At 40.3% G+C, this 144,179-nt stretch overlaps 3 protein-coding genes across 12 annotated transcripts; all 3 read left to right on the plus strand.

Annotated features, from left to right (window-relative positions):
- The first annotated feature begins 3,222 nt into the window (after window positions 1–3,222).
- On the plus strand, window positions 3,223–27,948 carry LOC141576851 (ryanodine receptor 2-like). 4 transcript variants are annotated; one of them, XM_074360203.1, is made up of 8 exons: window positions 3,243–3,371; window positions 14,513–14,577; window positions 18,677–18,882; window positions 19,555–19,855; window positions 24,173–24,272; window positions 24,941–25,037; window positions 26,721–26,795; window positions 27,544–27,948. In XM_074360203.1, the coding sequence occupies exons 4-8, from the start codon at window positions 19,730–19,732 to the stop codon at window positions 27,584–27,586; spliced, it is 441 nt and encodes a 146-aa protein (XP_074216304.1). In that variant the 5' UTR covers window positions 3,243–3,371; window positions 14,513–14,577; window positions 18,677–18,882; window positions 19,555–19,729; the 3' UTR covers window positions 27,587–27,948. The 4 variants fall into 4 exon arrangements, with proteins under 4 accessions (XP_074216305.1, XP_074216304.1, XP_074216306.1 ...); XM_074360205.1 differs by lacking the exon at window positions 18,677–18,882; XM_074360206.1 differs by lacking the exon at window positions 14,513–14,577 and having other exon boundaries at window positions 3,244–3,371.
- Window positions 27,949–41,162: 13,214 nt separating this feature from the next.
- Window positions 41,163–62,891, plus strand: LOC141576850 (uncharacterized). Of its 2 annotated transcripts, none has more exons than XM_074360201.1 (9): window positions 41,163–41,309; window positions 44,858–44,945; window positions 47,961–48,047; window positions 49,033–49,083; window positions 53,489–55,686; window positions 56,365–56,479; window positions 56,642–56,815; window positions 60,250–60,356; window positions 61,661–62,891. In XM_074360201.1, the coding sequence occupies exons 5-9, from the start codon at window positions 55,472–55,474 to the stop codon at window positions 61,800–61,802; spliced, it is 753 nt and encodes a 250-aa protein (XP_074216302.1). In that variant the 5' UTR covers window positions 41,163–41,309; window positions 44,858–44,945; window positions 47,961–48,047; window positions 49,033–49,083; window positions 53,489–55,471; the 3' UTR covers window positions 61,803–62,891. The 2 variants fall into 2 exon arrangements, with proteins under 2 accessions (XP_074216302.1, XP_074216303.1); XM_074360202.1 differs by having other exon boundaries at window positions 55,400–55,686.
- A 194-nt stretch (window positions 62,892–63,085) lies between these two features.
- Window positions 63,086–111,835, plus strand: LOC105081197 (ankyrin repeat domain-containing protein 26). Of its 6 annotated transcripts, none has more exons than XM_074360197.1 (19): window positions 63,086–63,329; window positions 65,393–65,545; window positions 66,156–66,207; window positions 66,586–66,655; window positions 69,328–69,388; window positions 69,476–69,663; window positions 70,942–71,071; window positions 71,474–71,535; window positions 74,021–74,114; window positions 76,541–76,569; window positions 76,753–76,825; window positions 78,611–78,865; window positions 80,461–80,534; window positions 81,691–82,431; window positions 84,517–84,671; window positions 85,174–85,338; window positions 87,702–87,735; window positions 88,011–88,152; window positions 90,303–90,491. In XM_074360197.1, exons 2-19 carry the CDS (start codon window positions 65,515–65,517, stop codon window positions 90,341–90,343), a joined length of 2,397 nt encoding a protein of 798 aa, XP_074216298.1. In that variant the 5' UTR covers window positions 63,086–63,329; window positions 65,393–65,514; the 3' UTR covers window positions 90,344–90,491. The 6 variants fall into 6 exon arrangements, with proteins under 6 accessions (XP_074216298.1, XP_074216297.1, XP_074216296.1 ...); XM_074360196.1 differs by having other exon boundaries at window positions 63,088–63,329; window positions 80,464–80,534; window positions 85,171–85,338; XM_074360195.1 differs by having other exon boundaries at window positions 63,089–63,329; window positions 85,171–85,338.
- The last annotated feature ends 32,344 nt before the right edge of the window (window positions 111,836–144,179 follow it).

Below are 144,179 nucleotides of genomic sequence, written 5' to 3' on the forward strand. Positions count from 1 at the left end.
AAAGTGTGTTCTTTTGAGGGGCACAGGGAATGATCAATTTAATAAAAAGTGAATGCTTTTAATTATGAGCATCAGAGTGTATTTTACATTGATTCATGATACCATGAAGATTAGTAAAAAAGGAAACATGTAATTAGCATATTGCTACAGGTATATGTAGATGGGGTTTAGAAGAGAATCACAGAAGAATTAAATTAATAATATAAAACAGGTCAAAAAAGGTAAATTGCCTTTGAAAATGCTCAAATTTTTAACATACCTTATTAAAAATCTAGTTAAGAATTTGACAGCCATCCAATTAATGTAAAAAATAAAAAGGAATGAGATAGGTACTTAAATATAAGATTCAAAGCAAAGAAAACAACTAAAATACACATTTTAACTGCTGGAGGGACAACATGGTATCTTAAAAACACAATTCAAATCTTTGCCCAAGATACTCATTTTTTGCAACTTTGTGATTAATTTATATATCTGAGTTGTATAGTAGAGATTTGAAGCAGAAGATTGAACTGGGGAAAAATACTTCTTGAAACAGCTATAGATTTTGAGTAAACACATAAATAATTCAATATGTTGGTTATATTAATCAATTAGTCTATATCCATAATTATATTTTGTTACGGATATGTATGAGTACAAATTTAATGCATTGATATTTCTTTATAATTTCATTTTTTATCTGTTCTTTCATGTTCATTGCTTCTGCATTATTTATCTGCTATATTGTTTGTTCATACAAGTTTATTTCTTATAAAGGTGTGCCTTTCATCGTCACGCACGTTTCCCTTTATTTTGGTAAATATCTCCTTTGTCTTGATATTACTTCTGCATTTTCAATATTATTTTTCTTTATATTTGACAGATACAATTTTGTCAACCACTTATTAGTACTTTATTATATTTTCTATCTTAAGATTTAATTTATATTTTAATTTAAATATAAAATTCATTGATATGAATGTATTTCAATATAGTTTTAATGATCATTTTGTTACTTCACAACCGATTGCATATTTTAGTTTTATCTTGAATTTTTAATGTCAAGAAATTTGACACTGTCATTCCTGTTTTATAAACAGATGTTTGTTTTTATCCTCGATTCCTTGCTTCCCTCAAATCTTCAGCTAAGATCAGTTTATTTTTGTGAAGTATAACCTTTAGAATTATAGGGCATTTGGGCAGTAAATATTATCAAGTTTTACTTGTTCAAATATATCTATTTTTTATGGACTTTTAAAAAAGATTTTTGTTTGTTTTGTTAATGGAGGTACTGGGGATTGAACCCAGTTTTATATTCCCTTCCACTAAATTCAAAATTATACACTCTGTTTGTTTAATGGTTAAGCTATAATTTATATTAAGCATTGTTAACATTTCAACATATAAATTTAATTCAATCTTTTGCTTTCCTTTTAGCTAACAAAGACCTTCGATCAATGTCAATGCATTTACCACTCCAATCTTTTTGCTGTTTTCATGTTTTAAAATTATGTTTTATTTAATCACAAGACATTTTATTACTATGAAGTGTGACTTGAATATAGTGTTTACTTGCTTTGTTCATGGATGTCTTTCTTTAATTTCCTTTTCTTTGTTCTATTTCAGACTCCTTAGCTAGAATAACATTCCTTCAGCCTAAAGTTAATTCCTTTACAATTCTTTTTAAACTTCCAAAAATTGAGAAGAAAATGGCCAACAAATTAATAGAAACATTAATGATATTTATGTAGTATTTTCACATAAAAATAAATAAATGTGACCCTTAAATATATGAAAAAAGCTTAAACCTATTTTGAAATCCTTTATTATATATAAATCCTTATAATAAAGGATTTCAAAATAATATACTGCAAAAACATTATTCAGCTACCAAATTATCAACAAATGAAATGTCTGACAACATATTCTGTTGGCCAGCCTCTAAATAATGATGCATTCTCAAGCATTGCTGATGGGAATGAAAAATGGTACAACACTATGGAGGGGATTTTGCAATACCTAATGAAAGTATACACACGGTCATCTTATAAATTCAGGAATCCTATTTCTAATAATCTGTCCAAAGATACAATGGCATAAACATAAAATGTTATATTTCATCTTTATTATACGAAAAAATTAAAAACAAGCATGTGTATGCAAGTAAAAATTCTGCTTTATAATTTTGAACTTGGAATCATGTATATATTTTACATAATTCAAAGTGAAATAAATAAAATAACCTAATATAACAATTATTAAAATTGAAAATAATGAAATGAAACCTATCTACGTATAAACTTGGTGGCATAATCCCACTACGAGGAATCATATTTGTGCAGTAAACCTACAATATTTTGGCTCTGTTGCTAGTAATGTATAGCCTGCAGTTAAAAAACAAACCTTTAGATAAATCTTAAGTTTCACATATTAAACTCATTATTTAAGTATTATGAATATGGCTATGTTGAAGTATTAGTATTCATGTGTGGGTACGTAGATATCAGTAAATTGAAATAAAATCAATTAGTTACTGTGTTCCTTTTAATGTCTTAGGAATTAAGTTTTCAAGTGGAAAAGAGGTACAATTATAAAATCTAAGTAGTCAAATAAATTTTACAATGTTGAATTTCAAGGTTCTCTAAAAAATGCATATCTCCAACTTTGTTCATTGAAGTGTCCTACAAGCAATGGCAACCCAGAAAGACAAGCACCCCAAATACCCAGATGATAGTCTCTAAATAGAATTCTGTACAATTCTTAACTGTTATCGCCACTAATATTTGAAATATTATAACCTCAAACAATGGCCTCCATTCTCTCTCTCCCCTTCTCCTTCTGGAACTCTGACTAGATGGTTGAAACCTCACACTCTGTACCTCTTCATTTATCAGTAGGCTGAGTTAAATGCATCGCTTGAGTTTCCCTGATCTTGATGATTTGAACTTATTGTCTGTAAAGTGGCCAACTTGTAGATATAAAGTTTCGAACAATTATTTGGTTTTTTTTCACTGTGCACTGACTAGCACCAAGATAACTTTTTAAGAAATCCTGAAATAAGAGATTTATTTTTAACTCTTCCATCCCTCTTCTCTCTGTCCCAGGGCTAATGCCCCACAGCCACGGCCCCCGCCAGACCCTGATCGGTACCGCTCGGCCCGACTCGCCACAACCCGAGCAGCAGGAGCACGAGCACGAGGGTCCACGCTTCCGGCGGGAGGATGAGGGGCGCGCGCGCACGCGCCGATGCGCCTGCGCAGACGCGGAACAGCCCGAACTTGAAGAAGACGGGCGGGAGCCAACTGCTCCCGGAACAGCTCCTGGAGGAGGAACGCGGCCTGGGGTCTGGGCCGCCGCTTGCTGCCGCCGCCGCTGCCTTCGCCGAGCCGGTAAGGGGGAGCTTGGAGGGGGCGCGCAGGTCGGGAGCCGGCGGGTGAAGCCTGGGCTGCGCTCGCGGGTAGCGGTGCGTAGGTGAGGCCCGGGCCTCGCGACCCGTTAGGACACTGAGGTGGGTCGGGGGCCACCGGGTGGTTCGTGGTGCCCACTTCTTCCCGCTCATTAGTAGTACGGGCGCCTGTTCGTTGCCGCTTATACCCGGGGGGGGTAGCGGATGCCGCCACCCCAGGAGGTGGGAGGGCACCGGGCAGCCAGGGAGCACGTCCAACTGGCCCTCAGGCCATGGCCTGTTCCCAGGAGGCGGGTGCGGTGCTGTCAGGGTGCGGGGGCGGCGGCGGCGGCGGCAGCGGGGAGAGGGGTCTACCCTTGGGAGCCTGTCAATTTCCTCCCATCTCTCCTGCGTCCTGTCCTAGGGGCAACTTTTGCTGTCCAGATTTGCAGGGCCTATGTTGCAGGTCATTTCTGCCCCTGGGAGATGAGGAGGTGCTGTCAGGGTGCGGGGGCGGTGGCAGCGACAGCAGGAAATGGGAGCAAATTTCCGCTCAAGCATAGGCAGCCCCAATCCTGCCATTGCTGCTGCTGCTGCTGCTGCTGCTGAGCCCCCCCCCGCCCCGACCACACCCTGCCTACCTCCCAGGAGCAGGCTGACAGGGGGAGATTCTTTCCAGGAAGCCAGGGCAGCAGAGGCTGCCCCCCCCGGGCCAGGCAGCGGGGGAGTTGGGAGGAAGTTGACTGGCTCTCCCAGGGCAGCCCCCCTCCCCGTCTCTGCCTCTGCCTCTGCCTCTGCCTGCTGTCCATTCTGGGCGGGGCTGCCCCTCCCTGCCGGCAGCACCATCAACCACCCAAGGCCCACTGGCGAGTGGTGTGCACCCTGGTACCACCCTGCCCCATCAGCTGAGACGAGGCACTGGGTGGTGGGGGGAGAAGTGGGGGGGAGTAGGGGTGGGGGCAGGGCGCCCGGGCGAGAATTGGAACTGCGTCCAACCCCCACCCGGGCCCAGGAGCCTGGGACACAGGGCTGTGTGCCAGCACTCTGCCCGGGATCCCTGGCTGGCTGGCTGTCGCCATGGTGATGGGAGCCCAGACCATCCTGCCCCCCGCTGGTTGAGGGGTGAGGGGGTCAGCTGGGGGTAAGGTTGCACTCCGGGTGAGGGAGGATCCCGCGGTGAGTGGGCACAGGCTGAGGGGTGAGGAATCGCTGGGAGTGGAATTGACCCGGCTGAGGGGTGAGGGGGACCATCTTGGGATGTTGGGGGTCCTGCAGTGAGGCATGAGGGGTGAGCTTGCGGCGTGGGGGCCAAAGGTTACTAGCGTGGTGGAGTGTCGGGGCGGGTACCTCGGTGTGAGAGGAAGTCCCATTTCGGGGGTCCTGTGGGAGACTTGGGGGCTTGGCTGTAGGTGGGGGGGGCATTCACAGGGTTTGGGAGGGAAGGCGAGCAGGGGGAGTGGGGCTAGGGGGTGTGGCCTGGCCCTGAGCTGTTCGAGGTTTTGGTTGTGTCAGGACCAGTAGGTGATGGGATGGGGGTGTTAAGGATGGAGACCCGGTGGGGCGGGTAAAGGGATGGGCCCTCCGCCCCACTGTCAGGCCCTTGCCCCCAGCCCCCAGCCCGGCACCAGTGCCCACCTCCCGAAAAACAGGAGTTGCACCCCGAGCGTCCGCGCTGCGGGCGGGAGGAGGAGGGGCGCGCATGCGCGTGGACGCACAGACACGCCGACCGGACCCGCCCGGAGCGTGTGAAAGCTGGGCGGGAGCCTAGTGCTCGAGGACCAGCTCCTGGAGGAGGAACGCGGCCTGGGGTCTGGGCCGCCGCTTGCTGCCGCCGCCGCTTGCTGCCGCCGCCGAGCGTGTGAGGGGGCGCTTGGTGGGGGCGCGCAGGTCGGGAGCCGGCGGGTGAAGCCTGGGCTGCGCTCGCGGGTAGCGGTGCGTAGGTGAGGCCCGGGCCTCGCGACCCGTTAGGACCCTGAGGTGGGTCGGGGGCCACCGCGTGGTTCGTGGTGCCCACTTCTCCTTCCCGCTCATTAGTAATAGGGGCGCCTCTTCATTGCCGCTTATACCGGGGGGGGGGGCGGTAGCGGATACCTCCGCCCCAGGAGGTGGGAGGGCACCGGACGGCTAGGGAGCACGTTCGACTGGCCCTCAGGCCATGGCCTGTTCCCAGGAGGCGGGTGCGGTGCTGTCAGGGTGCGGGGGCGGCGGCGGCGGCACCGGGGAGAGGGGTCTACCCTTGGGAGCCTGTCAATTTGCTCCCACCTCTCTTGCGTCCTGTCCTGGGGGCAGCTTTTGCTGTCCAGATTTGCAGGGCCTATGTTGCAGGTCATTTCTGCCCCTGGGAGATGAGGAGGTGCTGTCAGGGTGCGGGGGCGGTGGCAGCGACAGCGGGAAATGGGAGCAAATTCCCGCTCTAGCATAGGCAGCCCCAATCCTGCCATTGCTGCTGCTGCTGCTGCTGCTGCTGAGCCCCCCGCCCGCCCCGACAACACCCTGCCTACCTCCCAGGTGCAGGCTGACAGGGAGAGATTCTTTCCAGGAAGCCAGGGCAGCAGAGGCTGCCCCCCCACCCCCCGGGCCAGGCAGCGGGGGAGTTGGGAGGAAGTTGACTGGCTCTCCCAGGGCAGCCCCCCTCCCCGTCTCTGCCTCTGCCTCTGCCGCTGCCTGCTGTCCATTCTGGGCGGGGCTGCCCCCTCCCTGCCGGCAGCACCATCAACCACCCAAGGCCCACTGGCGAGTGGTGTGCACCCTGGTACCACCCAGCCCCATCAGCTGAGACGAGGCACTGGGTGGTGGGGGGAGAAGTGGGGGGGAGTAGGGGTGGGGGCAGGGCGCCCGGGCGAGAATTGGAACTGCGTCCAACCCCCGCCCGGGCCCAGGAGCCTGGGACACAGGGCTGTGTGCCAGCACTCTGCCCGGGATCCCTGGCTGGCTGGCTGTCGCCATGGTGATGGGAGCCCAGACCATCCTGCCCCCCGCTGGTTGAGGGGTGAGGGGGTCAGCTGGGGGTAAGGTTGCACTCCGGGTGAGGGAGGATCCCGCGGTGAGTGGGCACAGGCTGAGGGGTGAGGAATCGCTGGGAGTGGAATTGACCCGGCTGAGGGGTGAGGGGGACCATCTTGGGATGTTGGGGGTCCTGCAGTGAGGCATGAGGGGTGAGCTTGTGGCGTGGGGGGCCATAGGTTACTAGCGTGGTGGAGTGTCGGGGCGGGTACCTCGGTGTGAGAGGAAGTCCCATTTCGGGGGTCCTGTGGGAGACTTGGGGGCTTGGCTGTAGGTGGGGGGGGCATTCACAGGGTTTGGGAGGGAAGGCGAGCAGGGGGAGTGGGGCTAGGGGGTGTGGCCTGGCCCTGAGCTGTTCGAGGTTTTGGTTGTGTCAGGACCAGTAGGTGATGGGATGGGGGTGTTAAGGATGGAGACCCGGTGGGGCGGGTAAAGGGATGGGCCCTCCGCCCCACTGCCAGGCCCTTGTCCCCAGCCCCCAGCCCCCAGCCCCCAGCCCCCAGCCCGGCACCAGTCCCCACCTCCCGAAGAACAGGAGTTGCAGCCCGAGCGTCCACGCTGCGGGCGGGGGAGGAGGGGCGCGCATGCGCGTGGACGCACAGACGCACCGACCTGACCCGCCCGGAGCGTGTGAAAGCTGGGCGGGAGCCTAGTGCTCGAGGACCAGCTCCTGGAGGAGGAACGCGACCTGGGGTCTGGGCCGCCGCTTGCTGCCGCCGCCGTTTGCTGCCGCCGCCGTTTGCTGCCGCCTCACCTGCCGCCGCCGAGCGGGTGAGGGGGCGCTTGGTGGGGGCGCGCAGGTCGGGAGCCGGCGGGTGAAGCCTGGGCTGCGCTCGCGGGTAGCGGTGCGTAGGTGAGGCCCGGGCCTCGCGACCCGTTAGGACCCTGAGGTGTGACAGAGCTGAATTAAGTGAATACCTGTAAAAAATTGAAAAGTGAACACCACTTTCCTTTGTAGATCTGAGAATGTGATTTATGTTTTTGAAGATAGTCTGTTACAGTGTGTCAGTCTGTGGTCTACAGCTTAATGTCCCAGTCATGCGTGTATGTACATATATTGATTTTCATATTCTTCTTCATTAAATGTTATTACAGAACATTGAATATAGTTCCATGTGGTATCCAGAAGCAATTTGGGGTTGTTTTTTAATATCTTTTCCTAAATTAATTGAGAATTTTTTTAGAGGAGTTTCAGGTTCACAGCAGAGTTGAGCAGAAAATACAGAGTTCACACATAACCCTCTCCACCCACATATATATACTCCCCTACCCTCAACATCCCTCATCAGTGTGGCATATTTGGTACAAACGATGAACCAACATGGACACACTATTATCAACCAAAGTCCGTAGTTTACATTAAGGTTCAATCTTGATGTTGTACATTTGACAAATGCATAATGACATGTAGCCACTATAGTATCACGTAGAAGTGTTTAATCACCATAAAAATCCCTTGTGCTCCATCTGTTCATTCCTCCCTCCCTCTCACTAAACTCCTGGAAACCACGATCTTTTTATTGTTTCTGTAGCTGTGCCTTTTCTAGAATGTCATTTGGTTGAACTCGTACAGTTTGTAGCCTTTTCAGACTCACTTTTTTCATTTAGTAATAGGGTTTTTTAGTTTCTTCCATGTCTTTCATGGCTTGATAGCTCATTTCTTTTTTTTTTTTTACTGCACATATATGTTTTAAATTTACATATATATGCTGTTCATTATTTATAAGGATGTTTAGAGCTTTAGCTTTTTAAATTTATATAGTTATCAAAGGAATAAAGCCAACCACAAAATAAGAATTAATTAAAAAAGATACACACACCTTGCTATTAGCAGCAACATTATTTATGATTGCCAAGATATGGAAGCATCGTAAGTGCACATGAGTAGTTGAACTGATAATGAAGATACAGCATGTATATATATCTATATCTATATGATGAATGTAATGTAAGAAATATGTATATATATGTATGTATGTATGTAATGGAATACAACTCACCCATAGAAAAGAAGGATATTTTGTCATTTGCAGCCCTTCATTCACGTTTTTTTTTTTTTCACTTCAAAAGCGAGAATTTTATAACCGGCATGAACATTTCCATTACATCAAAAACATCAAAATACCTAAAAATAAACTTAAGGAAGGAGGTTCCCTATACTCCAAACACCAAAATGACACAAAGAAATGAAAAGATTTCTTGTGCTCCTGGATTGGAAGAATCAACACTATCAAAATGGCCACACTACCAAAAGCAATCCATAGATCCAATGCAACCCCCATCAAAATACTCACAACATTCCTCACAGAACTAGAACAAAGAATTCCAGAATTTATAAGGAGCCACAAAAGACCCCGAACAACCAAGGCAGTTTTTTGTAGGTCTTTTTTTTTTTTTTCCCCTCTTTCTTCTTTTTGTTCTCTTTTCTTATGGTTTGATGACGAGAGAAGTTGTAACATCTGTTGTAAAGCTGGTTTTGTGGTGCTGAATTCTTGTAGCTTTTGTTTATCTGTGAACCTTTTGACTTCTCCATCAAGTCTGAACCAGAGCCTTGCTGGATAGAGTGTTCTTGGTTGTAAGTTTACCCCTTTCATCACATTAAATATATTATACCACTTCTTTCTGTTCTGTAGAGTTTCTGCTGAAAAATCAGCTGATAAACTTGTGGGAATTCCCTTGTATGTTATTTGTTGCTTTTCTCTTGCTGATTTTAATATTTTCTTCTTATCCTTAATTGTTGTCAATTTGATGACTATGTGCCTTGGTGTGTTCCTCTTTGTGTTGACCCTATGTGGTCCTCTCTGTGCTTCCTGGACTTGGGTGACTGTTTCCTTTCCCAAGTTGGGAAAGTTTTCAGTGATTATCTCTCCAAAAATTTTCTCAGGTCCTTTCTCTCTGTTCTCTTCCTAGGACCCCTATAATGCAAATATTAGAGCACTTCATGTTGTCCCAGAGTTCTCTTAAACTATCTTCATTTCTTTTCATTCTTTTTTCTTTTTTCTGTTCTGAAGTAGCGATTTCCACTAATCTGTCTTCCAATTCACTGATCCGTTCATCTGCTTCATTTAGTCTATTCTTGGTTCCTTCTAGTATATTGTTCATTTCAGTGATTTTATTCTTCAACTCTGTTTGGGTATTCTTTGTCTTTTCCAACTCTACTAAAAACTTTGCTCTGTGCATCTGTACTCCTCTTGAGTTCTCTGAACATCTTGGCCATCATTACTTTAAACTGTTTCTCAGATAAATTGCCTATCTCCTCATCACTTATTTCTCCTACTGGGATTTTATCTTGTGCCTTGGCCTGGGAGATGTTCCTCTGCCACCCCATCATCTATTTTTCTGTGTGTTTGTGGGCTCCTTCCACAGGCTTTGGGATTGTTGTTTTCTTATTTTTAGTATCAGCCCCTGGTGGGTGATGCTGGACTAGAGGCTTATGCAGGTTTCCTGGTAGGAGGAGCTGGTGCCTGCCCACTGCTGAGTGAAGCCTGGTCCTGGGCCTCTGGTGGGTAGGACTATGTCTAGAGGCCTTTGCAGCTCAGGAAGTCTGCTGATGGGTGGGCCTGTGTTCCCACCCTATATGTTGCTTGGCCTGAGGCTTCCCTCCAGGCTGTTGGGTGGGGCCAGGTCTTGGTGCTAATGGTCCGATCAAGATGTCAGCCTCCAGGAAAGCTCATGTAGATGAACACTCCCATAATGTCCATCACCAGCTTTTATGTCGTCTGGGTGAGCCACAGCCATTCCCCACATCCCCAGGAGACCCTCCAAATCCAGCAGGCAGGCCTGGCCCAGGTTCTTACGAAATCACTGCCACTGCCCTTGGACCTGGCGCACGTGAGTTTTCGTGTACACTTCCTAAGTGAATGGAGTTTCCATTTTCCTGAGTCTCGTGGGGCTTCTGGAGCCAAGCTCCACTGGCCTTTGAAACCAGATGTCCTGGGGTCTCCTCGTCTTCCCAATACAAGACCTAGACTGGGGAGCTTGACGTGGGGCTTAGAGCTCTCACTCCTGTGGGAGGGCCTCTGGGACTTCACAAATCTTCAGCTTGTGGGTCACCCCCCCCAGGATGCATGGAGACTGATTATATGGTGAGCACACCCCTCCTACCTTCCTGCTGTGGTTCCCTCTTTATGTTTCCAGTTGCAGAAGATCTTTTTTGCTAGGTTCCAGTCTTTTTTTTTGATGGTTGTTTAGCATTCCATCGTGGATTCGTTGTAGTCGCGAGGAGAGGCGAGCTCGTGGTCCTACCACTCTACCATCTTGACTGGAAATCTTTTTTTATCTCTTTTTATATATAGTGGTTAACATTTACAAATCTCAAACTCTCAAATTATCCTTTCTGCCCCCTTTCCCCCGGTAACCATAAGATTTGTTTACCTGTGTGCGAGTCTAGTTCTGTTTTATAGATGAGTTCAATAGTGTCTTCTTTTTCCTTTCTTTCTTTCTTTTTTTTTTCAGATTACACATATGAGTGATATCATATGATACTTTTCTAATTTAACCATCACTGGAATGAACACACTGCAGCAAATAGTTATCTAATACAGGGGTTGTCATGCTTTGTCTGTAAAGAGCCAAATAGCAAATACTTTCAGCTTTGTGGGTAATACATTTTTTTGTTAGAGCTAGTTACTCTTGAAACATTGTAGCATGAAAACAGCTATAGCTAGTATGTAAACGAATGAGCATGGCTGTGTTCCAAAAAAAGTGTTATTTATGGACACTGAAATTTGAATTTCTTGATTTTTATGTTTATAAAATATTCTTATGATTTTTTCAACCATTAAAATATGTAGAAGACACTCTTAGTTCATGCTGTACAGAAACAGGCAGTGGGCCAGATTTGGCCTGTGGACTATCATGTGGTCTATCCATAATATATGGAAAATATGTTCCTGATGAAATTGCTAGAATGCATACTATAGGAGCAATAGTCAAAGATATAATAGGAGAAAAAAAATCTGCCTGTAGGTTAAATGTACTTACCCTATCCTCAGTTGGGAAAGAAGATACTCTGACTGGAGCTATTAGTGAAGATTTATGAAAGTAGAGGCATGGACTTTGGGAAGTCTTGACAGATGGTAGTTAATCAGTTAATTAATGTGTTTGACATATGAATGAAGGGGAGAATAAATGAGTTCAGTATAAAAATAGGTGAATAGAGTGTGATGTGGAAGGACTCATGTCATAAGGAAGATGAGGACAAAGGACAGAGAAGAAGCAGTGTCCGGGAATTCCCAATTGTTCTGCTGAGCTCAGACAGGGCTTCAAATGCCAAGCAATCAGCAGGACTGTATTTGAAAGGCAAAGAGCGCTACTGAAGGCTTTAGGACTATGGATTGCATTATTTCCTGTTCTGTTACTATCAAAGGTAAGCAAAGCCAGACACCAGTTAAAATGGTCAGGACAGATTTTAATCAGTACTATACTATTGCAGTGGGGAAGAGAGCCCAGCATAAACTGAACTCAGAAACAATTGTCAGCATCCAAGAAGTGGAACATTACAAAGGGGTCCTCAGTGTAAATGCTGATGAGGCCAGCTGGGTCTGCTGGCTGGCAAGTATTGAAGGGAGTTGGAGACAGGGGCTCCATCCTTCCTGGTGATCACATTTCAAAGGCATGGCTTTCAGGTACTTAGGAAAGACACTCGAGTTGTAGGAGATACTAGTCTATCTGAAAGGGACAGAGGAAGGAGTCACAGTTGTCAGGCCTTTTTAGTAAATGCTAAGGCAAATGAAATTCTCTTGGCAGCCTTCAGCTTTCTCATACAGGCCCTTTCTGGTTGGGGATTGGTTAGAGTCATTCTAAGGATGTGGCCTTCAGCTATTAGAAAACATGTTAGTGTTTAAGTCTTTTAATGTGAATTGGGTAGGGGTCAGGGATGGGCAAAATCATTTTTGTTGAGAGTCTGTGGGTTTTTTTAGGCCAAGGTTGAGGCCTCATGGAGAAGAGGATTTGGAGGAGCCTGGTGAGAATTTGATCAGGGAGTGAATCTTTGTCCTCCCATGCTGGTTTGTGTATTTGGACATGCATAAACTTCCCTGGGGGTACAGTCAGTCCAGCCTGATTGAGTTTACTGAGAGATAGCCTGCTTTTGGGTGTGCACTGTTCTCTCCCTTCCTGAAACGCCCTTGTATAGTTTTTGCTCCTGAGGGAAGCCTGCTCACCCTCTAGGCAGCTGTCAAATATCTCTTCCTTTGCGAGGCCCTCCTGCATTTATTTGCATCCCCCTCCTCCCTTCCCCCATTCAAGCATAATGAATTGCTTTTTCTACTGCATCTCTTGTTGCTAAATCGCATGACCCTTTAAATTTACTTTCTGAAACTATTATGAAATAATAAGCAGGAAAGCACCTGCAGGCAGAGGCGGCATCTCATCTGTCTTGTATCTCAAGTGCATAATAACACTTTTGAGGGAAGTAGATGACTAATAAATGTTGGTTGACTTTTGACTGATTTTCCTCCTTTGGAATGATGACCTAATTAATATTGATGTGTCAGTTTTGATAGTGCGCTAATTAATTTGGCTTTAAAAAAATTCCTACTGTATCTTCCAATGAATGCACAGGCATTGTCTTCCTGCTTCAAGAAATTAATTTAATGTCTTTAATGTTCCAGAGTAAGTATTCATATTTGTGACTGTAATAATGCTTAATCCTATACAGATTGAAGGTGGAATTGGTCCCATGCATTTTCAGTGATAGTTAATTTACTACTTTATGTTAAGAATAAAGGCAATATGAAAAGGCTACCTACTATAGAATTCCAACTCTGACATTCTGGAAAAGGCAAAACTATGGAGACAGTAAAAAGATCAGTGGTTACCAGGTGTTACAGGGAAGGTGGGATGAAGAGGTGGAGCACAGAGATTTTTAGGGCAGTGAAACTATTCTGTGTAATATTATAATGGTGGATACACATCATTGTACATTTGGTGAAACCCGTAGAATGGACAGCACCAAGAGTGAACTCTAACGTAAGCTATGGGCTTTGGGTGGTAATAATAATGTTTCAGTGTAGGTTCACTGATTGTAACAAATGTACCACTCTGGTGTGGAAGGCTCTGTATGGGTGTCAGTGTGTGTGTATGTGTGTGTGGTAGGGGGTATATGGGAACTCTCTGTACTTTCCACTCCATTTTGCTTTGAACCTAAAACCGTTCTAAAAAGTAAACTCTATTTAAAACACATACAAACAAAAAAGGATCTGAAAATTTTGTCAGTAGGGAAATTAATAATCAAATTGTACTATATTCAAACAAGGTTATACTGCACACAGTGAAAATATAAACATACATATCAACAAGAATAAATTCCAAGAACATAGTTTTGGGCAAAAGTTAAAAATTACAAACATATGTATTATGATACCATTTATATCATTTTACAATATGAAAAGCAATTCTGTAATTAGTATTAGAATATAGACGTGTAATATTGTTGTGAAAAAGTGCCCTTGAATGAGAAATTGTAAATTCAGCAGAATGGTTACTACTGTTTTGGGGAAGCAAACAGAATAAAATCAGGGCTGGGCACCCACCTGGTTGAATTCACTTATGTATGTAATAATTTGTTTTTTAGTTGAGTGTTGAAACATGGGTGTTTATTATAATACTTTCATATTATTTTGTACTTCTGAAGTTCTCCATTAGAAAAGAGTTAATGGAAAATGATACTTTATTTGTAGCCAGAACATTTAAAAAACTAATCAGTAAACACTCAAGTAATTAATCTGGGAAATTCTGATGTTATGAATAATAATTTTTTGTCTTGTTAGATTTACATTTTCAAGGTCATGCCTTAAAAGCCTGCAGCAGAAATTGCTTTACTGGGAGTTACTGTCATTCAGGGTTTAGTGTGGGGATAAGACAGTCACCTTGGCATTCAGGAAGATGGGAACAGAGAGGAGCTAAGGTTAGTAGCACTAGAGAACTACACTGCAACTCTGAGGGCTCACTGGGGGCAGTTTGGACTTGGTGACTGAAGTTTGCCACCAGTCTTTCAGTTCATAGGCCTCGATTTGCATAAAACATACGCCCTACATTGAGTGTCAGGATTTATCCCATCTCTCATTCTCATGGAGATGCTGACATTCCGTGCGTAGCTTTCCTCTCTGATTTTTCCATTGTCTCTCGGTATTTTTTCAGTACCTTGTTCCAAGGAGCTGCTGCCAATCAAGTGCACCTGAAATGAAGCTGACTTGCTTTCCTGGGTGAGTCAGGATAAGCTAAGTCATGCTTTTGTAAGAAAAAAAAAATGAGTCCCCCTCCCTCAAATCCCAGTGGTTTAATTTGTGTGCATGCCGCCTGCCCAATACCGATTACTTGTTTGTCAAAGAGAATCAGTTTAACAGCGTCAGAAACACCAGAATGGTATTTATACCTATTGGGGCTTACAGGGCATGTGGCCAGGGTCCATTATTGGCATAATACCTGTTTCTCAGTATCTTCAGCTGCAGAATGTCTGAGGTAATTGTACTTACCTTACGCTATCATTATAATGACTATAGGAAATAAATAAAAAGTTCTTTGAACAGCATCCTCTGTAAGTGTACAGTAAATGTAACCAGTGGTTTTTACTGTTTATTATTATTAATTAGGATGCCGTTCAGTTGTTTTCCATCACTGAAGAAAATTACATGTGAATAGATTCTAAAAATGAGTTTGGATAGATTTCTAGGAGAGTTTCTTTCTCTTAAAGTTAATTACAAGTCAACATAACCTATAAACAGTGTTGTGGATTTTATATTTTCAGAAGGGACAGAGTTTGAGTCAGTTTGGAGATTTACTGGTTTTCAGTTAGAAAGGATTCTCTCTCTTTCAAATTTCATGTGTTCTGTGAATTTTTGAATGGTTGTTAATTATTCATGTAACAAGTATTAATTGAGCACCTAGTAAATTTTAGGCTCTAGGGACTAAATGGTGAATAACACACACTCCCTACTGTTGTTGAACTTTCATGCCTGGAGTGGAGACAGAAAATCTATCTTCATTTACATGTCATAAATGGTATCTGGGTACAAGATGCTAATGGAACCCACAGGAAGGTCACCTTACTCAGTCTCAGGGTTTTGGGTTCAGTGGTGCCTACGTCAAGCCCTGAGGAATAAGTGCAGTTATCTACAGGGAGGACACAGGGATCGGCAGAGCATGGCTATACAGAAAGCATGTTTACTGGATAGGTCGCCCCGCTCTTACAAGCTCCGTGTGTTTGAGTTGTCTTCGGGTGTGCTCTTTGTACAAACACATTTAGTAACAGACTCACTTCTCATAAATACAGAGCTTATCTACTATGTGAGACGTATTTTTAGGGTTTAGGTCAGTTTTCTAAGGGTAATTGAACACATTTGGAATGATTTTTGAATGGAATCAACTTTTGACATACGGTTTTTAAAATATTGACATCTTATATCCATCGAATACATTACTTTTCATTATTATTTACTCAAGGAGTTGACTGCTTGCATTGAATGTCCCCCATTTTTACTTTTGATGAATAAAGTGAAATAGGTAGTATTAATAAGCAATAAATTAAATAGACTAAAATCAATAAGGGAGTAAATTTACTAGTACAGTGTGAAATAATGACTCTCCTTACATATCTAAACATAAGAAATGGTGAGCCCTGTGTTCTAAACATTTGTTGCAATTCATGTTTAAATTTTTTTGTTGTTCATTTTTGGTTTAGAGATGCTCTCAAGTAATTTTCCACCAGTGCTAATGAGTGTACTGTTAGCAACTTCCAGATCTATCAGAGTTAAGTAACAGGCTTTTAGGAATAACTTTAATACTTTTTTCTTACTTGCTTAATATTTGATGAATAAAAAGTGAGTTGAATTAAAATATAAATATTACTGACCTTAGGTGGATGAAACTGATGACCCATTAATGTTTAAAGTATGGGTTGATGGTCAGGAAATCTTACTTTATTAACACAGTATATATTGATATTGCTTTGGTGTGGGAGGTACCTGGATTGGCAGCATAGTATTTGTATTGTGAGGTCAATTGATGAAATAGAATGTAATACAACTTAAAATATTGAGCCACCTCTAAATTTCAAAAAACTTTTACGACTTTAACATCATAGTAGCTGTATATTTATTTGCTGTCTACTGAGAAAATGAAACATGACTAAAAATACTATTATGAATTCAGAAACACTATTATATATTTAAATAAAATGTTTTATTCGATGAGTCAAATTTAAACAAAATATATGCAATTGCTTATGCATACACAGACATATATATGGATAGACAGACATTTTCAGTGTGTAAATCATTCAGTATCAGACAGTGCTTCTGGAATATATGGTGGTTTCACTTATTCTTTCTTGTAATCTATAATCCCAGGCTCACAGGTTGGCAACTTCTGAATTATAAGTTGAAGATTTCAAGAAGAGTTGATTAACCTGGGGCACAAAGTCTTTGTGAGAAGAGTTAGTGAAATAGAATTAGAGTATAGGTTTTTTTTTTTTTTTTTTGGACAAAGAAATGACTTAAGTAAAATTTTCTTTTAGAAATTATATTTACAATGTTTGAAACAAAAATGGAGGGGGAAAGCCAGAAGAACGGAGGGAGGATTACTTCCTATAAGTACTACTTCGTATAAGTATAATGTGATGAAAAATGTGATCTGTCTTAGTGCGAGAGGGATGGGGTCCAGAAAATTTGGAGACCAAATCATAGGAGCAGACCTTGGTGATACATTTCACATTGCCAGCAAAATTCACATGAAGTTTAGATTAAATTCCTTAAATCAGAGAAACATAAGATATGTTTTAGATAAGGTAAAGAGACATTGAGGTATGGGTTATCTGCATTTTAATTATTGACGGTGCAATAATCTATAATATATAATTAATATCATGTAGGGTTTGATGGTACTATAACTTCTGGAATAGTTCATGCATTGTAATGTAACATTTTAATATTCTTTACTGCCTCAGATTTCCATGAAAGTTGCCTAAGATAAATGTTTACTTGAGATCTTTTAGTAAATGATAACTTTCCTTGAAAAGGAAAAAAAATCAATGCCATGAAATTCATAGTTTTGTTACGTTTAAAGTCACTTCTTTAAATTCATTCATTTAATAAAAGCTTTATTGAGTGCCTACTATGTGCTAAGCAATGTCCCAAATTCTGGTGATAGAGCAGTGGTTGAGACAGAGTTCATCTGGTGGAGAATGACAGAAAAGAATTTAGTTAACAGTTAGTGATCATACTGTGGAGGATAAGGTGGTGGTACATGGCAGGATGACTCCATTAGATTGGTTTGGTCATAGAAGGCCTCTCTGACTATTGAATAGACAGAAGGAAGCAGCCATTGGATGTATGGAGGAAGGAACATTGTAGATAGAAGAGATGGTGCAACGACTCTAAACTGAGAATGAGAATGGATTGTTCCCAGATAAGAAAGAGTCTGGTTGGAATCTAGCAGGTGAAGTGGGCAAGTGACATGAGATGAGGACAGAGAGATCGACAAGGGCCAAATCATTAAGGGCTTTGCAGGCCAGTATAAAAGATTTGGGTCTTATTTTAAGTTCAATAGAGAGCTATTGGGCAGTTGTAAGCAAGTGTGTTACACAGTTTATGTTTCTAGTTTTTGTACTGGGAGAGAGGGTTGGAGAAGATGAGAAATGACAGAGCTTGAACTGGGTGGTAGTCAAGGCAGTAGAAGGAATCGGGTTCAGAATCGTTACTGCATTGGATATGAGAGGTAAGGGAAAAAGGAATCAAAGATTTTTGGATTTGAGTGTATTGTTGAGATGAGGAAGATGGTTGAAAGGCATAGAGAAAGGAAAACATTAATATTAAGTGTACTCTTTTGATTGTGCTGGGTTTATGATGTCAAGTGGAGATGTCAAATAAGCAGCTTAGTCTCAAGCACTAAGGAGAGGTCAAGTCTGATGATGGAGATTTGAGAATCACTGGGTTATATTATGGCATTAAAAACCAAAGGCTTGGGTGAGAACTCCCTGGAGGAATTTGTGGTTATAGAAGAGAGAGAGGCTTAGGTCAAGCACTTACAACATTTAAAGGTAGGTCAGAAAAGAATGGCTCAGCAAGGGAGACAGTTGTTTTTTTTTTTTTTTTTTTGTCTTCTAAGAATATAAAAATCTTTCTTAGAATCTTTATTCTCTGAATAAACTAGAAGACTATTCTGTGAGTTTAATAATGCACAAAGCCATTGGGTACTAAAATGTAAATACCATGTACGGTTGAATTTTAATGGTAACTATTTTGTTACTGCAAAAGTTGAAAAGTGCATGATGAACACAAAATCACACTTTTGGAAATTATTTAACAGGTGAACATATTTGGGAAAAGTAAAGAATGTAAAAGGAGCAAAACAGTTGTGAAAAAACACAAACGGTAAAAGTCAAGATATTATAGTACTATTCCTTATGTGGGAGAAGAAGGAAAAATGAAACTAATAGAAAACTCCATCCCAGAAATACCTGAGAGGAGGAAGGAGGCTGACGTGCAAAGAAAAGGAGGGAAACATAAGAGAAGGTAAAGCTATGAAGCTGGTCCATAGATTTAAATAATTAGAGGGAGGGCTGGCGGTAATCTTTGTGCGTTACCCCAACAAACTGCAGGAACAGGTAAGGCATTAAACATGGTGTGTTTTAACACCAGGTGATGACTTCTGTGAAAGTTAAAATCACCACCTGCCATTTCTATAACAGTCTACCTACAGAAAAGTAAGGTAAAGGTGGGTATTAGGTTTCGAGACTTCTAAAACCCAGTAAGACTAGGTATTTCAAACAATTTAAAAGCGTTTTTAGTAGAATCCCATCAATTGGGAGCATAAAGTACTGGTTTCATTCAGTTAAATTTGAAGACGTGTAGCCTCCACCTGAAATATCAACAATAAGTTCAGTTTTGAAGTTTCTTTTTTTTTAATATGTAATGACTTTAAATTTAAAATTAAAATTATTTTAATTAAAGTATAGTCAGATTACAATGCTGTGTTAGTTTCTGCTGTACAGCACAGTGATTCGGTTTTATGTATATTCCTTTTCACTTTCCAATTTTTAAGTTTCTTAGTGTAAAAGTATTCTGGAACTTCTATTGAGAATTTCACTGTGAGAGAGTATTCATAATACCTTGGAAGCCCTCAAGTATTAACTTTGTAGTTGGCTTCCTTTAAAAGGCCAGAAAAGAAACCATTTTTCTTTACAGGTTTTAACACAAGTAACAGCGCTACTTCTGACGCATTTGAGTCCTCTGCTCCTTCAGAAGAAAGGCGGCCCTTAACCAATCAGACGAGTCCTTGCGGTCACCTGACAGCGGACACGCGTTCTCATGGGGGGGGGACTCTGCCGCCTTCTGGCCGCCGGCGCGGTGCTCGCCTCAGATGTGGAAAGACCGAGAAGGCGCGTCCCGACCTGGGGAGCGTGCGGATTCTGACAGGACTGTCGCCGGCGCTGGAGGTGTTGCCGCAGTCGTGGATATGTGGATACGCATTTCCCTCATGTTAAAGGTAAGGGCGGTGCCGGAGGCGAGGAGCGGTGTTCTGGTCTCTACAGATGTGGTGAGCGGAAGCGCCGTGGGGCTGCTGTGGCTCCGGCTTCCATCCTCCTCCCCCGTCTTCGGGTCCCCTCCCCAGTCTTTGGTCCTCCCGCATCTTCAGGTCCCCCCCCACCCCGTCTTGGGACCTCCTCTCCAGTCTTCGGGTCCCAGAGGGCGCGGCCTTCCTGACCCGGGCCTGGCCGGCTTCGTTCCGCTGGCCCCCCGGGCCTGCGTTAGCCTCGGAGGAGGTGCCGCCGGCGCGCTCGGGGTGAGCGGGGCCAGCTTTCTGTTCGGAGGACGGAGGACGGTTTAGTAAGAGCACTGCGAGCTCGTTTTGTGTCATGTGTGCGACTCTGATGGACTGGTCAGTACGGGTATGAGGGCCTCGGAGACACTTCTCGTGGGCAAAATGGGCAACATTTAAACTAGTGTTCCCTTAGAGTTCTGATTTTGGTTGCCTGGATCTACATAGGTTTTGCTCTCAGCTCGGAGTTCGTCGTAAATTTTGACTTTTTATTTTTTATTTTTTTCCTTTTCTATTTCCTCCTCTTTGTTCTGCTGGTGGAATTGAGTTATCGTTGACTAGATAGTTTTTGCCCGCTTGTGGCTTTCAGCAAGTGACTTGCTTGTGTGTCACTAATAAGAATCAAGGTTGTGGAGGGAGCAGTTAAGCACCCAGAGCCCCTGCGCCGCTCCTGAAGGGTCCTTGCTGCCCTGTTAGTGTGTAAATTCTAGAGCTGCATATTTCAGCCTAAGGCCAACTTTGCTTTCAGCCTCTGGCAACATCTGTTTCTGCTTTCAGGACAGCACATCTTTGTCTCAGTAATGGAAACCGTTACTGCAGTCCAAATATTCAGTACCACAGGCTGATGATTTTTTCTTCAGATTTCCTTTGTTGTTTAAGTGGCAAAATTCGGTAGAAGCATCCAAAATAGTTATGCCCAGAGGATGTTTTCTTGAGAAGAGTGGACATGGTGTAGATAACTTTAAATGGTGTAATACGATCTTAAGGACTTTTTTTTTTTTTTTTACTATCTCCAACAGACTGAAATTTTTCTACTTTTACAGTTCCGTATTTATTACTTATCTTTAAGCTTAGATATGATTTGAAAATTGCATTTTAACCCTCCTTCTCCTCCTATTATGTTCTCACTGCAGTAGCTCCTTATTGCCTGAAGTATACAGTCCTTGGTCTGACACCTGTCTTGTCTGAGGGCCTGTCTCTCACTCTCTTTCTGAGTTTATGCTATAAGCCTCAAAGAGGAAGCTCTCTGCTGTACTTGATGTTCCCATATCTCTGCCCCTTTGGGTACCATTCCCTTAATTAGGGGGACCATTCCCTCTTAGAGGGCCAGGGAGGCCCAGGCCACTTCCAGTTATGAGGTTTCTGGTATATTAAAAATGAAAATCTCCAAAATAGTTTCTAAAAGTTTTGATATGTCTTATATACTTACACTTAGCCCCTTAACATCATTAGCATTGTTAACCTCAAACCCAATGTACATACGGATTTACTTGGAGACAGCATCTCTGAGTATGTAACTGTGAGGCCCAGGCCAAAGGGTCCTACTGGCTTCTCGCATGCCTCACCCCACAGGAATCCCACATCTGCTGGGGAACTACCACCTGTCCTCACGGCCCAAAACAGGGAACTCTGTTCCAGTTAGGCTGGCTGAAGTGATCTGTTCTCCCAGTTCTTACAGCACTTTGATTACAGTTCAGCTGGCATTTCCAAAATACTGACTCACAGCATTTTGTGGATGTATTTTACCTTTCTTGATAACAAGCCCCCTTGGGATGGGGATTGTGCTCTATTAATATTCAGCACATGCTTTACACATAGTATATTCAGGGAACCAGGATGAATTAACAGATCTGTTTATCATAACATGGCGTGAGCTTTCACCTGAATTCAGTAGTAAAAATATAAGCGCTGGTATTTTGAGTCATCTTCTGATGGTTTAGTGAAATCCATATGGTTTTACAGGTTTGTATGTGTGTGCGCTTGTGTTAGGTCATTAAAATAGGAATATTTATGGAATAACTTAAAATACATTTTAAAGCTTATGCTCCTTTGATTTTAAAGGTTGTGTTAACTCCTCCACATCCTTGTTTATTGAGTACCCTGCTTGGTGCTGGGAGTTCAGTTGTGAGCCTGTGTCAGATAACTTACAAGAGGCAGCAAGAAAAAGACACTCAACAATCACGTTGTGTAATGAGGGCCATGAAGGAGAATGTGTTTTCTTATTTGTGGAAGCAGATGGCATATGATTAACTTGTAAGTAGTTAAAGAGTTTTAGCATATTGGAAAGAAATTAATTCAATAAAGGCATCTCAGCCGGGATTTGCACAGGATTGACAGGCCGAGGTGAAGGGGATGTTGTGAAGAGGCAGAGAGCTGTTTGAGAGGAGGAGGTGGAAGAGCCGGTTGTTGCTAAATCTCATGCATCCACTGGCAAACTTTCAATCTTACTGATTGGAAAAATTATTGATAAGATAATGGTATGTATGTCAACTGTCAGAAACTTCTTTGGTCTTGTTTTTAAGAGAAAGAAAATGAAACCCCCATATTTGCTGGTGCCTTGAGGTTAGCATATTTAGGCAGAAGAGACCGTTGGAGTTGAAAGGCCTGTAGCGGGAACCAGGATGACTCTTCATGCTGTGACTGCCCTTCATCTAACTAGGAAGTCGGATTTCTGGGAAAGTTCTGGCGCAGTTAATCTTTAAGAGCTTAGGCAACCATCGGCATTGGAAAGTGTTGTAGGAACACTGTAGGAGTAGTGGTGATGTTTACTGAGATGACTCCAAGGAAACAGGTGGTTGTGCTCAGAGTGTCTGAAACTCTTGCAGTGGTCAGGTAATAGTGAAATAAGCACAGCGTTTGGTGTTACTCATTGTTTTGTTTTTCTTATCATTTCAGAACTCATGTATTATGGCTCTCAAAGATACAAAATATGATATTCTTTTAATACATTTGTTTTTAAGAAGGAACATCTGAAATCGGCAATATCTGAATTTTGAAGGAAATTTATTGGCCTCAGTTTTGATACCTCTTGGGCAATATTGCCATCTAATGACTGTTACATCAAATTGTAGATAAAAGTTCCCAAAGAACCCTATAAAATTAAGACATCAGTCCAGTAATTTTACCTATTTCATTGTCAAAACAGTGTCACACCATGATATGTAGAAAACTTAAGCCTCTAAAACAAAATAGTCTGTTTTAACAAATAAATGTATGATAGTACATTCATTTATGTGTTTTCTTTTTTACTTGAAGTATTGTTGATTTGCAGTGTCATATGGCATAGTGATTCAATTATAAATATGCATTCTTTTTCATTATAGGGAATTATAAGATATTGAATGTAGTTCCCTGGGCTGTATAGTAGGACCTTGCTGTTTATCTATTTTATGTATAGTAGTGTGTATCTACAAATCCTGAACTCCTAATTTATCCCTCCCCACCTTTCCCCTTGGGGAACCTTAAGTTCATTCTCTTTGTCTGTGAGTCTATTTCTGTTTTGTAAATAAGTTCATTTGTATCACTTTTTCTGGATTCCACATATAAGTGATATCATATAGTAGTATTTTGCTTACTTTGTCTGGCTTACTTCACTTAGTATGACAATTTCCAGGTTCATCTGTGTTCCTGCAAATGGTATTTTTTTTATTTTATTGCTGAGTAGGATTCCATTGTATAAATACACCACAGTTTCCTTATCCAGTCATCTGTCAGTGGACATTTAGGTTGTTTCCATGTCTTGGCTATCGTAAATAGTGCTGCTGTGAACATTGGGGTACATGTATCTTTTCAGATTAGAGTTTTTTCCAGACATATGCTCAGGACTGGGATTGCTAGATCGTATGGTAGCTCTATTTTTATTTTTTTAAGTAATCTCCACACTGTTTTCCATAGTGGCTACACCAAACTGTATTCCCACCAACAGCATAAGGGGGTTCCCTTTCCTCCACACTCTCTTCAGCATTTCTCCTTTGTGAACTTTTTAATCATGGTCATTCTGAATGGTGTGAGGTGATTCATTTGTGTGTTTTCTGTTAGTGGCTTAAGTAGTAACTCTTAGAATGAAGCTGAAAAATACATAATATCAAATATGAACTCTAATTTTTTTTGACCAGTCTCTTAGTTTTTGAGGGATGGGATTGAAATAGATGTTGTCTATGGACATTTCCAGATCTGTGATGTTCGGTTAGAATTGCCAGGAGCACTTACATGTGAAGAGTCACCCTGAGCCTGAAGTGATGCCTCGTTTTGCCTCTGATGCAGCACTTGTCCTACGGCAATGGCAGCTTACACGTGGATGCCGCCTTCCAGGAGATCCTCTGGAGCGTGGCCCCCATCAGCTCAGGAAGCGAAGCAGCCCAAGGTAAAGACACCACGGCAGTGAGGAGGCTGTTCCCTTGATGCAGAGTTGACAGTCATCCCTGGAATGATGATAATGAGCAAATGCATTAGAGCTCTTTGTGTCAAAGTAGCCTGTAATGCAGATGCGTGACATTAAAGACTCTCATGTAAATTGTTACTTAAAAGGGAAGTTTGTGTTAAGATCTATCCTTCCTTATTTTTACATTTGTTTATTTGTGTGTATTTTACACGTGAGCTTTCTAGGGGTTATTTTCTCCAATGTTCTGGCCTCAGGATATTGCTCATTTAGGCTAATGTCGAGATGTCTCATCCTCCGGGGTGCGGGACTTAGACCCGGAGCACAGCAGTGCCTGCGCTTCAGGGTTTCCAGGGAAATAGCTCTGTTCTGATCATTCTCACTTAGATGGTCCAGAATTGAGCCTATCCAGGCTTGTCTGTTCAGTGGAGGGTCTTTTGAGGCTACAGTCATGGATTCTAGACTTGGGAGCCCAGAGCTCAGAGATAGAAGGCAGGTGGCAGCACCTGTGTCTGCAATTTTTCCCAGTTACCTAAGCCTCACTAGGCTTCTGGATCTTTGACTATGAAAATAGAAGGCTGAACCAGGTAATCTGTCCATCTGTCAGCATCTGACCATGACTGTTCCAATGTGACTGGTTTCGATCTTTCCAGGGTATCTCATCGGCAGTGACGTCCTCAGGTTGCTTCATGGACACATGGACGAGTGCCTCACTGTCCCCTCAGGAGAACATGGCGAAGAGCAGCGGAGGTTGGTACCTGAGCCCAGAGCCTGGAGCCTCGCACCTTCTTGCCTTGACACAGTTCCTTAAGTTCAGGATGTGTCTCGTCAGGCCATTTGCATAATAGAAAGTGGGCCACTAATGTTATCTGTCCACTAAAGTGATCCATTTGCTGGCCTCCTCTGAAGTTTTTACTCATGTTATGTTTTGATTCCCTGTCAATAGAATTGATGAAAATTTTTGTCCAATTAAAACATGGTAAGAAGCATTGAATGAAGTAAACTAAGTGGGAGGAGTGAAACATTCAGCTACTTAAAACCTCATTAAATGTTCATTAGTTTCAATTAATCTTCTTTCTGGAATGTTCAGTCTCATACTCAGTTTCAAAATCAGAGTTCTCAAATGGCCCAGAGGTTCAGGTCCTTTTTATGTTGTCTTCTATTTACTGACATAGAAGATAAAATTGACCACTGTCCCTAGTAGTTTATGTGATTTTAATTCCTCTCTCATGTTAATCTCATTTGGCATTGGACCAAGACTGCAGGGGTCTGGATCATGGGGGAAAGTGCACAAAGTGACTGAAAAGATAAGAAGAGATTTTTTCCCCCAGACTTAAAAGACATTCTTATGGAGCAAATGGATGCCCATAGGGGGAAAAAAGAACAAAAAGAAAAGATCAAAAGAACCGCAGCCTAAGCCTCACACTTTATACTAACCCTAATTCAGATGGGTCATTTGTGTAAATGTAAAACACAAAACTATAGAACATTTAGAAAAACTCTTGGAGATCACAGTTTTAAAACTTGACATAAAAAACATGTCCATGAAAGGAAAATATTGATAAACTGGATCTCACCAAAATGAGAAAGTTTTGTTCTGTAAAAGCCCCTGTGAAGAGGATGAAGTGTGAGGCCCAGTGGAGAGGGAGGCAGTGGGTCCTCGGGAAGTAAGCGGTACATGCACAAGCTTTGGTTTCCTTAAAGCAACCTTAAGGGATTGGTACAGAGACCAGTTTAGGTTTAAGTATGTACATTACTTAGCATCACGTCTGGCATATTAACAGCCTGTTTTAATGAGAGCTTTGGAACTTGGGTGTGTGTGATGCACATCCAGAGAAGTTTCTCTTTGTGTGTGTGAGACTGTTCTGTTGATATTTATATTTTTCTGTCTCACCATTTAGCAGATTGTTATATTAAAACATTAAAATTAATGGGTTCTTACATGTCTTCTAAATGTTTTAAATATCTGGAATAGAATTTAGAACTTCAAATAACCATATGCATGTGTTGAAATATAATATATTAAACTACACCTGAACTCATAGCTGAGTGCTTCTGTGGACTGAAATTAGATGGGTAAGGTGAATGTGTTCACTGGAGGGAGGGGAGAGGGAGAGAAAGAGAGTGAGGGAGGGGGGAGGCAGGGAGGGAGAGGAGAGGGGAGGGAGAGAAGGCCAGGGGGAGGGAGAGAGAATGAACGGGATTAGAGGGAATAAAAGAGGAGAGGATGTGTTTAAATCAAATGTGTATTCAGATCACTGTTGTTATTATTTTGCTATTTTTATTTCCAGTTATATTCTCTCCTACCAAAAAGTATAGCTTTTACTGTTTATCCAAAGACTTCCCATTTGTTCCTCTCTTTAATTGGCTTGAATAAATAGAGTCCAAGAATGAAAAGTTAACATTTTGTTTTGTTTTGTTTTGTTTTAACAGAAGTGTTCACTACGAAGTTGGTGCTGTATCTGTTCACGCACATTCCCTGTGGAGGCTGGAGACACTGAGGGTTGCGTAAGTAGAGCTTGGTGCATCCCATGCTCTGAGGGTGCAAAGTGCTTCTGCTGCTCTTGTGCTTTTGTGTAAAATGGCCACGCTGATGGCCAGCTTAAAGACTTAAACATGTAGACAAGACACTATAAACCTTTTAGAAGAAAACATAGGCAAAACATTACCTGACATACACCTCAGCCATGTTTCCCTAGGGCAGTCTACCCACACATGAGAAATAAAAGCACAAATAAATGCACAAATGGGACCTAACTGAACTTACGAGCTTTTGCACAGCAAAGGAAACAATAAGCAAAGTAAAACGACACCCTATGGAATGGGAGAAAGTATCTGTAAATGATTTGACTGACAAAGGCTTAATTTACAGAAAATATAAACAGCTCATAAAATTTAATAACAAAAAAAAACCCAATCCAAAAATGGGCAGAAAACCTAAACAAGCATTTCTCCAATGAAGACTATAAATGGCCAATGGGCACATGAAAAAATGTTCAATATCACTAATTATCAGAGAAATGCAAATCAAAAGTACAATGAGGTATCAGCTCACACCAGTCAGAATGGCCATCACTCAAAAGTTCATGAATGATAAATGCTGGAGAGGATGTGGAGAAAAGGGAACTCTCCTACACTGTTGGGGGTATGTAGTTTGGTGTAGCCATTATGGAAAATAGTATGGAAATTCATCAGAAAACTAAAAATAGACTTACCCTATGATCCAGCAATCCCACTTCTGGATATGTATCCGTAGGAAACTCCAGTGCGAAAAGATACTTGCATCCCAGTATTCATAGCACCACTATATACACAGTCAAGACATGGAAGCAACCTATAGAAGCAACAGATGACTGGATAAAGAAGATGTGGCGTATTTCTACAATGGAATACTACTCTGCCATAAAAAGGGATAAAATAATGCCATTTGCAGCAACATGGATGGACATAGAGATCGTCATTCTAAGTGAAGTGAGCCAGAAAGAGAAAGAAAAATACTGTATGATACTACTGATATGTGCAATCTTAAAAAAAAAGACACTAGGAATTCATCTACAAAACAGAAAGAGACTTGCAGACTTAGTAAATAATTGTATGGTTGTATGGTCACCAGGGAAAGGAGGTGGGAAGGGATAAATTTGGGAGTTTTAATATATAGTGGCTAACATTTACAAATGTTAACCACTATATATAAAGATAGATTTAAAAAATGCTTCTTCTGTATAGCACAGAAACATATGTTCAGTATCTGGTAGTAACCTGTAATGGAAAAGCTGCTACAACCACCAACTGAGGAAGGAAGAAAAGAAAGGAGAGGTAGTTATCCCGGGCTAGAGCCCAGTCCTGGGAAAGTCCTTGACTGCTGCTGATGCTGCCCCCTCAATGCACTGCGCCCTCCTCCCAGGAGCAGGCTGACATGAAGACATGCATGCTGTGAACCTGGGGCAGCAGAGGCCGCCCCCAGGACAGGCCCTAGGACAGATGGGAGCTAGTCCACCTGCTGAGGGAGGGCAGCACCCCTCCCTGTAGCCGCCCTCTGACTGCATGGTGCCTACCTCCCCGTGGCCTCTGTAACATTGCTTTTGGTTTTGTTTTTCCATAGGAAGAGCTAAGCATCTCCCTTCTGGCTGTGGCTTCACACTTAGAACAGCAGTGCCTACCCCAAGATTATGCACAGAGTTAGTATAGTTACTAAAAGGGCTTCATTTTGTGCATCTCATCATTAATCCATCTGGATTTTCCTCTCAAAATGCAAAAATGCGAATTCATGTAGAAAATAATTCACCAGTCCCTGCTTCAGATATGTAGGCAGACACAAAAAGCCACCTTTTGTATGAATACTTTGATAGGGAATCTCCAGGATGGGTGGAGAGAGAGAGAAAGAGAATGGGGATTAGGCCTTGTCTTGGGCTGGGGGAGGGAGGACATGGGTTGTGATTTGGATACAAGCTTTTACGTTGAGGAAGGAAGTAGTCTGAAACCAGACAGTGGTGTTGGTCTCACAGCATTGTAAATGCATTTAATGCTCTTGAATTGCACAATTTAAAATGGAAAAAGGCTGAACTTCATAATTGTAAACTTAAACCATAAAAATAGAGTATACTGTAATAGAAATATAAGAAATCTGACTCCATATTAGATATGCTCTTTTGGCTTAAACACTGCCTTGTTTTCTAGGCTTAGTCTTGCTAGCTCTGCACCTTTTGTAAAACAATGTTGCCTTTAGCCTGAAATAGACAGGAGAGCCTATTCTCAAGGCTCTGACCTTGAAGGATATTAACCCTTTTGCACTAACATAAAGACAACCATTTGCAGTATAGAAAATAACATTTATTTTGTTAGAGGTTTTACAGGGCCAGCATGACCTGACCAACGTGGACAGCTGCAGACCAAGTTAATGGCAGACTTACGTCCTGGAGAACCATCTTCCCCAAGTCAGACTTCAGGCTCCTTTTCTAGTAAAAGGGGGAGGGGATGTGGTTGGTTGTTGCAAACTTCTTGGTGTAGGACTTTTCATGTTCTTGGAATCCTTTGCAGCTGTCCACATGGGTCAGGTCACGGTGCCCCTGTAAAACCTCCAACAAAACAAAGGTTATTTTCTATTTTGCAACTTGTTATCTTTATAGGAGTGCAAAAGTGTTAATATCCTTAAAGGTCAGAACCTTGAGAATAGGCTCTCCTGTGTATTTCAGGCTAAAGGCAACATTGTTTTACACAAGGTGCAGAGCTGGCAAGACTGAGCCTAGAAAACAGGACAGAGTGTTAAAATAAAAGGAACAGATCTAATACGGAGTCAGATTTTTCTACTACGTAGTGCCTTGGTAAGAGGTAAGAGGATATTTCTGAGTGGGGCTTCCTCTGCCTCAGGCTGGGGTTCACGCAGGAGCCCTGCCAGGTTCACCATAACTGTGGACCTGATCTCCTATTATAATTACCTATCAAAGTCCCTTCAATTGCCTGTAAACTATATGGGGGAGGGGGAGGCGACGTCTCATTGGCGGGTGAAGGTCAGTCTCTCCGTAGGCAAAGACCAGGGTTGTGGAGGGTTCCAAGGTGGCCTGGCCAGTGCAGTTGCCTGCTTTGCTCTCTAGCCTTGGCTTGGACACTTTCGAAGCTCCCATCCCTCTTCCCTCTGCCCTGGCGTGAATAAACAGGGTCCCTGAACCCACCAGGATTGAGCCCAGGCCATGCACATAGCCCACCTGCCTGCTATCTGTCCCCAGGCTCAGCTGCACCCTCCGCACCACCCTCACCCCTGCAGGTCCACGTGCCCAATGTCTCCGCCCTAGGGGTCCTGATCATCATCAGGGCCATGAACGAACCATGGCCCACCTGCCAGTGGTGGGCAGCCTAGGACCACCCTGACCCGCTGGCTCAGAGGAGGCACAGAGCACAGAGCAGGGGTCAGGGTGCAGGGGCAGGTATTGGAACCGCCTCCAGCCCCACCCGCCACACCCTGTAGCCTCCAACACTAGCTGTGCAGCAGCACACTAGGCTGGATCCCCGCTGGTGGCAGTCACCATGGGGACCAGAGCCCAGACCTCCACGCCCCACACGCAAGGTGATGGGTGAAGGGGTCACCTGGGGGAGGGATGCACTAGGAGGGGGGATCCCACGGTGAGGGGGGACACGCTGAGGGGTGAGGGGCCGCTCAGAGAGGAACTGACCCCGTGGAGGGGTGAGGGGGACCATCTTGGGATGTTGGGGGTCCTGCAGTGAGGCATGAGGGGTGAGCTTGTGGCGTGGGGGCCATAGGTTACTAGCGTGGTGGAGTGTCAGGGCGGGGACCTCGGTGTGAGAGGAAGTCCCATTTCGTGGGTCTGGTGGGAGACTTGGGGGCTTGGCTGTAGGTGGGGGGGCAGTCACAGGGTTTGGGAGGGAAGGCAAGCAGGGGGAGTGGGGCTAGGGGGTGTGGCCTGGCCCTGAGCTGGTCATGGTTTTGGTTGGGTGCCAGGACCGGTAGGTGATGGGATGGGGGTGTTAAGGATGGAGACCCGGTGGGGCGGGTAAAGGGATGGGACCCCGCCCCACTGCCAGGCCCTTGCCCACAGCCCCCAGCCTGGTACCAGTCCCCACCTCCCGAGCAACAGGAGTTGCACCCCGAGCGTCCGCGCTGCGGGCGGGAGGAGGAGGGGCGCGCATGTGCGTGGACGCACAGATGCGCCGACCGGACCCGCCCGGAGCGTGTGAAAGCCTGGCGGGAGCCAAGTGCTCCCGGACCAGGTCCTGGAGGAGGAACGTGGCCTGGGGTCTGGGCCGCCGCTTGCTGCCGCCTCCGCTGCCGCCACCGAGCCGGTGAGGGGGCACTTGGTGGGGGCGCGCAGGTCGGGAGCCGGCGGGTGAAGCCTGGGCTGCGCTCGCGGGCAGCGGTGCGTAGGTGAGGCCGGGGCCTCGCGACCCGTTTGGACCCTGAGGTGGGTCGGGGGCCGCCGCGTGGTTCGTGGTGCCCACTTCTTCCCGCTCGTTAGTACTACGGGCGCCTCTTCGTTGCCGCTTGTACCCAGGGGATAGCGGATGCCGCCACCCCAGGAGGTGGGAGGGCACTGGATGGCAAGGGAGCACGTACGACTGGTCCTCAGACCATGGCCTGTTCCCAGGAGGCGGGTGTGGTGCTGTCAGGTTGCGGGGGCGGTGGCGACGGCGAGAAGGGTCTACACTTGGGAGCCTACACTTGCTCCCGTCTCTCATGAGTCCTGTCCTGGGGGCAGCTTTTGCTGTCCAGATTTGCAGGGCCTCTGTTGCAGGTCATTTCTGCCCCTGGGAGACGAGGAGGTGCTGTCGGGGGGCGGCGGCAGCGACGGCGGGAAATGGGAGCAAATCCCCGCGCTAGCATGTGGCAGCCCCAATCCCGCCACCGCCGCTGCCCCCTGCAGCACAAGCACAGGTCCTGCCTTCCAGGAGCAGGCTGACCTGAAACTTGAGTCCTGCCAACCTGGGGCAGCAGAGGTCAAGGCTAGGACACGCCGGTGGGCAGTTTGAAGCAATCCACAGGCTCGCAGATGCGGACCCCTAAACCTGCGGCTGCCGCCGCTGCCTCTGACCACACCGCGCCCGCCTCCCAGGGGCAGGCTGACCTGGGGAAGTGCCTTGGGCAGCAGAGGCAGTCCTCAGGCCGTGTCGCGGGGGGAGATAAGGGCAAATTGATCAGCTCGCCGGGGGCAGAGCCCCTCTCGCTGCTACCCCAGGTTCGCTGGACACTTGTTTCCAAGTCAGTGGGTTCCAGGGAGGCAGGCGTGGTGCTGTTAGGGGGAGGCGGCGGGGAGGGGTTGCTGCGCTCCGATGGGAGGGGGAGGGACTTGCTCCCATTTCCCCAGGGGCCTGTCCTGGGGCGGCCTTTGCTGCCCGAAATTCACATAGGAATCCTGTCTTCGTGTCAGCCTGCTCCTGGGAGGAGGGCGCAGTGCGGTCAGTGGACAGCCTCAGTGGCTGGCAAGGACTTTCCCAGGACTGGGCTCTAGTCCAGTATAACTGACTCACCTTTTTTCTCTTGCTTCCTCAGTTGGTGGCTGTAGCGACTTCTCCATTTTAGGTTATCAGCAGGTATTGAACGTAGGCTTGTGTGCTATACAGAAGAAACTTTAAAAAAAAATCCGTTTTTATACAGTAGCTAACATCTGTAAATCTCCATCTCCCAAATTTATCCCTTCCCACCCCCTTTCCCTTGTAACCGTAAGATTGTTTACCAAGTCTGAATCTTATTCTCTTTTGCAGAGGAGTTCACAGTGTCTTCTTTTTTGTTTAAGATGGCGCGTATTAGTGATACCATATGGCATTTTTCTCTTTCTGGCTCACTTCTCTTAGAATGACAGTCTCTAGGTTCATCCATACTGCTGCAAATGGCATTGTTTTATCCTTTTTACGGCAGAGTAGTATTCCGTTGTATAAATAATATCAGAACTTACAGTCACCTATTGCTTCATTTCAGTTGCTTCCACGTCTTAGCTAATCTGTATAGTGGTGCTGTATATACTGGGGTGTAGGTTATCTTTCTGCATTGGAGTTCCCTCTGAATACATACCCAGAAGTGGGATTGCTGGATATTTTTAGTTTTTTGAGGGATTTCTATCCTGTTTTCCATAATGGCTACACCAGACTACATTCCCACCAGCAGTGTAAGAGGGTTCCGTTTTCTCCACACCTTCTCCAGCATTTATCATTCATGAACTTTTGAGTGAGGGCCATTCTGACTGGGGTTTTGTAGTTTTGATCTGCATTTCTCTGATAATTAGCGATACTCGAGCATTTTTTTGTGTGCCCGTTGGCCATTTGTGGTCTTCATTGGAGAAATGCTTGTTCAGGTTTTCTGCCCATTTTTGGATTGTGTTGTTTGTTTTTTGTTACTAAGTTTTATGAGCTTTTAATATATTCTGGAAATTAAGCCTTTTGTCAGTCGAATCATTTACAGATATTTTCTTCCATCCTGTAGGCTGTCATTTTGCTTTGCTTATGGTTTCCTTTGCTGTGCAAAAGCTTGTAAGTTCAGTTAGGTCCTGTTTGCTTCTTTATTTTTGCTTTTATTTCTGTTGCTTGGGTAGACTGCCCTAGGAGAACATGGCTGAGAGCTAATGCCAGGTAATGTTTTGCCGTTGGTTTTCTTCTAAGAGATTTATAGTGTTTTGTCTGCATGTTTAAGTCTTTAAGCCACTTTGAATTTATTTTTGTGTATGGTCTGAGAGAGTAGCCTGACTTCATTGATTTACATGCAGCTGTCCAATTTTTGCTACATCTTTTGCTGAAGAGACTGTCTTTACTCACTGCGTATTCTTCGTCGAAGATTGATTGACCAGAAGTTTGTGGGTTTAATTCTGGGCGCTCTATTCTGTTCCATTGTTCCGTATGTCTGTTTCCCCCCACCCCCTTTTCCAGTTTTATTAGGTAGAATTGCTACAGTTCAACCACACGTACACATTATATTGCATGTAGATCCGTACATACGCTATACTGCACTATTTTTTAGTTTACATACATGTACTATTTATCATTGTTAGGAAGAGGTTAGATTTTCAAACTTACATAGTTATTAAAGGAATAAAGCCAACTACAAAGTAAGAATCAACAGAATGTGGTGATCTAATCATGGACAGTCCGACGTGCTTACACATATTCAAGAAGTCAAAATGATAATTAAGTCCATTTGTGGCCTTATTATTACTGTTACTATTTTTTAGATTCCTCATATGAGTGATGTCATATGGCTTTTTTTTTTTTTCCTCTTTCTGGCCCATTTCACTTAGAATGACAGTCTTCAGATCCATCCGTATTGCTGCAAGTGGCATTGTTTTTTTCTTCTTTTGTGTTTGAGTAGTGTTCCATTGTGTATATGTACATGTTCCTTATCCAGTCATCTGTTGACAGACAGTTGGGTTGTTTCCGTATCTTGGCTATCGTAAATAGTGCTGCTGTGAACATTGGGGTGCATGAGTTTTTCCCAGGACTGGGCTGTATCCCAGGATAACTACATCTTCTTTCTTCTCTTTCTTCCTCAGTTGGTGGCTGTAGCGACTTTTCCATTTTAGGTATTACCAGGTATTGAACATAGGTTTCTGTGCTATACAGAAGAAATTAAAAAAAAAAATCTCCTTTTACACATAGTGGCAAACATTTTTAAATCTCCCTTCCCACCCCATTTCCCTGGTAACCATTAGATTGTTTACTAAGTCTGCAAGTCTGTTCATGTTTTGTAGATGAGCTCATAGTGGTTTTTTTTTTTTTTTAAGTTGCACATATAAGTGATATCATGATAGTTTTCTTTCTCTTTCTGGCTCACTTCGTTTAGAATAATGATCTATGGGTCCATTCATGTTGCTGCAAATGGCATCATTTTATCCTTTTTTATGGCAGAGTAGTAGTCTATTGTATAAATATACCACGATTTCTTTATGCAGTCATCTGTTGCTTCATTCAGGTTGCTTCCATGTCTTGGCTGTTATATTATAGTGGGGTTATGAATACTGGGGTGCAGGTATCTTTTCGCATTGGAGTTCTGTCCAGATATATACCCAGAAGTGGGATTGTTGGATCACAGGGTAAGTCTATTTTTAGTGTTTTGAGGAATTTCCATACTGTTTTCCGTAATGGTTACACCAAACTGCATTCCCAGCAGCAGTATAAGAGGGTTCCCTTTTCTCCACACCCTCTCCAGCATTTATCATTCATGAACTTTTGCATGATGGCTGTTCGGACTGGGGTTTTGTAGTTTTGATTTGCATTTCTATGATAATTAGTGATATTAAGCATTTTTTCATGTGTCTATTGATCATTTGTATTTCTTCCTTGGAGAATTGCTTGTTTAGGTCTTCTGCCCATTTTTGGATTGGGCTGTTTGTGTTTTGTTATTAAGTTTTATGAGCTGTTTATATATTCTGGAAATTTAGGCTTTGCCAGTTGAATTATTTATAATTATTTTCTCCCATTCTGTAGATTGTCGTTTTGTTTTGTTTATAGTTTCCTTTGGTATGCAAAAGCTTATAAGTTTAGTTAGGTCCTATTTGCTTATTTTTGCTTTTTTTGTTTGTTTTCTATTGCTTGGGTAGACTGCCATAGGAGAATGTTGCTGAGATATACATGAGGTAATGTTTTGCCTATGTTTTTTTCTGAGAGGTTTATAGTATCTTGTCTATATGTTTAAGCCTTTTAGCCATTTTTGAATTTATATTTGTGTATGGTGTGAGGGAGTAGTCTAACTTCATTGATTTGCATGCAGCTGTCCAGTTTTCCCTACACCATTTGTTGAAGAGACTGTCTTTACTCCATTGTATATTCTTGCCTCCTTTGTCAAAGATTAATTGACCAGAAGTTTGTGGGTTTACTTTTGGGCTCTCTATTCGGTTCCATTGATCCATATGTCTGTTTTTGTATGAATACCATGCTGTTTTGATTGTAGCTCTGTAGTATTGTGTGCAGTCTGGGAGGGTTATTCCTCCAGCTTCATTCTTTTTCTTCCATAATGCTTTGGTAATTCTGAATCTTTTATTATTCTATATAAATTTTAGGATGATTTGTTCTAATTCTGTGAAAAATGTCCTGGGTAATTTGATAGGAATCTGATTAAATCTGTAGATTGCTTTGGGTAGTATGGCCACTTTAGCAATATTAATTCTTCCAATGCAAGAACATGGGATATATTTCCATTTCTTTAAGTCCTTTCTAATTTCCTTAGTCAGTGTTTTGTAGGCCTTTGCAGATGTGTTTCACTTCCTTGGTCAGATTTATTCCTACGTATTTTATGTTTTTGGGTGGTTTTAAAAGGGATTATTACTTTCGTGTAGAGAAATGCCACTCATTTCTGTATGTTGTTGCTGTGTCCTGCTACCTTGCTGAATTCTTTCAGTAGCTCTTACAGTTTTCGTGCGGAGCCTTTAGGGTTTTCTGTGTATAGTACCATGTCATCCACATAGAATGACAATTTTACCTCTTGTCTTCCAACTTGGATCCCTTTTCTTTCTTTTTGTTGTCTAATTGCTATTCTAGGATTTTTGATACTGTACTGAATAGAGCTGGTGAGAGTGAGCATCCTTGTCTTGTTCCAGATTTTAGTGGAAAGGCTTTCAGCTTTTCACCGTAGAGTATTATGCTGGCTATAGGTTTGTTACAAATAGCTTTTACTATGTTGAGATATGTTCTCTCTGGACCCACTTTGGTAATACCATGGGCTCAGTGCAGTCAGGGGGCTGGGAGGATGGTAGCAGCGGAGGCAGCAGCGACGGGAGGAGGGGGGCTGCCCCTTCCAAGCCAGTCATTTGCTCCCATCTCCCTGTGGCCTGGCCTGGCCTGGCCTGGGAGCGGCCTCTGCTACCCCAGGTTCACTCTAGGCAGGTCCCCAGGTCAGCCAGCTCCCAGGAGGTGGGTGTGGTGTAGTCAGGGAGCAGGGGGCAGCTGGGGGAGGGGGCCTGCCTTGGAGAAGCTGGCCTATTTGCTCCAGTCTCCCTTGTGGCCTGGCTTGGGGGTGGCCTCTGCTGCCACGGGGGGGTGGGGGTCACCTGACCAGTACCAGCTGACCCCATCTCACCAACCTCCAGTAAGTAAACTGGGAAATATGTGTCCTGCCACCAGGGACAGCAAAGGGTGCCCACAAGCCAGGTGTTGGGGAGACAGGGAAGACTGGGGCAAATCCAAAGGCTTCCCCAGGGCAACCCTCCTCCCTTGCCATTAGCTGTGTATTCTTGCTGGATTTTAAAATTTTGTCAATCTAGTGTATGTGTAATATTTCATTATGTTTTAAGTTTATGTATTCTTTATTATTCATGAGATTGGTAGCCTTGTTATGTTTGTTGGCCATTTAAATTTCCTTTCTGTGCTTGTTCAAGTCTTCTGCTCATTTTTCTGGTGGAATGTCTCTTGTCTTTACTGATCTGTAGGAGTTCTTTATGTAGCTGGATGTTAAGTCTTTTTCTTAGTGATACCTGTTGTAAATATTCTCTCTGGCTTTTTTCTATGGTTCTTTTTAATAAAAACTTTTTTTTCTCAAGTAGTCAAAATAATTTTTTCTTTCCATATCAAAGGAAAAGTACTCCTATATTATTATCTAGAAGTTTTTTTTTTCCATCTTTAAATCTTACATCCATCCGAAAGCAGTTTTTGTATATGGTTTGAGGTGGAGAGTCATGTAATTTTAAAAAATATGGATGCCTAGCTCCCCCAGCAGCAGTTATTTTGAAAGGTTGCCTTTCCCCATGCTCAGCAGTGTGGCCTTACCATGAGTGTAGCAAGGGTCTATATGCTTGGTCTGTTTTTCTGGGCCCTTTTCTGTTTGATTGATGTTCGTTTCTACATCAGTACCACACTGTCCTAAATATTGTTACTTTATTGATATCTTTAAGAGAGTATTGACTATTCTTGACCTTTGATACTTCCAAATACACTTTAGAATCAACTTGTCAAATTGCACCGCAAAACTTTTTTAACCTTCTGATTCTAATAGGGGTTGCACTGAATCTGTCATTCAATGTCAGTTTAAATTGACATCTTTACATCATGAGTCTTCTATTTAGTGACCATTTGGCATAACCCTTTATTCAGTTGTCTTTCTATAAAGTTTTTAAATTTTCTCTGTAGAGATTTTTCATCTCTAGATTGTTAGGTTTACTGTCACAACTGTATATTTTTTAGCACAGTAGTGCTATTGTTAATTAAAAATTTTTTATTTCTAACGTGTGCAATATTTACTATAAAATTTTTATGGAAGGCTTTTGTTTCTAGTATGCTAACAGTTTCTCTCAAGAATAAATTTCATTACCTTTTCTCCCTTATATTTTCGTTATAAATTTTTTTAAACATTTTTTATTGATTCATAATCATTTTACAATGTGTCAAATTCCAGTGTTCACAATTTTTCAGTCATTCATGGACATATACACACTCATTGTCTCATTTTTTTCTCTGAATTATCATAACATTTTGTGTATATTTCCCTGTGCTATACAGTGTAATCTTGTTTATTCTACAATTTTGAAATCCCAGTCTATCCCTTCCCACCCTCCACCCCCCTGGCAACCACAAGTCTGTATTCTCTGTCTATGAGTCTATTTCTGTCCTGTATTTACGCTTTGTTTTTGTTTGTTTGTTTTTGTTTTTGTGTTTGATTCCACATATGAGCGATCTCATATGGTATTTTTCTTTCTCTTTCTGGCTTACTTCACTTAGAATGACATTCTCCAGGAGCATCCATGTTGCTGCAAATGGCGTTATGTTGTCGTTATAAATTTTATTGATGTTAAAGCACCCTTGAACTCTGGATAACCGTAACTTGATCCTAGTATATTATCCTTTTTATACATTTTGTGTTTTGTTTTTATTTAGGATGTTTGTTTGTATCAGTGTTCACGATAAGATTGATCTGTGATTTTCCTTTTCTTTCTTATCTTCTGTTGGGTTTAGGTATCAGAATTTTGTTAGCCTTATACAGTGAGCTGAGGAAGTTTCCCTCTTTTCTGTTCTTTATGAGATTTAATGTTGGGAATAGTTCTTCCTTAAATGATTGCTAGGACTTAGAGTGAAGCTATTTGGGCCTAGAGTGTTCCATATGGGAAGATTTTTGACTATTCAACTTCTTTAGTGGTTAAAAATCAGCACAGCTTTTCCATTTCTTACATCAGCTTAGTAAATTATACTTTTCCAGGAATTTACCCATTCAGATTCTCAACATTAATTCATAATAGTTTCTTCTTAATGTCTGAAGATCAGTAGTAACATTTTCTTTATTTGTGATACTACCTTCTCTGTTTTGAGATGTATAAAGTGGTATGAACTAGTTATTTCTATCAGCTAATTATTATTCATCTACAAATACTATCATAAAATTACTAGATATAAGTTTTGCAATCATAATAACTTATTTTTATTTGGTAATATAATATGTTGATCTGTAGCCAATCTTTGCATTTTAGCAATAGAATATGCAATTGAAAAGGTGTAACAGGGTCACAGAAACCAAGCACGAAAAGAGTTTCAAGAAGAAAAGAAGAGCCAGTGGTACTGAGGAAGGTTCAAAGAGAGGGCAGATTGGAGGTCTTAGATTCAACAGAAATTGGCCTTACCAAGAGTGGTCAACCTCTTAGAGTTATGACCTTAAGTTCCTTTCTTAAGACACTTCTGATTTCAAAATCCACCAGGCATCAGAAGTAAAATTTCAGAATTCTTAGCCAGAGAAATTGCAGCTATATTCCTTTTTTTCATTTCTTTAAAGTTAGGGCTCTAAGATCAAGGATGAAATTCCCTGAGGGGAGTTTGGGGAGGTGTTTTTTCCTTTTCATCCTGTAGGTGTCGTCACCTAAGTCCTGAATGTTTAGTGCTTTCATTTTCTAAGAATTCTGAATTATACCTTTTATATCAAAATCAGGTTTTTCACATGGTACTTTTAAAATTTTGCTAAATATGCCTTTAATTAAAATTGAGGCCCTGTGTTGAGGTCTCCTGAAAGGCAGTGTAGAAGCCCATGAAAATTTTGAAGGAGGTGATCATGCTTCACATCTGTGGAAATTCTATTTAAATTTAATGTTAAAGATCATTTCATCTTTGCCTTTCATTCCAGGAACTTGTGTCCCTGAGGCCTGGTAAAGCTGCAGAGCTGGTTGCTACTCACTTTTCTAAACAGATTGAAACAGTCCTTAAAAAACTTCAGGTAAATTTTGCACTCACCCTAGACATCATAACCACAGAGGCCCCCCGCCACCCCATATCTTCTGCTGTAGTAGCTGCAACGGTATTCTCTTTGGGTTTCATGTAATTTATTCAGACTTCTGTCATCCTCACATTGTGTTAATGATGACTAGAATTTTTCTTGGAAAATCTTAATTGGAATATAGCTGTATTAATGTTGAATACTGAGATGCTCAGTTGGAAGTACTGTATGTATCGTGCAGCTAGTATTCCACTCGTCACCACCACGGCATTGCTGGGAGAGTGCTTTGCTCACTACCTTTATGGCCACTGAGTGGTAGAGATAGGGAACAGGACGGTGACAGGGACACGTAGCACAACCCAGGGTCCCCACGTGGCAGTAATAGTAGTAGGAGACACGTACACAGGATGGAAACCACAGCAGTGAGTGGGAGGCAGCTGGCATAAGAGACAGAGATGCGGAGTTCATTCACTGACACGCTTCATTTTCCCACTACTGTGCCCCCCACCCCCCACCTCCCACAATATGGTAGTCTCTGGGGGGCACAGATAAGTGTACATTGTTTTCTTTAATTTTTTCATAGGAGCTGAGAAGCACTTGTATAAGCACAGTACAGTGTTAAAAGCTCTACACCAGACATAGTAAAAAAGTGCTGCAGGAACAAGAGGAGAGAGGGATCGACTGAGAGAGTCAGACAGGAGTTCCTAGATAACGCACGAACTGGGCTTAAATAATTGGTATCAGTTGTCTAGGCAGAGAATTGGGCAGGAGTTCTAGATAAAGGGTCCTGGGTGTGCAGAGACTTAAAGGCACAAAGCGTCATGCATTTTCAGAGGATGACGTGGGGGCGATAGCAGAAGATGAAGCTATAAATATGTCGGGGGGAGAAGTTAGAAGTATAGAGACTGGAAAATAGGGTTTAGGGGCTTACAGTGAACAGTTTAATATGTAAAGCTAAGAAATAATATACTGAATCTTCTGTGTGCTGGAGAATTACTAAGTGTTTTACGCAAGGGAACTATACCATTAGATTCAATTTATAGAAAGTTAACCCTGTAGTGTGAGTATGACTTAGAGGCACCACCGCTGAATATTGTTACTGAAGATTGTTTTTCCACTTAAATGAGAAATACCATGCTTTAGAAGGTCTCTGATGTAATTTGCAGTTTTACCTGGACAAAAAGCAGTCTTGGTAACGTACTTTTTAACTGTAGCTTTAATTATAGATGTGATTACATAATGCTTTTTGTTTTAGAGAAGATGTCGTTGTAAATCAAGAATTGCTGCAAACGTCTCCGTGTGTCGCAGAGCAGTTCACTGAGCTGTTGTGTCCGTTCAGCCCCAACCGGGTTATAGAGATGCTGCCAGGCCTGGAGTGCTGCCGCCTGGAAGAAAGCATTCAGGTGAGACCAATGGTGTAGAGGAGGCAAGAGTCAACTTCCCTTAATCATTCACCATTGTATAAATGAGCAAAGGGAGACTCATATTAAATTATCTGCTTAAATTTATACCTCGTAAGTGCTAGCACCTGAGATTAAACCCAGACAGTCTGACTCCATGGTGCGTGGGCTCCATTGCTGTGATAAAGTTCTTCTTTGTTTATTCCAGTAAAATCAGAAACAGCACGTGTCCATCATTGTTATTAGTCAAGGTTCACAGCCATTATAGCCAACTTGATAAATGTAGAAAAAGGAATACCATAAAAATAATAAGAACAAAACACACTCTAACTTGCAGGCACTGATGTCACATGGTCCTGCTGTGCCAGGACCTACAGGCTGAATGGCAGCCAGGAGCCTTAGCGCAGGTGTTGCCTGGATCCTCTTTTCCTCGTATTCTCCTGTTTCCAAATGAAAATGAATGTGTGCACACACGCACGCGTACCTGTGTGTATACGCATATACACATGAACTCTAGTCTAGGAGAAGAGGTAGCACATTCCCTGTTTAAAATTTGTTTTTAAGCCTCCATCAGGTCTCCTTTCTTCTGCTGTTAGTACTCCTGAAACGGTAACCTGCGTTTTCCACATCCACCTCCTGAACTGCCGACACACTTAAAAAATTTTAATTATGAAATATTTCAAATGTATAGAAATGTACAGAACATCAGGTACATGTATACCCACCAACCCAATTTTATAAATGTGAACACTCTGCTGTACTGGCTTCTATCTTTGTTGTTTTGTTGTTTGTTTTAGAAATAAAGCACCCATTACCTGTTATGTCCCCCTGAGCTTATCACCCACATGAAGTTGGGCAGTTTCTCCTTCCCATCCATGTTTTTAATTTTCCCTATATATGCATTTACCTAAGGAACACAAGATACAGTTTTATATATTTTAAAAATTTGTATAATGATATACTGTATGTATCCAAATGCAAATTGTTTTTTATTAATTTTTATCTATCTTTATATGTATAGATCTAGTTCATTCATTTTAACCTTTATACAGTAGTCTATTAACTGACCACAACATTGTACACTGACTATACTTCAATAAAAAAAGTAAATAAATAAAAGCAGTCTACTGACTGACCCGCCACAGTTCATGTATTTCCCTATTCGTGGACGTTCCGATTGTCTGCAGTCCTTGGCCGTTACAAACTGCTCCATGGGACATCTTTGTGCATATCTCCTAGGTACTCAGGTGAGGTTTCTCTAAGTAATGTGCCTTAATATCCCCGGAAGTGGGATTCTTCAGACAGTAGAGTAGCTTAATTCCACTGGTTTTTGCCAAGTTGATTTCTTAGTTGTTTCCATCCTCCTCATCCGTGTTTTTAGTTTGCTGTTTTTTCACATCCTTGCATGTTCCTAATATTTAGACGTCTTATGTCTTTTTTTATTTGATGGAGCATGACACGTAGCCTTGTTGTTTTAGACTTTAATTTCTGCCAGTTCTGATGGTTCTCATTGATCACTCATGACACTTCATCGCTTTCCATGTGTTCAATGACACTGGGTTTTCTTGTCCCTGAACTATCTGTTCACATCACTGGCCCATTTTCCTAGTAAGGATTTGCCCTTTGCACTGATTTCTCAAAGTTCTTGTTATTTCTGGGTTTCTGATGCTAAGCGCTCTTTTATGTTGGAGGTGCCTCCTTCCATGCTGTTATGGCATATTTTTTAAATTCGTTTTCAGTGATTTCCATTTTAATTATCAGTATTTTCCTTTAAAGTTAAGTTTTTGTGTGTGTGACTTTTATTTCCATTCCTACTTTAATGGCATAAAGGATATCCTCTTATATGAGTTTTATAGTTTGGTTTTTTACATTTTATCTGGAATTTATTTTTGTAAACAGACCAAGAGAGGGATTTATATATTTTTTCCATGTGGATGACTGATGATCCACTTGTCATTTTGTCCTTTCTTCCCTTATTTTTAATGCCATACACCAAACTCCCAAATACACGTAGATGTTTCTGCGGATTCTGTTCTTTTTTGGTCATTTTTCTTTCCTTATACTAATACCACAGATTTTAATGAAAACAGCTTTAGAATAAGATTTACTAGTTGAAAGAAAATTCTTCCCTTGTCATTCTTTTTCTTTGAAACCCTTTGGCTGTTCTTGGCCTCTTACTATTTCATATCAGTTTAGGAATCACATTGTCACATACCTTTATAAATAATACATTTTCTAGGATTTTGATGAAGAAATGCATTGAATTTATAGATTCATTCCAGGAGAATTGACATTTTATGGTATTGTTTTCACATCCAGCACCATGGTTGCCTTTTAAAAATGCCCTTTGTGCTCTTTGGTGAGGCTTTGTCACTTTATATAACATCTTGTCTCTTGTGTATTTTCTTAAATTTGTTCCCAGATACTTAAACTTCTTGTTAACATTCTAAAGAAAATTTTTTGAAATGACATTTTTTACTGATTACTTTTGGTGCATGTTACTAAGTTTAGCATGTTTTATATCTAGCAACGAGGCTGAAGTATTTTTTCATTCAAATAGTGTAGATTTTTATTATGACCGTAATATTTTGTGAGGACCATGGTAGTTTTTTTCCTTTCCAATCTTATGCTTTTTTCAGTCTCCTGTCAGAGGTCTAGGAGCTCTGGGGTTTTACTGAAAAGAGGCAATGACAGTATGCACTGTCGTTCCTGATTTAAAAGTGAATGTGTCTACCATTTTATATTAAATACGGCTTTTATTGTAGGATTTTAACAGCTTTTTTTTTTTTTTTTATTAAATTACAAAAGTTCCATTCCCAGTTTGGATTAGAGTGTTTTATATTGTTTTTATTTTTGTCAGGAACGGGTGCTGTGCTGCATTTTATCAAATGATTTTTTTCTCTATTTATTGAGATGATCAGATATTTTCCTTCTTTGACCTGTTAACCTGTTAATGTGTTATTTGTGCTTCTCTTTTTCCTTAGTAAGAAAGTATTATTCTACTATATTAGTCTTTCCAAAGACTAACTGGGGATTTTTAAAAACCTCTGTTGTTTCTCTGTTGATTCTGTGACATTCTCTTCTGTACTTATTTTCTTTGTTTTATCGTAGCTTAATTGCTATTTCTCATTTACTCCCTAGAAACTTAGTTTATGAATTTTTATTGAGATCCCACAAGCAAATGTGTAGTGGTTTCATTGTCATTTTGTTCTAAGTATTTTGTGTGTAGTTACACTTGTCAGTTTCTGGTGTATATTATTATTGTTTATATATTCATGTTACCTTTTGTGTCATGGATACGCATAATTCAGGTTCACAAACAACTTTTAAAATAAAAAGTAGAAAAAAATGAATGACCTTTGTTCAGTTAGAGGCCCAAATGGGCCACTCGAAGACAAGAAAGTCAAATATTTGCATGTTATACTGTAAAGTAACATACTTCTATGGTTTGAATTCATTTTTTATTATCCAGAGTTTTTTTTTCATTCTTAATAGAATCTTCTGACTCCATGAAAAAGATCTGTGAAGGTTTGTCATTTCCTTTTTCCTAGATTACTCAGAAGTATCAGCTTCAAGAAGTCACTGCCTAACTATTTGAAAAGAAAGGAGATATTCATGGTGCCTTTTTCAATGCTAGAGGTAAGATTTTACTCTGTGTGCTTTGTCATGTTTCTGTCTAGCCCCCTATCCATTTTATCAGTCCCATCTTTTTTTATTTGATGTATAAAACTGTAAGTTTTCATCATTCCATCTTAATTTCTTATGTCTCAAAGTAAGTTGCAGACAGGGTACGTTTTATCTGTAAGTATTTCTATCACGTGTCATTAACTAGAGTTGCTTTCTTTGTGGCATTTTTTGGAGGTAAAATAACCATATGCAATGCACAAGTTTTAATTGTGGCATTTATTGAGTTTTAACAAATGCATACATCTGTGTAACCCTAGTCCCCAACAAAATAGAGAACATCACCTTCAACCCAGGAAGTCCCTTCACAGTCAGTCCCCACTTCCATCCCCCAGAGATAAACACACTTCCGATTTTTTTTCCATTGTGGATGAGTTTTGCCTGTTTTATTCATTCATATTAGTGGAATCATTCAGTAGCTACTCTAGTAGAATTCTCCTTTCACTCAGCGTAATGGTTTTGAGGCTTATCTCTGTCACTGCACGTGTCACTCCTTGTGCCTGTTACTGCTGCGCACTGTTTAACTGTAGGAAGACACCACCGCTTCGCCGTTCTCCTGGTGACTGACATCCGGGTTAGTTCCAGCTTCTGATTATTCCGAGCACAGTTGCTGTGACCACGCTTGTACGGAAATGCTCTCCTTCCCCTGCAGTTACTGCCAAGGAGTGAGGCTGGGATATCGCAGGGTAGGCATCGGTTCAGTTTTATAAGCAATTAGCAGGCATTTTCCCAAAGTGATTGTGGCATTTCACGTTCCACCAGTGATGTATGAGAGTTGTGCTTGCTCTGCATTCTCGCCAACAATTTGTCCTATCAGTTCTTCAAAATTTTTTTTCTATTCAATTGTAAAATAACAAAATTTATTACCATTTCAGTGGCATTAAGTACATTCACATTGTTCTGCAGCCATCACCACCTTTTATCTCCAGATCTTTTTGAACTTCCCAAACTCATTAGGTAATTACTCCCATTCTTCCCTGCCCCTGGCAACCACCGTTCTACTTTAGACTCTATGCATTTGATTACTCTAGATACTTTGTGTAAGAGGAATCAAACAGTATTTGTATTTGTCTTTTTTTTTTTTTTTTTTGGTGGTGATAGGTAATTAGGTTTGTTTATTTATTTATTTTTAGAGAAGGTCCTGGAGATTGAACCCAGGGCATTGTGTACGCTAGGCGTGTGCTCTACCACTGGGCTATACCCTCCCCAGTATTTATCCTCTTTGTTTCTTGCTTATTGCACTTAAACCATAAGATCTTCAAGATTTATCCACGTTGTGGCACATAACAGAATTTCATTCATTTTTTAAAGCTAAGTAACACTCCATTTTATGTATACACCACATTTAGTTTTTACGTTCATCCATCCATGGACACTTGGGTTGCTCCCACCTTTTGACTCGTGTGAATAACGCTGTTACAAACATGAGTGTGCAAATACTTTTTGAGTCCTTACTTTCAAGTTTTCGGGATATATACTGAGAAATGATACTGCTGGATTAAATGGTAATTGTATTTTTCATTGTCTCAGGGACCACCGTACCATTTTGCATAATGGCTGCATCACTTTACATTCTCACTGGCAGTGCACCAGGGTTTCAGCTTCTCCACATCCTCACCAACACATGTTGTTTCCTGTTTTCTTGACGGTAGCCATCGTCGTGGGTGTGAAGTGTTACGTATCAGTTTTTAAACACTGTCACCTAGCTGGGAACAGATTAGGGGTGTCCTATTTTTAATTAAAAAAAATGGTTCCTATTGGCTTCTTGTTTTTTTCTAGCCGTATGATTGTGAAACAGGCCAGGAACACTATTCCACAGAGCATTTGTGTAGGCTCTTACCCTCTTTTAGTCTCTGCATTACCCCGACATCTCTTTTTTCCCTTGTAATTTATGTGTAGATGACACCATGAACCTAATTTTGAAGTGTAAGTAAAAGTACCTATGGCATGGATAGGGAGTGGAGAAGCAGGAGGTCCTCCCAGGGAATGAGATGGCCATTTGCAAAGGCACATGGATGTGAAGAAATGCGAGCTTGTAGGAGAGGAACCGGCAGCCCTTCGGGGGCACAACTGTCCATGTATAGGCAGGTGAGGCTAGAGACAGAAGTTAGATCCAGATTTGGAAAGATTTTGTAAGACATGCTATAAAGAATTAGGACTGGTAATGATTTCACACAGAATCAACTGAAGGTTTTTAAACAAGGAGCTGATGTGATACTATGTTTCATAAAGACTGCTCTGTGGACCCAAGGAGGATCTATGAGAGGAGGGTGGAGAAGGAGGAGGGAACACCGGAAGCAGAGAGCACTTGGGGGGTACTGCAGTAGTACAGGTGTGACTCAGTGAGGACGTGAGCTGGGCGTGGCAGTGGTCATGGAGTGAGAGGAGGTGGATTTGAGAACTTACTGATCATTTGAATGTGGTATGGGTTGAAGGAGAGGGGATTAATGATGACTCTGAACTTCAGGTTGACATGAGCCTGTGAGGAACCTCAGGGAAAGGAGCAGATTTGGGTAGAAGGGGTAGATGAAGATCAGCTTCAGCTTGTATTAAGCCTTTGGAACATCAGTTATGGGGGTGTAAGAATCCAGAATTCAGCAGAGTAGGGGATCCTGCAGCTGCGTGTTGAGGAGAGGCCACACCCGAGGCTGTGAACTATGCTGTCGCGATAGACCTGTCATGTCCTTTTTATTCCCACCCATCCCTCTTTCTCATAACCCAGTATGAATTTTATTCCCTTACTGCAAGTTTGGATTAATCCTAATCTTCATTTCTTTGCCTAAAGAATGTCATGATTGACTGTGGTGGCACAACGGAAGCGAAAGTGGGGCACAATTTGGTATTTTGAATCTGTTCAAGTGCAACAAGTGATGCTTTCTGTATACAGAGCAAGTCTCATCTAAATGACAGAGATCACTCTTAATAACTTTGTTGTTTCTTGGGTTTTATCTTTAAAATATGTTAATTCAGATATTGGTGGATGAGAGAGATGAAGTGTTCCTTTCACCTCCTAGAGACTGCAAAGCAAGCTTCCAGAGAGAACACATCAAGATGAACGTAAGTTCTTGAGTATAATTGACAATTTGTTTTTCCGTGGACCCCATGTTTTAAAAAATGTTGAATGATAACTGTATCTGTTAAATAGTAATTACATTGACCTGCATAATTACTGTTTATCCACTTTAATAGTGATCCCAATTTTGTCTTTATTTTCAAGGGCTTCTAGTAGGAAGTGAAAGAAACCGTTGTGATTTTGTGCTGCTAATTGTCAGGAGAGGTCGTTGTACAGGAACTTAGGTGCTTTTCACTGATCCTGATGAAATTTTTGGCTATGTTTTTGTACTTGTGTTTTGGTTATTATAAATGAGGTACCTACTAACACCCTAAAAATTATTATAATGTGCTGAACACAACAGCAAAGTGGGCTTCTAGTCAGTAAGTAGTAGCCAGTTTTTCTGTGTTGAATTTATATAATTTTAGCACAATGCAGCAAAGTTTGACAGTTTAGAATTTTAAGTCTTTGTCACAGATATATAATTTCCATGACATTACTTGATAGTAAAAAATTACTGATTTTATAAAATTGTGGTACAATATACATAACATAAAATTCACTATTGTAGCCATTTTTAAATATTCAGTTCAGTGGCAATAAGTACATTCACATTGTTGTGCGATCCACCACCATCTCCAGTACCATGTCAGCTTCCCAAGCTGAAACTCTGTACCCGTTAGACGGTTACTCCCCATCCCTCCTCCTGACTCAGCCCCATTAAGCATTCTCCTTTCTAGATTTGATTATTCTATGTATCTTGTATAAGTGGAGTCAAGCCACATTTGTCCCTTTTTGTCTAGCTTACTACATTTAGTATTACGTCTTCAACATTGGTCCATGTTGTGGCACATGTCAGAATTTCATCCTTTTTGTTTTTTTAAATGGAATGATAGCCAGTTTACAATATTGTGTCAGTTTCTGGCATATAGCGTAATGTTTCAGTCATACATATACATAGATTATTTTTCATATTCTTTTTCATTATAGATTACTACAAGATACTGAATATAGCTCCCTGTGCTCTACAGAAGAATCTTGGTATTTACTCTATTTATCAAGTAGTTAGTATCTGCAAGTCTCAGACTCCCAGTTTATCCCTTCCCACCCCTTTTCCCCCTTGGCAACCATAAATGTGTTTTCTGTCTGTGTGTCTTTTTCTGTTTCATAAATAAGTTCATTTTTGTAAATGAATTTCATTTTTAAGGTTAAATAATAATCAATTTTATGTATATACCACATTTTGTTTATCCATTCATTCATCCATCCGTGGGTTGCTTCCACCTTTTGACTATTGTGAATAATACTGTTAGGAACATGAGTGTGCAAATATCTTTTTGAGTCCCTGCTTTCAATTCTTCTGGGTATACACTGAGAAGTGGGATTGCTGGATTAAGTGGTAATTCTATTTTTAAATTTTTAAGGAACACCATATCGTTTTCCATAGTGGTGTATCATTTTACATTCTTGCCAGCGGTGCACAAAGGGTTGCAAGGCTCTACGTCTTCACTGACCCTTGTCGTAGTCTGTTTTCTTGATTGTGCCCAGCCTAGTGGGCGTGCGGTAGCATCTCAGTGTAGTTTTGATAGGCATTTCCCTAATGATTAGTGATGCTGAGCATCTTTTCTTGGCCTTACTGGCCATTTGTATGTCGTCTTTGGAGAAATGTCCATTAAAATCGTTTGCCCACTTTTGAATTGGATTGTTTTCCTATGACTTGATGTTTTCAAATAGCCCTCCTGAGGTTCAGAGAATCACTTGGTAGGTGATTTTTGGATTGTTTTACCCTTTTAACACACTGACTCATTTCTTGGACTCCTTGGCCAACACATTCCTTTAAATACCTTTACCCTAATTCTGTGTAGATTATTTGTTTCTGGAACTTCCATAAACGCTTGCTTGGCTTTTTCATATTTAATTCAGCTAAACCTTAATTACTATTTTTGTAGTGTCAGTATGTGTTCAGCCAATTTGGCTGTTAGGTTTGTTGCATTTATTGCATTTTTATTTTTCAGTTTATTGTTATGAAAGTAATTTCTGCAGACATTACATGAAAGGTTGAGGAAAATGTAGGAAGAATGCTTCCCCAAGATCACTATAGTGATTTGTGGGTAATATGTCTGGAGAAGTCAGTTCGTTGAATTCCAGTGAAGATAAATTTCTCAGTAATAGTCTCGTTATTACCATTTACTGCCAGATCCAATTCTGACTGTACACTTTAGAGTTCTGGAGTATTTGCTTATTACAGGACACTGTCCTAGTTCCTAAAGGTTACACACAGATGGCTAAAACACAGTCATCACCCAAAGAACTGCAGTCTCTTGAAGGAGACAGATAATGTAAATTAAAACTTCTAATGCAGGTAGAATTGTGTTTTACAAAAGAGGTACAGTAAGAGTGGCAAAGGATTGTGGGAAATTAGGGAATTTGTAACTGATGGATCAGAGGTACTTTCATGGAAGATGTGACTAAGACTGGAATGATGAATAGGAATTTGAGAGGCAGAAGCAAGGGAAGTGTCCTGTAGGCTGAGGGGAATATGATTGTGAAAGTGCCTGGCTGGTCCCCTCGGAGCAGGAGATGACCCAGTGATACAGAAGTGGGAGGTGAGAAGGTGTAGCGGACTGTTTCCTGTGTTTACTTAGGGTCAGAGGTTGGCTGACATTCTGCTTTTAAAAAAATAGGCGTCTTTGATGGCTTTTGTGAGTGAGACTGATGTGTTTGGCTTTGTGTTGAAGAGAGCTCTAGTATTGGTATAAAAGGGAATGAGGAAGGCAAGATTTGGACAGTGTAACGAAGGGGCGGCTGCTGGAGTGCAGTCGAGGTGTGGAAGGGCCCCCGGGGTGAAAGGAGTGGGCGTATGAGAACACGGTGGTAGAAGTAACAGCATGAACAGTTTGTCTGAACATGCGGGTGAGGGGCAGACAGGAAGGCGACAAAGATGGCGGAGATTTATAAACTGGCTGACTTAAAGTGTTAACCTGTTAATATGTTATGTGTGCTTCTGTTTTTTCTTAGTAGGAAAGTATTATTCTACTTTATTAATCTTTTCAGAGACGAATTGAGGATTTTTTAAAACTTCTGTCTCTCGTTTCTTTCTATGACATTCTTTTCTGTACTACTTTTCTTAGTTTTATCGTAGCTTAGTTGGTATTTCTTGTTTACTCACTAGATACTCTCAGCTTATGAATTTTTATTGAGGTTCCACAAGCTAATGTGTAGTGGTGTCATTGTCATTTTGTTCTAAATATTTTGTGTATAGTAATGCTTGTCAGTTTCTGGTGTATACTATTATTGTTTACATGTTCATGTTACCTTCTGTGTCATGGATACACATAATTCAGGTGCATAACAACCTATAAAAAAGTGGAAAAAAATGGTGACCTTGGTTCATTTAGTGTCCCAAATGGGCCACTCCAAGACTGGAAAGTCAGATGTTTGCACATGATACTGTAAAGTAGCGTACTACTAGGGTTTGAATTCATTGTTTATTATCAAGCTTTTTTTTCCCATCTTACCAGGATCTTGAGACTCCAGGAACAGGATTTGTGAAGGTTTATCTTTTATTTCCTAGATTACCCGGAAGTATCATTTTCTTGAAGTCACTGCCTTTCTATTAGAAAAGAAAGGAGATGTTCATGGTGCCTTCTTAACCAGGAAGCCACCCATGCCCAGCTCCTGCTGTGCCTAGAAGACCTGTCAGGAAGGACGCCAGGAGGGGACTGCAGAACAGTGACTGACCTTGGGTCACTGCTGGGCCCAGGCAACAAGAAGCAACGAGTCCCTGTGGGCAGGAGGCCAGCATGTGCACAGACAGCAGAGCAGAGGTGCTGGCACCAGGAGGCCGGGTGGACACTGGGGTGCAGACTTCAGTCTCCCTTCTCCACCTGCTGGCCTAGCTCTGCGTGGGGCGATGGCCAGCCAGGGGCTTTAGGAAGGATGGGGAAACTGAAATTAGAGGCAGAAGGAACTTCCCAGGGTTCACATGGGGGCGAGTCCAGGGTGGGCGGTGCTGGCTTCCTGAGGCCAGGACAGCTCTGCTGCATCCCCGCTCACCCGGGCCAGGAGCGCCCCCCCTCCTGGTGTGAGCGGTTGGCACACGGCCAGCACCCTCTCCTTGAGCAGGGCAGGTCACCCCAGGGTCACGAGATTGGGGTCAGTCTGTGAGTTCAGGGGTGGGTACTCCCACCTCCTCACTGTGACCCTGTCTGAGCCTCAGTTTCTTCACCTTGAAATGGAGGGAGGGTAACAGTGCCGGCCTGGCCAAGGCAGGAGGCAGAGGTGGGTCCAGGCTTTAGCTCCAGGAGAGTCTGGAGGGGTTAAGGGAGGAAGGGAGCTTCCTGGCAGGAGTGCAGGTGGGAGACTGAAGGGGCACCTGAGGGGCCATGTGACAGGCAGCAGGGTGGGTGGGGCAGAGAGGAGGCAGTTGGATGTCAAAGTCACAGCCAGAGACTGAGGTCTGACCCCACCCTCATTCTCCAAAGAATAGGTCACTCTTGATGTGAGGAGGCAGAGGTGGGAGGGGTCTCTGCACTGACATGGGCTCAGGTTCAGAGAGTGGGGCTGCAGGGAGGCTGGGAGATGCCTGGAATGAACTTTGTTCTCTGCCCCACTGTCCTGCATCCCCTCTGGCTGGGTTTGTAGATCCTTCCCTGAAAGATGGGATTGGGGAGGGGTGAGTTCAGAGAGGCCACAGAGGCCCAGAATGGTAATGACCCCCATGGCCACCATGGGGCTTGCAGTCCCAGAGCCCGTGGGGCCATGCCAGTCTGTCCAGATGGGCACAGCTGAGGCTACTGTTGCCTGTGGCCCTGGCTGGGGCTGCCCACTGTTCCCACCCAGGCCTAGGTGGGAGAGGGCGTACCGGGCCCCTGACTTCCTGTCACCCTTTGAAATGTGAGGGCTTGGCTTCTCTGTTTCATTCAACAGGAAGTGGTCAGAGTAGTTGAAATCCCTTTTCTCTCCCAGTCTGCACATTTAGGTTCCAACCTAGTCTTTGTCCCTGAAAGATAAGCATGTAACCGTAGGTCTGAGTGGAGCACTGTTTTTTTTTTAACATTTTTTTATTGAGTTATAGTCAGTTTACAATGTGTCAATTTCCAGTGTAGAGCACAATTTTTCACTACACATGAACATACATATTCATTGTCACATTCTTTTTTGTTCTGAGCTACCATAAGATCTTGTATATATTTCCCTGTGCTATATAGTATATTCTTGTTTATCTATTCTGCATATGCCTGTCAGTATCTGCAAATTTTGAACTACTAGTCTGTCCCTTCCCACACCCCACCCCTTGGCAACCACAAGTTTGTATTCTATGTCTATGAGTCTGTTACTGTTTTGTATTTATATGTGTATATATATATATATATATTTTTTAAGACTCCACATATGAGTGATTTTATTTGGTATTTTTCTTTCTCTTTCTGGCTTACTTCCCCAGGAGAGAGAGGGCTAGACGAGGAGAGGCAGGCCCAGGAGAGGGCAGGCCCAGGAGAGAGGGCAGGCCATGTGAGGGGAGGCCAGGGAGATAGTGGGCAGGACCAGGAGAGGGAAGGACCAGAAGAGGGCAGGCCCAGGGGTGGGCAAACCCGAGGGCAGGCCCAGGTGAGGGCAGGCCCAGGTGAGGGCAGGTACAGGAGAGGGCAGGACAGGTGAGGGCCGGCCCAGGAGAAGTCCTATTAGACTTCCAAGAGATGACGTTGACAGGCAATGGGTATTTGAGTCTGGAATACAGGAGGGAGGTCTAGATTGGAAATAGCAGTTTGGAAGTTGTCAACTTCTAGAGAATACATAAAGCCCTAAGGCCGATGGGGGCAGCAGCAGAAAGTAGTAGAGGCCAGAAGACAGCCTCAGGGGTGCTGTGTGCCAGCATCCAGGGGCTGGGACTGAGAAGACCTGCCAGGGCTGTGGGAGGAAACCAGAGCAGCCTGAGGCCTGGGAAGCCCCGTGAGGAAAGGGCTTGAGGAAGTCGGGGAGAGCAGCGGTGGGAAGTGTGGCTGCCGGGCCGTGCAAGGAGAGGACAGAGTTCCCCGTGGAGTCAGCACCTGGTGGGTGCTGGGTGACCCTGTCATGAGCAGTTGCAGTCAGTGGACATGCTTGCTTGGATGGAAAATGAGAGGAATCAGAGGAAGCGAATGGGAACAGCTCCTTTGCAGGGGCAGGAGGCGTGTGTGCCGGAGAGCAGAGAGATGGGGCCACAGCTGGAGGGTGAACGCATCTTTTTTTTTTAAGATGAGGGAAATAACAGTGTATGCTAATAGAAAAGATAGGTTAAAAGGGTAAATTAGTAACACCACATTCACTTAGGTCAGGGGAGTTGCAGGTGAGGGCAGGTATGGGCACAGAAATGCCCCTGAGAGAGTCAGCTTCAAAACACTTGCCAGGTCCAGTCCACTCAAGACCAGCTCCCAGGAGGGTCAGCCACTTAGGAACTCTACCGCCCCCTGCAGTTTTGATCCTGGCAGGGCCAGAAACCATAATTAGCCAGCTGAGGGAGGAAGGATGGAGTTAGGCAGGAAGAAGAGGCCTGCCCTGCCTTCCACTCCTCCTGCCAGTGGTCAGCCAGCAGCATGGCCTTGCTGAGTAACTGATGTGGTGTTTTCATAGTTATGTGGTTAAAAAGTTCTCAAATGTTATACCAAGCTCCCAAATAAGCCTTGGATTGATTCAAGATTTAATTGGTGGATATAAAAGCAAAAAATAAAATAAAGAGAAGAAAGCGTGTAAACATAAGGCTGAGCCACAGAGCAGGGTCAGCAGGCGTGCGGAAACATGTTTTCATTTCATCGAGAGCGTGTGTTGGTTTCTCAAGTTTGTACTTAATGATACATATTGCCACAATCTCTGAAACCATGAAAACAGCTTTCTGCTGTTTGCATCTGCTAAGTTCCCTGGAGACTGGCTGGGGCCCAGAGGGATGGGGAAAGGAATAAACTGAGGGATAAGGAGATAGAGATTTTTGGTGGGGAGCTCTCTGGGGGACTAGGCCTTCAGCATCCTTTGGTTCCACCCCACTCTAACCACAGTTGCATACAAACATGACTTTCTCAGGGGCAAGCCTCACTTTTGGAAATGTCCCAAAACACTCAGCCACCTAGCACCAACATTTGAAAGGAATCCAAAATGGCCCACAAGCAATTGGAGAGATTTGAAATGCATTAGGCTCCCACGTGCGCACCGGGCCTCTGGGCCTCTGTGCGCACTCACAGGGACACTGGCTCTGGAGGGACAGTTGAGGGACAGTTGAGGGTCAGTGCTGTTGCTAGGCTACGACTGTTCCGGATGAAACATTCCGAGCCGCTGAGCTTCGCAGCCAAGGTGTGGAAGTGAGACCTCTGTGGCTCTTCTGTAGCGCCAGCGCTGAGATCGGGAGGCGGCAAGAGGCCAGGAGGGAAGTGAGCGGTGTCGGAAGGCGATAAGCCAAATGAGGAAGAGACTCGCTAAGTTTGTGAGCTGGGTGGGCTTCAGCGCCCGTCAGAGAGAGCACAGGGATCATGAGCACCCCGTGCCTAGGTATCCCATCCGTAAGCACGAACTAAAGAAGTTCCACAAAGCCGCATATCTTGGCGATCTGGACACAGTGGAGGTGTTGCTGTTACATAAGAAGAATTTCGTACACAGCAGAGACAGGAACAACAGGTAACAGCGGCGGGGCAGGGCGGGGTGGGCCTGGGAGGAGCTGCCAAATAAGGTTGTAAGACATGAATTTTAAATTGCCTTCCCATGTCAGAGGTGTTGAAGTGTGAGACAATGAGCATGTTAGAATCATTGAAGTACAGTGTTCTCTCGCATCCTTGCAGCAGCAAAGTAGATATACTGTCATTTTACTGAATTGAAATGTTGTCTTTGTAAAATAGTAATGGTAACAATTATAATATTACCTAACAATTATTGAGCTGTTATTTTGTGCAAGGAACTGCCAGACATTTTGCATAGCTTTTCATTTAAGCATCACAGTGGGGTCCTGTAAGATAACTACTACTTCATGCCCATTTTGTTGATGAGGAAATTGAGGCACAGACAGGCTAATTGAGAGCTAATAAGTGACAGTGTTAAAGTAGAAGTCAGACCCAAGCTGAGCTGAATCTCAATGGCATGCCCTTTCTATTCAAACAGGTAGTTCTTCCATTAATGTGGTGAGTAATAAGAGCTAATAAATACTGTTCTTTCCCCATAGAAAGAACTAAGATAAGAAGACTAAATGTTAGTTTTAAAGGGGTAGGAATAGCATGCTGTTGAATGTTTACAATTACGTGAGTAACTGTATCTTTGAACTAGTATGCTCTAATTTCCTAAACAGTCCTCTTAAGTTCACAGGACTGCCCTACACTTAGCCTGCACCAGCGGCCAGTCACCAGTGGTGACTCTCCTTATAGGGTGGCGTTGTGATCTGAATGCTCGTGACAAGGAAGGCAAGACAGCTCTCATCAAGGTGTGTAGCAGCCAACCGTGTCCACGTGAGATGGATTTGATTTAATTACTTAGAATAAAAATGAATTTACCTGTTTTAAATATAATGAACTGCTGGGACTTGAGGAATGTTAACTTGGAATGCCTGGCACTTACAGTCTGTTTCTTGCTGCGATACCAACAGGCTGTACAATGCCGGAAAGAAGCGTGTGTCAGTATCCTGCTGGAACAGGGTGCTGACCCAAATCTTGCGGACGACTTTCAAAACACTGCTCTGCATTACGCCGTCTTGGCTGGAAATACATCAGTTGCAGCAGAGCTGCTCCGCTATGATGCAAATATCGAGGCGATAAACGAGGTATAGCTCAACTGACTTTATTTACAAGATATTTGCAATACAGGTTCTTTTCTAGCTATAGGTGTTTTATTTATAGTAATATGTTTACTGAATACAATACATCAGGCCCTGTTATCATGGAAACAACTCCAAAGCCAAGGCCAGAGGCTAGAGGTAGTGCCCACAGAAAGGGCAGAGCTCTGTCTCCCAGCCACACTTGTACCCCAGAAGGAACAACTTCCCATTAGGAAGTGCCTGGGAGTGGGTGGTAGGCTCAGAGCCTACAGAAGATGAAGGCTTGCGGGGAGTGAAGTGATGGCAGGGGCTGGATGCCTGCCTGGGGATGGGTGGGAGGAGGATGGAACCCAGTACCCAGCAGGGGGAGCTGGGTGACTGCACCTGGGCAGGGGAGGCAGCAAGCCACAGGCCCTGAGCACCCCAGGATCCCAGGTTCTTGAATCTGGGCAAGTGAGGTCAGGTCCTGTTTGACAGCCAAGGGGCATTCGCTTGTGCTGGTGGCCACGTGGCCCTCCACGTACACCTTCACCTTGGGGTCTTCCACGCTCAGCCTGGTGCAGCTCCCATGCGGGGCTGTGGCTGTAGGTGGGGAGCAAGTGATGGCGCAGCTGGTCCTCCTGCTTTTTCTCCTGACTCTCCCCTGAAGATTTTGATTGAATAAATGTACTCAGGTCTAGACGCAGGTATTTAGAAATACTTCCCTGAGATTCTGATACAAGCCTTGGTTAAGGACTATTGAATGGATTCGTGTAATGCATGTAAATTCACAGACCTCAAAAATAAGACATCTCTGGAAGAGCGGGGGTTTGATAGATGCTACTGCTTTCAGTGCTCTGCTTTCCAGCCATGTTAGCCTGACTTTTACCCGTCTCTTCCTCTGTGACTGAGGAGTTTATTGGCAATATTACTGGCAGTATCTATTGCCTGGAAGAATAGCTCCTTTTCCTTTCTAACCACTGATCATTCAGTGGCACTCAGTCTTAGAAACTTGCTTGTGGTGAGTGATTCAATAAGTAGAGTCGGACCCTTTAAAGATTTTGCACCTTTTGTTCCCATCCAGGTCATTAGGTCAACAGGGTTTTTCTGATCGCAATAATAGGAAATCATGAGCCTTCTTTTGGTTAAAGCTGTGTAACGGACTCTTGCAATATATCTGTTAGATTCACTGAGCTCTAGCGTAATCAAGATGACAGTTTTTTTTTTAAATTAAAGTCTAATTGATTTACAGTGTTGTGATAGTTTCTGGTGTACAGCAAAGTGATTCAGTTATATTTATATATTCTTATTCAGTTATATATATCCTTATTCAGTTATATATACATTCTTAGTTATATATATATTGTTGTTCAGTTATATATATATTCTTACTCAGTTATGTATATTCTCATTCAGTTATATATATAGTTACTCAGTTATATGTATTATTCAGTTATATATACATTCTTAGTCAGATACACACACACACACACACACACACACACATATTCTTTTCCATTATGGTTTATTACAGGATATTGAGTATTGTTCCCTCTAGTATATACAGTAGGACTTTGTTGTTCATGTATTTTATATGTAGTAATTTGTATCTGCTAGTCCAAAACTGCTAATTTATTCCTCTTCCACCCCCTTTCCCCTTCGGTAACCATCAGTTTGTTTTCTATGTCTGTGAGTCTATTTCTGTTTTGTAAATAAGTTCATTTGTATCGCATTTTTAGAATCCACACGTTAAGTGATATCCTATGGGATTTCTCTTTCACTTTCTGACTTACCTCACTCAGTATGTTAATCTCTAGGTCCTTCCATGTTGCTGCAAATGGCATTATTTCATTCTTTTTTATGGCTGAGTTATATTGCATTATATATAAGTATACCATGCAAGATGGCAGTTTTAAACATCAAGACCCATGACATTAGTAACAAATTGGAATTGTTCTAATAATTTAGTTTCGGCCATCTCATGAACTAATTATCCATTTGATTAACAATTGGGGAGAATTAGATACAGGTAGATTGTAGTTTTAGTAGGCATTGGAAAAATTCTTGAAGCAGTTATTATGAGACTTTTTAAAGTGTATTTATCTTACAATATATTTTTTTTAATTGAGGTATAGTTGATGTACTATATTATATGTTACAGGTATACAGTTGAGTGTTTCACAAATTTTTAAGGGTTATGCTCCACTTACGGTTATTATAAACTATTGGCTCTATTCCCCATGTTGTGCAGTACATCCTTGTACCTTATTTTATGCCTGATTGTTTATACCTCTTAATCCTTAATCCTAATTATCCATTTGATTAACAATCAGGGAGAATTAGATACAGATAGATTGTAGTTTTAGTAGGCATTGGAAACATTTTTGAAGTGGGTATTATGAGTCTTAATCACAATTTTTATTACATGTTGGGGCCCAGTGTTTTTGTGTGTAAGACGTATGATTCTAAAGAAAGGCAAGGTTTTACATACAAATAGTTGATTTATACCCAACTGTTTGGGAAGCACAGCAAACATAAAAACACAAGTGGGCTATAGACTAAACATGGCCCTGGATATGTTCAGTTTGTCTCCACACATTGAGTCAACATTTAAAATTTAGGAGACTTGTGCAGAAATCTACACTTCAGAACTTCTCCTAAAGAATCAAATCTGGTCCCCCTTGAGCCCAGGCCTGTGTGGTCTGCTCTGCAGAGGTGGCCCCTTCTCGGTGGGGCGTGTGTTCTCCAGTTTGCTGTCCTCACTTGTGACCTTCACTTACTCAGGCCACCTATGTTGCCTCTGTAAGCATTTGAATTTACAATTTCTGTTGTATATTTTGATAAATATTTCAAGATTTTAAAGATAGTCTATATTAATTTATAGTCTACTTCATATTTTATAATAATCCCTAAGAGTGGGATGGAATTTTTCAAATTAGAATTTATAAGTTGGTTTAAGAAAAACTTTTTCTTTACATGCAAGTAGTCATATTCCCATTGGAATGTCTGCAAGCTTTATGAGATCAGTCGTAGTTGTAATTGGATAGGTTATGCATGTTGCAGACAGTATGGTATCTTTCTCCTCAGCGTGGCTCCTTAGAAATGTAGTTGATTCGGCAGCTAAATGGTTCTCTCTCTGGAGCAGTGTTTAGAGTGTCGGGAGTAGTAGTTGAGCAGTAAGGTAACTAGAGAATGCCTGACACACGCTGCAATAGAAGCGAAGGTTCTTGGAACCAGCAAATGTCTGAAGTGGGTTTCAGAGAGTGACTTCACAGGGAAACTTTGGATGAGGTCAAGGAGGAACCTTTTAAAGAGAAGGAGCACAGAGCGGCGAGGAAGAAGGGGCTACTTTTTATTTACTTTATAGTGTATGTTTAAGTTCAAAGATTTAAGTTTTTAAGTTCAGTTTTGAAATTTATATGTAATTTTGTACATTGTCAACTGTTTTTACTGTTTTACAGTATAACATGACACCATTTTTACTCGCCGTCAGGAAGAACAAAGAAGAAATGGTCAAATTTTTGATGGAGAACGGGGCAAATGTACATGCAGTTGACAAGCTGCAAAGGTACAATAGTTTGTTCTCTCTCTCTCTCTCTTTTTGTTTAATGTTAATGTTGTTCTAGAATAGTAACAGCCAATCAGAAAGATTAACTTAATAAGAAGAGGATGAAGTTAGAATCAACACATCATCAGTTAGGTAGAAAACAATTATTCTGCCTGGTGTCACAAAGAAAAGTATGCAGCAGGATTCATCTTCCTTTATGATAGTGACTGATGTAATTTGCAACCTGATTTTTTTGGTCATACAGTCTTAAAATAGTTCAGGGGTTTCATTTTAGTTTTATTAGTATGGACTCTAGTTTTTATTTACCTTATGAGACTGTTGAATTTCTTCATTCTTTTATAATTTGTTTTAACCTCTTCTTGGTATATATTTTTTTCTTAAAAGATGCATACTAAACAAAGAGGAGTTTGTTTTGCTTTTTGGATGACTCTGCTTTAAATTACTTTCTTTGAAGGATACTGATGTTATTAGGTTATCACTGAGTGAGTATCACTAAGAGAGTAACTATGACCAGATACTGTGGGCTCGTCAGTTTTTATCCTTTTTCATTTCTAGTACAGTTTGGTGTTTTTATTTTTAATTGATAATGGTAGAAGGAAGAAAAATAGCTTTAATTATTGAATAAACATTCCCTTTAAAGAAGACAAGTCTTAGGTGGATGATAAAGAGGAAAGAGCTGGGCTTTAGAGTCAGACGAGGTTGAATTCCCAGCTCTCCGGCTGGCCAGGTGTGTTACCTGGGGGACATGACTTATCACCAACCAGTATGTTTCCTGTCACGTAAAGGAGGGTCGTAGTACATCCTTCAAGGGGGGTTGTGCCTAAGAAAGACCATGCGTAGACTGTTCAGGTTAGTGCCGGGCACATGCTTCTCAGCGTGATTAACTGCAGCCGTGACTATTTTTATTGCCTTTTTTATTCATATTACTGTTTTCAGCCTGCAAACAGCTTCTCCTTACCTGACCTCTAGCTGATTTTAAAGTATTGTATTTCAGACGAGGGAAGAAATGGGGAATCCTTTATTTAAATCTTTACCTACTTCAGATAAGTGACCTCAGCATCCTTCTCCATCAGAGAACTTTAAATTAGCAACTTCTACTATGTGCTACCCAAGTAGGACAGGAGGCTTCCTTTTTGTCCCTCTGTTTTGGCCTTCGAGGTAATTTGCAAAGATGAGCACTCAAGCATGTAAATGGTCAGTTCTCCAGGGGTGGGCAGGATATTAACTTGGTAAAATAGATCAAATTAACTGTTTAAGTTAAGCTAACTAAGTTCCTAAGGGTGAAGTTGTCTCTTTTATTTTAGATCAGCACTCATACTTGCTGTGTATCATGACTCACCGGACATAGTCAAGCTGCTTCTTGAGAAACGTGTTAATGCCGATTCGCTAGATTCACACGGACGGACTGCTGAAGAATATGCTTATTGTAATGGTTTTGAACAGTAAGTGTTTACATTAAAGTGCCAGTTCTCTCTAAACTGAGGTTGAAAATGACCTAACTGTTACTTGTTATGTGACAGGTGAGAGTTCCTAGTTGGGAGCAGGCACTTTGGGGATGGCAGTGAGACCCTCCACATCATCAGCTGGAAACCAGCAAAAGGCCAGACTAGTGAGATGGAGCAGTGGGCACAGGGTTCTTTATCTCAGGGTTTGTAAGGTGTTTATCCTTAGGGTCCTGCTGTTCTCCATTTCATTCCAGTGTAACCCCAATGCATGGGGTACAAATAATGTCACATATCTGATTTTTCTAACTAGTTGTTTGGGTCTTAAAATGTTTAGTAGAGCAGAAAATCCTGTATTTTCCTTTGGGGACTTTCTTCTGTAATCTTGCTGTTGAATTTTCCAAGAACCTAAGGGATTGCCTAAGATCACAGTGACAGTCCTCTCCCACAAGGCATTGGGGCAGGGCGAGGGCATTCTAATCGTTCTCTTGTTTCCCTTGATTCTGTTGCTGCAGCATTGGTACTAAAACTGGTTTTAACAGGATCTCTTCGGCAGCTGGGTCTGGGGTCTGGATGTTGCTCTCTAAAGACCTTTAATAAAATTTTTAAAAGAAGAAAAGGAAAAAGAAACTGGTCCTGCAGTCGGGTCATGATTGACCTCTTCTCCCGGGATGCCTGTGCTGATCCAGTTTCCGCGGTCTTCGTGGCGATGGACACGTAAACTTAAGAGTGACAGCTTGTTTAGTTCTCATACATATGCTTGTATGAGGTCATATATTTATAAATAAGTTTAACTACAAGTTATATAGTAGCTGAGGTGCCCTGAATTATAAACCACGAAGAACAGCTAGTCACCGTAATTTGTAACATTTTCTGAAAACTGCCACATTTAGATGTTACACCTATGAAAAAAACACACATTGGGTTTTATTTGGGATTCTCAAATAGTTCCAGCATTAAAGTTCAAGAACAAATTATTCCATTCTTCCACTGTTTCTCTGAGCATCTGGGGGATACATTATCTCATTAAATCTTCATAATACTCTTACGAGTATTAATAACTAACTGCCTGACAGTAAGATCCCAGTTTTATAAAGGGAGACTTTGAGCTGAAGAGAAGCACCTTGTCCAGGAACAAACAGCTGTTGGTTATAGAGCTGGGACTTCTGAGTTCGAGATACTTTCCATATGTCACGGTCGCTCTAGTTAACTTTTACTGAGCTGTACTGCACTCAGTTCATGACTACTTCACCTTACTTTTTTTCCTTTTTAAGTATACATCATAAATTTAAAAGTGTAGATTGTACAAATTTGAAATATATGGGACAATTGAAGTTTTGATATTACCTCTGATATTGTCTGAAATAATCTAAGAACTTAATATATTTGGTAATTGTTTTTCATATTAGCATTCAAGTACTAATATTTATTTATCACTTTATACATAGCCTTTACCAACTGATTGTCGACTACAGAGCCGGAAAGATACCGAATACTTCCCCTCAAAATAGCGACCTAGGACAGAGTTCTGGTAATAAGTTACTGTTGTTGGGCCCACCGTAGATACGGAAGTAAGATTGAGGAAATTTTGATAATGAAAGGGCAGTGATGAAAGCCAGTGTGTAAATTTCATGTATGTTTTTATTTTTTTAATTAACTTTTTCTTAATGGTCTAGTATTCAGAAGTATTTAAGAAGTTAATTGTAGGTAATTTAAAATCTGAGACAATATTGTCTTAAAAGAAATTCATTTGTTTAATCATGGCCCCTTAAATCCCATATTATATCTTTGTGTAGATATGAAAAACAGGTTTTTTTTAATTTGTTGTACATTTCCTGTAACATTATAACAAGTTGGCCTTGTTACAGAACTGGATCTTTAATTTTTACAGCAAATGGATTACATTGGGTAAATGAATGCTAGTTATTGCATAGTGATTAGTCTCACTAAAAAGTGATTGTCTTTAAAACTGGGAGCTCGGCAATACCTTCCTGGTGCTGTAAACAAATGGCCAACAATTAGAACTGCACAGCTGGGCCAGTGTGCAGCATACTAATAAGAGATTGTTTTTTTAAAGGTACCTAGTGATAGGGCAGAAGTCAGGAAAGCAGTGCCTTGTTGAGAAGCACTGGTTACTTTTCACATCATTACACGAACAAGGGTTCTCTCACCAATTTCATTCCTCAGAAGTGCAAACAATGAGATATGCTGCCTTCATGAGAGTCAGATGTTTTCTTCTTTTTTGGGGATACTTGTCATGAAACTATATTTTGTTAGAACAAGGTTTTCTATTGCCATTAGTTGAAGGATTGTCATAATAAGTATTCAAATAGCACAACTCAGGACTCAACAAATTGTAATAAAAGCACAGAAGTGCTTCACATAAAAAAAAAAAAGACGACTGTTGCCTAGGTGTGACCCCTCGCGTGCTGTTCAGTCTGAACTGTATGAGGGCACCTTTAACTTGGTAGACCTTGATCAAGCAAAGAACTTCTGTTGTAGGAAATACAAAGATGGAAAAGACAGAGTTTTGGTCTTCAAGGTGCTCATAACACAACAGAGTTGCCCCTGGTTAATGTGTTTTTTTTAACAGGACTTTCAAAGAAAACATTCTTATCTGTTAATTCATCCACTTAACAGATGACTATCAAGTGTGTTTTAGGTAGTAAGCACCACTCTGACGTTACAGAATGCAAACAGGTCAAAAGCACAGTTCCTGGCCTCCAGGAGCTTGTTACTGTCATCACCATTTTTATGATTGGCTTTACTTTATTCTGTGCTTACTGTGTCCCAGAGCCCACGAGGACTTTGTAACTGTCTTTATGTATTTTTTATTGGTATTTAACATGTGCCAAATACTTCAAGTCCATGGTGAGGAAAGAAGTTTTTTAAAAGTGTGTAGGATGTCAGGTAAGCCATGCAGAGCGAGTAGAAGTTTGCCAGGGAAGGAGGCAGAAGGGCCGTGTTTGGTGGGTGGAACATCTTTGAAGATTACATTTGGCAGAAAGGACAGCGGTGCAAAGGCTAAGATGTGCCAGTTAACTTTGCGGGATCTATGAGTTTCATTTTGTTGGTGCAGAAAGGATGCTGTAGGAATGATTGGGAACGAGGTGACTACCTAGCTCAGGCATGCTTCTGAAAGCCTTTCTAGTAGTATAGAAAGGAGGAGGTCTGCTGTAGACCTTGGGAAATTTGTCAGAATGCTTTTAGCTGCAAATAATAATAGGAGCCCTAAGTAACAGTGGCTACAGCAACAGGAGTCAGGATTGTTTAGAAGGTTTGGTGATGAAATCAGGATCCCAGATGCTGTCCCTCCCTCAGCTGTGAGGCTGCTGGTGTTTGATGTCGCCTTTCCTGGTCTGCTGATTAGCAGCAGCTCCAAGCATCATCTTCTCACATGACAATATCCGCAGGCGAGGAGGGCTGCTTCTCTCTGCATGTTTTCTGTAACTAGGAAGGAAACAGACGCTTCCGTAGACTTCCCCTAGCATCTTATTAGCTGGGCTACATCACATGCTCATTCCTAAAGCAGCCACTGGGAAAGGAAATGCAGTTACTGTGATGACCGTAAAACAATCATTTCTCTTTCTGCAGCTAAGGAGAGTTTACCTTCTTCTCATCCTGGGGCAGAAAATATCCAAGAAAAGTTGCAATTGTCCAGCAAGGACAACGAAGAAGAAGTGTTTGTTGAGTTGGGAACCAGCAATGGCAGCTGCATGGATTCAGTGAAGAATGTTGAGCAGAAGAGTAAGAAGATTCGATTTGAGTCTTAGGGTTTCCTGTTATGACATAAAGCAGGGATGCACAAGCTTTTTCTGTAAAGGGCCAGAGAGTCAGTATTTTAGGCCATGTGATGTCTGTCACATCCACTCATGTCTGCCATTGCAGTGTGAAAGCAGCCCTAGACCGTATGTGAGCGAATAGGGATGACCGTGCCCAGATAACACGAGGCTGACAAAGCCAAATGGTGGGGTGGGTTTGTCCCGTGGGTGTCGTCCAGAAATACCACGCTATGTAAGCTTGACACTGTCAGTTTATGATACTGATTCTACTAATGATTATCATTCTTTTGTGAGTCTCATAAAGTTTGGTTGGGATTTTGGTCCTTGAAAACAGCAGTTCACTTTAAAATACCAAATTTGGATAAACACCCTCTTTTTTTTGATAAATATAAAGGAGGGGAAGTGGTTTTTATGCATTAATTACCTACCAGGAGTATACCAGTATTCACTCAAGTGTGTAGTCTCCAGGTGTGGTCCCAATGGAATGCTTTTTAACAAAAACATTGGTCTTATACTTTCAATGTTCTGTGTTTTTCTATTGCCTGTATAAACTATTTTACTTTCTTCTTTAATAGAGATTTCAGTGACTAAGGTTGCACCGAGGTTTGAAGACATCTCTGTAAGCAGGTAGGATTTTATGGATTTTTAAAAATTACATGTTGACTAAGGGAACACAGAGAAAAGAAACAAGGCTTCTTGAGTGTCCTACTGTGGGTTAGACACCGTATTATGTACTTAGCATTTGTTACCTCATACAGTCCCCACAACAGCTTTGCAGAGTAGCTGTGCTGTTATAGCTTACTTCTAGTTAATTAGGCAACTGTAGTTTAAGGAGGTTGACTAGTTGACCCATGATACCATGGTTAACAAGTAGTTGAAATGTGACTTAACCATCAGGCAGCCTGGCTCCCAAATCTGCTTTCTCATCCCTCAGCATAGACTTGTGTGACTTGTTTGTTTAAAGAAATGAACTCACTCATTTTTGATGTGTATTTTTCTCCAAAGTATTTCACCCAAACATGATATTGATGATTCACTGCCTCCATCAGATGGTAACTTAGATCTTGCTCCCAAGGTAAAGTGTTTTCTTGTGAAATTAATTTTTCTGCTCTGAATTTAGTTCTGTGTAGTATTTTCTCTTAAAATTTAGCAGTGTTCTGCTTATCATTGTTTTATGTTTGTATGAGAAAGTTGGTCAGAGTAAACCATTTTATGAAAATATGGCAGGTTTTTTTTTTCTTTTTTTTTTTTTACTTTGATAAATACTGAAGATGAGGCTGAAGCAAAATGGACTAGAAAATAGATCGTGACAGGAAAATTGTATTGTGGAAAGGTTTCCCACAACAGAGGAGGTGTGAAGCTTGGCCAAGGATAAGGATTCTTTGACTTTCAAACCACACTGACAGCACTTGTATAATACTCGTGCCTCAGGGACATCTTCAGTGCACACAGCTACTTACTGTGATAATCATGGCCTCTTCCTGGGGCCTTTCAGTTCCAAAACTTACGTAGCATGTATCTTTTTTTTTCCCCCTTGGACACTTTTTATTTTGGTATCAGAGAGTTGTGAGGAAAGAGGGTTTTTTTTTGTTTTTTGTTTTTGTTTTTTTTTTTACTTTATTTCTATCTCTGGTTCTGCATTAAGACTAAAATAATAGTTGAAATTCTAGAAATTTAGAAATTAAAATTCTGTTTCTCAAAATCCATATTATAAAGAGATTCCTCTGTGTTTTCTAAATTATCCCATTACAAGTATATTCAAAACTCTGCGTCTAACTGAAGAATACATGTTTTTCCTAAAATAACAGCCAGCTTTAAAAGTAGACTCTTAATAACAACCATATGATGAAACCTATTTCAGAATTCTTCTGTATTACAGTTTTAAAAAGTATGTCCAGTCCTCGTGTCCCATTCTAAAATTTCAAGTTTCAGACATTTTGTAGTATAGTTATTTACATATTCATCTTATAGCCCCTGCATCAGTGTACACCGCTAGAGATTAGGGAACGTAATTGTGCATTTCCTGGAGCACCAAGAATGAGGTCTTAAATGTAAGAAGCATTTTATTATTTTTTGAATGTGAATGCATGAAGAGACATGGAATTCGGCATCATGCTGCACGTACTGTAACATGCACACTCTATCATAATGAAATCTGTTTGATGGTACAGGTAATATAATATGCGTACTATGTCATAATGAAATCTATTCAAATTCTAAAAATATGACTTAAATTTCTATTCCCTTTATTTAGGCTGTAAAAGTTCAGTTGTTATGAGAGGAAGTATGTCATAAATGCCAAGGAAGTAGATAAGAAGTATATGATAAGTAGGAAGAGGTTACAGTCTGTTTTTCAGTATCCACCAACTGTGAGCTTAGAATTTGAGATGAAAACTTTTTAACCTTCTTTTAGCCCCCTCTCATGTTCCATTAAATATATCTTTTCAAGCTATATATTATCCTTAGAATCCTGATTACCAGTTCTTTGTCTAGGTGGAAATTTGATATGTTAGGAACTTTCTAAAATCTATTTTTCTCTCTCTCTAGTAATAATTTGCAGCGTTCAGGTAGTGAGAGACGACCATGTTCAATTGAGTGACTGAGAGTGACAAAATTTAACTCTCACTTATAGTAGTATTTACAAACAAACAGTTGTAGAGTAATACAGGTCAGCATTATTGGGGATATACTATGAACAAAGGCCTTTGTTTTATATATATGTTTCATATATCATGTATTTTGATATTTTTATAAAACTTGAAGAATAATATATATACTTGCATATATAATTTATATGTTTTTATATATATAATAAAAAGGTAAAACAGAGGCTTTCACTCATGGTATATCCCTAACAATACTGATACATTCCTGATCTATTATATATAAATGCTAAAGTATATATATTTCTCCACATGCCTTGTTATACTTACATTTTCCTTTTTTTCTTGCCTTAAGTTTGTACTTGACTAGTCATGTCTCATTTTTTCTTTTCTTCCTCCTCCCCACTTTTTTTTTTTAATGGTTTGTCCCAAACCTAATATTTCTTTGCAGAAAACACTTCTTCAGTGTCTGTTCTTTCAGTCCATCTCACTCTGCCTCTGTGAACATATTTAGTGACAGTTTTCTGTTTACTATGTGTGTGGCTTTCACTCATGAGTCATTGCCCCTCAGAATTACTTTTGTTTTTATTCCTCTTTCTTAGAAGTAACTGAATTTGAACAATCATTTGTCTTTAGCTTTTTGGCGAATGGAATAGAAGTAGCTTATGCTGTTTGTTGTTCTAACTCATCCAAATAAGATACTGCTAAAAAGTAAACTCTCATATTTCCCCCATGAGAGATCATTCACACATATATAAATCATGCAAGCATATTTCAAAATATAACAATTACTTTAAATTTCTTAATGTTAGTTTTTTCAATAGGACTGTAAACTATGAGGGATAAGTTTTTGTTCTAGATCATTTTGGTCAAGAAAGTCATCTAATGGATACCATAGTGTTTGTATAATAATCAGTGAGGGGTAAAGAAAGTAACATTTTGTTACCCCTGAGGTCATCTCTCATCATCCTCACCCCATGAGAAGATGTAGGTTGGTAACTGACAGACCCAGGACTTGAATCCATATCTGAATGACTCCAAAGCCAGCGCTCTTTGTGTTAGATCATCTAGGAATGGGGAATGTTACAGTTACTTTTTTCAATTTCGTATTTGTTGTTCTTAAAGCTGCTATTTTCTTCTCTAGAAAGTCCGGCATCCAAGATTCGCAAAGCTAATTCAGGCCTGGGAAGAACCCATGATAAACAGTAAGTTATTTGAAGACTGTCTTTTTGTGTTTTCACTGATGAGAAATTACAGATAATTCCATCTACCATACCTTGTTTTCACTACAGCAGAGGCAAAAGATGGTGTTTTGAAACCAGGAACTAGCACCTTCATTGAGGACAATAATTCTAATAATGAAAATGAAGATGCGGTTAGAACCTTTTCCCAACCATCAAGTGAAGTTTCAAGCTTTTCTCATCCTGCCTTCCCAGCACCGGCACCTCTCACATCTTCAGCAGTCCTTGGTGTTACAGAGGTAAGTCGTTTTGTTTTTAACTTTTCCTTCTTGTGCTTTTTCACTTACCGTCCCCCTGATTCTCATGGGGATGAAAAGGATCCTACACAGGAATGGAAGTCCTCAAGATCACAAGAGAAAACAGTGTGATAACAAGAGAGGTACACGTGCAGGACTGAGATTTGTAAAGGTTGGTGGCAATAAACAGTTCTCAAATATGCCATTAAGAAAAGAAAGAATAAGAAAGCAACTGGAAAGAACGGCTGGAGGAAAGAACGGCTGGATGAATATGAAGATGGGCAGGGGTACAAAGGGGAAAGATTCATCTAATAAGGACAAGATAAATGAGTGTCAAAATGAGAGAGATGATTATACAAAAAAACAGCAGAAATAGTGGGGTTAAGTGAGAGCAGGAATTCTATAGTACAAATTATGATAGAAATTATCTCAAATTCAAATTAAGAGAAGGAAAAGTCAGCTCATGGAAAAAAGTGCTCAGACTCTTCTGAAGGACATATAGCTGATTTTATGAACAGCAGAAAGAAAATTTGATCCTCACCTTTTTTCTTTTTGGTTATAGAAGTTTGTTTTTTAATTCAAATGTAGTTGTTGTACAGTATTATATGAGTTACAGGTGTGCAGTAAAGTGATCTGGTTATACATACCTATGTATATATCTAATTCTTTTTCTTTCTTTTCCATTGTAGTTGTGAGATATTGAATATAGATCCCAATGGAAGTTAGTTTTAACTTGAAGTTATTTCTTGTTTTAGAAATCCTCACATTTAAATTGATGAAGTGATGTCTTATATTTAATCCAGCAAATTTTGTCTCTCCATTCCGTCCCCAGTAACTGAGTTCTAGTTTTCCATGTGACTTCTCATGCTGTTTCACACCTCGACCTTCTGCTCAGGCTGCCCTTTTTAGAACCCCCTTCATGTCTGCTCTTTGCACTGGGTCTGTCATTTAAGACACAGTCTTGTCTTCCCAGCGTTCCCAGAGCTATTGACACGCAGCAAGTCTCTTCTCTCCTTTGTGCCCTTACTGTGTCTGTTCACTGCAGGTGTAGAGCTGTTGAATGATACTTGTCTGTGTTGATTCATTTTCATGTGTCTCTACCTCCCCTAGAATATAGAGCAGAATCTGTCTTTTATGTAGATTGCCAGCTTCTCCCAGGGTAATGCCTATGATCTGATGCATACAGTAAATATATGTTGTCTTCCTGACTGAATGACCAAGTGTAGGAATATGATGTTTTCTGAAGTTGGGTTTTTGTTACATTTTGTTTTGTTTTTATAGGAAGAAACAACAAAGCCGAAAACTGGGGGAAAAGAGAATGGCACTCGGACTATCAACAGTGTTGTAAAGGAGCAAGCAGATCATAGCAAATTGATTTCTGTTGATGGAGTACACAAAAGTGACAGAGGTGGTAAGTCAGTGAGCATCTATGGATTTTCTTCTCTGTTTAAAACTAATGTGGTTGGAGGGGGGAGGGTATAGCTCAATGGGAGAGCGCATGCCTAGCATGCACGAGGTCCTGGGTTCAATTCCCAGTGCCGCCATGAAAAAAACAAAAAAGCTAGTGTAAAAAATCTAAAGTGTGTAGATCCAAATATGATATCCATTTCTTAAGTGTTTTTCTTTTGCCGTCTTCTTTCATAAATACCCCAACTACGACCAAGTTTTCTTCCAGAAAATGCTTCAACCTTCTGAAATTCTTTTCTGCCACTTTAATTTATTGACATATTCATGAATCAAGATAGACATATATATATTTAAACTTCCCAGTGGTATGTGTTCTCATTAATGTATTCGTGACTGCATTTTGTAGGTGCAACTTCAGCTTTAGGATTAGAAGAAAAGGAAGATGTCAAATCACCCTTGGATTCTGAGGTGCTGCCTTCTATTATTATTTTCAGATATAAGCATTGCGTGATATTAAAACATAAATGGAGGGATGTTCTGACTTCACTTTCTCACTTCTGCATTTTCCCAGCAAAATTTTTTCCTCATTTTAACCCACACTTAGTAAAGTCATTCCGTGCTACATGTCATACCACTGCAGAGTGCACTTCTGTTAATTTTCCAGACTCACATAATGAAACTGGTGTATGTAGTGCAAAAGCCAAGGCTTAGAAGTCACAGGGAATCGGTTTGGGTTCTGAAGTTACCTTTTCTAAAAACTAAAAATAATTCTTGGTCAGCCTGTGACCAGATGTTTGTTTCTTTGTTATAAATGAATGTGTAAAACTCCTAGTGAGATTGAGAGAGAAACAGGTTGTACTAAAAAAAAAAAAAAACGGTGTTTTTGTTTGTTTGTTTAACCACTTTGTCCTTGAAAAGACAGTGCCTGTGACTTGAAAGTACTATTATATTTGGATTGTCAAGTAGATCTGCAATGAACATTTCAGGAGAAGCAAAAGCATGGGGAATAGTAATAAATATGTGGGGTTAAAATACCAGCAGTTTGGTTTAGTGATGTTTTACTGAGGACAGCACATTTTGGGTAGGGAAAATAGCGTGCACTGAGTACCTCTATGGCGACCGGACTTCAAGGAAGCTAAGTGCAGGGTAGTGATGACCTATTCCAAGGTGACAGCCATGGAAAGAGGTAAGAAGAGCCTGAACTCTTGGATCTCGGCAGCTCCTGCCTAGTGGCACAGCACTGTATTTGAAGTCAGCAGACGTAGCATCCTGGTTCTGACCCACTGTGGGATCTTGGAAAAACTTGTCTGACTTATTTGAATGTCAGTGACCTCGTTCAAAAACATGGTACTGATACCTACCTCTCAGGTTGTGTGTCATGAGCAAAACTGGTAACAAATGTGAAAACACGTTGTCAACTGTAAAGGGTGCTATAGAAATGTAAGAGAATGAGCACAGTGGCCACTAGGGACCTAGTGAAATGCTGAGGACACTTTTTTAAAATCTGAAGAACAATAAAATGGGAAAGTTAGAGTGGGCGCGGGGATTTCTCATTTGGGCTATGTTGAGTGTCGGTAGACTATTATCGGACATCTCCGATAGGTATATAGTGCTTTGGTACTTGAAGCCCTCTGGGGAATTTAGACGTTTTGACCTTAAATAAATTCCTGTTCCTGAACACCAGCTATGCACCAGGCAGTTAGACACTGAATGTTGCAGTTGAGGGGTTAGGCTGTAGTGGCAGGAACAGAAGAACAAATAAACAGGAACCCTTTATCAGGGACAGTAAGTCCTTCACATAAGGAACGTGGAGAGCGTTAGGTTAGACAACAGTGGGGGAGTTTGTAGTTAGGACGGGGGTGGAGTAAGGGTGGAATTTAGGTAGTCAGAAAAGAGCTGAGTGTGACCAAAGCTGCCAGATGATGGACAGGAAGGAGCCAGTCACACAAAGGTCCAGGGGAGGGATGTTCCAGACAGAACAGCGGGTCCCGTCTGCTCATCATGGTGCTCCAGCATCTTGGAGTGGCCAGGAAGCAGTGAGTGGGTAACCGTCCTTAGAATCACTGTTATTGCTGTGTGTAGAGAAGAGAGAATGTGCATCATAAGGGCCTGGCACATGCGGGTGGTCGCTAAACAGTGTTCTTATTCTTCCCTTGTTAAAGTAAAGCTTATGGTACTTTTTTGAAGAGCTGCATAGCTACATTTAAAATTTTTCTGCTGTTAATTTAAACAAATGTTTTTCTTTCTACTTTGGTACTTTATTCAACTATTTTCCCTATCAATAAAAGTTTTATCAAATAATAGATTCTGCTAAGCCTTTGTTTACTGAAATGTAGCAGTTTCCACAGTGTTCTGTTAATACTCAACATGACAGACTCGAAGGCTTCTTTTCATGTCGTGTGTTATTTTAATACTAAACAAAATATGTGTACTAAGAAACATTTTAAATTTATAGCACATTTATTAAAGAATATTTAAATATGTATATTTTTAATTGTATTTTTTATTGAAGTGTAGTCAGTTTATAATGTTAGCTTCAAGTGTACTGCAAAGCAATTCAGTTACACATATAAAAATACATATTTTTTTCAAACGTCCTCTTCTTTTGTCGAGGAATGCAAAATGGAATTAGGTGTTTTGAAGTTAATTCTTTGTTGAAATCTGCATGTAAGTCAGTATTTTGTCTGTGAAAATATTTGCTCTAGATTTCCATGCTCAGTTTACAGAGTCAAAAGCCAACTGAAGATAAAAGATAGACTTGATCTGAAGAGTGTATATGAAATTTTCTATTTAAATGTTTGGGTTTCCAGGATATGCTTATTTTGTTTTCGAGTCTAATTGCTTTTAAAGTAGGAAATTAAAAAAAGAATAATAAGGTAGGAAACGCAGGTATTTTCTTAGAAAGGGATCAGGAAATCTTTATGTAATTCATTATTAATATTAATTTTAACAGAGTATCTCCGAGATTCAACTTCTGAACTGTGTTGATAATTTATCTGGAGCTGCAGGTCGAGGAGAAAAAAATACATTAAATGGACAAATAGAAAGTAAGTACTGTATTTTATTTAAAAAAAAGTCATTTTACAGAACGTTGATTTAAAACATGGATTTGCATCTATTCTCTCAGCCAAAGAAAATCACCTGTTGAACATATAGTGAGAAAAAAGAGGAGAAAAGGAAGTAAATTGTATATCTTACCAGGTGTCAGCAACAGATTAAACTAGAATGCTGTTTAAGGAGCTCAGTTGTTAGCTTTCTTTCAAGATGCTCTGTGACCTGAGGACAGTCAGGAAACCAGGAGGAGGGAAGGAGGGAGTGAAGAATGAGGGAGGTAGAGAGGACGGGACTAAATGAAGGAAAAAGGGGGGGGTCCCTGGCAGGAGTTGGTAATGTAGAATAGTTCTTTAGAAGAAGGAAGAGAAGAGTGTTTGAAATGAGACAGGTATGAAGTGAGCTGCTTCCAGCACCAAAGCTTGTCCGGGAAGCACAGCAGGATGTCTCACTCCCTCGTCCCCCCGACCATTAGGAAGGCGGCGAGGACGGCGGTACCTGATCATGCAGAGCTGGTGTGCCTGCCGTGGGTGAGCACAGGCGTGTGTGGTCAGCTGTCAATGTCTGGACCTTTGTGTCATGCAGCGTGTTGCTGCCTTATAGGATGGTGTCTCATAGGCCAACAGAAGAGTGGGAAAGAGGAAGAGAGCAGGGTGCCTTCCGGGGAGGTCAGGGGAGCTGGAGCCTGGTAAAGAGTCCCCTGAAAAGTCTGCAACTCCTGATGCAGCTTTTGGGGAAGTGTTACAGTGAGACGCATGCGGCTGGATTTCAGAGGGATGAGTTAAGTCCGAGTGCTGTAGAAGCAGACTCGGTATAGACTGGAGTTTCTCAAATTTTAGTCACCTAGGGACCCAGTGAAAAGTGCACATTCTGAGCAGTGGGTCTGCGTTTCTAACAAGCTCTTAGGTGATGCCCTTGTTTCTGGTCTTCAGATCACACTCAGAGGGTAGACTTGTGTTTACAGGAGTCTGGAAGAAGAGCCACTGGGGAGTTAAAGACAACAGCAACAAGGAAAAGCATGATTTTGTTTTTCTTTCTGAGCACGTTCATAGCCAGAGGGAGGCAAAGAGTTGAAGTAGAAATTAGAGATGTAAGATAGTGCTGCTAAGCAGAGAGGAAAAAGAAGTGGTGGGGATCGTCCATCAAAAGAATAGAAAAGGGGAAGAATTAAGACCACAGGTGTAGATGTACCTTTGAAGAGGAAAGTGAAAGGAAGGAAGGAGGAAAAAAAGGCAGCAGGTAGGTGATCTTGGAATTGAGGAGGAAACTTGAGAGAACTCCTTTTCGATGGCGTCAGTGTATTTGCACTGAAGCCAGATTAGATCATTGCCACTCCAGAGAATACTGGAATCAGGAGGGGGCCTAGAATTGGGGTAAACCACAGCCACTCCTCCTATCAGGCTTCGAAGATATATGTTGTATTGGTATTTGTTATTCAAATGAGATTAACTTGAATATGAAGCATTGACTGCTTTTTTTTTGTTTGTTTCAGGATACCTAATTTTTTGATAAGATAGTTGTTTCACAAAAATCCTTGTAAACATTAGCCTGATTTACCAAACCAAACTAATTTTGGAAACAAAAGAAATTACTAGGGTTCATTCCATAAATGCTAACGTTGTTATTTTCAGTGAATACGGCACAGGTTTTGAAATATAAAAGACTTTTAGTATCTAATAATTCTGTGGCAATTAAAATTTTTTTTGATCACCAGATTTCAATATTGAAAACTCAGTATACTTTCTTTCTTGCATGAGTGGATCAAGAAACTTGGATGGCTAGAGGATCCAAGAAATGTAGGCATACCAACAGCCCATGTGGGTATGGGAAAAATATTTTTATGAACTATTATTCTACAAGTGTGTATCCAAGCCGATCAATTCATATCACTTTCTCTGACGAGAAGTGAATTGCACATACAAATGGACTGCCGTCACAGCTGTGGACTTCCTAAATCGCAGAACGAATTGAAGAGTATGATAAGTACTTGTAGACTCATGGTGTCAGGCGCACGAAAGATGTGCTGCTGCGTTTTACCGTCAGCTTTCACATTTGTCTTCTTGGAGCCGTGACTTGTTCCTCTGATTGGAGATCGCGTTTCTCCTCCTCAGGCAGCAAGTTCACACTGGTACATGTGCACGTTTCTGTTTTATAAATAAGTCACTTGAAACATAATCGTGCTTTTGAGATCTTAAGTGCATGTTCTGTTAAGCCTGTATTCCTGCTCTTCATTGAGTGTCTATAATGGACTCATGTTTCTGTCTTGTTGCTGTCCTAACTGCCCCTGAAAAACAAGACACCGAAACCTAACGTGTCCATTTCCAAAGCAAGCATGAGGATTGCACTCAGTACTAACTGTGTGAATGGATAGTTGGCTTTCATATTTACATATAATCGATTATGTGTCCCTTTTGGCTTTTAGATTCTACTGAAAAATATCCTCACTTGAAGGTAAAAACTTTTATACTTTTATCTTGATTTTTTTTTTTTAATGAGGGTACTGGGAATTTAGCTTAGGACCTCATGCACTGCTAAGCAGGCACTCTACCACTGAGCTAGACCCCCCCCCCGAATTATTACTACAGATTGTATCAAATGTACATTATTAATCGGTTTGTTTCAAAAACCATTCAGCCTGCAGTTGGAGTGAAAGATTCTGTTCCTAATAAAACAGGAGAAATGAAGAATTTACAAACATTCAAATCAGGTAAATTTTGCAATACAAATTTAAGTCTGAAGAGAAGTACAGTCTTCTTATTCCTAATTCCTTTTATTTCTTCAAATTTAATTGAAAGATGACATAAATGCGGCAGATGTTATTATTGGTATCCATGTTTGAAAAATATATATAAGCATAAGAAATAGACTTTTAAAATGTCAGCTTTGACTTGGATGTTTCTGTTGATGCTGGGAGACACTAAAGTGCTCAGCTTGGAGTCCCTATACTTCTCAGGGATTCTGAGAGATTGATTATTAGGTTCTAAGATTTTTCCAGAGTTTTAAAATGCTTAATTGAATTCTGACCTTTATGTAGGGTAAAGCTTCACTTGCTAACATGTCAGTCATATTTGACTTTATTTCATCTAGTGCTATCACATTGATGATATTTATTTATTTCTGTATTTATTTATTAATGAAGGTCCTAGGGATTGAACCCAGAACCTTGTGCATGCTAAGCATGTGCTCTACCACAGAGTTATTTCCCTAGCCCAAAGGTCTTAAGCCAACTGGATGTTTTGATTAGCATGCTCTCTCTCTCTCTCTCCCTCTCCCTCTCTCTCTCTCTCTCTCTCTCTCTGTGTGTGTGTGGTGTCTTTGATTATTAAAAATGATGGAAGTAATTAGTCCTACCTTAATGTTTGGTAGATACGATCTTTTAAAACAATAATCCTAAAAGTTTTTGGATTTAGGATATTTTTTATACTATTAAAAATTATTGAGAATTCTGAAGAACTTTTAAGTGGGTTGTATCTATTGATGTTTAGTATATTAGAAAATAGAACTGAAAAATTAAAAAACAAGCACACACAAACATTCCATTAGCCATTAGAGCTATGATGTTACCACATGTCATGTGTCTGGAAACCTCCACTGCACACTTAACAAAAAATGAGAATGAAAATAGCATTCAGTATTATTGTGAAAATAGTTTTGACCTCCTGGACTCCCTAGATGGAGGGAACATGGGGCTTCAGGGCTTCTCAGATGACACTTGAGAACTGCTGTTTTAAACAGGGTTCATGGGTGTGAAATAATAAAGGGGCCCTTGTGATGAAGTGGGCTTTAAAGTTCACTTATACATTTCTTGCCTTTTTTTCTTTAACTTGTCTTAAAAAGTTTGAATCTGACAACTTAATTCTTTTTAAAAAAGGAAAACATTTTTGTTATATATTTCCTGTCTCATGGCACTCTGTACTCTTTGGACCTAGTTTGTACTTAGATTTACCCTATTTTTATATGGAAAAAATTAGTCACTCAAGGCTATCCTTTCTTATATAAATTTATGATGTTTATCCACGGCTTAAGAATTCTGAAGATATTGGTACATTGAGGAAAGACTGTCTCATTGTAATTTAAGTAGTACCATTCAGTAAAAGTTTTCTTAAAGCCCACGTCTCTAGGACTCAATACTGTCATGCATATTTAAACATCCAGTAAATGGCTGGTTAGACATACATTTTGTTAATGAAAAAATTCATATGTTGAAGAATCATAATTATTCCTAAAGCTCTTATGGAATATTGACTGTTTTATAGAGAGTGGTGAGTGAATCCAAATTAGTAATACTAGAAAATTAAACTTAGAAAAAAGAGACAGTGGTTCCCTTTATGAACAGCAATGACATGTAAAGTACAACCAGCTGGGAAGGAGCAGTGTGTTTGGGGGAGAGGAGGGCGTGGGGCTGCGGACGTGGGGCTGCTGCTCTGGGAAGAGAATTTGTAAAAGTTTGTATTGTTATTCACATTCTAATAAGTGGAAACTTTGTTTTCAGGTTCTTCAGACTGGGATTCTACTCGTCTGAGCCTCAATAATAAGGCTGGTCAAAGAGCCGAGCATTTGAAAGTTGACAAATGTCCGTTGGTATCACAATCAGTGACCACAAACCAGTCAGCACCCACAGAACTGAGGCAGACGGCCCTGGTAGATAAAGACCGGGTGAATATTGGAGCCGTGTCTCTGTCAGAAAATGCAGCGCTCCGTGGCCTGTGTGAGTCACAGCTGCCAGAGAAGAGAAGCAGCAAAGAAGGTAATAAAGCAGCATAGAGAATTAGCCATAGTCTACCTGTGCGTGGCTTCACCACACTCCGACTTTGCAGAAATCATTTTGTGGCAGGATCTCCTTTGTGTTTACTCCTTTTATGCAACCTACAACCAGACAATACCTTTTGGCATGACATTTACATTCATCCTCTGACCAAAGCAACATATTAAATAGCAAAGAGAATTAGGTGAAAGTAAGTTCGTTCAGAGTAGTATTTAGCACACTCCTGAGAGTGGGTAGGAGGATGATGTCTAGAGCTTTGTGAGTAGTTGGGAAACCTAGGTGGACATCCAAGATTCCCTTCTCAAAGTATGGTTTCTTAGCTTTATTTTTATCTAGCTCTGAATTTATAAATATTTGTTATAGCTATAGTCAGTGTAACTGAGAAAGCACCTCTGCAACTAAATATCAAAGTATTTCTAGTATATTCTCTGCCTTTCTGTATTTTAGAAGTGGCTTTCCCAGCAGTAGTGGCAGTCATTGGGATTTTGCTACACAGGACCTCCTTCTTAACTGTGTCCACACAGTATATCAGCTTGTTTTATTATTTTTAATGGATTGATGGGTTGAAAAGGATATTGGTTTTTAAGGAGTGCTTTATCACTTAAAAATAATATATGGGATATCAATTCTAATTCTTCTAGGATACCCAGTCTGTTGATTAACCATATCTAATATGGGTTCTACTTTATATACCAATGAATTTAGTGCCTTAATCAGTGATATAATCAGAGCTGTAGTAATAAGTCATACAATATTTTTTCTGCTCCTATAGTTTTATCTTTTCTTTCCTTACCTGCAGAATTAATGTTGTATTTACAAAAGATTCTCAGTTATCTCCTATAGTAGTGACTACAAGCTCTAAACTCAAAGTTTTTCTAATAAATACTGTTTATACACAGATACTTTTAAGAGTTTGTCCTCTACAGCATGGGAGCAAAGAGGATAGACATGTAAAGAAATAGTTTACAGTTCAGCTGGTGAAGACACACTAGAAAAATCTGTGAGGTACCAAGGTAGCTCCAAGGAAAGAGATCCCTGTGTCTCTGTGGAAAGACAGCTGCAATCAAGGAGGACTTCACAGAGCAGCTGAGTCTTCAAAGAGGAAAAGGAACTTGTCAGAACAATAGAGGGAAACATTTCAGGTTAAGGAAAGATAAAAGCATAAAAAGTAACAGTAATTTTGGAAACCATGAATAACATTGCTCTTGAAGCTTGGTATGTTGTTAAAAAGGTACTGTTAGGAGGGGAGAATAGAGTCTATCGTGACTTTGTATATTTCTACTGTATTTTTAAATTTTGTTTTATTTCTCTTTATTTTGTTCATGTCTGGTGAATCAATTTGTGAGTGAAACTTTGAGATGTTTGTATGCCTTTATCTGGTAACATCTAGTATTTCCCAAATAGTTTGTTGAAGTTTTAGATAGTTAGAAGTAGTTCTTAAAGAAGTAAATATCCAGCTAAAGATTAAGCTTAATTTAAACTGTCAATTGATGAAATGTTTATGTTTTTATAAAGATGATGCCTTTTATCTAGCTGTTCTAAGTAGTGAAGTTTAACTAAGCATATTCATTTTTCAGCAGACCCAGACTTACAAAGGGCATCTGAGGAAGAGCAAGAAAGACTTGATGGGAGTGAAAATAACCTCTCACAGGTATGTGAAAATGTAAATTTAAACTTCTGGTTTATATTGTTTTCTGTGCTTTAATAACACAGTTATTCAAATTCAAAAGAAATTGCCTTCCAAACTAGACTTTTAGAGTCAATAAATAATTATTTAATATTTAGTTTTGAATAGCATTTTATCTAATTACAAAACTTAAAGTATTTTTAGGATCTATAGCAATTTATAGTTAAACTTTATCCTTGGAATTGAGGCAAAAAACCTTCCTGAATATTGTTTACTTCTTCCATTTTTATAACTTCCACACATGATAAAGAAGGTGATATCAAATATTAAATCATGTGATATAAGCAGTTGAAATTGTAACTAATATAGCAGTGATGGCCACTGAGTTAGTTTCATGTAAGGAACAGTCATTCCCAGTGGTCCAAAATTTGCAGTTTCAAATTGCAAGTCATTGATGCCAAGATGAAAGATTTCTTCTGTCTTGTGATCTCTATGTAATCGATTTCAGAATCTACAATCAGGGAGAGAATAGGGGTCATAGAGTCAACCCAACTGCCTAGTAAGAGAATCAAACCTTCCAGGATTGGACCTTTATTGTTAGGGAAGAAACAAAAACTTTCTAATTTATTTCATTTCAGGGTAGGAAACCAGTAAATATTATTAAAAATGCTTTCATTCACTCTCACTAGTGAATGTTAGAGTATAATATAACTCAGTGGATGCAGAGAATACATATTGAGATAGATCACTATCATAGTGTATCGTTTGCATTAAAATTCAGGAATTTGTTCCTCTTTCTGATTGATGTTAATTGATTTTGGCACCTAATAATTTACAGTTTGCTTATTCTCCAGTTATTAGTCCTTTAAAAAAAATCTTTACATGCACTGGAGGGGCTCACTATTTAAAGTACGAGAGGTGAAATATTTTTTAGTGAGGAAATCTTTGTAATGTTAAAAATCTAATCTCTTAAATCTTGGTAGATTTAACACGTGTGAATTGTTTAGTTCAAACAAACAGTGACAAAGTTAGGTTTCTGAGTTCCTGTTTTTCTCCTATTTCAAGGCTAAGGCAAGTTATGTTTCACTTCTTAGTTTGTGAGTAGCCCAACATACATTACGAAGTTTGTTAAATTTTAATTATTTTCTAATTTTTCTTTATCTGTACTTGACTACTTAAGGATAAATGTGCTTCACAAGCACGTACTGTGAAAGAAAAGAAATCTGAAGATCAAATCAACCAGATTAATCTTTCACTTGTGCATCTGCAAAAAACGCCTAGAGAACCAGAAGTGAATAAGGAAAATGACAGAAAGGACGAACCTGTATCTTCAAAACATTCTTGTGTGGAGAAGCATGAGGACATGTGGGTCAAACAAGGCAAATTCGACTGGAAACATAATTCAGAATTTATCACAAAGAAGTCAAACCAGAAAATGAGTAAAATCCATGAAAAAGGCAAAATTACTTTTCATCATAAGGTAGTGCCGCTACCTGACAACTCTGAACTACATGGTGACTTAAAGGAACTACCTTCCAACGTGACAGATAATACATTTGATTTTGAGGAAAAGGATGCACCTGGAGCCTCTGTCTCTATAGGATTCCAGGCAGTCTCTGAACACAAAGAGCCCAGTCTTGAAAATGTATTTCCATGTTATTCCAAGTCTGAGTCAAGAAAGTATGGTTGCCAGTCATCTTCAAAACTTTATTTAAATGAAAATAAGTTGGATGAAAATGATAAGCCAGACATTGAACACGTTTTTAACAAAACTGAGGAGAGTTTTCGTAATGACAGAGAAAATGAAGTAAGGAACCGAGTTCCATTTACAGTGAATGAAGACCAAGAATTTGCTACAAAAAGAAAACCAAAAAGGAGCCAAAATACTCACTGGAAATCAGACATTGGACGTGCACCTCAGGTAAGTGACCCAAAAAGCCTTTTTGGTTTGTGGCTGACCTCTCCAGTGAGATGAAACACATGATTCAAATAGAAAGTCACAATATGTCTGCTGTTTCAAATACTTGTAAGAAAACCAAACCAATACAAGACCAGCTCCAGAAGCCATTCCTTGCAGATAACTGCGGTGCTAGTAATTCTAAAATCATGGACCCTGAATTAGGAAATGTGAGTTCTTCTCCATCAAATGGTAACAGAACATCCAAAGTATATCTAAAAGAGTTACACCAAGATATGGAAAGGTTTAACAATGAGGTAGGCATGTTACAAGTAGAATTCCTGGCTTTGGAAAAAGAAAATTCAGCTTCAAAAAGAGGTAGAGGTTCCTTTGCTACTGCTCTTGTTTTTTTTCTCTATATCAATAATCTCTTCCATTCTGATCCATACTTGATCTGATTTTCCACTTAGGAAAATAGCCTATGCATAAAATGGGGTCATCTAAATATGTAATCGTGTAGAAACAGACTATTTCTGCCATCTAAATAACAGGAACTCAGGGAAGTATTTTCCTGGGTTTTGTTCCTTAATCAACCTAAGTCTCTGTGCCAGTCTTTCGTATGAAGTGGGAAAGTAATTTAGCTTTGTGCCACATGACCTTCTGAGCCGGAATAAATGCAAGTGAAATAGCTTAAGAAATATAATAAGCTCAAGGGTTTTGTTTTTTTGTTTTAATCTATTGGCTTAAATGTAAGTTGCACATCCATAGAATGGGAAGGAAGCAGTGACTGAGAGAAGGGATATAAGCACACGCTCTCACTAAACTGATCCGTGTGTTGTGCGTTAGTGAGTGCAGGCTTCTCTGTTTTACTGATCACTGGACACTTAGAATTCCATCATGGTCACTTTGAGATATTCTTAAGAATACATGTGCTCCCACATACTCTTGAGTCACCACTTCCGGGTGTTTCTGTTGAGGCAGACACTTACATTATATTATTTAATAAAATGTAGGAAGTTTTGACATGTATGATTCTATCATATAGGTAGTATGAACCCTCAGCAAAAAAAAATTCACTATTTATCTCCAAAGGAGAAAACTTGAGTTTTGAGAAACTTGAGTTTTGAGATGCACTGAATGATTTTTTTTAGTTCTAGTAATAGATTTTTAAAATGTGTGTGTTCTTTTGTGTGAGGTGCGAAGAGTGTTAAAGATGGAAATCTGAAGGTGTTCCCCTTTAATAGAAAAAGGAGATGAGCCCTGCCCCCAACTTTGCCGAAGTCACACTTATCTGATCAATTTGATGAATTTATTTGGTAGCTTATTAGATTCAGTGTTACAGAATTGTATCATCTCTTTTGACACCGTAAAATGCTGGGGAATACTGCTTTAGGGAACTTGGACAAATCACTTAACCTTTCTTGGTTGTGTTCCCGTTTTCAGTAAACAGTGGGGCTAAGGTAGATCACTCATTACTCCTATGCCGTCTAGCTATAAAATGGCCATGGTTATTGAATGTGAAATTGGGAAGCATTATTCCTTCTGCAGAATTCCACACTAACTGGCAATTCATCAGTTTCACTCTGCTCCTTTCGGTAAACATGGGTTTATATGTTTTATTAAACACCACATTTTGATACCCCGGGATCCAAATGAAACAAGAATTATAAAAAGTAGTGGGGAAAGGATAGCTTTAGCACAGAAAGAAGAATGTTTCCTTTCTGTTACTGAAGCACCAAGGTTCGACATCTTCTAAATCTGGCTGTTTAATACAAAATCTTGGTGGTAAAGACAGAAGAGGACAAATTTTATGCCTTTGTCTTTCTATTTCTCTGTCTCTGCCATTCACATGGGGAAGAGTGGATGTAAGAGCACAACATTCAGAAAGTCCTTTTTGAAATTTTGGAAATTCTGTTTCTTTTCCTCAAACAGAAAGAAGCAGAATTTACAAACATTCCAATGACTTGAAATGATAAAAATTAAAATAAGCACAAAAATATCTTAATTGAAATCAGGGCAAACTCTGAGTCAAATGATAAAGTGAATGATAACGAAGTCTTTATAACGAATAAAGTAATAATTACCCTTTGTATCAAACTTTCACTGAAGGTTGAAGTAGAAGAGAACAGGAGCAAAAGTGGTGAACTGAAAGGATCAGAAACCATATGTGATGGCAGCTATCATGAAGGATTAACTCAGCAGAGGAAGAGGGGAAAAACTGATGACCAGCGGTTTCCTGCTCTGCAGAAAGGAGATTCTGATAGGTAAGCCTATATCAGTATTCAGCAGTAGGTAATTATTCTTTTCCTAGATGTTGTTCAGAATTTCTTCCCAGACTCATCTCTCTACTTGCTTCCATATATTTTGTACTCTTCCTTCCAGGTTCCTAGGACACACCTAAATGCCATGTGCCTAATCTTTGTGCTCACATTCTAATCTCTTAATCTCTTAAGTAGAATAATTTCCTCCTGTCTCTTTTGCTCATGATTCCTGTTTATTTCCCCTCTTCTGTAAAGCCTTCCTCATGCTCACTTTACTTTCATATGTCAGCTCTTGCGTATCACATTGTATCATAATTGTAAATCTGTCTTTGAAGCAAGAATTTGTGTTTCCTTGCATATGGTTGGCACTTGTTAACCATTTTGTGAATTAATAAATGATTGAAGATGGGTAAGAGTTGGAATTTTACAAAAATTGTTTTTTTTTAAATTTATCAGTAGAATTATATTTTAAAAATAGGCTTTTTTATGGATTGTTTTAAAGTAGCTGTCCTGGCTTGCACATGAAGGGAGTAAAGAATGAAAGTGGAAAACGGACATTAAAAGCATCTGTGACTTCACGTGTATTTGCGAAGACTGCCTCGCTGGCTGGTGGTCTCCTACACAGGAATGACAACAGCAGTTTAAGTGAAGGAGATCAAGGTTGTGGCAGGTAAAACCTACAAATTCTTTATTTCTAGCTGAAGACGTATTAGCAGTGATTACCTTCTCTGGAAATAGAACAGCAGCATATAGTGCACAGGCCAAAGCAAGAGGATTCTCACCTGTGTCGGAGGAACTCTGCCGAAAGGCTAAGATGAGGACAAGTGCCTTTGACCGGAAGTAGTTTCAGTAATACGTCCCCAGGGAAGCCGGGCTGCAGGGAATCAGTGTGAACAGCCCCTCAGAGGACATTCCCTGGGAAGGCAGGAGAGGACTGGGTGATAACTGAAGGGGAACGTGGGGCTCGTGGGGGTTCCCTTTCTGTTTTTAATGATGAGATGATAGTTTGTAGGGGATGTCTCTGTGCTGTTGGATGCGATTCCATAGAAGACGTGTTTTTCAATTTAACTTTATTTGAATTTCTGATATTAGAAAGTGTATTGATTGTACTGTTATCTTTAAAATACTGTAGTAAAGTATTCATGTATGGTATTGTTGTAAGGCTTATTCATTAGTTCTGAATCGTAATATTCTTACACAATTGAATATGCAGATAATGACTTTAAAGTTACACCATTGTCCATAGATTTTTAAAAAATTGTATACTCATAATGACTATACAAACACTTAGGCCATACTGAATAGGGTTTAATCATTCCTTGATGATTCTAGATTTTATAGTGTCCTTGACAGTATCATCATGAGTGGCTATGGTTTTGTATGCTATTACAAAATACCAGATTATATTAATATTTGTTTAGATTCTAGGAAGAAGGGGAAGATTTTGTTTATGTACGATAGAATAATAAACTGTTAACAATCTATCACAGATGATTACTTTTGGATTACTAAGTTCTAAATTAAAAAAGCCATCATGCTCCATAAGGACCTGTCAAATGCATGAACAAACAGCTGAATGGATAATGAATGCCCGCTGATTAATGTCTCTAGCAAAAGCAAATCTTTATTAAAAGTAGATTTCCAGTATTGCCTAGGTCTAAAGTCTTTTTATTTTTAAAAAATAGGTGTTAAGATTCAGAAATTATTATTATTATTTTAACATTTTTTTATTGAATCATAGTCGTTTTGCAATGTTGTGTCAAATTCCAGTGTAGAGCACAATTTTTCAGTTATACATGAACATACATAGATTCATTGTCACATATGTTTTTCACTGCGAGCTACCACAATGTCTTTTGTATATTTCCCTGTTCTGTAGAGTATAATCTTGTTTATTCTACATTTTGAAATCCCAGTATGTCCCTTCCCACCCTCCTCCCCCTTGGCAACCACAAGTTTGTATTCTATGTCTATAAGTCTGTTTCTGTTTTGTATTTGTTTTGTTTTGCTTTTGTTTTTAGATTCCACATATGAGTGATCTCATATGGTTTTTTTCTTTCTCTTTCTGGCTTACTTCACTTAGAATGACATTCTCCAGGAGCATCCATGTTGCTGCAAATGGCGTTATGTTGTTGGTTTTTATGGCTGAATAGTATTCCATTGTATAAATACACCTACCACCTCTTCTTTATCGAGTCATCTGTTGATGGACATTTAGGCTGTTTCCATGTCTTGGCTATTGTAAATAGTGCTGCTATGAACATTGGGGTGCAGGTGTCATTTTGAAGTAGGGTTCCTTCTGGACATATGCCCCAGAAATTATTACTTATAATTATACATTGACATAGAATAATAATAGAGATTCATTTACTACATTAGTTAAAAGTGCTTAAAAGTAAATATTACTTTCTTAGCATACTGTGAAATGCAAGTATTGAAGCCAGATTGCCTGGGTTGGAATTCTGGGCAGACATAGGGGCTTCGACAAATGACTTAGCCTTTCTGTGCCTCATTTTCTTTCTGGGTAAAGTACCTGATGTATTACCTACCTCCCAGGATTGTTGTGAGGATTAAAATGTCTTTAAGACATGTAAAGTGGTGATAATAATGCACAGCAGTTGCACACTAAGTCCTCAAAAAAGCTGATGTCATGGTTATTAGAAAACGGTTTCTTTCATATAAGGACTTAAGTAATACTTTCCAAATAGGTTTTATTGCCATGAAAGCCAGTTTTTATTGAAAAAGACAACAACAAGAAAATCCTGGTATATTTTTTCCTATCAAATAATACAAGTAATTTTATGTTCTTCCTTTTCCTTTCCTTGTCTGTTTGATTTAAATTTAATACTTTGTTAATAATATAATTGATATGCTTTCTTTGTCCTTTAATGTTACTGTTTCCATTTTTTGTTTAATCCCTTTTATTGAAAATTATCAATGCAAAGGTTTTATATAAAAAAATAGATTTACACACTTCTTGTATTTTCAATATTTAGTATTTGGCTTAAAGGAATTGCTTTTTTCTTTCTTCAGGTCTTCAAAGAAAATGTCAACTAAAAAGGACAAGGTATAGTAAAATATTAATCAAAAATATTTTCCTGTAGTAAAAAAAATTTATAAAAGATAGAGTGGAAAAACAAAATCCTCCTTTGTTGTAGAGACATTTACTTAAAAATAATTTAGAAACATTATTGATAAAGTTAGCCTTTTGACGAAAATCAGTTGTTTGGAGAATTGTCTGTATTTTTGCTCATAAAAAGATGGATATTTATCACCTCTGTACACTGAGCGTATTTTACAACTATGTTGGAGACACTGTGAAATAGCATTATTTATTTGTAGGTCACAGAGCAGGTGAATTCTGTGGATTACCTCGATGACTTAACTCTGGCACCGGAAACAGCTTCTGAGGATCACAAGTCGCTTTCCCCTAATTGTAAGAGTACCCTGAGGCTAATCGAACAACTTGGCCCGGAGAGTAAAGGTAGGACCCCCATATGACTACACAGCCTTTTTAAGTATCTCGTGGTAACCTTTGCACACCTAGTACTGCCCCAGGGAGCACAGCTCCGTTACAGTCTGCTGCGTCTCAGAAACCTGCTTTGTGTCAAAGCAGAAGCAGATGTGTTGTGCGCTGCCAGCCGGGGGCTGTGACCGTTCCCACTCCCTGTGCTTTCTGTTGACTCTGCTGCTCCTACGCCTTCACCCAAGGTCAGGGTATCACTGCTTCCCTCCTAGAACGCTGAAATCACCTCAGGATTTTCTTCTCCGCCGTTCCACCTCCTGGAACCTTGGTCTATGCCGCCAGCATGATTACTAGATAGTTTTTAAAATTCAGGTCTTTGTTAACCTCCTTGCCTAAAATCCAGCTCCTGCTTCTCGTAGCTCCATGGTTAAAGGACACAGTCCTCTGGCTTCATCTTGTTTCCTTTTATTACCCTTCTTTCCACATGAATTTTAGAATCATCTTGTCAATGTGAAAAAAAAAAGTCTGCTAGTGTCCTGGAAATGAGATGTAGATCATGTTGAATCTGTAGATTAATTTGGGGAGAATTGACTTCTTAACAAAATGGAATTTTTAACCCTGAACAAAGTTCATTTCTCCATTTATATAGGTCTTCCTTGATTTTCTCAGTAATATTTTAAGAGTTTTTAGTGTCTGGGTCTTTCCATCTTTTATGTTTACCTGTATTTCTTATTTTTCAGTGCAGCTGTAATTAGTGTATTTTTACTTATTTGTTTCAAAATACTATATTTTAAATTTTAGTTTCTGATGATAGAAATATAGCTGATTTCTGTATACTGACTCTGTGCCCTCCAACCTGGCTGAACACATTTATTAGTTCTAGTAGCCTTTTTATGGATTCTCTCAGATTTTCTACGTAACCAAAGGTGGTCAAGATTTTTCTTCTTTAAACTACTGTCTTACTAAAGATAGTTCACATTTAAGACTTGCAGCCAATAAATACATTCTCTGTCACAGCTAATCAGCTCTGTCAGTGTTGCAACAAGAGTAGCCATAGACAATACACAAGTTAATGGATGTGGCTGTATTTCAGTAAAACTTTATTTACCAAAGCAAGCAACCCAGCCCACAGGTTGGAGTTAGCTGACTCGCTTCATGTAATCGTATTCCCCGCTGATTAGCAGACACTTTTACCTCTTCATTTCCCATCTAGATGCCTTTTGGTTCTTTATTTTGCCTGATTGCACTGGCTCCAGTACAGTGCTGAATAGAAGGAGTAAGAAAAGCCATTCCTGTCCAGTTCCTCACCTTCTGGGAAAAGCGTTCCATTTTTCACCATTGCGTATGGTGTCAGCTGTAGGGTTAGCATGGATCTTTGTCATAGTGAAGACATTCCCTTGGTTCCTAGTTTGCTGGAAGTTTTTATCAGGAATAGATGCTGAGGTTTGGCAAGTGCCTCTTTTTATCCACTGACATGATCATATGGTTTCTTTTTTAGTTTGTTAATATGATGAATAACATTGATTTTTACGTGTTAAAACAGCCCTGCGTTCTTGGGATACACCCCACTTGGTCGTGATGAATTTTCCTGTATTGTTGGATTTAATTTGCTAACGTTTTGTTTAGAATTTTTACCTCCATTTTCATGACATTAGTTTTCTTTCTTGTAATACCTTTGTCTGGTTTTGGATTCAGGGTAATGTTAGTTTTATAGAATGAGGACATAGTTCTTCCTCTTCGTTTTTCGAGGAGACTTTGTGTGGAATTGGTATTAAATTTTCCTAAAATATATGGTAGAATTCACCAGTGTAACCATTGGGACTGGAATTTTCTTTGTTGTAAGGTCTTTAAATAGGACTTTTGTTTTGGTTTTTAAGATATAGGGCTTTTTAGCTTATTTGTTCTTTCTTAATTGAGCTTTTGTAATTTCTCTCTTTCAAGGAATTTTACCCACTTCATCTGAATTGTCAAATTTATTTGCATAATGTTCATAATATTATTTTGTCATTCTTTTAATATCTGCAGAGCTTAGAAGAATGTCTTCCATGTTATAGATGCTCTATATCCATTTGTTCAATATATGGATGAATGAATGTGAAAATGCAGTCCTTTATACACAAAAATTATTCATATATTTTGTTTCTATGTTTGTTTTCTTCCTAATGCAGATTCTGATAGGTTATTGAAAATTCAGGATCCAGTTCATTGATTCAGATCAATAGAACTGAAAGAATCTGACTGTGCACTACTTACAGGAAAAATTAAAGAAATGGAAAATAAGGTGAACTGGCTACAAGCAGAGCTGTTGAAAACAAGAGAAGCAAAATCACAGTTAAAACTTCAAAATGTGGAGTGGGAACGACAGCTCTGCAGCATGAGGTACTGAATTTCTTGGTTTTAAAGAAATATTTGAACTCTATATTTACTTTAATACTGTAGGTATGTAGGAAAAGTCTTAAAATTGCTAACTTACCTTTTGGGATTTTACAGGGGAGAAAATTTCATTAATATTGTGGAATATGAGACTCTTGGAAATAACAGCTATATATATATACACACACACTCATTCTATATTTCTTTAAAAAAATCTTTGGTCCTTATCTCTCAATTGTCCTCCAGAAAGTTTATATTACTTTACATTCCCACTTGCAGAATTATGAAATGACCATTTTTCTCAAGGCAGAAACTTTAAAAAAATTTATGCAGTTTGACTCTTAACATATGAATGGATGGACTAAAAAGTAAAGTGGAAAGTGATTACTGGTTAGTTTATTCAGCATCTCTCTCATACAGAGATAAGATTAGTTCAAAGGTCTATGCTGAAAGCACGGGTTACTCTTTATTTCTTAATTACTTAATAGGGATCCTGCCTTGTACCAAAAGGGACTTAAAAATGATTTACTAAAATAAATAATATTCAACAAGGTAAGTTCAAAGTGCTGCAAAAGAAGAAACATAAAGTGTAGGGCATCAGGGAGTAGACTCCCCAGCCTCACCTTGGATTATGCTAATTAGTGGGTCAGTGTTCTGGAAAAGACATCTGCGGATGTTACCTTCCCCTGGAGATCATGTAGGAGTCCCTGTAATATCTCATGAAGTTGAAATTTTATTTCTCATGAAATTATAAACCTGTTTCTAAATAGCAACTTCTCTTTTAATTAATGACTAAATTCTCTGTCCTAATGAAGGAGTAATTTATGACTATGTGGGGGGGAAAGGGTAATTTTCAATTCAAACCTTACTGAATAATTGCAAATTTTCTTTCCTACACTATTGACCAGAGTTACTCTTGACTGAAACTCAGTAGCATTATGTCTTTTCATTGCTACTTTTCAAATATATATATATATATATATATATATATACATATATATAGTCTTATCTTTATGAAGAGATTGAAGTGAGGAATTTAAAATATGAGACTTAAAAATGAAAAAAAAAATTGAGAACATAGAAATTCCATTGGGGTAATAAATCAGCATGTGAAGAACCAGATCATAAAATGAACTTTTTATTTTCTAACAAAATAAATTTTAAGGTAAGCATATTTCACTGCAGATTAACATTAGAACAAGAAACAAAGAAGAAGAAAAATGCTTATATATTATATGAAAACACTAAGGATGACTTAAAAAGAAAAGAGAAAGAATGCAATGAGCAAGTTTCCGTGAACCAAGAACTTGAAAGCACTGCCCGGGCACTAGAATGCAAACGGAAGAGCATAAGGAATAAACCAAACCAGGTAAATTAGTCTTAGGTGAAAATTGCGTATCTCTAACACTGTTTCATCAATATTATTTATAATATTCTTTTGAATTTATCTGTATTTTCATTTAAAACAAATAAAAGTTATCTCATCCTAAACATGAACTATGACATTTAGAGCTTAACTTACTAATTTCTTGATGTTCTTGGCATCTAATAGATGCTCTGTGTCTTTTCTGAATGAAGGAATGGAAGTTAAATTGAGCTTAATCATTAACATAAGGATTGACGGTTTTGGTCCATTCAACAGAGTAACAAGTCTAATTCAAATCCATGTGTTAATTCTGGCTTTTTGAAGTTAAAATCCAGGCTGAATTGCCTTGAGACTGTGATGGAATTGGTTAAATGCCTTATAAAGAAATTTTCTTTCACTGGGATTTCAAAATTTGTAGATACCGACAGGAATATGCAGAATAGATAAACAAGATTTTACTGTATAGCACAGGGAAATATATACGAGATCTTGTGGTAGCTCACAACAAAAAAAAAAAGTCACAATGAATATATATATGTTCATGTACAACTGAAAAATTGTGCTCTCCACTGGAATTTGACACATTGTAAAATGACTATAACTCAATTTAAAAAGTGTTAAAAAATTTTTTCTTTCATGATACTGCATCCCTTGTGTTTTTGCTCTGTGATAAATTTAGCTGTCATATATATTAGAATTTGAGTTATTTATGTGCAGTAAAGATCCCTGTGCTTAAAAAGGCTACTTCTTTTTAACAGTTTAAAAAATTTTTTAAGATTCCCCTCCTAAGCTTTTTTTGACTTTTTTTCATGGTATAAAACCCCAAACCTAATGAAATATGTCTCCAGGTTTTAGAAGAGCAAAATGATGCTCAGAGACAACTTTCTCGAGAGCAGAATGCCAGAGTAATACAAGATGAAATCCTGGCCCATCATCTTTCCCAACAAAAGGAGGCAGAAAAGACTAACAAGAAAATGAATGCTGAGGTATTTTCTTTAGTCATCTTCAAACACGTGTGTGTATGAATTTGTATACTTACATAGTTTAAAAACCAATACTATAGGTATAGAAAGTATAGAGGGTTTTAAAAGCCTATATATGTAAATATATTTTCTGGGGGTTTCATTTCTGGTTCATTGGATAAAGCAATATTTTGAATTCAAATCCATTTGCCTGCAACAGTGACATAGTGACATTCACAATGGCCTCATCCGAGGAGAGGCTGTTCATATTTCCTATAGGAATTGATGAACTTTCCATGATCTCAAAACTGTTGCTACTAACAGCAGGCATTCTAGTTTCTGGCAGTGATCTCACTCCTTTGATAGATGAATGGAGAGGTTACTTTATCATTTCCACTGATGGTAAGGAGGAAAAAGTATAGCCAGTTCAGAAACCATAGTCTGGGTGTCGTTCTCCTACGTGTGATAAAAAGTAATGCTCTGCTCCATGTGGTATGCGATTTCAGTACAAGGAGCTTTTGAATATAGTGACATATCATAATCTATACTTAGTGATAATTTATTGATCAGTATTTTATTTTTAATAAAACAGTTCACTGTATTTCCCTGCTACTTCACATCCATTACTGTTATAAACACCATGAAGAAGAAATAAAAATTATTGCAGAAGCAAATAGTCTCCTGATTTTCTAAGAAGAGCTCTGTAAATTTGACCTTCTTTACCTTTAGTGTATTCACCATTAGGGAAGTAGAAGGCTTCTCTTGTGTTTATATATTTGTCCTAGAGAAGTAGTGTTGGTTTGGTGTAAGAGTCAGAGAGTCAGAAGACCTGGGGGAAACCCTGCAGCTTGCTTGTGTTTTTAACCCTTTATTCCAGAATTGTCACAGCTAACTGAGTTAACTGATGTTTGTAGACGTGCTTAGTACAGTGCTTAGATTTATCACTTATCCGTAGATGTAATTCTTATAACTCGCTCTAAAAATGTTAGAAAGGGAGAATATTTATGGAGTATTCTCAGGAAAAATTTTTTTAGGAAATTTAACCTGTCCAAATATATATAGAGCTAAGGCTCTTACTTTGGGGGTAGCTGTAAAGGTTAGATGTCAGATATAATTTTTAAGTGTAGTCAGATTTATTCATTGTTTATTTTAAGCCTTTTGGGTTTGTTGTATTTCAGAGAAAGAAAGGCCTTCTCAGTTCTGAGCTTCTTAAACATCCTTTTGTGGTTTCTTTTTTACTTTCATGGATTCACTGTCTTTAATTAAATTTTTAAACTTTTGGGGATTTCTGCTTGTTTAAAGTTTGAGATTTGTATCCACCTTAAGTTCTTCCAGTTGGATACCCAGATATTGCAAACTTTTTGTTGTATAAACTTAGAGATTAGTCTTTCACTTCAAAGGAAATTATGATATGTCAGTTTATTGAGTACAGTTCAAAGAGTAAGAGATAAGGGGTTTCACTTACAGGACACAAAGGATTTTGAGCTGTCTGACCCAGAAGATAACAGCGAGGTGCTTCCTCAGCAACTTCCTGAAGCTGAACGTCAATTCCGTGGCCAAGAAATTGAGCTCCATCCCAGGAGAGATGCTCTTAGACCAACGACGTTGGTATTTGAATGTGTGCATAGAGACCGAGGCCAAGCCCAGCGTTCAAACAAGGAAACTGAATCCTTGTCTCAGAGCAAACAAGGGGAAGTCAACAGATACATTGGAAAGCAGGCATTCTTGGAGGAGAGAGTATGTGAACTAGAAAGCGAAAACGTGTTGCTTCGACAGCAACTGGAAGCTGCTCAAAGTGAGGCCAAAAGTAAAAAGACAATACTTAATATCCCAGCGCCGTTTCTGGATCAACTGGGAAAACTTGAAGCCATGAGCAGACGAGTTCTGATGCTGGAGGAAGGAAACAAGGAGTTAATCGATGAATCCAGATGTTTAAAGGACAGACTGTATCAGTATGTAACGGACAGAGCAGAAATGGAAGTAAGTACCCAGAAAGGGAACTGATTTTCAGACTTCCTCAAAGAAAATTCAAAGTAGTATCTGATGGAAGCTAAACGGTGAAACTAGTTGAATATAAAAAATGTGCGGGGTATAAATATATACACTGTAAAGCAGCCTAAAAGCATATCTTGTATCCAGCAAACAAAAATTGGACCTGAGAGGTGCTTCACTTTGAGTAAAGATGCCGTGTCACCTGAAATTTTAAGAGGTTAAGCTATAAGTTGTTGATAGATACAGGAAGGTCTTAGTAATCTACTCTTACAGTGCCCAAGTCATTTTAATCTTTCTGTCATCACATTTTAGTATCGTGACGAAGCAGATAAATGAAATGCTCAGACCTAAAATGAGTATTTTGAAATTAAGGTTCAGTTGTGTGAACAAAAAAAGTAAAAGAAAAAAAAAAAAGATTCAATTGTGTGGATTACCTTGACAGTCCAATCCAGATTTCCCAGATGAACTGATGTGTAAATGCTGTATCTTGTACTTTTCGTTAGTAGCTTTTTATTTTTAGTTGGTATACTCTTACTTTTATCCATGTCAATTGGAATTAAATTTAGAAATATTTCCATCTCAAGTCATGTATTGTTATGACCTCGCCACTCCTTAAAGGCATCTACTTTTCATTCAGTCATAATTTGGGACAATTCGTAAATTTTAGCAAAACTGTGTTTGACTTAGTCTCCCCTGTTCTATTTATAATTTACTTTGAATATTTTTTCAAATAATGTGCTCACAATTCTCATTTCAAGGCTCAGTTACTGTCACTTGGAACTAAGTTTGTCCAGTACAGAGGAACTGGAGCGCTCTGTGATGTATGAGTTTGGCACTGGGGTCCCATTTTCAGACTGAGGAGGAGCAGGCAGAGTCCTGAGTGGCAGGAAGGGAGTGAGTGGGAGGTGTTGGGGGAGCTGTAGGAGCTGCAGTCCAGGAGGCAGGGGAGGCCAGGTTGTCACGGGTCCCCAAAGCCATTGGAATAACCTCATTTTTTATTGTGAGATAGGAGTCTGTTGGAAGGATTTAAACACCAGATTGAATATGTGAAGATCTCTGAACTTAAGCCTCTAATGAGAAAGAGGGAGAGTGTTCCACAGTGTGGAACTTACCTCCACTCATCCCACCCACACGCCCATTTCTGTTTGAGACTTCAGTGGGGGTAAAGCTTGGCCACTTCCTGGGAGGGGCAGGGAATGGCTGGTGGGGCTGCATCCATTGTCTAAGTTAACTTACTGTCAGTAAGGCAGGAGGGTCATGCCTTCTGTGTCTTTAATGAAATTCAGTAAACAGGAATGTGTGCCTGTGAGGAAAAGAAGGTGAATTGATGTCTGTGGGGATAGTTCTCAAAGTCCATATGTTGCAGTTATATATTATTAATGTAACTTAATGATAAGGTGACTTAAAAATCAGTAACAGAGTTATCTCTTTAGGCCTGTATGAGACAGCTTCAGCAAGAGCTGACTGACACCCGAAAGAAAGTGTCCATGTTGGAAGCTTCCCTGGAGGTGACAGCACATCATCACACTAACTCAGAAAATGAGAAGCAGGAGTCAGAGAGGAAGTCACATCAAGCTGCGAACCCAGTACGTGCAAAACCTAGCACGTCGGCCGTGAGTGTGCAGCGCAGAGCGTTGCAGGACACTAGCTTCTCAGGGACAGCTTTCTTTTGTATCTTCATTATAATTACACTTTTATTATCTTTATAATGCACTTGTTTCTTAAACTTTGACTTTCATTCTGCCATTTCTTTATTTTTCTGTTATATTTACCCTTAGATAAGTTGAGAATTATACATCTTTCCTCACAGAAGTTAACTTTTTTTTCCTACTAAACAGTATTTTTTAGTGATCTCTCACCACAATGAGGCAAGCAAATAAAATCAGAGGATAATGTTTCATGGCATGGTCCAGAAAATTGTCATGTCTCTTCGCTTTTGTGAATGGATATAAAATCTGTGTGTATTGATTTCATGGATTTCAGAGTAACTTGTGCAGAAAGGTCATTATACAAACCAGTTGAAGTTAGGCATTGCCTTCATTTTCTCTTCATTTTACGTATGTTGTCAAAGCATGGAGAAGTTCAGATGACGTCTGTACACCCAAAATAGAGAATTAGGAAAATTGTCTAGATCCTGCCTTTGGATTTTTTCTTAACTTTATTGAGGTAAAATTCACATAGGGGGGATTGCATAAATCAAGTGGTAGAGTTCATGCTTAGCATACACAAGGTCCTGGGTTCGATCCCCTGTACCTCCTCTAAAAATAAGTAAGTAAAACCTAATTACTTCCCGCCACCAAAAAAAAAAAAAAAATTCACGTATCATATAAGTCACCCATTTAGGATGCATAGTTATTATCTCCTAGTATATCCAGAGATGTGCAGCTGTCACCACAGTCAATTTTAGAACATTCCCATCACCCCAAAAAGAAAGCCTGCATCCCTTGGCCATCACCCCCAGCCCCCGTCCCTCTCAGCCCCCGACAACCACCAGTCTGATTTCTGTCTCTACAGATGTGCCTGTTCTGGGTGTTTCCCATGGATGGAATCACATGCTGTGTGGTCCTTCATTATTAGCTTTTTTCACTTGACGAAACGTCTTCAAGGTTCATCCATGTTACAGCGCTTGTCAGTATTTCCATTTCTGTTTATTGTCGAACATTACTCGGTTGTGGGGCTAAACCGTTTATCTATTTATCAGTTGATGGACCTTTGGGTTGCCTCTGCTTTTTGCCTATTGTTAATAATGCTGCTGCGAACATTTCTGTCCAAGTTTTGATGTAAACATGTTTTCATTTCTTTGGGGAATAGACTTAAGAATGGAAATGCTGTCATATGGGTCATACGGTAACTGTGTTTAACCTTTTGAGGAACTGCCATACTGTTTTCCAGAGTGGCTACATGATTTAACATTTTTATCCAAAGTGTGTAATTCTCCCAGTTTCTATGCATCCCTGTCAACACTGGTGATTAGCTCTCCTGGTGGGTGTGAACTGGCATCTCATTGTGTTTTGATTTGCATTTTTCTGATGACTGAGAATGTTGGGGATCTTTCCATGCGTTTATCCATTTGTGTATCTTCTTTGAAGACGTGTCTGTTCAGGTTTTTGCCCATTTTAAATTTGGATTGTCTTTTTATGATCGAATTGTAAGAGTTCTTTTTGTATCCTGGGTGCAAGTCTTTGATCAGATGTAGGATTTTCGAGTATTTCCTCCTATTCAGGAGATTGCCTTCTTACCTTCTTGATGGTGTCTTTTGAAGACTAGAAGTTTTTAATATTGATGAAGTTCAGTTAATCTATTTCTGTCTTTTACTGTCCTACCTAAGAAACAAGTGCCAGATCCAGTCATGAAGACACACACCTGTGTTTTCTTCTGAGAATTTTGTAGTTTCAGTTCTTTCATTTTGAGTTAGTTTTATATGTATTCTATGAGGTAGAGGTCAAATTTTGTTCTTTGGCTTGTGGATATCCAGTTGTCCCAGTACCATTTGTTAAAAAGACTATTATTGTCTCATTCAGTTATTTTGACACTCGTATTGAAAATCAGTTGATCATAAATGTGAGGGTTTCTTTTAGATTCTCAGTGGTGATGCGTTGATCTGTCTGTCCTATGCCAGTACCAAGTCAGATGTTATGAGAACTCTTTCCGAGTCTTCTTGCATATTACCACTTGTTTTACATAGTAATAAAAAGTCAGTGTCGTGGAATGTGTGTAACTCCACTTCTGTGGAGACCTGCTGCTTCCTGAAGGGGCCTGTGGCCAGCTTATGCTTTGCTGACTCTGTGACATGACAGAAAGTAGGCTTGCAAAGATAAAGTCCATTCCTTCCCCCCCATTCAGACCTTTAGTTTATCACCCAGTGCCTCCCACTTCACTCCACTTTCCATCAAATCATGGTCACGGCATCTGCTGACTCAGTCTGCAATATACTTCATTATGTTGCACTTATTATAATTCATAGAGTCATCCATAGATTTCACTATCTAGAGGCAAAAGATTAAGCCTGGAAAAGATTAATTCAACCTTCCTCTTTGGAAGCCTCTCTAATCCATCATCTTGCGGTTCTCGGTCAAGTCCTCTTTTGGCTTGGTTCTTGTGTGTAACACTGGTGCCGATCTTGTTCTTGGTGTAGATCCTGCACTCTCAGCTCCCTGTGTCTACCTCCTTTTACTTAAAAAGAGAGGTGCCTAGCTGTATTCTATAGCTGAATGCATAATTAATGAAATAAGTATTTTATCCCATCCAAGGAAAGTTTTTCAAGAGTACAGCTGTTAAAAATTAGATAATATTCAATCAGTTTATCAGAAACAGATAACAGATTAGTAATTTGAATTTCAAAAGCTCAAAGCCACTCTGTGTGATACGGAGAAGCATTGTGCTACAACATGAAGCTGAGACAGTCCTACCTTCCCTTACCAACCAGCTTTGAAGTCAGGTAAAGGAAAAATTGTATTTAATTTAAATACTGCCAAAGGACACTACATTTATGGTTCCATAATATTTTATTTTCTCTCTGAGGAAAGGAAAATGAAGAGTGAGTGCTAGATTAATAAATTCTCAAAGCTGCCTGTCTCTTAGAAGTTCAGTTAATTGAAATGAGGTAAAAAGGCTGATTTTAGTAAACTGACTCTTTCTAGTTGTTTTTCAGTTACTAGACTTCAAATCCTATGTCTCCTTGCTTACCAGTCTTCCTTACCCTCAAAGTTGAGGGGAAATTGTGAAATAGATGCCAATTTGTAAGAAACTGTAATTGGAGGGAACTCCGAAGTACCTTCCTTCTCACTAGTTCTGAGGTCTTTCTTTATCTGCTTCTTCTCATCAGCACTTTGCCATTAATAAGTGAATCTCAACGTTTGTTACTTTCCACTTTATAGGAGACCAATTTCTACTATATTCAAGTTACATTACTTACTGTTTTATTCATCCACTTTTCTGTTTATCTGTTTTTGCCTAACAAACTCCCCAAAGTTCAGTGGCTTAAATAAGCACTTATTTTGTTCACAACCTACACTTAGGAAAAGTGTGGTGAAGACAGCTGGCCTCTATTCCTCTCAGCTTCAGGTGGGGCAGCTCAAAGGCGGGTGTCTGGAATCACTTGAAGATTCATCCATTGATGTCTGATGGTTGATGCTGGCAGTGGGCTGTGGCTTTGGTGGGGCGGGCAGGTGGACCACCTCCCCTGGAATACCTAAGCTGTCTCTGTGGCCTGAGCTTGCCCACCTGAGACTGGGTTCCAGGGTTAAGAGTGAGGCAGAAGCTGAACTGCCTTTTCAAACCTGCCCTGCAGGGCACTTAAGGTTGGCCCATATTCTACCTTTTTTATGGAATTAACTTTGAAAGTTTATGGAGACATTCAAAAACCAGCATAATCTACTCACTAGCCACAATGTTTTCTTACTGCTTCCATATGAGAAATCCACTTATCCCCACTCAGTCCCTGAGCAGGTCTCGGTCGCAGTGGTGGTAGGCTCAGGCTCCAGTCCAGGGTCTTACTTTCCCATCTTCATCAGGTCCAGGTGGGGCTGAGGTTCCTGGGCGTGGTTTCTGTAGTGCAGCCCCTTGGGTACACTCCTCTCAGTGCTGAGGCTTGAGGATAAGGAGACACGGGTTATTCGCCACCACACACCCAACATTCTGCTAAACTGCTAAGGACTCCCTCACTCACAGATGGAAGATGGGAGGCACACTGGTCTGTAGCAGTTCTGAAATGCAGCCTGGTGCTGCTGGCTCTTTGATTAGGACTTAGTCCTAACCCTGGGAGGGGTTCTCCTTTGCTGCCCTCTCTGAGCTCTTTGTTCTGTCCCTTTCATGAGCAGTGACCTCTGTTTGCAGCTGAGTAGTTCTCTCAAGCCAGCTTCCTCCTTGTAGACCTTCTAAGAAAAACCCAAAGGCCTCTTCCCGTTTTGCACTATCTTTGTCTCTTTCAGTCCAAGCTAGCAAGCAGTGTTTTTGCTACCACAATTCTCTTTAAAACTTTGAGTTTCCTGTGAATTTTATTGGGTTCATGCCATTGGAAAAGCTACTCTCACATCTTCTTGAGATAAACTCTTCACCTTGGGCTTCCTGTGAAGCTGTTGTGGGACCATGCCTTTGAAATTCTTATGCTTTTAAGATCTTTAAAGGAATTTGAGGCGGCACCTTAAATCTTTCCAAGGTCTTAACAGAATCTTGGCTTCGTCTTTAGACTGTTTTCCTGGCAGCACCCTAGATTTGATCTTAGCCTGGAAGCCATTTCTCTGCTTACCCATTATGTGACAATTGGGCATGTGGGGATGCTTTAAATGGGATACAGATATTTGAACCCTGTGAGTCCTGGTTCCTTTCTATTTAATAATCTTTTTGTTTGTTTGTTTTAGCTTATCACTCTCATCAATTTTACTTTCAGCTGTTCGGTAGCAAGAGTCCCGTTTCCTCCAGTTTCAGTGTCATTTTCTTCCCTGGCCTAGAAGCCGTCACTCTCAGCCCTTCAAGAGCCCTCAGGCTTCCACTAACAGTCTCGGGGACACTTTGGATTTTCACTCTTACTCTTCTCTACATCTGTTCAGGTTTCACCTACCTCCAGGTGCAAAGGCATCCCCACATTTTGGGTTCCTTTTTAATGGCTGTGCCCCATTTTTAATATCTGTGCCAGTTATTTATTGCTAATTATATAATAAACTGCCTCAAAACCTGGTGACTCAAAACAGCATCTGCTTGGTTCACAAATCTGTATTTAGACAATGTTCAGTGGAGCCAGCTCATTTCTTCTCCACTTGGCATCAAGCGGGCACTAGAATAATCTAAAGGCTTGTTCATGCTCATATCTGGAAGTTGGAGCTGGCTTTGGTTAAGGACATTCCCTGGGGTCATCAGCTGGGACAGCTGCATGTACAAAGACTCAGTAGGTGGCCTGGGCTTCACAACGTGGTGGCTGGGTTCTAAGGGTGAGCATCCCTACAGAGTGAAAGTCAGAAGCCATTTAGCCTTAGAAATCACACAGCAGTGCCCCCACATTCTGTCCCCGAGAAACCAGTTGACTGAGGCCAGTACATACTTCAGGGGAGGGAATTTCACAGGGGAAGTGTCAAGGAATTTGTAGTTGTTTTACAACCACCATCTCTGCCTGCCTTGTCTTACCAAATAATCCTTCTATCTGAAGGAAAGTAGTTCTTCCAAGTCAATGTCACTGAAAATCCAGCAAGTATTTCTGTTTGTCTTTGTTGAGTATGTTCTCTTGTTTTGTGGAGAGCCACAAAGGATTACAAGAATTAAGGCTTTTTTCTTTAGAAAAATGTATGGATCACCTTAAAACCACTACATTAGGAGATGGGTTTCTCCTTAACTCTGCGAATCACTCATTGCTCCTTGGAATGCAATTCAAATAAGCATACAATATTTGTGGTTCAGAGAAAGGCTTATGGCATTAGAACCCATATTTGTAAGATGTATTAATTGCAGTCTTTTTTTCAAAGTCTTGTTTTGTGAGGCATTTATTAATTCAGCCCTAAGTAACTCAATGTGATCTCCCTAAAACTTTAAAAGTCATGGAGAGTTAAGACTTGGCGGAGGAAGGGGTAAGAGACTTTCTACTAAGAGGTGCCTTGTAGTCATTTTATGTAGGAAAGACATGAACTGATTACAGAAAAATAAGAGTGTAAATTCAAGTACAAATGTATAACAAAGATGATGACAGGAAACAGTATTGTTTTGTGACTCTTGGTGGTTTGAGCTTTTTTCTTGACTTTCTGAGTAATTTGAGTTTCTCCATTCCACAAGGCAGATACCATTTTATTGTAACTGAATTTATTTCAACCTTTGATGCTGGTTTAGAGTTAGGCTGTTCTTAGTCTGCTAACCTCATTACCAAACAGTTTTATGTTCTTCATGCAGAATGCTGATCTTCCAGCAAAAGTGGAATCTACATCTTCAGTACTTCTCCATCTGAGTGCAGAAACTCAACGTTTTCTAAAGGAGTTATTTATGAAAGAATTGCAAAAGAAATCTGACACACTGGAGGAGGAGAAAAAGCAGTTGGAAGAAGAAGTAGTGCACCTCAGGCATCACCTAGAAATGAACGCAGTGGAACACAGTCCAGTGGAGCAGTACAAACGGGAGACTGAGGAGCGAGCAAGACGGGATGTAGTAGAAAAACTGAAAGAACTCAGTCAAGTCATGCGGTACAAACAGGAGACTGAAAAGCAAGCAAGACAGGATATTGCAGAAAGATTGGAAGAAATCAGCCAGTTCTTACGGGTGAAGCATTGATCTGTAACGTGCTGTAATTCACTTCGCTGACAATTACAGTTCAGATGTGTAGATTTTATGTGTTTCCTCTACTTCCCATATAGCGGTTTGTTTTGCAGATTTCTGGAAGGAAGGCCGCATTTGTTACTCCCTTTAAATAATTCAGTTTCCATCATTACTATCACTAAATTGATCTTTCAGAATATCTCTCACTAGAGAATCACTTTTAAGACCAATTGGTGTAAATGAAGACGACTAGGAGGAAAAGAATATATTGTGACTCAAATACTGTACCACACTCTGGGATTACTGTTAGGTTGTATTGTTCAACTGTTAAAATTTTAAATTGATCCTATTATTCTTTGAACTATCACATTACATGAGTACTAATGTAAGAGTGATTCAACTTTAATTTCGTAATTCAGATTTAATTCACTTGACATTGATGATAAGTATTTTAAAGTTCAGCTTTTTTTCACATTTAAAAGTTGCTCTCTGAATCACTGACTCAAAACTAAAGGGAAAAAATGTACTGTAATTACTTAGGTTATAAGTATTTTTAAAATTGTATCCTTTTAATTTGCTGTAGGCCCAAGCAGCATCTCAAGAAGACTTGTTAAGTGAGTATAAACGTGCTTCAGTAAGTCAAGTGGAACACAGAGTTAAAGGTCTGGAAACTGAACTGAAAAGTAAAACTTTTCAGTTTGATTGTAATGAAAAAGAATTGGAAAAATACAGGCAGCTGTACCTGGAAGAGCTAGAAAATGGAATGTCATTGGCAAGCCAACTAAACTTGTAAGTTAAAACGTAGAATTATAGAAAACAATTTAGCTCATTAACTTGCCTCTAAGGCATAATTTTTATTGAGCCAAGTTCATGAAGTGAGTAGCAAGTGAGAGCTGACTAGATAGTGTCATTTTGGGAAATGGTGTTAGTAAATGAACTCCCCTTTAAAATGTCAGTCCAGGGCAGTTTGCATCTCGCTGCCTTTTGTTGCTTTTACATGACTTTATTTTTTATATTTGCATATATTTATCCTGATCTAGTCTTTAAGCTAGGGGTTTTGCAAACTTTGTAATTTAGACAGCCATTTTATCACAAAATTTCTAGCTGGAATTCCCATAAATAGAAGTGTTAATGAGTTTAAAATTAACTTGTGTTTTGGAAGAGTACAACTTAAACCCAAGGGGCCCCATTCTGGTGTTTGGTAAATTTACTTTCTTGATTGTGATATTTGGTGTCACCACTCGTGGGCATCGAGATGAAGTACTGTATCCTTCTAAGTTTGTCTCCGCTACGTCAAGGCATGCTTGGGAAACAGGGAAATTAACATCGGGGTGAAGGGCAGTATAGTGGTTCACAAAGTGGCTAAAAAGGATATGGTGGCCTGCCCGAGAGGGTGTGTGGAAGACAGAAAGGGTAGGTCCATCCTCTGGTGCCTGAATAACAGTATAAGCTACAGGTCTCCGTGCTATCCAAAAGTAGAGTGTTTCTATGAAAGTTGTCAGTGTAAAGCAAAGAGGCAGTTACCTTAGGACACATCTTGCTGGTGGATGCATAAAATAAACATGCATAAAGCACAGGCGCTCACAGACACAGTCCAAAGCCGTGGTGGCGTGATGCTGGGATACTGAGTGTGGTTCTGGGGAAGGAGCTCAGTGGGGCCTCTCTCGCTGCTCGGGGTGCTCATTGCCCCTCTGATGGCTCGGGCTGAAACAAACACCCAGTGCTATTCTGGCTTTTTGCTTTTTTTTCCATAAAAGTGAAAATCCACTTGAGTATTTTTTGGTTATGGAAAACAGGTGCTGATGTAGGCCTCTGGTAAAAGCGAAGTAACAAAATGAGCTTTGGGACATTGGGGGACACTTGAAACTGCCCCTGGTGCTGTCGTAGTTCTTTCCCACCATCGACTCTGCCGCCTGGTGCCCCCGAGAGATGGTGTCTCTAAACTGTTCCTCAGTGCCGCATGCTTAATGTCTCCCAGGTAGTGAGTGAAATGTGTGTATAAGGGGGGTGAAAGCAAATGCTTGAAAATGGCTTTGAGGGATGGTTTAGTTTTTATTTCTAAATTGGTTTCCTGAGGGTGAACATGTCTAGATGCAGCCAGTGCAGAAGGCAGCGGGGATCCTCTGGGGGGGCGTCTCCATCTCTGACTCTCCCCACTTTGAAGTACTCGTTAGTTAAGGGCCCCCCAGGCATATACGTCCTTCTTTAGGACAGTTTTAAACTGTAATTGTTTACAGTAGGTCTGCGCTGTCGTATTTTTTGGTGTCAAAACACAGTTTAATGGGACAATCTGTTTACTATTATAGCAACTTTAAAAATACACATCACTTAGGAAGAAAATGAAATGAATGAAATCTGTGCTTTGCAATCCTCGCAGGGCTAATGAGAGGCTGGCAGCAGTGAGCACTGAGCTTCAGCTGGAGAAGCAGCACAAGAGTTCTCTCCTCGGCTCTGTTCCCGCACGGCCTGTTGACCGACTGCCTTCTGATGAAAGTTCTAGTACTAGCGTAGAGACCGAAAGGAGTCTTACTCGAAGAAGGAACTTCAGGAATTTTTCAGACCCTTCGACTAGCATAAGCGATCTGTTCAGGGTTAGTTATATTATCTTTTTTCCCTTGGTTTTCAGATTTCTGATACAATTCTTGTTTTTAATTTGATGAAATTCTGAGTTGTTTATTTGACTTCTGCACACTAAGTAAAAGCCATAATTAATTGTGTTAACAAAGGATACAAATTTTATAATTTTTTTTAAAGTCCCTGGACTTGTAATTTTCAAGAGATACCTGTCATTAACTTTATTCAATAAATGCAACTAAACTGATAAATTTTAAATTTCTTAAAAAGCTCCATTTTAAACTCTAGTTTAGAAATTAAGTATTATTGCCAAATAACTAGAGATCCACTTTCCAATGTTTGGCTTAGCTTCTGATTGATTTCAGTTTGGCATTGGTTCATAGTCATTTTCAAGTTTTGCTGCACCCCAGTTTTTCTACCCCTAAGCATAAGTAAATGATTGACATTGAGCTACTTAACCACATGCAGATGTTTTTTATTTAAAGGAATCCAAGATATATTCTTTTTATGAATTCAATAAACTTGTAACACTAAAAACATTAAGGTCTGTTTTTAAGTTTAAAATTTTTATCATTTTCTTCTGTAAGAGTACATCCTTAATTGCTATTTTACTTATAGCATTGTTATTTTAATTGCTATAAAATGTCTTACTGAGAAATTGTAGAACATTTCTAAGTATGTAGTCAAGTAAAGGAAATACTTAAATTTTTAAAATGAAGTTCACTTACGTCTCTGTCTTGCCCTCACTAGGAATAACGAGGTGGCAGTGATAGGGAGTCTTTAAATTACAACCAGTTTTCATTGTGTATCATTGTTGTTAAAATACCCATTTAAATCGGTGCGGGTTGGTTTATGGTTTGATGGTGTTTTCATGATCTTCTTGATGCAGGGAAAGGTAGCACGGGCCCTTTTTAAGTGAGGTGTCAACCTGTTTCTTCTCACTTGGCTTCATGTCATAATAAATCGAAGAAGAAAAAAGCTCAGGTTTCATAGACAGTGTTGTGGGTAAATTGAGTCTAAGTGCTTCAGAGTCATGAAACCAGACTGCATGGTGTTAAAAAAAAAATGCATGGCTAACACTTCTGTCAGTGGCTAAGCATGATGCAAACTCGAAATGTTTTCATTAGTTGTCACCAAAAAATCGACAGTGGGTCACTTTACAGGATGATGGTGGAAGAGTGTGAGTGCAAAAGCAATTCAGGAGAAGACTCCTGAGGACAGTTGTTTCCTTTGATGTTTTTGGAGGAAAGAGGTGTCTATTTTTTAGTACTTCTAGATACACTGGAAAATGATTTATTTTAAACTCAGTGTTGTAGTTCCAAGGTACACGTAGTTCTTCTGTAGGGCCGTGGGGCTGAATCATGCTAGGTTTAGCAGGGAGGTTAACAAGCCCCTTTCTGTCCAGGTGCAGAGACACGTCTCCCTCAGCACTGCTGGGAGCCTCATAGGAGTTACTGTAGAGTTACTGCTTACAGATTTCTTAGTCAGACTTAGAGAAAGAAGATGCCTTGTGGAATTGCTAGGGATGTAATTATTTCTGCTGGGAAAACATAAAGTAATGCCATGAGAGGTGTGAACATACTGTTTAAAATGATGAAGGGATGGGTTTTTGCATGGGGCTTAACAAAACAACAGACTTGCACAGCTTTTCAGCTATGGTTCTAGAAAGCAAAATGTTAAAAATGGCATTGGGATTGAATTTAACATTCTCCTTTATGTGCAAGATTTTAACATTTTGGACGGTTCCTACTGTGAAGTTCCAGCTTACTCAGCATTTTCTTCTAACTTCACAGAAGTATTGCTCTAAGTCTGATTTCAGTCGTGCTGGTTGTCGAAGCAAGTTTTTTCCAGTTCATAACACTTGGATTTATTGCCTCTCTTACTGCTGCTTGACGTACAGCCTTGTCATGTGACATCGTTTTAGTGGTAACAGATGGACCCCGTATCTGTTTTGCTAATTTTTTACCCTCAGATTTCACATTCTAGTTTATTTCTGGGATGTTTTGTCCTACATGTCAGAAGCAATTTTACAGTTTTACTCAGTTGTCTTATCTATATTACTATAAAATACAAAAGGTTAAAATTAGCCTGAGCAGATACATCACTGTTAGATTTTCTTGCACATAGAATTTTTTTCTGAGAATTGAAAACTTAAAAATGGATTCCAGACAATATTATAACACACAAAATTTCTCTGTTTTAGAGTTTTTTTATGTTCAAGAGTTTTTAAGTGTTGGTGTGCCTAACATGAAGCATGGCCACAATAGTCAATAAATGTCCTTCAAATCTATTTTAAATAGGAAGACTAAATTTTACACTCATTGATTTTGGACTTCTGGTGTATTACTGACACTTTCAAACATTTTCTAATGATTTATTTAAGTAACTTTTAAATTTCTCAAATGTCCATTCAGTTTAGCAGCCCTTTTTCTAAATGGGACTATATCAGTGCACCAGAGCTAAAATGGTTAACATTCTAAGACTTTAACTTTTTACATGACACAGCACTGTGTCTCAGCAGAATCTGGTCACGTTTCTTTTAAAAGTAGGCTTCCAAGGCAGGGCACGTCCACTCTGAATTTTAATTCGAATCAAACTATCACTGTAGTTAAGCTCATTTCTCATGAGGCAGAGGCAGAGTTCAGTAACCTTGTTTCTGGTATCAGCTCTCTGCCCTGTGGACTCCCTCCTGCCCTCATTTCATTTTGTCTGAATGGACAAATGAGGAAGTGTGTTATCTTTTGAAAGACAATCACTCAACTTCCAGTTATTTTCTTCCATTCACTTTTTTCTCTGTACTTAATTTTTCAGCTCCTTGATCAACAAATTTTCATTTCTTTTCTCTGTAGCAAAATACATGTATTTAATAGTTATAAACTGACAAGTGTCATTTCCTTCATACATTAACCTATTTACAACAGGATGATGAATCAGAGTGGTTAAATGACTTGATTCTATTACATTTCTGGAATTGTACTAATTTTTATAACATTTAAAATAAGAATGACACCAAGTTTTAACTTAAAAAGTATCAATAATCTGAAAATATATTCACTTCAGAAATGAACTTGTGTGTATATGTGTGAGGCAAGTGTCTTTTTATCAAGTTGATCTCGGAAAGAGAGGGCAGCATTATCTTCCAGCCTGTGACCTCAGTTTTGACCTCAATCCTGCAGTGTCCCCAGTGGGACCTACCATTTCTGTGGGACATGGTCTGCAAACTGCCAGTTATGAGAGAGTCCTCCTAATTAAAAATCATTAGAATTAAAACTTGCTGATACATTGTCTTCCTGTGTATAATTTTCTCATCTTTCTGTGTTTTTGTTAAATGGAACAGTTTAAGTAAAACTGTAGGTGCCTTGTCCTTATTAATGTTGGACTTCAGACCACTTCCACCATCGGGACATGGGGGTCCTCACCTAGAAATAAACATAAAGGTCCCAGAAGTACCTATTTAGGAAAATAGCTTTGCAGAGGAAAAGGTAGTAATCTTACATTCAACTCATGTAAAAATGTGATCTACATTTTGCATAGTGTTTATTAACGGTTATATGAAATTATTTCAGTAAAGGCTTCTCCCTTCATCTGTTAGGCGTTTTTCACTTCACAGGACCCGCCTGGCACTGATGTCACGTTGTTGATGGCAGAAGGCCTCTCTAGAATGCTCTTGTCAGTGTTAGGGAAAACAGTCTCTGAAACTACTGGCAAATGGTAGCCCCAAATTTTGTCTTTGCACCTAACATTTACAAAGGCCTCGGCTCTCGTGTCACTGTTGTCACCACAGTGTTTATTATGTCTGGTGTACTAGTTTAGACCCTGTTTAGTGAGCCGGGTGACTTTTATAAGAAAGATTTTTAAAAGAACACTGTAGGTGGGGACACGTAGTTTGAAATGTCCCCACATGGTTCATAATTAAATACATAACTAATTAAGTCGTTTCAAATAGTTGGCTCCAATTTCTAGAACAGAAACAAAGTTACAGTTAAAGAATTACGTATTGTTTTCCTTATTTCTAACTCAAGGAAGTTGTGAATCAGGAACCAACTTTGAAAACTGGTGCTAGCCTCCTTTTCTTCAAGCAGATTTTGATAGAAATATCTTAGTCATATACAGAGAGCAAAATACATTTGCTGAACTTGTTTGCCAGTAGAATTTTCACTTGATATCATAACAGAGCCCTTTTTTTCATTTTATGTATCTACGATTCTGTGCTAAAACCATTAGCAAGAACAGACCTTAAAATTTTAATTTTCTAAAAGTGCTGGAATGGAAAAGCTCATTTTAAGGAAAAACCCATTAACGTTAAAAAAAACTAAACTTTTATAAAGGGCAGTTTTTCTGAGAAATGCAAAGTAATGCATTCAGTGTAGAACATGAATTGTTTAAACTCTTTGTGCTAATAAGATCAGGCATCACCCTCTGAGATTATGTGTATCTGACAGGGCAGTGTTTACTGTGCTTTCCATCAGGGGAATCTAAATAGCCTTACGTATATGTTCTCTATTATCTAAAATCAAAGTGAGTAGGAATTTATTTTATTTTATTCCTGTGATTATTTTTTCTATTTAAGCAATCCCCAAGTTAGGTCAAGTCTCTGAAAGTATTATTTAAAGGCCACATTTCATAAGCTAGCTGTCATTCCTATGATAGTGTTTCTTATTTAACTTAAGCATTAAAAATAATATTTGACTTATTTCAGATGCGGAAGAAGTTGGAGAGTAATATAGATAGAGAATTAAAAGAAGGTATGTTGCCAACATTTCTGAATTAAATTTTGACATTGATTTCTGAAATACACTGTAAACAGTAAATGGCACCTCATTCTGTTGTTTGAATAACAGATACTATGTTAAGTTTTTCCTTACACCATAGCTAATGAAAAACGTGAAAGCATAATCTCATTCATAATGATAAATGTACTTATTCCTCATTTATTCATCATGATCCACAGCTTTAAAAAAATCTCAAGAAGTCTGTGTTCTCTGTTTCTGGCTGTGCCCTTCCTCTCCTGCTGTCCCCGTGGGCCTGTCACCTGTGCACACAGACCTGTTCTCACAAAGCATGGAGGTCATCAGCTTCTCGAGTTTGGTAGTGACTGAGGCAAAAAACCCAGACTCAAGCAATCACAGTTCATGTACCTGTCCCCTGGTGGATGACAATTAATTTCCTGTCATTCACTTTGTCACTAGTTAACATTTTGCCCTCAGGAAAAATTCCAAATTCCTTAGCTTGGAAGAAAAACACCCACATCGATTTGGCTCTTGCCAAAGTCTTCAGCCGTATCACTTTCCTCCCCTGCTCTGCCCCTGTGCTCCAGTGGCTGGTCAGACTGCGCCCAGCTCCGTGGGCGCCCTTCCTGCCTCTGCTTTGTGTTTGCTTCTTGCCTCTCCCTCCCACACTTTCTCCTCCTCCAGGTATCTGCTTACACATCACGGCCACCAAAGGGGACAATATTGACACAAAGCTGGACGTCCCTTCTGAGTGTTCCAACTCTGCCCTCTTTTATACCTGTCATGGCATTTATGTCTCTGTACCGAAACTGCCTGTTCATCTGTTTCTCCAGTTTATGGTACAAGATCTTTCAGGGTGGACTCTGTCATCTTCATCTTGTGGTTCCAGTGCTTGTCACAGTGCCTTAGCACATGGTTGCTGAGTAAATGAATGAAGAGTGAGAAAACCAGGCGCTCTGATCCTTAGCCACAGGAGCAGTTAATTCAACGTGCAGCCCTGGGCAAAGTCTAGAGTAGTAATCTTGTATTTTGTGTTGTAATCATATGTAGGTATTTTTCGTTCTTCTTAAAACTTAGAAGAGTCTCAGCTTTTCTTAAAAAATAAACTGACATTTAGTTACCTATGAAGTATTTTAAGTAAATCTAATTCTTTCATTTTCTTTCCAGCTACTATTGAACTTGAATCTAAGTCCTACAGACTCTCTCGTAGGCTCGATGGACGAGTCAAGTCCAAGTCCAGATCTGGTTTCGAAAGCACGTGAAGAATATGTGGAAATTCTGAAGAAAAGTATCTGATCTACAAGATAAATAGTAAACATTTACCTGCTCTGAAATAGTAAACATTTACCTGCTCTGGGCTGTTTGCCTAACATTTTAATTATTTCCCGCTAAGTAAGATACTGACAATGTTTATTAAAGGGAAATATTCTTGTATTATATATGCATGATTAAAACTGATGTAGTATTTTAAACCACGTTTCTCTGCATCTCATTGACTTTTAAGCAGATTTTGGGAATAAAACTCAGCACTTTGGAGTATTATATACTCAAACTGAGCCCGGATGCCAGCTTTTTAAGCAGCACCCAACCACCGACCAGGTTTGTCCTTGTTATTGAGCCGTGTTGATTGGTAGCTTTTTTGAATTTTCCAGTGTTAATCACTGTCTGTCAACCTAAAGATTTAGACGGACAGCTTTTGGATCTGCTGTGGCTGTTTCAGTGTTCTAATGGATCACAATCGTTACAGTGCCGTCAGATTTTCTGTATGTTACCTGAAACACTGATTCACAGATGTTTCCTCATGGAGAAATGAAATCTGACTCAGGCTTTTCATTTTCTCTATTTATTTACTTACTTTTTGGAAACAGTCTTAAAATTAGAGACAAGTTCGGAGCACCAGACTCAAAAAGACATTGTCACAAACCTGCCATCTCTCCCATACATTCTCCTAAGGCATTATCTATCTTTCCTAAATGTCACTTGTTCTACCATAAGTGCCCTTTCTCTCCCCTCTCACCAAGAAGTCATTTGTTTTTCAGAAAATGCCTTTCTCCTTTTCCTGTCACGTATTAAATTGTATGTAAGCCCCCAATTCTAGCCACCCCTTCAAATCCCATTGCTTTGTGAACTCTTGCATGTATTCATACGTAATTTTTTTCTCACAGTAATCTGCTTTAGTCAATTTAATTTGCAGGTTCCCAATCACTGAATGTAAGACAGTAAAGGAAATACTCTCCTTCTCAACAATTTCCCGGAGCTAAAATTTTAATAACTCCTACTTAGATCCTTTATTCCCTTTCCCATCCTTTCAGTGTACTTACTTGGCAAAACTCCCAACTACACAACAGACTGATTCTCATTCTTTCCCCCTTACGTCCCCCCAGGCATCTAAGTGCTGCTGAAAAAAGTCACACTGCCCAGCTATCCTGCTACTTTTATTTAGTTAATTTGCACCTTCTTCCCCCTCAGTGATGATTTCAAATTCCCCTCTCTGTAAACATCTCCCTCTGTTTCTTGCCTCTCACGTGAACCAGTCTTACTTCTGACGACAAACTTCCTGAGAGATCTGCTTGCTTCCCCACCAGCAGTCCGTCCCCACCCACTCTGGTGTGTCTTCCCTTCCTCCATTCCCACGCAGCGAGTCTGATGACTCCCACGTCTAAATCAACGTGACATCTTTCCAACCCTTGTCTAACTGAACTTCTCATGCCTCCGGGCATTCCATGTAGCTGACCTCTGTAACTGACCGCTGCCTGCAGCTTCCTCTTTAGTCTTTAGCTGAAGATGATGTTGAAGGTGAGGGCTGCAGCCTTCTTGGTGAGTTCACTCAGTTTACTCTGGCTGTCTCCCATGGGTATACACAGGAAGTATACGTGTTATTCAATTTTTATTTTTCTCCTCTTAGTCTACCTTATGCCAGGTTAATTCTTAGACCAGCCAGGTGAGCCTAGAAGGGTGGAGGGATGCTCCCCGCACCCACCCCAGCACAAGCCTGAGCACAGGTAGCTGTGCTCATTCACAGCTGGCATGAGCGCTGCCGCGCCTGCAGGGAAGAGATCGAAGGCAAACTCCGCTATTCCTACAGCACTAGCCAGTGAGCTGAAGCTCACCTGAATGTCCTCCAGGCTGAGCTGGGGTCACTGCTTCTGGCAGCAGAAGACTGCCTTTGTGAAAGAAAAATAAAAATGGAGTCTGCATTGCTCGAGAGGGCTCACTAAGGAGGTGTGACTTATGCACATCTCAGCCCACAGAGAATCCGGCCCTGTGAGCACTTACTGCCCTAATGAAGTCATCCGGAACAACTGCCAGAAACTTCAGCTACTTACTGAGCCACTATCCTGAAATAACCTGTGATTCCTTAAGGACACGTGTCTCCTGACTGGCTCACGTCAGTGTCAGTCACAATCCTCATCAGGCGACTTTTGACAGCCTCTTGGCTTTTTGTCTTTATAAGCCCCTGACTCCTGTCCTTGAAACACTCAGTTTTACCCAAATCTGTGTCTCCCAAGTCGCAATTTATTTCTTCAGTTTTACTGAGAGTTAATTGACCTGCAGCACTGTATTATAAGTTGAAGGCATACAGCACCAAATTCACACCGCCCTTGGCCGAGACCCCCAGCTTACCAACACAGGTGAGGCAGAGCACCGCACAGGCCAGGGGCAGGGGCTCAGGGCTGGAGTGGCAGAAAATCTGAACTTGTAGAGGCGGGCCCAGGGTCAAGCTGGCTGAAGCCAGGAGCCCTGCCCCCGAACAGGTCTTGGGGTATCTGGCAGGTAGGGGAAGAGACCTCAGGAATCTCATTGCGCAAAAGTTGGATTTACCACCCTGACTTCCTTTAGCCTTCTCAGTGCCATTTATTTTTCCACGCCTCAATTGCCCCATCTGTAAAATGGAAACTATATGTGAGGGACTCCATGGAGACCTGCGTCCCGTTGCTGCCGATGACCACTGTGGGGTCTGGGTGAGCCTCTGCTCCCCTTTGGGTCTCCATTTCACCAGCCATAAGATGAGGGGTTTGGATGGGGCAGGCTTTAGGGATTCTCTCTTCAAGCTGGGATTCAGATAAGTCTCAACTTGAGCCCAGGAAATGTGGATTCTGTGACCTTGGCCAAGGCCCTTCAACTTTCTGAGCTCCCTCAGTTTCCTCACCTGCAAAATGGGGATCACACAGGTCCCTACCTCAGAGGATGGGCGTGCAGCTCTGAAATAATCCACATAGAAGACTGATCCCACAGGAACTGCCCAAGGACTCCCAGTTCCTGTTAGTGGAGGGAGTCAGTGCAGAGCTCAGGAGTCAGCCTGCGCTGGGATTCAGAACCCACCAGGTGAGGACATCCCTGGAATTCAGTTGCTGTTCTCACCGGGCTTCAGTTTCCTTAGCTATAGAGTGGGGATGATAACGTTTCCAAAGTGTTAATTTCAGGCTATGAGGATGAAAGGACCACGTGACATGCCTGTCATGGTGCCTGGCCCACAGCAGGCACCCAGTACCTGCCAGAGGTGAGGCTGAAGATGCGGGTGATGAGAAAGAAATTCCGGGCAGAGACAGCAAAGCCCCTGTGTCCCCCGGCTCTCCACACGGACATTCCCTCCTGCTGTGGGTCCCTCAGCTCTCTGGCTCTGATGTGCTCATCTCAGCCAGAAGGTTCAGGAGCTTGTAGGGGCCACACCCCCCTCAGTCCTGGGAGCCCCTAAATCCTGTGGTTATTAGACCCCATGTGCCAAGCCCCAGCAATGATGTTCGCCGCAGGCAATTGCTTGGATCTTGGCCAAAAGTGGGGGAGAGGAACTGAGGACCCCCCCGGACCACCCTCCTCAGCCCCTGAGATCCTTAGGGCCAAGGAACTTAGAGCACTCAGGGAGGAGACCGGATTTGGTGCTGGAATTGGAAAGCTTGGATCTGCTGCAGACTGGCGGAATGCCTCCAGTGGCCTCAGCAGCCTCACCTCTGAAGTGAGGAGATGCTGCCCTCCGGCTTGAATAGTCAGAGTTCTGGGAAAGGGCCCAGCTCACAGTAGGCACTTAAGTCATGTCAGCATTCTCCACTCCCCTAGAGGGGGAGAAAGGGGAGTCAGCTCATGTCCAGAGCTCTGCCCTGGTGTGTGTGCCTGGTGGCACTGGGGATGTTGGGGAGGACCAGCTGCCAGTCTGATGTAGGTTTGAAGGAACATCACAGTGTATCAGGAGCTGAAACTCTGGCCCTGAGCTCTGCCTTCAGAGCCACTCATGTGGGTCAGAATCCCTGCAGGGTAGCTGAGCAGTGATGCTGAAAGTCCAGGACCACAAGCTTCCCCATTGCCCCCTCTCCTTGCAGGCAGTGCACGTGCTTCTGTTATCCTGGTCATCACAGTGCAGATTGTCCCTGTCACAGATCATCAGCAGGATGGCTCCAAACCCACCAAGCCCCCAGACCCACTTCTGCTGCCAACGGCAGAGCAGAGCTGGTGGTGAGGTCCCAGACCAACCAGCACCCCTCCTCAGTGTCCCCCTGGCCAGCCTCTGAACCCCATCTGTTCATCTTCACCCCACCCTCTGATAGGTCCACTCCTGCTCAAGAAATGGAAATGGCTCCCTAGTGCCCACACAGTCAAGTCTAACTACACAGCTGTCTTTCATGGATGTCCGTGTTACGTCTCCAGCCAACATCCTCTTTCCCTAGGCAACTTCCTGACTGTAAGATCCATTCCTCCTTCCAGGTCTTGTTCCTTGCTGTCCCCGCACCTGGAATGTCCTTCTGGCATCGCTCTGGAGCCCAGCTTAAGTGGACTTCAAGTGAGTCCTTGCTCACAAAACCCATCCTGACCCTTCTCTGAGCTCCCAAGGCATTAAGTGCCAGCACAGTCCAGCCCAAAGCTCGTAGTTTCATCCTTGGTAGGTTTCCCTTTTCACCTACATCAGGGGCTTGACATACTACTGCCCAAGGGCCACATTTGGCTCAGCCACTGCCTCTTTTTCTAAGTGGAGTTTTATTGGAACACTGTCACATCCCTTTGTTTCAGTGTTGCCTGCGGCTCTGTCATCCCACAGTGGTAGAACCAAGTAATTCAGCAGAGTCACCATGGCTCTCAAAGCCTCAAATATTTACTAGTTTGTTCTTGCAGAAAATGTTTGCTGACCCTGTCTAGACTGAAAATCCAGAAGGAGTTTTCCCTTTAAAGGAAGGTTTGGGCACCTGTGTGCCTGAAAATTCTTGGTGATGATTTTTCTCCCAGTGAATGGCCCCCAGCCATGTCTGGTTCCTCTTTGGCCCCCCTGACCTCGGCATCAGCCGGGAGGCAGGGGGACACCTGAGGGCCCTCATCCCTCTTAACCCAGCCTAGAGCAGCTCCAAACTCCATCCCCCATTCTGGGCCCAGCCAGAAAACCCCCTACCTTGTCCACAAATCCCCTATCCTGCCTGACTTCACAGCTCAGGTCACAGTCCAGGGCTGTGTCTGCAAGGGGAGGGCAGAAGGTAAGTCACCACAGGGTTCCCAGAAGCCTAGCACAGGCCCATGGCCTCCACCTTCTAACCTGTCTCAGGACCCATCTGGGGCCAGACAAGTCATTTCCAAGAAGACACTGCCCAGAGGTGAGAGCATCTGGAGCCCCCCCATACTGGGCTAGGGGCACAGGGGCCTTGGGGAGGAAGAAGGGTCAGAGCAAAGGTCAACTGCTGCCCCCTCCAGGAAGTCTTCCCTGAACTCACTCTCTTCTGCATCCCTACAGTCCTCACTGTCTGGGGTGTGCCCTGTATGGAGCCTGGATCACCCTGGACGCCCTTGGTCTGTGTGAAGCTGTTTCATCTCCTTGTGATGGGGCAGTGAGCTGGACTCCGGTGTCAGACAGTCGTGGGTGTGAATCTGGGCTGGCACCTGCTGTCTGTGTGGCTTCTCTGAGCCTCAGCTTCTTCCCAATTCCCAGCCCACTTCCCATCTTCTTAATCTTTCTCCCTAGAAATGTGGGGAGATTTTACAACACCAATGAGACACTGAAGGGAGAGAGAAGATCCCCAGCCCCCAGTACAGAGAGAATTTGAAATGATTTTTAATCGTGTGAAATGACACCCTATCACCATGCAACAGGGCATGAATCTCACAAACACAACATGGGGCAAAAGGACGTGTGTAATATGATTCCATCCATAGAGAATTCAAATATAGGCCAAAATAGACTGTATTATTTGGGTGTGACCACAAGATAGTGGTTACCTCTGCGAGAGGGAGGGGCTTATGATCAGAGAGGAGCTTGGTGGCAGGGTGTGATTTGGGGAGCTGGTCACATTCCATGTTCTGTTTCTTGACCTGAGTGATGGTTGCACAAGTGTTTTCTTGGTATCTATTAATTAATGTGTGTGTATGCACGCACATACACACACGTAAAATAAAGCTTTGTGCACATTTCTGTATGTGTATTTTCTTTTTTTAATTAAAAAAATTTTAATTGAAGTATAATCAGTTATAATGTGTCAATTTCTGGTGCACAGCCTAATGTTTCAGTCATACATGTACATACGTATGTTCCTTTTCATATTTTTTCATTATAAGTTACTACCAGATATTGAATATAGTTCCCTGTGCTCTACAGTAGAAATTTGTTTTTTCTGTATGTGTATTTTCCAGTGAACAAGGATGTGTATGTGTTCTGGGAGGGGGAGGCAGAGAGATACCTAGCCTCAATCCTAACAAAAGGAAGGCAAATTAAAGCAACAGTGAGAATCTGACCTCTCAGATTGTCAAAAATGAAAAATGGTTGATAATGTACAGTGTTGGCAAGGCACTCTCACCAAATGCTGTTAGTGGGTGTATAAACTTGTATGGTCTTTTCTGAAGAGCCATTTGGCAATATCTACCAGAATTTTAAATGTATATCACCTATAACTCACTGAAATCTTCTTCTAAAAATGCTTCCTGCACACAGAAAACAAAACATGGTTACCAAAGGCACAGGGTGGGGGAGGGGTAAATTAGGAGTTTGGGATTAACAGACACACATGACTTTATATAAAATATATAAACAATAAGGTCCTACTGTAGAGCACAAAGAATGATATTCAATTTCTTATAATGACATATAATGGAGAAAAACCTAAAGAGAAGAAATATATACATATTTATATGTATAACTGAATCACTTTGCTGTATGTGTGAAACTGTTACCGAGTCCAAACTCTGCTCACTGCAGGACAGGCCAATAAATCAAAAGATGAGGTGTTGGGGCAAAGAATGGCAACTTTATTTGGAAAGCCAGCGGACTGAGAGGATGGCAGACTAATGCCTTGGAGAACCATCATCCCCCAGTCAGAATACAGGCCCATTTTATAAAAAAAAAAAAAAAGGGTGGGGTGCGTGTTAGTTGTTGTAAACTTCTCGCTGTAGGAATTCTTTGTTCCTGCAGCTGTCCACGTGCGCCAGGTCATGGTGCTCCTCCAAAACCTCCAACAAAACAAATGTTACTTTCTAGTCTGCAGCTTGTTGTTATAGGAGTGCAGAAGTGCTGACAGCCTTAAAGGTCAGAGCCCCGAGAACAGGCTCTCCTGTCTATTTCAGGCTACAGGTAACATTGTTTCCCAAAAGGTGCAGAGCCGGCAAGACTAAGCCTAGAGAACAGGGCACAGGGTTAAAGGAAAAGGAACAGATCTAATGTGGAGTCAGATTTGTTCTTTTCTATTACATCACCAGTATTTGTTATTGTCACTATTTTATAAACTGCACATGAAAAGATGCTCCCGACGGAGAAGATGGCGGAGTAGAAGGACGCTCGTAGCTCACCCTCTCCCACAAATACACCAAGACCCACATCTACAGACCCACTCAGCCAACCAGAGCACCTGCGGAACTCCAACAGAACATCGCCCTTTTCAAAAGATAAAGACGCCAAAAATCTGTTAGGAGAAAAGGAAAAAAGAAAGAACAAAAGGCAAAGCAGCATGGGACGGGTCCCGCGGAGAGGGAGCGGCAAAGGAGGACTGGCGCTCGCTCGCTGGGTCTCCCCTCTCCAACTGAGTGGCCAGCGGGAGGGAGGGGGAGCCTCCGAGGCTCGGATCTGTACAGAGCAGCCATTGTCTGACAGAACTATGTTAAACGGGCACAGAGCGTCCCCCCGACACCCAGCCTGAGATGCGGGCCGGCAGCGGCGGGCAGGGCCAGGCTGCCCAAGCCGGGCGGAGGACGGGGGCGGCTGCACGGAGGCAACCCTGGGGGACTACAAGGGGCTGCGCGCCGTGGCTGTGGGTGCACAGGGCAGAACAACCTGGGCCCGCCATAAAACAGAAAGGTTGATGTACTCTCGGGGGAAGGGTGCACACCCCCATCTCTGAAAACCCGCGGAAAGTTTTCGGGGGAAGAGAGGCGGGGCTCAGGCATAGCCGCCATATCCTCCGTGCTGAGAACCCAGGCGGGGGCGGGGGCGAAACCTGCATCCGCACGGAAGGGCTTAGCAGCCTCAAAGGCCAGACTGAGACTGGCCTGCAGCCCTGGGCAGATAGGATCCTTCCATCCTGGTCCCTCAGAGAACTTGCTCCGCAAAGACAAACAAGGAGCTGGGTTTTGGCTCGGAGAAGGGACAAGGCTGTCCCTCGGTCTTCCCCGAGCCCACCTGCGGAGCGCCGACCAGGGCGGAGCGCCGACCAGGGCGGAGCGCGCAGCCGCACAGAGCAGCGGAGCTACCGGCGGCGGTGCAGGTAGAGGGAGAGCGCCCCTCCCGCCTTTCGGGCAGGAACACAGCCCCTGACCGAGGTGCTGGGAGGGGGCACGACCCGCCCTCCTAGCCGGCCAGTCTGCAACATCTGACTGCGGCATCCGGAGGGGCAGCGACCCGCCCGCCCACAGCAGAGAGCTGCACCTGACCCAGTGTTAGGAGGAGGCGCGATCTGCTTGCAGACAGGTGCTGGGAGCAGCACAGAAGAGGGCGCCAACGGAGGGCCTCTGAAAACAGCAAGCTGAGCTTCCAAAACAGGACGAAGACAAAAAGACTTCACATTAAAAGCACACAGACTCCAGGAGAACACCGACAACCCCCCTCTTTTTTTTTTTTTTAATCTGTTTTTACCTGTTCTATTTTCTATTACTCTCTTAATTTTTACTTCTTAATTCATTTCTATTTCTCTTGGGTTTTGATATCCTGTTATTGATTAGACACAGGTTTCAAATACATCTATTCATCTCCCCCCCCTTTTTTTAAGGGTTTTAAAAGGACGTCTCAACCCGATTAATACTCTGCTTCAAATCGCTCTTCTATTATTCATTATACACTGTTTTCAAACCCTCTTTCTCCCTTCTTTTAAAATTCTTTCTCTCTTATTTTTTTCTCTTTTTCCTAAGTTCTATTCCTAAGTAGGCATTAGATAGATAAAATACATAAGGACCAAAATAGACAACTGATACTCCATAAACCACAGTGCCAGAGAGGTATGAGCAAGATGAAGAAGCAGAAAAACCTTTCCCAATTAAAAGAACAAGAGAAATCCCCTGAAAGAAAGATCAATGAAATAGATATCGATAGCCTACTAGATCAAGATTTCAAAAAAGGAGTGATCAAATTGCTGAAGGAATTAAAAGAGATAGTGTTTAGAGATATAAAATATGTCAAAAATGAAATTGAAGCTATAAAGAAGAGCTAAGTAGAACGGGTAAACTCATTGACAGAGATGAGGAATGATCTAATAGCTGTGCAAAGCCGACTAGATAATGCAGAGGAACGAATTAGTGATCTAGAAGACAGGGTAATAGAAAGCACCCATTCAGAAAAACTACAAGATAAGCAAATAAAAAATAATGAAAATAGCATAAGGGACCTATGGGATAATATAAAGCATCCCAATCTTCTCATAATAGGGGTCCCAGAAGGGGAAGAAAGGTCAAAGGGGATTGAAAAGGTTTTTGAAGAAATCATGACTGAAAACTTCCCAAACTTAAAGAAGGAATCAGATATCCAAGTACAGGAAGCTCAGAGGGTCCCAAACAGGAAGAACCCAAATAGACCCACATCAAGACATATCATAATCAATATGGCCAGAGTCAAGGATAAAGAAATGATTCTAAAAGCAGCAAGAGAAAAGCAAAGAGTAATTTACAAGGGAACCCCCATAAGGCTCTCAGCTGATTTCTCTACACAAACACTACAGGCCAGAAGGGAGTGGCAAGATATATTCAAAGCCCTGAATGAAAAAAAGATGCAGCCTAGGATGCTTTATCCAGCAAGGCTATCCTTGAGGATAGAAGGAGAAATAGTTTCACAGACAAAAAAAAAAAGCTGCAGGAATTTAGCAACACTAAACCCATGCTAAAAGAAGTATTGAAAGGGCTTTTCTAAATAGAAAAGCAGCAGGATGCTACAGAAATGAGAAGCTCACAACTAGAAAGGTGATAACTCATGAATTACAAATAAAGTAAACACGAAATTATAAAAGAAGACATACAAATCACTGAGAGTGGGAGAGGGAGGCAGGGAAATATAGAATATTGTTTTCTTTCTTTTAAAAAAATTTTTAACAGTAGGATGGGTTTGAGATCATGTTAATATCAGTTTAATAAAAACAGTTATAGTAATGGGTTAATAGATTTACAAAAAAGGGAAACCACAAGCCAAAAATTTACAAGGGAGTCACAAAAATTAAATAAAATCCATGATAATACAAAGGAAAATTACCAAACCACAAAAGGAAGAAGAAAGGAACAAAGAGGATATACCAATTCAACTGCAAAGATAAGTTCAAAATGACAATAAACACACATCTATCATTAATTACTGTAAATGTTAAAGGACTAAATGTTCCAGTCAAAAGACATAGAGTGGCAGACTGGATAATAAAGCAAGAACCTTCAATATGCTGCATACAAGAGACCCACTTTAGGGAGAAGGACACATATAGATTGAGAGTGAAAGGATGGAAAAGATATTTCATGCAAATGGAAAAGCCAAAAAAGCAGGTGTTGCAGTACTGATTTCAGACAAAATAGACTTTAAAACAAAGGCCATAAAGAAAGATAAAGAAGGACATTTTATAACGATTAAAGGAATGATACAAGATGAGGATATTACACTTGTTAATGTATATGCACCCAATATAGGAACACCTAAGTACATACAAGAATTACTAACAGAGATAAAGGGGGCTAATGATGAGAATACAATCATAGTTGGAGATTTTAACACTGCATTAACATCACTAGACAGATCTTCCAGACAGAAAATAAACAAGGCAATAGAGAAATTAAATACTACAATAGAAAAACTAGATTTGGTGGATATTTTCAGAGCATTACACCCCCCAAAAATAGGATATACATTCTTCTCAAGTGCACATGGAACATTTTCCAGGATTCATCATGTACTTGGGCACAAAAGAAACCTCAACAATTTTAAGAAGATACAAATTATCTCAAGCACCTTTACTGACCACAATGCCATGAAACTGGAAATCAACAACAGAGAAACAAAGGAGAAAAAAAGGAAAACATGGAGATTAAACAATATGTTATTGAAAAAACAATGGATCAATGAGGAAATCAAAGCTATAATTAAAAAATACCTTGAGACAAATGGTAATGAAAGCACAACCACTCAAAACCTATGGGACACAGCAAAGGCAGTGCTAAGAGGGAAGTTTATAGTGATACAGGCCTTCCTCAAAAAGAAGAACAATCTCAAATAAACAAGTTAACCCACCACCTGAATGAATTAGAAAAAGAAGAACAAAAAGCCCCAAAAAGCAGCAGAAGGAAGGAAATAATAAAGATCAGAGAGGAATTAAATACAATAGAGATTAACAAGACCATAGAAAAAATCAACCAAACCAAAAGCTGGTTTTCTGAAAAAGTAAATAAAATCGACAAACCTCTGGCCAAACTCACAAAGAAGAAAAAAGAGAGAGCACAAATTAGCAAAATAAGAAAGGAAAATGGAGAAATTACAACAAACAAAATAGAAATGCAGAATATCATACGAGATTATTATGAAAAACTATATGGAACCAAACTGGATAAACTAGAGGAGATGGACAAGTTTCTGGAAACATACTGTCCACCAAAACTGAATCAAGAAGAAACTGAACACTTGAACATTCCGATCACTAGAAAAGAAATAGAAATAGCAATTAAAAACTTCCCTACAAATAAAAGTCCAGGACCAGACGGCTTCACCGGGGAATTCTACCAAACATACAAAGAAGAACTCATACCAGTCCTTCTCAAACTCTTCCAGACGATTGAAAAGGAGGGAATACTCCCAAACTCATTCTATGAAGCCACCATCACCCTGATACCAAAACCAGGCAAAGACACTACAAAAAAAGAGAATTATAGGCCAATATCACTGATGAACATAGATGCCAAAATCCTCACCAAAATTTTAGCAAATAGAATCCAACAACACATAAAAAAGATTATACATCATGACCAAGTGGGGTTCATCCCAGGGACACATGGCAGGTTAAACATATGCAAATCAATCAATTTAATACATCACATCAACAAGAGAAAGGACAAAAATCCACATGATCTCAATCGATGCAGAAAAAGCATTTGATAAAATTCAACACCCATTTATGATAAAAACTCTCGCCAAAATGGGTATAGAGGGAACATATCTCAGCATCATAAAAGCTATATATGACAAACGTACAGCCAGCATAGTACTCAATGGTGAAAAACTCAAAAGCTTCCCACTAAAATCTGGGACAAGACAAGGATGCCCACTATCACCACTCCTATTCAACATAGTCCTGGAAGTCCTAGCCACAGCAGTCAGGCAAGAGAAAGAAATAAAAGGGATCCAAATTGGAAAAGAAGAGGTTAAAGTATCATTATATGCTGATGACATGTTTCTATATATAGAAAACCCTAAAAGGTCCACACAAAAGCTACTAGAGCTGATTGAAGAATTCAGCAAGGTAGCAGGCTACAAAATTAACGTTCAAAAATCAGTTGCATTTCTTTACACTAATGATAAATCAACAGAAAAAGAAAGTAAAGAAACAATCCCCTTTAAAATAGCACCCAAAGTAATAAAATATCTGGGAATAAATCTAACCAAGGAGGTGAAAGATTATACAGAGAAAACTATATACCACTGATGAAGGAAATTAAAAAAGACTTTAAAACATGGAAAGATAGTCCATGCTGTTGGATTGGAAGAATCAATATTGTTAAAATGGTAACACTGCCCAAGGCAATCTACAGATTTAATGCAATCCCTATCCAATTACCCAGGACATATTTCACAGAACTAGAACAAATCATAATAAAATTTATATGGAACCATCAAAGACCTAGAATTGCCAAAACTTTACTGAAAAGAAAGAAAGAGGCTGGAGGAATAACTCTCCCAGACTTCAGACAATAATAAAGAGCTACAGTCATCAAGACAGCAAGGTATTGGTACGAAAACAGACTATAGACCAATGGAACAGAATAGAGAGCCCAGAAATGAACCCACAAATTTTTGGTCAACTCATCTTCGACAAAGGAGGCAAGAATATACAATGGAATAAAGACAGTCTCTTCAGCAAATGGTGTTAGGAAAACTGGACAGCAGCATATAAAACAATGAAGCTAGAACACTCCCTTACACCATATACAAAAATCAACTCAAAATGGATTAAAGACTTAAACATAAGACAAGATACAATAAACCTCCTAGAGGAAAACATAGGCAAAACATTATCTGACATACATTTCAAAAATTTTCTCCTAGAAGAAATAAAAGCAAGAATAAACAATTGGGACCTAATGAAACTTACAAGCTTCTGCACAGCAAAGGAAACCAGAAGTAAAACGGAATGGGAGAAAATTTTTGAAAGTGAAACCGACAAAGGCTTGATCTCCAGAATATATAAGCAGCTCATACGACTCAATAAGAAAAAAATAAACAACCCAATCCAAAAATGGGCAGAAGACCTAAACAAGCAATTCTGCAAGGAAGACATCCAAATGATCAAAAGAATGCTCAATATCACTAATTATCAGAGAAATGCCAATCAAAACTACAATGAGGTATCACCTCACACTAGTCAGAATGGCCGTCATTCAAAAATCCAGAAGTGACAAATGCTGGAGAGGCTGTGGGGAAAGGAGAACCCTCCTACACTGCTGGTGGGAATGCAGTTTGTTGAAACCACTATGGAAAACAGTGTGGAGATTCCTCAAAAGACTAGGAATAGACTTACCATATGACCCAGGAATCCCACTCCTGGGCTTGTATCCAGAAGGAAATCTATTTCAGGATGACACCTGCACCCCAATGTTCATAGCAGCACTATTTACAATAGCCAGACATGGAAACAGCCTAAATGTCCATCAACAGGGCACTGGATAAAGAAGATGTGGTATAATTATACAATGGAGTACTACTCAGCCATAAAAACCAACAACATAATGCCATTTGCAGCAGCATGGATGCTCCTGGAGAATGTCATTCTAAGTGAAGTAAGCCAGAAAGAGAAAGAAAAGTACCATATGATATTGTTCATATGTGGAGTCTAAAAAACAAAAACAAAAAGAAACAAACAAAAACAAAGCATAAATACTGGACATAAATAGACTCACAGACAGAGAATACAGACTTGTGGTTACCAGGGGGGTGGAGGGTGGGAAGGGATAGACTGGGATTTCAAAATTGTAGAATAGATAAACAAGATTACACTCTATAGCACAGGGAAATATACACAAATGTTATGATAAGTCACAGAGAAAAAAAATGTGACAATGGGTGTGTATATGTCCATGAATGACTGAAAAATTGTGCTGAACATTGGAATTTGACACAACATTGTAAAATGATTATAAATCATTAAAAATGTTAAAAAAAGAAAACTTTGATGCTGTACAACTAAAAAATAAATAAATAAATAAAATAAGAGAGAAATTCTCACTGCTTTGCTGTATCTGCTGTTTGACACCGTTTCACTACACCAGGTGAGTGTAATGTCGCGCTCAGCATGTGTCTTCTCAGAGCACCACTGCCGGCTGCTTCCCGGGAGCTTATGGTGTTTGGGCAAGGCTGCTGGGGGGAGGGAGCCCAAGGACAACCGAGCAAATAAAAATAATCGGGTGAATAAGGAAACAATGTCAGATTGAAATGAAGGAAATAACACAGTGTTGAGATGGGAGACTTGGGGGGAAATGAGTCAAGAAAGCTATCTTTGAGTAGGTTACATGTGAGCTGAGATGGCGATAAGGAGGCTGGACTTTGAGGATCTGGGATAAGTCACCCCAGGAATAGAGGCAGCTTGTCCATTGGCCCCGAGGCACAAATGTGCTCAGCAGGTTTGAGGAGATACTGGAGCCAGCGCTGGTGAGAGTGACGAGACGCGAGGTTTAGAAGGGCGTCAGGAGCACGGAAAGGAGTGTAGACTCTAAGTGCAGTGAAAAGCAGTCATGATAGTTTAAGCACTAAAGTAATTTTCTCTCACTCACATTTTGCAAAGATACTGTGGAGAATGAATTGCAGGGACCCAGGAAGCAGGGAGGCCGGGTCCGAGGCCCTTGGACTGGGCCAGATGAGAGATGGTGGGAGCCAGGGAGGAATGCGTTTGGGGAGTGGGGCTGACAGGATGCAGTTATGGGCTGGCTGTGGATGGTGAGGAGAAGAGGAGGGTCAAGGTAGCTGCAGGTCGGCCTGGAGCCAGGTGCCTGTTGCTTCTAATCTCAGTGCCCCATGCAGGTGCCCACCTACTTGGGCAAACCTCTTAACCTTGAAAGTGAGGGTTTTAAAACACTGAAGTCTTTTTGTTTGTTTCATATTTTATGGAAAGATTCAACATGTACAGAAGTAGAGAGAATAGCACAGCCAGCCTGCCTGTATCAGTCACCCAGCTCCAGAACTGTAAACTCAGAGTCACTTTTGTTGCATCTTTCATCGCCACCTCCTCCCCTCCCCCACTACGGGATCATTTTGAAGACAGTCCTACATAGCTTAACCTTTCATTAGTGAAATGACAAGGTCTCTTTCAAATACAATTGGAATATTCAGTTTTTTTTTGGGTTACAAAATAATTCCCTGATTGTCACAAAAATACACTTTTAAGTAGTTTTGGGGTCGAAATCAGGATCCAGACTAGGTTCACACATTGCAGCTAGCATATCTCTCAAGTGGGTTCTAATCTATAATTTTCCTGTTTCTCATTTTCCTTGAAATTGCTGAGGGGTTTCTCTATTTACTGTGTGGCTGATTTCATTCTCCCCTGTGGTGTTAGGCTTGTTTCTCCATCCTATGTATTGGCTTTAGCTAAGTGATTTGATCCTCCCCTAAAAGCTTGATCTGACTGAGGTTCAACTCTGTGCAAGAATACTTGTTATGTGAAGTTTTGTACTCCTGTCACAAGGTACATTTTGTCCAGTTGACTCTCTTTTTTGTGATGACAGCAGCCAATAATGATTGTCACCCGGGATCATTATTTCATAAGGGATTTTATTTCATGTGGTCATACTCTAATTTTCTCCCTCAATTATCAGCAGGATCACAGTCATGAAGAGGCACTTTCTCATTAACCCGGGTTATCCTGTAGAACACAGTTTTAAAAGAGGATGTTTGTATATATGTAAATATTTAAAGTTGATACATTTTTCTTTTCTTTTTAATTTTTTTTCTAATGAGGGTACCGAAGATTGAATCTAGGTCCTTATGCATGCTGAGCACACACTGTGCCACTGAGTGTACCCCATCACCCTTGAGATTCATATTTATATGATATTTTCCTTTTGTTATTTTTATTTTATATTATACAGTATTTGATGGCAGGGCTATGGGTTTGAAGGCTCTTTAATCATTCTTTATGGGTTTTGGGGTTTGTGTGTGTGTTTGTGTTTCTAAAGAAAACAATTTTCCCATTATTTTAAGTATGTTTTGCTAAGGAAAATATGTTGATCTGTTCCCTGCTCCTGGTCCATGTGTTCCCTTTGTTGCTTCCCACTAGTGGCCCCTTGAGCTCTGTGACAAGACTAGCATGTCGTTAATCCAGGTTGAAGGAGATCTGAAGAGATTTATTCAAGGAGATGAAATTTGTAGGCAATGTATTGGAAAGTATTGAGAAATTTATTCATTAGGAGAAGTTCTGGGGTTGAATTGCTAAGTGCACAGAAATCTAAGCTATGAGCCACCAAGACAATTATTAACTCCAGGAAAAACAAAGTAGGGAAGAAAAAAGTAAGCCTAGCAGACAACTTGCTACAGCTGTGAACAGTCTGTACAGAGTCATAATAATGTAAAGCAAGGATACTGAGCTGATCAAAATTATAATGTAATTGTATCAAAAGCTTGGAAGAATGAAGGTTTGCGTGTGTAGATGAGATGGGGTTTGAAAGAGAGCTTAATCCTCATTTTCCAAAATAGAAGGTTAAATAGGTGATACATAAAGCTGAAAAAGTCAGTAGGCTGTGTTACAAGGACATTAGTCAGAGAAAGGGAGTAATTATTTCAAGAGTCAGCAGTAGGTGCTGAACGTGGTTGCTTCTGGCCAGGAAATGGGGCTGTTGTTGGAAACTGCTTCTTTTTATAATCGGTGTTCGAAAACTGTTTGACTCTTTAATGAATGTATGGTATAACTTTGATAAAAAGATATCAAAGCTGAATTTTGAAAAAATTGATGTTAAGAATTGGGGTGTTTTTCACAGAGAGAGATAACAATCAGACAAAACTACATTTGAAGGGATCCTCATTATTCCTAGCATTTCAGCAAGGACTAGGGGGTAGACATCTGTTTAAGGTTCAAAAATTCTTTCTGACCTTCTTGCCGACATGTAACCTTTTGAAGTAATGAACTCCCCGTCACTGTAAATATGCAGGCAGAGGCTGCCTGACCAGCTCTCTAACTGTAGCAGGGTGTGTTTACCATTGGGCAGTTGAAGCAGGCAACTTCTAACATTCTTTCAGTTTTGAATGTGACATTTTCAGGACGGATAGTTGATTAGAATATATTACAAAAAACTTAACAAGAAAGAGTCCAAGACATCTCAAACCCATTGCCAGGGTTTTCTCTGCCAGACACCATTCTGTGCCTGCCATCCGTGAGCCAGGCCGCAAAGCCCAGTCACATGAGAATGAACACACTTCGACCCTCTTATCTGATTTGGCATCGGGCTCAGCCCTTTTCCCCATGGAATGGTCCACGCCCAGGTCTCTGACGATGGAGCTGGTCTCACAGCAGCCCTGTGAGCGCTGGTCCAGCCCAAGGGGGTTCCTGCGTGAAGTTTCCCAGGACTCCAGGCTGTTCTCAGAGCTGAGTCCCCTCTAGGCTAAGCCCACAGAGCTCAGCCCAGCTCCAGACTGAGCCAGAAGCCTCAGAGAGAACTCAGAGCTGAGGAAATCCACAGGTTTTACCCAGCACTGCCGAGTCAGCAGTGAGCCAGCTGAGGGAAGTATCAGCGACAGCAAACACACCTGAGCCGCCGTCTCATTGTTCCGCCTCATTCCTAAGCCCTCTGTGTCTGCCTGTCTGTGTCTGCCTCCCTTTCAGGACCAGCCTGGCACCGCTTCGTGCCCTGCCTCCTTTCTTCTAATCTTGCCTCCCTGGCCTGTTCCATCTACTCCAGATTAACTGAGAAACATTGAAGAGTTTTTAAAACCTAAGAACAACAAACGTGCTAGATACAAAGAATACAGTGCAGTGCCTTCCTCAGTCAAATCTCTCCTGCCCTCTCCCATTGCCACAATGAGTTTTGTAAATATTTTGTCAGAGAGACATTGCACTCCCAGTTGTTATCATTATCAGCCATTTCCTTATTATCTGTGGTTTACGATGCATTTGCTCCAGGGACGTTCCCGAGTTAAGGCAGGAGAAGATGACTGAGCCAGTTGTTGATGTCCACTTGTGTCAAGCCTGTTAAGAATGATCTTTGGGGGGATTTGCTGAATGTGCCAGACTGTCCAGTGAGTGGTGATGATCCCCTGCATCTGCTCCGGAGTCGGCCTCGTCCCCTCCTTTGCTCTGTTCTCATTTATCGCTCTTCAGCAGGTGAACCAGTGATCTGTACTTCTATGATACGTAAAATACTTCTTATTTCACGGTAGAATTTGGGGGCTGCTATGAAAACGCATATGTTTTAAGTGTGAATTGAGTCAGAGGTTTAAACTTAAAGCCCCCTTGATTTAGAATCAGAAATTAATATGAAGGAAAGAGGGTATGGCTCAGTGGTAGAGTGCATGCCTAACATGCATGAGGTCCTGGGTTCAATCCCCAATGCCTCCATTTAAAAAAACAAATAAATAAACCTTATTATGCCCCCCAAAAAACAAAGATAAAAGAAATTAACATGAGGATGAAGCTACAGATTGATTATGTTTGTCTTCTGAAACTACCTTCTGTCTTTCTGCAGGAAATTCTACGGAGAGAAAGTCTGAATCTACTTTCCTTGGCTGGGCTATTACACTCAGATGCTCCTCCTGGCAGCAGTCGTGCGGGTGACTTGCTTTCTGTATGGATATTTTAATCAAAATAACTGTACCTGGAGGTAACTTCTCTTTATTCCTTGTTATCGTGCTTACTTAACTTAGAATGACATTCTCCAGGAGCATCCATGTTGCTGCAAATGGCCCTATATTGCCAGTATTTATGGCTGAGTAGTATTCCATTGTATACATATACCACTTCTTTAACTAGTGATCCGTTGATGGACATTTAGGCTGTCTCCATGTCTTGGCTATTGTAAATAGTGCTGCTATGAACATTGGGGTGCAGGTGTCATCCTGAAGTAGGGTTCCTTCAGGATATATGCCCAGGAGTGGGATTCCTGGGTCATATGGCAATTCTATTCCTAGTCTTTTGGGGAAACTCAATACTGTTTTCCATAGTGGCTGCACCAAACTGCATTCCCACCAGAAGTGTAGGAGATGCCCCTTTCTCCACAGCCAATCTAGCATTTGTCATTTGTGGATTTTTGAATGATGGGCATTCTGATTGGTTTGAGGTGATACCTCATCGTAGTTTTGATTTGCATTTCTCTGACAATTAGTGATATTGAGCACTTTTTCATGTGCCCATTGATCATTTGTATGTCTTCCTTGGAGAATTGCTTGTTTAAGTCTTCTGCCTATTTTTGGATTGGGTTATTTGGTTGTTTCTTAATAAGTCATATGAGCTGCTTATATATTCTGCAGATCAAGCCTTTGTCAGTTTCATTTGCAAAAATGTTCTCCCATTCTGTAGGTTGTCTTTTTGTTTTACTTATGGTGACCTTTGCTGTGCAGAAGCTTGTAAGTTTCATTAGGTCCCATTTGTTTATTCTTGCTTTTATTTCTATTGCTTGTGTAGACTGCCCTAGGGGAACATTTCTGAGATATATGTCAGATATTTTGCCAGTATTTTCTTCTAGGAGATTTATTGTATCTTGCCTTATGTTTATCTTGCTGAAGAGACTGTCTTTATTCCATTGTATATTCTTGCCTCCTTTGTCGAAGATTAGTTGACCAAAAGTTTGTGGGTTCATTTCTGGGCTCTCTATTCTGTTCCATTGGTCTATAGTCTGTTTTCGTACCAATACCATGCTGTCTTGATGACTGTAGCTCTTTAGTATTGTCTGAAGTCTGGGAGAGTTATTCCTCCAGAATCTTTCTTTTTTTCTTCAGTAATGCCCTGGAAATTCTATGTCTTTGATGGTTCCATATAAATTTTATTGTGATTTGTTCTAGTTCTGTGAAATATGTCCTGGGTAATTTGATAGGGATTGCATTAAATCTGTAGATGGCCTTGGGCAGTGTGACCATTTTAACAATATTGATTCTTGCAATCCAAGAGCATGGGATACCTTTCCATTTTTTACATTCTTGTTTAATTTCCTTCACCAATGGCTTATAGTTTTCTGTGTATAATTCTCTCACCTCTGTGGTTAGATTTATTCCTAGATATTTTATGAATTCGGGTGCTATTTTAAAGGGGATTGTTTCTTTACTTTCTTTTTCTGTTGATTCATCATTAGTGTAAAGAAATGCAACTGATTTTTGAACATTAATATTGTAACCTGCTACCTTGCTAAATTCTTCAATCAGCTTTAGTAGTTTTTGTGTGGACCTTTTAGGGTTTTCTATATATAGTATCGTGTCATCTGCATATAGTGACACTTTTACCTCTTGTTTTCCAATTTAGACCCATTTTACTTCTCTTACTTGCCTGATTGCTGTGGCCAGGACTTCCAAGAATATGTTGAATAGGAGTGGTGATAGTGGGCATCCTTGTCTTGTCCCAGATTTTAGTGGGAAGCTTTTGAGTTTTTCACTGTTGAGTGCTATGCTGGCTGTAGGTTTGTCATATATAGCTTTTATGATGCTGAGATATGTTCCCTCAATACCCACTTGGGTGAGAATTTTTATCATAAATGGTTGTTGAATTTTATCAAAAGCTTTTCTGCATCTATTGAGATGATCATGTGGTTTTTGCCCTTTCTCTTGTTGATGTGAAGTATGACATTGATTGATTTGCGTATGTTTAACCACCCTTGTGTCCCTGAGATGAACCCCATTTGAGCATGATGTATAATCTTTTTTATGTGCTGTACGATTCTATTTGCTAGTATTTTGGTAAGGACTTTTTCCATCTGTGTTCATCAGTGATATTGGTCTATAATTCTCTTTTCTGGTGGTGTCTTTGCCTGGTTTGGGTATCAGGTTGATGGTGGCTTCATAGAATGAGTTTGGGAATATTCCTTCTTTTCAATCTTCTTGAAGAGTTTGAGAAGGACTGGTATGAGTTCTTCTTTCTATGTGAGGTAGAATTCCCTGGTGAAGCTGTCCGGTCCTGGACTTTTATCTGTAGGGAGGTTTTTTTATTGTTAATTCGATTTCATTCCTAGTGATCTGTTTGTTCAAGTGGTCAGTGTCTTCTTGATTCGGTCTTGGTGGACTGTATGTTTCCAGAAACTTGTCCATCTCCTCTAGGTTATCCATTTTTTTCCATGTAGTTTTTCATGATATTCTCATATGATATTCTGTATTTCTATGTTATTTGTTGTAATTTCTCCATTTTCCTTTCTTATTTTGCTTATTTGTGCTCTCTCTTTTTCTTCTTTGTGAGTTTTGCCAGAGGTTTGTCGATTTTATTTATTCTTTCAAAAATCTAGCTTTTGGTTTCATTGATTATTTTCCTTATTTTTTTAATCTCTATTTTATTTATTTCCTCCCTGATCTTTATTATTTCCTTCTTTCTGCTGACTTTTGGGTGTTTTTGCTCTTCTGTTTCTAGTTCTTTTAGCTGGTGGGTTAGATTGTTTATTTGATATTGTTCTTCTTTTTTGAGGAAGGCCAGTATCTATCGCCCTAAACTTTCCTCTTAGCACTGCTTTTGCTGCGTTCCATAAGTTTTGTGTGGTTGTGTTTTCATTTTCATTTGTCTCAAAGTATACTTTAATTTCAACTTTGACTTCATCATTGACCCATTGGTTTTTTAATAGCATGTTGTTTAATCTCTATGCTTTCCTTTTTTTTCCTCCTTTGTTTCTCTGTAGTTGATTTCTAGTTTCAATGGCATTGTGGTCAGTAAAGATGCTTGAGATAATTTCTATCCTCTTAAAATTGTTGAGGCTTCTTTTGTGACCAAGTACATGATCAATCCTAGAAAATGTTCCATGTGCACTTGAAAAGAATGTATATCCTATTTTGGGGGGTTGTAATGCTCTGAAAATATCCACTAAATCTAATTTTTCTATTATATCATTTAATTTCTCTGTTGCCTTATTTATTTTCTGTGTGGAAGATCTGTCTAGTGATGTTAATGTGGTGTTAAAATTTCTGACAATGATTGTATTCCCATCAATTTCCTCCTTTATCTCTGTTAGTAGTTGTTTTATGTACTTAGGTGCTCATGTTGGGTGCATATATACTAATGATTGTAATATCCACATCTTGTATTGCTCCTTTAATCATTATAAAATGTCTTTATTTATCTTTCTTTATGGCCCTTGTTTTAAAGTTTATTTTGTCTGAAATCAGTACTGCTACACCTGCTTTTTTGGTGTTTCCATTTGCATGGAATATCCTTTTCCGTCCATTCACTCTCAATCTATATGTGTCCTTCTCCCTAAAGTGTGTCTTTTGTATGCAGTGTATTGAAGGTTCTTGCTTTGTTATCCAGTCTGCCACTCTGTCTTTTGACTGGAGCATGTAGTCCATTAACATTTACAGTAATTAATGATAGATGAGTGTTTATTGCTATTTTGAACTTATTTTTGCAGTTGATTTGGTATTTCTTCTTTGTTCCTTTCTTCTTCCTTTTGTGTTATGGTAATTTTCCTTCATATTATCTTGGATTGTATTTAGTTTTTGTGACTCACTTGTAAGTTTTTGACTTGTGGTTACACTTTTTTGTAAGTCTGTTAACCAATTACTGTAACTGTGTGTACTAAACAGATAGTAATGTAATCTTAAACCCATCCTACCGAGAACAAAACATTTAAAAAAAAGAAGAAGAAAGAAAAAATACTCTATATTTTCTTGCTTCCCTCTCCCACTCAATGATTTAGATGTCTTCTTTTACAATTTCATGTTTATTCTATTTGTAATTCATGGTAGTTATCACCTTTCCAGTTATGAGTTCTCATTTCTCTAGCAACCTGCTTCTTTTCTATTTACAGTTGACCTTTCAATATTTCTTTTAAGATGGGTTTAATGTTGCTAAAGTCTTTTAGATTTTGCTTCTCTGTGAAATTTTTTATCTCTCCTTCTATCCTAAAGGATAGCCTTGCTGCAGAAAGTATCCTAGGCTGCATATTTTTTTCCATTGAGGACTTTGAATATATCTTGCCACTCCCTTCTGGCCTGTAGTGTTTCTGTAGAGAAATCAGCTGAGAGCCTTCTCTTGTAACTCACTCTTTGTTTTTCTCTTGCTGTCTTTAGGATCATTTCTTTATCCTTTAGTCTGGCCATCTTGATTATGATATGTATTGGTGTGGGTCTCTTTGGGCTCTTCCTGTTTGGGAACCTCTGAGCCTCCTGTACTTGGGTGTCTGATTCCTTCTTTAGGTTTGGGACGTTTTCAGTCATGGTTTCTTTAAATACCTTTTCCATCCCCTTTGTTCTTTCTTCTCCTTCTGGAACCCCTATTATGCATTGATTGGCATGTTTATATTATCCCATAGGTTCCTTATATTGTTTTCATTGTTTTTTTATTTGTTTTTCTCAGCTGTTCTGATTGGGTGCTTTCTGTTGTCCTGTCTTCTAGGTCACTTATTTGTTCCTCTGCATTATCTAGCCTGCTTTGTACAGCCTTTAGGTCAGATCTCAATTCAGCCAATGAATTTACCAATTCTACTTGGCTCTTCTTTATAGCTTCTATTTTGTTTTTGACATATTTTATGTCTCTAAACACTATCTCTTTTAGTTCCTTCAGTAATTTGATCACTTCTTTTTTGAAATCTTGATCTAGTAGGCCATCAATGTCTATTTCATTGGTCATTCTTTCAGGGGATTTCTCTTGCTCTTTTAATTGGGAGTACTGCCTCTGCTTCTTCATACTGCTCATACCTCTCTGGCACTGTGACTTAAGGAGTATCAGTTATCTATTGTGGTCCTTAAAGGAGTTTATTTATTTATCTATCTAAAGCCTATGTGGGAATAAAGTTTAAAAACAAGAGAGAGAGAAAGAATTTTAAAAGAATGGAGGAAAAGAAGATTTGAAAACAGTGTATAATCTATAATAGAAGAGCAAGTTGAAGCAGATTAGGAATCGAGCTGAGATGTCTTTTAAAAACCTTAATAAAAAGAAGAAAAAAATCAAAACAATATTTGAAACCTGTGAATAATCAATAACAGATCAAAACCAAGAGAATTAAAAATGAAATGAGAATTGTAAACGTATAGAACTGTTTAAAAAGTAAAGATATAAAATGTAATAGAAAACAAAACAGATATAAAAAGATTAAAAAAAAAAAAAGAGATGTGTTCTCCTAGAGACTGTGTGCTCTTAATGGTTTTACTGAGAGGTCTTTGTGTCTTTGCCCTGTTTCACGGACTCAGCTTGCTCTGTTGGCCCCCTCGTCTGTGCTGCTCACAGTGTCCGTCGGCAAGAAGATTGCGCCCCTCCAACACTGGGTCAGGTGCTGCTCTCCTTCGCAGTGGGTGGGTGGGTCACTCCACCTCCGGATGCCGCAGTCAGTGCTGTGCCATTTGCTCCATAGGTGGGCTCAGCTTCAAGAATAACATCTTTGTAGAGATATAATTCACATACCATAAAAATGCAGACTTTGAAAGTGTGCATTAGGGTTTTAAGTACATTTCAGGGTTCTGTAGCCATCACTTCCAAAAGGAACCAGTACCCTTTAGTAAGTCACTCCCTAACCTTCCTTTCCCTTAGCCCCCAGCAATCACCACTCTACTTTCTGCCTCTACGGATTTGCCTGTTCTGGGCATATCATATAAGTAGAACCATACAGTATTCTGCCTTTTTTGATTGTCATCTTTCATTTAGTGCAGCATTGTCAAGGCTCATCCATGGTGTAGCATATATCAGTACCCAAATTCCTTTTTGTGTTCAAATAATATGCCATTGTTATAAATATTCCACATTGCTTATCATTTGATGATGAATAATTCTGCTGTAAATGCTCATGGACAAGTTTTTGTGCGAACACATATTTTCAGTTCTTTTGAGGATATATCAAAAAATGGAATTGCTGGGATGTATTCTACTTTTAATATTTTCAGGAATTGCTAAAGTACCTTTTAAAGTGACTGCACCATTTTATATTTCCAGTAGTAATGCATGAGGAGTCCAGTTTCTCCACATCCTCATCAACACTTTTTATTACTGGGTTTATAGATACATATTTATATATTATATATCATATATATTTGTCATCCTAGTTGGTATGAAGTGGCATGTCATTGTGCTTTTGATTTCTGTTTCCCTAATGCCTACTGATGTTGAACATCTTTTTATGTGCTTATTTCCCATTCATATGTCTTCTTTGGAGAAACATCTATTCAAATTCTTTGCCCATTTTAATTGTATTTGTCTTTGTATTGTCACATTTTAAGTCTTTTTTGTCTATTCTCGATAAAAGTCCCTTATCAGGGAAAATATTGGAAATATTTTCACCCATCCTGTGGATTGTCTTCTTACTTTCTTGATGAAGTCCTTTGAAGCACAGAAGTGTTTAATTTTACTGAAGTCCAGTTTACTTCATTTTTTTTCTTTTGTTGTTTGTACTTTTGGTGTCATATCTTAGAAGTATTTGTAATCCAAAGTCCTGAAGATTTTCTCATTGTTCATTTTCTAAAAGTTTTATAGTTTCAGGTCTGTGAATTATTTTGAGTTAATTTTCATAAATGGTGTTAAGATAAAAATTCAGTTTTCTTTCTTTCCAGGTGTATGTTCAGGTGTCCCAGCATCATTTTGGTAAAGATTATTTTTTCCCCATTGGATTGTTATGGAATCTTTGTCAAAAGTTAACTGGCTACGTGTAAGAGTTTGTTAATGGACTCTCAGTTCTTTTCTCTCAATCTATTTGTCTGTCCTTTATGCAAGTACCACACTGCATGGATTACAGTTTTGTTAGTGAGTTTTGAATTTGGAAACTTCAAAACTTTGTTCTTTTTCAAGATTGTTTTGACTATTCTGGGTATCTTGCATTTCCATATTAGTTTTAGGATCAGCTTGTTCATTTCTGCCAAAAAGCCAGAGTTGCATTGAATCTGTAGGTCATTTTGAGGACAATTACCATCCTAACAATAATAAGGCTTCAGATCCATGAACACAGAAGAGCTTTCCATTTATTTTAGGTCATTTTTAACTTCTATCAGTAGTATTTCATTTTTCAATATACAAGTTTCAGATATTTTTCTAAGTATTCCACATATTTTTCTTAATATTCCTAAGTATTTTATTCTTTTTGATGCTATTGTAAATGAAAATGTTTCCTTCATTTTATTTTTAGATTAATCACTGCTGTTGTATAGAAATATAATTACTTTTTTATATATTGATTTGTGTCTTACAACTTTGGTCAGAATTGGTTATTAATTCTAATAAGTTTTTTTTTCTTTTCTCTCTCTTTTTTTTTCTTTGTGGATTCCTTGTGATTTCAATATATAATATCATGTCATCTGGAATCGAAATAGTTTTATTTCTTTCTTTCTAATCTAGAGGCTTTATTTTCTTTGTCTGGTTGCTTTGACTAGAACCTCTAGTACAACGTTGATTTTGGGAGGAAATCATTCAGTCTTTCACCATTCTGTATGATCTTTGCTCCAGGTTTTTCATAGATGTTGTCTGTCAAGTTGAGGAAGTTCTCTTCTATTCCTAGTTTTTAATCCATTATTCTATTAATATGGTGTATTACATGAATTGACTTTTGTATGTTGAACTGCCTTTGCATACCTGGATATATCCCACTTAATTGTGGTCTATATTATATGTTACTGGATTGGATTTGTTGTATTTTGTTGGGGACTTTTGCATTTATATTCATAAGAGATAGTGTTTAGTTTTCTTCTGATGCCTTTGTCTGGTTTTGGTATCAGTGTGATACTAGTCTCATTGAATGAATTGGGAAGTGTCCCCACCTCTTTATTTTTAGATGAGTTTGTGAAGCATTGTTTTTTTGTTTGTTTGTTTTTGTTTTTGTTTCCTCTTTAAGTAGTTGATGGAATTCACCAGCAAAGCCATACGGGCCTAGCATTTCCTTGTGGGAATGTTTTGGATTACTATTTCAGTCACTACTTACTGTAGGATTATTTGAGTTTTCTATTTCTCCTTGAATTAGCTTCAGTCATTTATGTCCTTCTAGAAATTTATCCATTTCATCTACATTATCTCATTTATTAGCTATATAATTATTCATGGTTTTCCCTTATATTGCTTGTTATTTTTGTAAGGGCAGTAGTGACATCCTTCCTTTCATTTCTCATTTTAGTAATTTGAATCTTCTCTCTTTTTTTCTTCAGTAATAGCTAAAAATTTGTCAATTTTTTTGATCTTTTCAAAGAACCAACTTTTCTTTTTGTTGATTATTCTCTGTTGTTCATCTATTGTCTATTCCACTTATTTCTGCCTTTAGTATTTTGATTACAATGTTTAATTCATTTACATTAATGTAATTTCTTATCAGGTTGAAGTTACATCTGCTATCTGATTTCTATATGTCTTTTTTTTCCCCATTCGTCTATTACTACACTTTTTTGTACAAAGTAGGCATTTTCAAGTGTGCCATTTTAATTTGTTGTTTATTTTATCTTTTTCTTCTCCTCCTCCTCCTCCTCTTCCTCCTCCTCCTTCTCCTCCATTGCCCTGGAGATTATAATTAACATCTTGTTTTAAAACAATCTAGTTCACATGAATGCCAAATTAATTTCAATAGTACACAAAAACTTTGCTTTGGTATCAATCTTTTCCCTCCCCCTCCTCATGCTGTCACTGTCATACAAATTACACCTTTATGCATTTATAAGTGCATCTACACAGTTTCATAAGTATTGTTTTATGCAGTTGTCTTTTACATCAAATAGAAGAAAGCACTTACATGTAATACTCTACTTATACTACTTTTTTACTCATGTAGTTACCTCTAATAGTTTTCTTTATTTTTCAGCTGAGTGTCCTTTCATTTACACCTGCTGGACTATCCTTAATATTTCTTGTAGGGCAGGCCTGCTAGCAATGGATTCTTTCAGATTTTGTTTTTGTAGTTGTGTCTTAATTTCTCCTTTAATTTTTTTGGAGAATCATTTTGCTGGCTATAAAATACTTGGTGACAGTCTTTTCCTTTTATCACTTTGACGATACCATCCCACTGCCTTCTGGTCTCCATGGTTTTTGATGAGAAATCAACTGTCTTACTGAGGAGCTTTTGTATATGTTGAGCCACTTTTCTCTTTCTGCTGTCAAGATTCTTTGTTCTTGTCTTTTGACACACTGAGTCTGATGTGTCTATTTTAGATGTCTCTACGTTTATACCATGTGTAGTTTGTTGAGCTGCTGGGATGTACAAATTAATGTTTTCATCAAATTTTGGAAGTTTTCAGCCATTATTTCTTTATATATTCTTTCTACCCCTTTTTTTGTCTCCTTCCTTCTGGCCCTCCCATTATGTGTGTATTGGTATTGTTGATGGTGTCCCACCTATCTCTGACACAGTGTTCATTTTTTTTTTATTCCTTTTTCTTTCTGTTCCACAGACTGGATAATCTCAGTAGTTTTAAGTTAACTGACTTTTTCTTCAACAAGTTCATATCTACAGAGAAACCTCTTACTGAATTTTTCATTTCAGTTATTATATTTGTATCTCTAGAATTTCTAGTTGGTTTTTAGTATAAATTTTATCTATTGATATTCTCTGTACAATGAGATCTTCATGTAATTTAATTCTTTAGGCATGGTTTCTGTTAGCTCTTTGAACATATGTGTAATTCCTTATTTATGTCTTTGTCTAGTAAGTCCAGTGTCTGGGCTTCCTCAGGGAGTTTCTATTGACTACTTTTTCCCCTGTGTTATGGCCAGACTTTTATGTTTCTTTGTACATCTTGTAATTTTTCTGTTGAAATCTGGACATTTAAAATATTACAACATGGCAGATCTGAAAGCCAGACTTTCCTCATCTCCAGGGTTTATCATTGCTTCCATTGTCATTGCTGCTGCAGCTATTTATTTAGTTACTTTTCTGAACAAATTCTGTAAAGTCTGTATTCTTTATCATGCATGGCCATGAGATCAGTGTGTGTGCAGAAAGCCTAGTTGTCATCACTGTAATAATGATTGGACAGTGATTTCTTTCAAAGCCTGGAGCCAATCGTTTGAGCTGTTGCCAGGTGGCTGTGTGTCTGCGTGCTGAGGGATGCCCTCAGCACCGGCAGGCAGTCTGCAGCTCTTCTGTAGCCTTTAGTACTTGCTTATGCAGAACCTCAAGTTCAGGCAGAGTTGAAGGCTTAAGATTTTCTCAGATCTTTCCCTGCCATGTGCCACACATGTGTACGGCCTTCTACAATTCTCAGAATTTTTTGGAGTTTTTAACCCTACCTCCACCCCCAGAACATCTCATTACTCAATTTTGCTTTCTAAGTTTCCTAGTCAGCATCTAGTTAGCCTCTACTGGTACCACTGCCTCAGGCAGTTGTAATGTTAAATACTCACTGCTGATTGTTTTCCACACACACTCCGGGGACAGGCTGTTTGCACAGCATGAGTTTCAGATAGGTCAAATAGTGACAGCTCTCTGGGGATGGATTCTTTGGGTAACTTCAAATCACTTCTGCCCCTACCTTGATTGTGAGACTGTTGCTTTTAAAGGCCACCATTTAAGGTGAGGATACGGAGATGGGGTAGATCAAGTTACAATGCCACAAAACTCACTATCTTTATGGAGATTTATCTTTTTTTTTTTTTTAAATAAACACTCCCCGGATTGCTGGAAACCTTTGTTTAATTTCCAGAGTTCTGCAGAGGTTAATTTTGACAAATTTTGCCATTGTCATTGCTTCATAGAGGAGTAAGATTTCCAAGATTTTTACTCAGATATTCTAGAAGTGTATCCCATTTGCATTTGTTTTTAACTGAGTTACTTGCAAGACTAACTAATTCTACAGCTGCAGCCCCATTCACATAAGAGTCCATCTGCATGGCTTCTCCTACAGGGAGCAGTGTGCAACCTGTTGTCAGTTTGTTGTTTTTCTTATTAAAGTGTAGGGGTTTTTAAAAATATGCTCATGAATAGCCCTTTGTCATATTTACACGTTACAAAACTTCCACTAGTCTGTGGCTTTTATTTTCCCTCTCTTTTCATTGCTTTGATGAAGTTCTCACTTTTAAGGATTTTCAGTTTAGCAATATGTGGATGCTGATCACATGGGTGAGGCATTTAACTACAGTCTAAACCTCAGTCTTTGCTCTGATTCACTGTCTAGAACATCTGAACACATCTACTGAACCCCGTATACCAATGGATGCTGACAGCCTTAATTTAAAAAAAAGCTTTTTAGTAAAGCAAAAAATATTAACTTTGACACTGGAAAAGACAAATCTCAAATTTCCTAGCTGATCTTGCATTCTGTGATCATTAGCTACATCATGTTTATAGAGCCGACAGGCATATTGAGCTACTGATTTTATTTCATTGGATTTTAGAATGCAGAACACATTTCAGGACCACTTATAGCACCATATGTGTATCTTTAAGGATATGTACATATGATGATGTCTTTATTTTAAGTACCTTATTTTATTTTAAGTACCTACTGCTGTGAACCTCTTTACGGAAATCTTGGAACTGCAGAACTGAAATTTTTCATACCACCATCATCCCGTAGCATCTCTTTTGCACTTAGATGTTGTGTGGCAGAGTATTTTTCTGCTCCCTAGAAATGATCAATGTTGAAGGGGAAAGAAAAACCCTCCTCTAATAAATATATTCCAAATCACACACTTATCTGAACAATGGCCATGATTTTAGTCCACACCAATCCATCTACTCATACTGACTCAGAGTCCTCAACACAGACAATCCACCACTGAAGTCAGGGTCCTCAGCACACGTTCTATCCCCTCCCCATTCCTTGTTGATTCTGACCTACTTTTGTCCAACGCGTCCTGCCACTCTCTTCGTTGCCTGACTGCAGTTTTTAATTTTTACCTTTGAGTTCCAGGCTGCACCTAGTGATTTCCAGAGAAAAACCAGACAGCTGGTTCATCAGAAGGGGCAGGGAGGATTTCAGGAAGCTGTTACCCTAACTCACGTGCAGATCAGTGAGGTGCAGTTTTGAGCATTACTTCTACATCTCTGCTATGCCGGCTGCATTCACCCCAGCAAATTGACGTAGCTCCTCCACCCAGTTCTGCCTCCATTCACCTGGGTTTCTGCTTTCAGTGACACTCAGATGCTGCTGATGGGCATTATATATATATATATATATATATATTTTTTTTTAATTCAAGTATACTCAGCTACAATGTGTCAATTTCTGATGTACAGCACAATGTTCCAGTCATTCATATACACGTATATATGTATGAATTCCTTTTCATATTATTTTTCATTAAAGGTTATTACAAGATATTAAAAATAGTTCCCTGTTCTATACAGAAGAAATTTAGTTTTTTAAGCTATTTTTATATATAGTAGTTAATATTTGCAAATCTCAATATCTGATGGGCATTTTTAAAGCCAATTCTGGAACCCTTGCTGCAGAAGAGTCTGAGAAATATACTTTCAACCTCATAGCCTTCTGGTTAGGAACTTGGAATAAAGGCTGAGCTGGCTCAACTAACTTGCCTGCCTATGTGAGTAAAGAGGTCTGGAGTTTCAAGGCACAATGAAATGTCCCAGCCCTTCAGTAGCAAACTTAAAGGAACCAAAATGCTACCATTTACCCGAGCATGACTTGTCCTTACAGTAGAGGGTCTCAGTGTCCATTGTTTCATCCGCTCACAAGCTCCTGACTTCGGAGCATGAAGCAGGAGCCCCTCCTCTCTGGAGATGGTCTTTGCCTCTTGCAGTCTCAGCAGAGCCAACATAACTGCTCTGTACCTTTGGAAGTGCAGGGCCAGAGCATACCTGGGAGTTCCCACCCTACATATGTAAACATTTTAAGTGCGGTAGGTTCTAAACTCCTGCCTTTACAAATACACATTCATTCTAAGGGGGAAGGCCAGGCTCAACTTTAGGATTCCCAGACTCAGGGGAGTCCCGCAAAGAAAGTGCCAGTGTGGAGAGAGCCGATTCCCAGTCTCTGGTCACTAGCCTGACCCTTTTCTTCCCAATGCTGGCTCCATCCCATGCCCCAAGGGGCCTTGGATGTGCACAGGGGGACACTCAGACTTCCCATCTGGGCTCTGTCCATAACCTCCATGCCAACAGCCACCCATTGGCCTCTCTGTGAGCCCTGGGAACCTGAACTCCGGGGAGAGCCGGTACAGACACTAGAAG

This window comes from Camelus bactrianus, unplaced genomic scaffold (assembly GCF_048773025.1).
Source record: "Camelus bactrianus isolate YW-2024 breed Bactrian camel unplaced genomic scaffold, ASM4877302v1 HiC_scaffold_41, whole genome shotgun sequence".
NCBI lineage: Eukaryota > Metazoa > Chordata > Mammalia > Artiodactyla > Camelidae > Camelus > Camelus bactrianus.

What these genes read in the sequence shown, in the direction of transcription:
- LOC105081197 (XM_074360195.1), top strand. Translation starts at nt 65,515, where the DNA reads ATGGATTCAGTGAAGAATGTTGAGCAGAAGA. An exon ending in GGAAGAACCCATGATAAACA is followed by an intron (nt 69,389 to 69,475) that starts GTAAGTTATTTG and finishes TTTTCACTACAG; the next exon opens with CAGAGGCAAAAGATGGTGTT. An exon ending in TTTACAAACATTCAAATCAG is followed by an intron (nt 76,826 to 78,610) that starts GTAAATTTTGCA and finishes CTTTGTTTTCAG; the next exon opens with GTTCTTCAGACTGGGATTCT.
- LOC141576850 (XM_074360201.1), top strand. Translation starts at nt 55,472, where the DNA reads ATGAGGAAGAGACTCGCTAAGTTTGTGAGCTGGGTGGGCTTCAGCGCC. An exon ending in AGCAGAGACAGGAACAACAG is followed by an intron (nt 55,687 to 56,364) that starts GTAACAGCGGCG and finishes TTAAGTTCACAG; the next exon opens with GACTGCCCTACACTTAGCCT. An exon ending in ATATCGAGGCGATAAACGAG is followed by an intron (nt 56,816 to 60,249) that starts GTATAGCTCAAC and finishes ACTGTTTTACAG; the next exon opens with TATAACATGACACCATTTTT.
- LOC141576851 (XM_074360204.1), top strand. Translation starts at nt 19,730, where the DNA reads ATGTGGAAAGACCGAGAAGGCGCGTCCCGACCTGGGGAGCGTGCGGAT. An exon ending in GCATTTCCCTCATGTTAAAG is followed by an intron (nt 19,856 to 24,172) that starts GTAAGGGCGGTG and finishes CCTCTGATGCAG; the next exon opens with CACTTGTCCTACGGCAATGG. An exon ending in CATGGCGAAGAGCAGCGGAG is followed by an intron (nt 25,038 to 26,720) that starts GTTGGTACCTGA and finishes TTGTTTTAACAG; the next exon opens with AAGTGTTCACTACGAAGTTG.